The sequence below is a fragment of the Pseudorasbora parva genome, chromosome 19 (assembly GCF_024679245.1).
Source record: "Pseudorasbora parva isolate DD20220531a chromosome 19, ASM2467924v1, whole genome shotgun sequence".
NCBI classification, from domain to species: Eukaryota; Metazoa; Chordata; class Actinopteri; order Cypriniformes; family Gobionidae; genus Pseudorasbora; species Pseudorasbora parva.
In genome coordinates this window covers 13,538,558-13,682,736 of record NC_090190.1, presented here as the reverse complement: position 1 = coordinate 13,682,736, position 144,179 = coordinate 13,538,558, and the positions used below count along the sequence as shown (strand labels likewise).

General features: G+C 37.1%; 9 protein-coding genes across 17 annotated transcripts in view; 3 read left to right on the top strand and 6 right to left on the bottom strand.

The window, feature by feature from the left end:
• khdrbs1b (KH domain containing, RNA binding, signal transduction associated 1b) overlaps positions 1–2,177 on the bottom strand; it is a 10,743-nt gene extending 8,566 nt beyond the window's left edge. The window contains exons 1-2 of one of the 2 annotated variants that reach the window (XR_010899200.1): positions 1,893–2,138; positions 314–435 (exon numbers count right to left, since the gene is read on the bottom strand). Coding sequence is in view for 1 of the 2 variants with exons in the window: in XM_067424950.1 (XP_067281051.1) it covers positions 314–435; positions 1,893–1,986 (216 nt within the window). In the remaining variant the exon portion in view is untranslated. Of the gene's footprint in view, positions 1–313; positions 436–1,892 lie in introns of both variants that reach the window. The other variant, XM_067424950.1, reaches the window with a different exon arrangement.
• Positions 2,178–21,810: 19,633 nt separating this feature from the next.
• tspan13b (tetraspanin 13b) lies at positions 21,811–33,767 on the top strand. The gene is made up of 6 exons (XM_067425286.1): positions 21,811–22,045; positions 23,852–24,019; positions 25,316–25,396; positions 27,952–28,065; positions 28,288–28,398; positions 32,447–33,767. Exons 1-6 carry the CDS (start codon positions 21,983–21,985, stop codon positions 32,519–32,521), a joined length of 612 nt encoding a protein of 203 aa, XP_067281387.1. The 5' UTR covers positions 21,811–21,982; the 3' UTR covers positions 32,522–33,767.
• Positions 33,768–34,090: 323 nt separating this feature from the next.
• agr2 (anterior gradient 2) lies at positions 34,091–36,280 on the bottom strand. Its single transcript, XM_067425706.1, has 8 exons — positions 36,159–36,280; positions 35,921–36,047; positions 35,587–35,650; positions 35,132–35,184; positions 34,965–35,041; positions 34,613–34,676; positions 34,438–34,521; positions 34,091–34,347 (listed from the first exon to the last, which is right to left on the bottom strand). Exons 2-8 carry the CDS (start codon positions 36,036–36,038, stop codon positions 34,298–34,300), a joined length of 510 nt encoding a protein of 169 aa, XP_067281807.1. The 5' UTR covers positions 36,039–36,047; positions 36,159–36,280; the 3' UTR covers positions 34,091–34,297.
• A 5,232-nt stretch (positions 36,281–41,512) lies between these two features.
• Positions 41,513–53,414, bottom strand: ppp1r10 (protein phosphatase 1, regulatory subunit 10). 2 transcript variants are annotated; one of them, XM_067424886.1, is made up of 18 exons: positions 51,329–53,414; positions 48,428–48,543; positions 48,229–48,315; positions 48,007–48,142; positions 47,856–47,907; positions 47,681–47,767; positions 47,413–47,544; positions 46,980–47,085; positions 46,729–46,832; positions 46,494–46,597; positions 46,210–46,369; positions 45,973–46,116; positions 45,224–45,470; positions 44,513–44,588; positions 44,189–44,404; positions 43,973–44,102; positions 43,139–43,504; positions 41,513–43,055 (listed from the first exon to the last, which is right to left on the bottom strand). In XM_067424886.1, exons 2-18 carry the CDS (start codon positions 48,532–48,534, stop codon positions 42,931–42,933), a joined length of 2,379 nt encoding a protein of 792 aa, XP_067280987.1. In that variant the 5' UTR covers positions 48,535–48,543; positions 51,329–53,414; the 3' UTR covers positions 41,513–42,930. The 2 variants fall into 2 exon arrangements, with proteins under 2 accessions (XP_067280987.1, XP_067280986.1); XM_067424885.1 differs by having other exon boundaries at positions 52,948–53,413.
• A 700-nt stretch (positions 53,415–54,114) lies between these two features.
• Positions 54,115–55,862, top strand: mrps18b (mitochondrial ribosomal protein S18B). Its single transcript, XM_067425390.1, has 7 exons — positions 54,115–54,260; positions 54,403–54,547; positions 54,626–54,723; positions 54,818–54,886; positions 54,974–55,040; positions 55,132–55,191; positions 55,270–55,862. Exons 1-7 carry the CDS (start codon positions 54,180–54,182, stop codon positions 55,473–55,475), a joined length of 726 nt encoding a protein of 241 aa, XP_067281491.1. The 5' UTR covers positions 54,115–54,179; the 3' UTR covers positions 55,476–55,862.
• On the bottom strand, positions 55,863–70,565 carry abcf1 (ATP-binding cassette, sub-family F (GCN20), member 1). 2 transcript variants are annotated; one of them, XM_067425387.1, is made up of 27 exons: positions 70,347–70,564; positions 69,686–69,732; positions 69,266–69,340; positions 69,024–69,156; positions 68,903–68,937; positions 66,920–67,027; positions 66,143–66,202; positions 65,805–65,906; positions 65,641–65,712; positions 64,615–64,704; positions 64,413–64,511; positions 63,931–64,053; positions 63,747–63,847; positions 63,564–63,649; positions 61,507–61,646; positions 61,261–61,409; positions 61,089–61,172; positions 59,274–59,398; positions 59,071–59,183; positions 58,827–58,998; positions 58,640–58,714; positions 58,461–58,531; positions 57,488–57,520; positions 57,208–57,376; positions 57,053–57,117; positions 56,881–56,953; positions 55,863–56,660 (listed from the first exon to the last, which is right to left on the bottom strand). In XM_067425387.1, the coding sequence occupies exons 1-27, from the start codon at positions 70,405–70,407 to the stop codon at positions 56,491–56,493; spliced, it is 2,631 nt and encodes an 876-aa protein (XP_067281488.1). In that variant the 5' UTR covers positions 70,408–70,564; the 3' UTR covers positions 55,863–56,490. The 2 variants fall into 2 exon arrangements, with proteins under 2 accessions (XP_067281488.1, XP_067281490.1); XM_067425389.1 differs by lacking the exon at positions 66,143–66,202 and having other exon boundaries at positions 70,347–70,565.
• Positions 70,566–74,514: 3,949 nt separating this feature from the next.
• c19h6orf136 (chromosome 19 C6orf136 homolog) lies at positions 74,515–82,357 on the top strand. Of its 2 annotated transcripts, none has more exons than XM_067426104.1 (7): positions 74,515–74,698; positions 75,737–75,982; positions 77,500–78,153; positions 78,340–78,428; positions 79,209–79,409; positions 79,482–79,551; positions 80,768–82,357. In XM_067426104.1, exons 2-7 carry the CDS (start codon positions 75,884–75,886, stop codon positions 80,939–80,941), a joined length of 1,287 nt encoding a protein of 428 aa, XP_067282205.1. In that variant the 5' UTR covers positions 74,515–74,698; positions 75,737–75,883; the 3' UTR covers positions 80,942–82,357. The 2 variants fall into 2 exon arrangements, with proteins under 2 accessions (XP_067282205.1, XP_067282204.1); XM_067426103.1 differs by having other exon boundaries at positions 75,733–75,982.
• A 3,352-nt stretch (positions 82,358–85,709) lies between these two features.
• bag6l (BCL2 associated athanogene 6, like) lies at positions 85,710–106,671 on the bottom strand. 5 transcript variants are annotated; one of them, XM_067425232.1, is made up of 25 exons: positions 106,529–106,671; positions 105,925–106,019; positions 105,675–105,792; positions 102,617–102,837; positions 102,413–102,484; positions 102,120–102,242; positions 101,882–102,030; positions 101,004–101,133; positions 100,544–100,747; positions 100,232–100,460; positions 99,953–100,015; positions 97,386–97,693; positions 97,004–97,082; positions 96,580–96,926; positions 96,117–96,399; positions 95,854–96,023; positions 95,674–95,727; positions 95,487–95,589; positions 93,855–93,979; positions 93,629–93,763; positions 92,788–92,850; positions 91,367–91,561; positions 90,993–91,100; positions 90,759–90,905; positions 85,710–86,565 (listed from the first exon to the last, which is right to left on the bottom strand). In XM_067425232.1, the coding sequence occupies exons 2-25, from the start codon at positions 106,000–106,002 to the stop codon at positions 86,470–86,472; spliced, it is 3,600 nt and encodes a 1,199-aa protein (XP_067281333.1). In that variant the 5' UTR covers positions 106,003–106,019; positions 106,529–106,671; the 3' UTR covers positions 85,710–86,469. The 5 variants fall into 5 exon arrangements, with proteins under 5 accessions (XP_067281333.1, XP_067281335.1, XP_067281336.1 ...); XM_067425234.1 differs by having other exon boundaries at positions 96,117–96,366; XM_067425235.1 differs by having other exon boundaries at positions 96,117–96,363.
• Positions 106,672–112,655: 5,984 nt separating this feature from the next.
• On the bottom strand, positions 112,656–143,829 carry hpcal4 (hippocalcin like 4). Its single transcript, XM_067425463.1, has 4 exons — positions 143,692–143,829; positions 115,634–115,809; positions 112,969–113,184; positions 112,656–112,879 (listed from the first exon to the last, which is right to left on the bottom strand). Exons 2-4 carry the CDS (start codon positions 115,793–115,795, stop codon positions 112,682–112,684), a joined length of 576 nt encoding a protein of 191 aa, XP_067281564.1. The 5' UTR covers positions 115,796–115,809; positions 143,692–143,829; the 3' UTR covers positions 112,656–112,681.
• Positions 143,830–144,179: the final 350 nt, after the last annotated feature.

Below are 144,179 nucleotides of genomic sequence, written 5' to 3'. Positions count from 1 at the left end.
AAATTACAGGCCTTTCACAGGGTCTGGCAAAGATTTGCAAATGTCAAAATGCATCCCTAGGGATTGCAGACCTACCATTTGACGTTAATAGTTATTTTCAAAACAAATTACATTCTTGTCCTGAATAAACAGGTTACTTCATTTTCTAAAATTTTGTACAAAATGAATACCTCCCAAGCATCCTCAGGCGACCTTTGCTTGTAATTTACACATGTATTACACAACCCTTCAAATGCCAAATCTGAAGAAGTTCACATGTAATCAAGTAAACCAGTGCAGAAGACATGTTCCTAAATACCACAATGACACTCACCTTAGGATACTGCTTGACTGGTATGAGAACCCTTTCCTTCAGTTTGACGTTTTTTGTTGTAAAGAGGTCCAGGTAGCTATCTGGATTTTTCTCAGTATCCCCCTTTTCAACCCTTTCGATTTCTAAAAAACAAGAAACATTAAACTTGAGATCTGAACATTTAAATGTAAAAAACCATTAGATATTTGAAGCTAATAGTAATAATCTCTTTTACAAATTAACTAAAATATTATCAAACTGAGTACATTGAAACATTTGCACATTTATTGAATCCCACTAGATAACAGGGTCAGGAACTTATTTTAGCGTCAAAATGAACAGTTCTCTCTTTTTAAGATTAAACCCCCAAATGAATACATCATACTCAACAGGGACCATTTATTCACTACCATACATGTATTATATTTCTCCTTATAGGTTACTATGACAAGCCGAAAAATAATAAAAGAAAAGGCATGAAACATTTTCTCCAGCCATTTCCAGGTCATTATACTTAAATCTCAGAAATGCATTTGCCATTTAAGTGTTTGCTTCAGGTTGCAAAGAAAAGTGCTTGCCTCGAAGACACTGGGAGGAAACAACATCAATCAATAGACGCAGCTTATTTTCAGTGCAAGTCTGATGCTAAACACTGAACATTTACACGCCTCTGCAAATGTAACTTATGGGACCGATCTGCTGATTTAAACCACAAGATACAGTTTAACTCCCACTAGGCTGATGATATAAGACGTGGTGAAACGAGGCCAGGAAAATACATTTCCTACACCAAAAAAAATCAATTTTATCTCCAGATGCAACACTTCCCACACTAAAGGCACATATGGTGCGGAACATGGTTTTCATTACTACGACAAATCTCAAACTTAAGATTTTCAGCCGTCTTCAATTTAATGTGATCGGGCTTGGACGATTTAATCTTAAGCTTTCCAGATCTTTCAGCCTAGACGAACACGGAAGGAACATGTAGGTTACAAATAAACGCTACGTTGACCACTTATGAGCCTTCCTTACGAACAATAACAAGCGGTAAAACTTTATTTTTTAAAATTTTTAATTTTGTATTGTACTACGACTAATTTAAATCATGAGTGTGTGATTTTAGGACAATTTTGTACTTTAAAAATCACTGCAGCCTAATTAATGTAAATGTTGTATTAAAACCGTAATTTGTTCGGTTAAACCCAATCCAGCACGCGGCTCAAACTGTACTCGATCGGAATTGGATTGCTGCCCAGTGATGACTGGGGGGGTTGAAACTATACAGCATTACGGCTTTCGACCGTACACAATGGAGACGGGTACAACGAACATATATCATCCAGGAAAAGTTGAGTTTGTCCCTCCAGAAATTAATTACCTACACACCGAAAATGGCTTCGGCAGCACGTGCTGCCTCGAGCCAAGTACACGAACCCCCTCGCGCGCTGAAACGAGACTTTGTAACGGTCGCCCTCCGTCCCACGAAAGACTACAGTCGATTCCCACTGTTTCTCTCCAAATAAAACTACTATTTAACAACATCCCGAAAAGTTACATGTTCGCATCTCCCTCCTTCGTTTTCATAGACGGCTTTTACCTGCTGATATAAGTTTCATGGCATGCGTGAACGACGCGTCCAGGCTGTCTCGTTCCGCCAAAAGCTGCGGGAGGTATTTGTTCTCGTTCTCCATGTTGAGTTTGTAAGTTAACGAAGATTTTTTTAAACACCAAACGTCCGACGGTGAAACTCTTTCAGTATCCACTTCCTGCAAGAGGCAACACGAACACGCGTGACTGCAGCTGAAGACCGTGGCGAGTCGCAAAGGCTCCTGTTCTCCGGCGTGCGGTTGGAAACAGATGAACAAAAGCTTGAGACGAGCGCAAATGACTTGAGCGAGCGGAAATTACGTCACGAGACCTAGACATATGGAACCGCCCACTTTGATGGGAAAGTTTTTAGATGGTCCATTTAAAATCGAATATGTTTGGAAAGAGGCTGAATGTCCATTTCATTAATTCACACTCACTCTCTCACACACAATAATAATTATAACAATAATAATATAATTATAAAACATCCGGATTTACACAATATATTAAATGAAATTACACACACAAACACACATTAGTGCTGTGCTGGACTGGTCATACAAAAATGATCTATGTTTTTTCATTAAATCTAAGACTCTATTCATGAATCAATAATATGCTGTTATGCTGTCTGATTTTTGGAGACATCCACAAAGGTTTGCATAAGCTTCTGTGCTCATCTAAGTGGTAAAATATGGAGGAATAGCGCACACTGCATAATGTAATGTTTGCTGCCCCCCTCTGGATAAAAATGTGAAATGAATTTCATTCAGGGGTTGGTGGTGAAAAATTTGGACACTATTGATATGACAAAATTGTCAAACTTACCAGTTTGCCTATATTGTAATTATAGCAATGACTTAAAATGTAATGATCAAAGTATAGTAATGATTTGCATACTCATGTATTCATATATCTCAAACAATCCTGCCATATATACGATTTTGAATCCTATATTATTCTTATATGCATCCTTAATTTAAACTCAGATGTGCTTGTTTTCCTTCATCGCTTGTCCTTCTCTCTTCTACTGTAAACACAGCTTCTCTGTGCCAGTGCTGACGAGCAGTGAGGTCAGCCGTGGCTCGGCATTGCTAGGAGGCCAGTGAAACCTTTTTGTCCAGAGAAAGCTTTCAGAACTGTCACACCTGCTTAGGACTTTAGCACCACTACCACAACCCTCTGCACCCCTTTTTCCCCCAGCCTCGCTCAAGGTTAACACACTCTGTTTGTGCATGTCAGACTATTCGAACTCATAAAGAAGTGGTTGCTGACTGCTGTGGCCTTTGAGCTCGGCTTGGCTTAGCATATATTTCTCTATTTTTTGTGCTGCTTTATCACTCCCCTTCTCAGTTCGCTGTCTTTTCCAGGGCCATTGTTTAAATTCACAGGGTCCATGCAGAATAAAATATGTATAGGTGAACCCTATAAAGTTATTGATTGATTGGTTGAATGGTCGGTCAATTTATTGATTGACTGACTGACTGACTGACTGACTAACTGAATGACTGACTGAATGATCGATTGATTGATTGATTGATTGATTGATTGATTGATTGATTGATTGATTAATTGCCACTGTTTGTTTATCTCCCTAATGTTTCTGTCACATCCTTTTATTTAAAAAGCTTTTGAAGATAATTGCGGGAGTTGTTTTATAATCATATTTCAGTATATTGTTCCCTTAAAAAATTCTCATCTTCTCAGCCCCTCTAAGCAGGAAACTTGTGAGAAAACATCCTGTGACCTGAGGCAAACACTTTTACCAACACATTTAACAAATCTCTTCTGCTCTGCTGATAACTGACAAATGACTCTATTTTTGGAACTGCATTCTAAGAGAAGTTTTAATTTGACTGAAATTTATAGGAGAACACACCTTTTAATAGCAAATAAAGTGGCTCATTCTTTTCTCATTACTAAACAGAAAAAAGAAAATTAAGTAAAAAAATATTTACACAATAGTAACTTAGTAATATCTACTCTGATTAAGAAATTAGTAAGTAATAATATGGTAGTTCACTAGCTAATCAATAACCATTATTTTTTATACCTTACATTAACTACTTAGAAATCATAATTATTGTGCATCATGCATAATGCATATTTTATTCTAATGTAAAGATCATGGTAAACCACTAGTAATGACTCAAGTAGTGCACATCCTTCAGAAGGAATTAATAATTTGGAACAGTATTCTAAAGTTAAAAGCATGATAACTCCTTAGTAATGTCAGCTGTAAATAAGGGAATGTAGTTCTCAGGGAGGTTTAAATGATTAGTTAATATATTCAGCTGAGTGCTATTAATGATTTAATCAGAGTTTCATAGTTGAAAGCAGTGTTGGGGAAAGCAGTTGTGAAATGTGTGTATATATATATATATATATATATATATATATATATATATATATATATATATATATATATATATATATATATCACTGTATATATAATTGTATAGGGTTATGGTGTTTAAGTATATTTTTTCTGCACAACGATAATTGAATCTTTGATGAAATAAGTTCAATTCACCTTTATTCAATTTCTAAAATGTAATGATGACTTGTTGTTTCACTCATAGTTACTGCAATCAGAAAACAAAACAATAGGAAAGTTTCATTAGTAAAACTTACTGAACGCATGCAGTCGAATATTAGTGTCACTCTCACGTGATGTTGATCTGGTGAAGAAGCTGTCAGCAATCAATATATTGATTTTGAAGATGAAGATGTTGAAAATGATCGTTTTGAGATATGTTCAAGATTGCAACTATAAGCCAGATGCTGAATACCGGGAAATGAGCTCTGATAAGGACAGTGATGACTCCAACTCCAAAAGTAAAAAAAAAAAAAAAAAAAAAACTTTCTTTTATACTTCTGTAATTATTACTGTTAGGGGTTAACAGCTTATGACCCAACACCAGTAGTGAAAAATGAAGACCAAGAGTCAGGAGTGCAATTAATTAAAGAAAAATGTACTTTAGTTTAAAGTAACTTAGAATTTACTTAAGAATAGTTTGCAGTTTTATCATCAGAAGCCAGCTTCAAGTCTCACAAGGAGTTCGCATAGGCCACGCTCCCTCTCTTGCTGTCTCATTGCCCCGCCCTCTCGTACATTTAATTCTCCCAACAGTCAAGGTCTATCCACATCATTACTTTCCACAAATAGACTGATAGGAACACATATCGCCAAACTAGGTAGACCTGTTGTGGCCTCCATAACTAGAATTACATCACGATGACCTCAAAGGCCAAAGAAAAGCGTCTTCAGGTCTGCCGTCATCTGCAGAAATGTCCATCTCCAACATTAGGCCTGCACAGATCTGGTACACACACACACACACACACACACACACACACACACACACACACACACACACACACACACACACACACACACACACACACACACACACACACACACACACACACAAACTCCAGAGAATACTGGTTTCCTCCAAGGTTTAGAACATATTAACTAATTATAAACAAAAATGTATCCAAAACATGCTGATAACATGCGCTTTCTCTCAGTGAGAGATACAGACAATAGTACAGGCAATATTCATCTGGACTCTTAAGTGTTTCAGTAAAGGAAATATAAAATTAATAAAATAATAAATTAATTTAAAAAGACAAAACCATATTCCGTATCTGGAAGCCGGGCTAAGTGAGCAAACTGCACTCCTGGCATGTTAGGGGTGTATGATACCTCCATAATCCAAAACCTTGTTGCTATCAAGTGTTTAGTGGCGCATCACCCAGACCTTCAGTCACTGTTCAGAGACCAAATATATACTTTAGAATGCAAGAAACATAACTAAGCAAAATCATAACTGGAAAGAATCATTATAATAATATAGGAAGATAAATATTGATTAAGGTTTTGATTGTGAATTTAATTTAATAGGATATGTATATACACACTCTAAAAACTCAAATTAATAAAATGTTGGAAGAGCAAAAAAATATATTTGAACTAATTTTCTTACTTGTGCTTAGTTAAGAAGACATATTATATTAAGTCTGCTGAAATATATTTAAAAAACATTAAATCAATTGATATTTTCAAATTCAGTTAACATTTAGAATTGCAAATGTTGACTGAACTAAAAAACACGAATCCAGTCAATAGGCTAACACAATATTGTACACACAATATTTTACTATGGTAAATATATTTTTGTTTGTGCTGTTGAAATGGGCTGTTAGAAACATTTGATAATAGCCTATATCAGAACAATATTTGTGAAATTAGATGTATTTTCGATGTTTTGTTTATGATCAATATAGCCTATCTGCATTAGGCTATAATGAGATGGATCCTACAACACTTACATATTTAATATACTTACATAATTCATGGACATATGTAGTTAATTGTGGCATTTAATCTGCCTAATTTAATATACCTAATCCGGTATAATTTTCTTTGTTCTGCTGAGCACAAAATAATATTTGTAAGAATGTTTGTAACCAAGCAGATAGACCAACCATTCACTACCATGGGGGGGGGGGGGGGGGGGGGGAGATACTATGGTAGTGAATGGTTGGTCTATCTGCTTGGTTACAAACATTTTTACAAATATCTTATTTTGTGCTCAGCAGAACAAAGAAAATTATACCGGATTTGAACAACATGAGGGCGAGTAAATGATGACAGAATTTTCATTTTTGGTGAACTATCCCTTTACCTGCTGAAACACTGACAAGAAGCAAGAATGCTCCACTGTATCTACTTTGACTGTGTGTGTATTTTCAAAACTAAAGGTGCATTAAAGACATTAAAGAAAAGTGACAAGGGCTTTGGTCATTTTTTTATTATTTAAAGAAATTTCAAATTAATTCTTATGAAAATGTATTGTTTGTATGACAAATTATAAATGCAGATGATACAATGTGTTTTCATTTGTTTTTATCCTCGTGTTGAAAAACATGTAACTAGTTCACCTGCAATTTCTAGTAACAATTAAAACCATTTAAAAATGAAACCCCTAATTAAAACGTTTTCGTTGAATTAATTATAAAAACAGGTTGAGTAAACGTACATTTTAAAGTTGAAGTCAAGTTTGAGCCAACTAAAAATTATTAATTAAATTAACGTTAAAAATAATTGAGCAAACATACATTTTATTGTTGAAGTCAAGTTTGAGCCAATTAAAAAATATTAATTCAGGTAACAATATATATATTTTTCAGCTGGCTAAAAACGCTTTGGTGGACACACGGCCTTAGAGTTAAACAGTTGAGTTTTACCATTTTTGAATCCATTTAGCTGATCTTTCTATCTGACGGTAGCACTTTTAGCATAGCTTAGCACACATAATTGAATCAGATTAGACCATTAGCATCGCACTCAAAAATGACCACCAAAGAGTATAATATTTTTATATTTAATATTTTAAATATTTTTAAATATTTTCCAATTTAAAACTTGAATCTTCTATATAGTTACACCGTGTAAGAACAATGGAAAATGAAAAGTTTATTATCTTCATTTTAACTCTTATTCAAATAGATCCAGTTCAAGATCTGCACAGAAGTAAATATCTTCTGAATCGTCTCTCACAAACGTCTCCATGGTTACAAGGCCCTCTCTGTGCAAGCAGGTTGTCACGTTGGTTATGTTGGCGGAAGTTTGCTTATTTTTAGGCGCTGTGTAATATCATTGAGCCGCTGGACCCATGGGACGGCCGCAAAGTTCCATGATTATTACGCAGGCATGAGAAATATCGGTCTAAAAAAAAATCTCAATTTTTTCATTTTAGCAACTTTTGGTCACAAAATAATTATAGAAGAGTTAAGTTTTAAATAGGAAAAATATTAAAAGTCTTTGGTCATTTAAGAGCAGTGCTAACTATCTAATCCGATTCAATGATGTATGCTAAGCTATGTTAAAAGTGCTACCACTAGATACAGAATTTGGCTGAATGGATTCAAAAACGGTAAAACTCCACACTTTAAAAAAAATTCCTGTAGATATTACAGTAACTTACTGGCAGCTGGCATTACTGGCATTACTATTTACAGTACAGTTTATCTTACTGTAATTTGTTTTACAGTACGATATATTTTTACTGTGAAACTTACAGTAATTTTATTAATTTACTGTAAATCATTTTTGGTTCAGGAACAACTCCACACGCAAACCTGAAGTTCGCCATGTTTTTGTGCCCTTTGGCATAATTTATAAAGGCAAATAAAACGCCACAGTGCTTGCATACGAACATTGCGTGTTTTATTCTAACAATAAATGCATGCTGAACATTTATATGGGGTACATAATAGGTTATCAGCAGACGATTGTGTAACTTAGCGGGGGTAACTTAAATGACTGGCTTTAAACTAACGTTAAACCCACAAAAGCTCGTTTTTTCACGTGAACACTCACCTGCTCATATAATGTGGTCGTCAAACCTAAGACAGAGACCAGCTTATGTCCATATTTTGATGGTGAAACGTCCATAAAAAGGAAATAAAAAAAAGAAATATTAATATTTGGAAGGAGTGGCGCCACAAATCTCTCTGAGCTCTCACAGTCTCTCCACACAGTAACGTTATGAATGTGAGGTGGCGTTGTTTTTTTTCTTCTTTTTTTGTTAAACCAAAAATATAAAATAGCTATACAAAGAATAAGTAAGAATATTTGCACAAACCTTTGCAGCTGACATGTCCTTGCATATGTGCCTGTCTTCTTTTTTCTTCCTTCTCCAAGCGGAAATAAAAGCCTTTCTGTGATTGGTCAGGTTTCGCGCTCATTTTTCTCTCGCCAAGCAAGCCGTTCTGTGATTGGTCAGGTTTCGCGCTCATTTTTTTATACTGTATTTTGATTTACAGTAAATTAAAAATACTGTATTTTAGTGGTGCCAGTGGGAAATTTCCCACAATGCAACTTTAAAATACAGTAACATACTGTATAACTGTCTTACAGTAAAATACAGTTCATATTACTGTGAAATTTACAGAAATTGCTAACAGTGAACTGTTTAACTCTAAGGGACTTGGAAAATGAGCCTATTTTCAAAAAAGTGGAGTGTTCCTTTAATATATGAAAGACAGCTGTGTGCATGGATAAATCTGAGAAAGTTTCTCAAGGGCTTAATGAAGTACAAATGAAGATTTAAAAATAACTTCAAACCATGCAATCAGTTTGACCCAAAGGGAAGCTGAACAGTGGATTTTTTTAAAGAAAATAAGTTAAAATTAGCACTCTGATGTGTTTGATGTGAAATAACTACACACCGCTACACAGAGAAGGGCCTAACACACTTCTCCACATGTCACTGCTTCACAGGAGCTCAGATAATTAATCAGCACAGGGTTTGATTCCCTTTAACCTGCTTTAGGGCCCCAGGCTAGATCTGTTTCTTGAGAAACCAAAAAAAGCACAAGATACATTAATGATGCTGGAATAATCACTTCAAGCGAACAACATTTTCAAAGCTTTTCCATGCAAGCACAAACACGTACACACGGGCTGAGAGTGAAATGCCACGTGTAATGTGCTTTTCCCGCTCTCTCTTTGATCAGTTTCGATATAGACAGCATGCCAGTGTGTGTCTGGAGTCTTTATCTGCTGCACATTTGAGCTCTGGTTTCATCAGCAGACCTGTAATGATAAAGAGAGATTGGGGAAAAACCACAAATGTACTCTGCAGGTCCAGAACCTGAATTTTCAGTTTCCTTATAATGATTCAGACTGCAGGAATGCCTTGCTGATTCTTTGCGATTTCTCTGTTTGGTTGTTGCGATATGGTTAATGTGCAACGAACACTGGGACCATCGAGCGAAATCTGCATCAGATCATCTAAAGTTCAGGAAAATAAGTGCTTTCTTTGTAAAGAAAGCTGCGAGAGGTGATAAGTACTAAATTATAAAAGATGGTATCATGAAATTATAATGAGCAAATGGAGAGTAGTGATAAATGGCATCTGTGTGCAAGTTCACCCCTTGTTCATCTTAGAGGGATTTTCAAGGATATCCAAGCAATGCAAAGCAAAGGCAAAAATAATAAAAATAGATGGACAAACTAGCCCCAGATGAAAGAAAACATCTCAAAAGAAGACATTGCTACAGCCTAGCTGCAATGCAATTACATGGAGAGAATGCCGTTCAAAATGATTTATTTAATCATAAGTGCAGTATATATAAATATTATTACAATTTAAAATTGTTTTCTATTATAATATTTTAAAATGTAATTTATTCCTGTGATGTCAAAACTGAACATGATCCTTCAGAAATCATTCTAATATGCTGTTTGCTGCTCAAGAAACAGTTCTTATTATTATCAATGTTGAAAACAGTTGTGCTGCTAAATCTTTTTGTGAAAACCATGAAGCAGTTGTTCGGGACTATGATTAAAGTTCAAAAGAACTATATTTATTTGAAATAGATTTCTTATTCTTTTGTTCAATGTCACATGCAATAGGGAATACCCTTTTCATGAAAGGGTGTACACGGTCTGTAACACTGCTAAGGTACAGTCTTAAAAAATGGTGCTATTTGGCACTTAAAGTGGTTATTGCTTGTAATCATAGGGGAACCACTTTTGGTGCCAAACAGCACCATATCTTTAAATGTGCTCTACAGTCTTGTCAAATGGTGCTATGTAGAACCCATAAGAGGTGCTATTTCACATTTTATTTCTTCTTCAATAATGGGGTTAAACGGTACCAACAGTAGTTCTTTGGCATGGAAAGAACCTTTAAAGGGGCTTGAAAGGTTATTTGCACGACAGGTGTGCTATATAGTACCTTTACCATCCCAAAGAACCACTAAAGAACCATACGTCAGGGGCTTAACAGGTTCTGTATATGGTAACGGTGCTATATAACACCTCAGTCATCCCAAAGAACTGGCAAAGAACCGCTGAAGAACCACTGAATCACCAAGAGAATCACTGCTGCTATGCAGCCCCATATCCAACAAACTGCGATGCACTGTGTATTCTTACAGCTTTCTATCAGAACCAGCATTAGTGAAGTTTTTATTTACAAAATTTCGGGAGGAGCACGTGCAGATAATTAAACCTAATTAAACACAAGTGGAGCACGCTCAGATAATTAAACCTAATTAAAAATGAGTGGACTACATCAAGCTAATCAACGATAAGAAGTGTGTATATGTACAGCAGATTTACCTTCTTTCGTTGACCATTTTCATTTTAGCATCCCTCCACCACCCCATCTCCTCACTTGATTCTAACAAACTCTTATTAGATGTCAACACACTCTATAATACACTCCAGTCCAGTTCTAGAGTATCTCTATCGGGGGGGGGGGGGGGGGGGGTACTCTGGTTTCGGGCCAAAGTCCGAGCCCGGAGCCCTCCCCCGGACAACACACCAAATACGCATAATCTTTACTCTATTTAATTTGATGTAAGTAAGTGTGAACTAGTGAAACTACTTGTCTGTTTACTCAGATCACACGGGCCAGCCTTCATTCCCCATGTGCATCTATGAGTCTGGGTCACCCCTGACCCAGTTACCACTTCACACACACACACACACACACAGTGTATATATATATACACTCACGCATATCATTTCATATACTCCTACTGTGTGTCTCATTTGTATCTTATTTCAGAGAATCTTCTGAGACAATGTTGAAATTTAAATTAAACATAACTGAAACATTAACATACCATGATCTTGTCTTCTCCGGTGTGTATGAACATACATTTAATGATTAACTGTGAAAGTTTATCTTTGACACAGTGTCAATCAGGCTCATCAATGTTCTTACTTCAAGTTGTTTGATTGGCTTGATTAAAACATTATCTCAAGTTTACACTTAAGAGAATTTGCCTAACTGGTTCAGACAGGCTTGGCCTTTGGTTTGGGTGAACGCTTGTGGCTGAACACCTGTCTTTCTTTTTTACTCTGCTGGTCCACCTGACACAAACAAAACACACAATTTTGACAAGCACTTTGAGGGAGCCGCAGGCGCAGTTTGCAGTAAATGGCGCACTGCCAACTTTGCTCTCTACACATAAACTCAGCCATATACCTCCAGCCTCGATTCAACCACTAAAAAGGAAGGGTTCAAAAACAACCCAAGTTGGGTTGAAAATGGACAAACCCAGCAATTGGGTTGTTTTAACCAATTGCTGGGTTTGTCCATTTTCAACCCAATTTGGCTTGTTTTTAACCCAGGATTTCTTAGAGTGTTATCTGGGAGCTATGTAGCCACATAGCCTCATATGAACTACTGAGCAGCCAACCGAATTAGGGTTAATAGCCAGTAATTTCCTTTCTTCTTACTGGGAATTTGTTCCGTCCTTTAGGTGGCCTCCATGTAGTCTTTGTCATTCATATCACTCACTGTAGCCTTCATTGGGAAGTGTGCCAGAGCATTAAAAGACTTTATAATTACTCGCACATCAAGATTAGCCCATCCAAACAGATTTCTCTTCTCCCACATGGCTGTAGGCGATCTATATGTATTGAAACCAAGTAGACATTTAAGTATCTGCAAGGTCAGTGACATTAGTTGCGCAGTTCCCATGGGGGAACCTCGTACGCTAAAGGTACTAATTACCTCTCTCACGCTGTGCATTTTCAAAGAGCAGACGCTGAAAAGCTGCGAACAGGCAACGAACCGTGGTGTGTGTGTGTGTATTTGCATAATTCAAAAGCTAGCACGAATATGAGCCTAATGTAAATCAACAACGGCCTACAGTGGAAATTAACCAGAACAGAAAGGAAGGAAAGTACCATGAGTAAACTCTGCCACACGTACGAGGCCAGACTGTGTCTGATCCTAATCGGCTGTCAACGAATCAACAAGAGCCCTCAGCACTTGACAGAAAGACCTTGAGTGCGGTTATCACCCTCGAGTCCCATCTCAATGTCAGGCCGGCCGTGTTCACGAGCACATATGCACACCCCCACGCTCAGTGCCTGCCAAAGACACAAACACTCCGAGGATAGAGGGTGTAAATGACCTTTTAGAGCACAGGGTTGAAAGACAGCAAAGAGCAAAGCCGAATATCAAATCACAAATCATGTAGTCATTTCGCATCTATTGTCCATATTACCCATTTGGAAATATAGGTGCATATACATGTATTTTTATTTTAAAATATACAAAAACTAGCCTCAAAATATATTTACATATATTTTTGATAATATAATTTTAATATAAATAGGCTAGTAATTTGCATAATGCTGCCATTAAAAAGTTCAGGTTCTTTTTTTTAAGGGTTTAATAGTTTTCTTCAAAAGGATGCATTTATTAAAAAAATATTTATATTTAAAAGAAATGCCACAAAAATATTAAGCAGCACAACAGCATAACATTTCTTGAGCACCAAAATCATATGATTTCACAAGGATCATGCGACACAGAAACAGTTTTATGCTTGCAAAATCATATAATAAGTTGATTGCTGAGGAGTAGGCCTAATGATCCTAAAAATTCAGCTTTGTCCTATTCCTTTTTTAAATGTATTACTATAGAAAATGGTATAAATCATAGTAATACTTCACAATATTACTGCTTTTACAGCATTTTTTATCAAATACAGTTGCAAGAAAAAGTATGTGAACTGCTTGCACAATCTGTGAAAATGTTAATAATTTAAACAAAATGAAAGAGACAATACTAAATATGCTGTTTGTTTTATTTAGTGCTGTCCTGAATAAGATCTTTCATATAATTTATTTTTTTAATATAGTCCACAAGACATGCAAATACGGTAGCTGAATTTATTCAAAATTACCCTATTCAAATGTTTATGAACCACTGATTCTGCGTGTGGTTTAATCGATAGCTGGTTTATTTTAATTTTATTTATTTTTTGTGATGGTTGTTCATGAGTCTCTTGTTTGTCCTGAGCAGTTAAACTTCCCAGTGTTCTTCAGAAAAATCCTCCAGGCCTTGCAAACTTTTCAGTTTTCCATCATCTTTTGCATATTTGAACCCCCAGGCTCTTAATGCATCATGTTTCCTTCTGGAGCATCAGTGTCTGGAGCATCAATTGGTCTCAGTGTAAAAAAAGATGGATCTTAAAATTTACAGTCATTGGGGTTCAAAATTATGAAAAAGATGCTGGAAAACTGAAGAATGTGCAGGACCTGGAGGAATTTTCTGAAGAACATTGGGCAGTTTATCTGCTCAGGACAAACAAGGGACTCATGAACAACCATCACAAAAAACAACAAAAACGAAAAAACAGCCGTGGATCATCCAGGGAACAATACACATATTGAGAATCATTGGTTCATAAACTTTTGAACGGGGTTCAGGTCTGGAGATTGCTCTGGCCATGACAGGGTCTTGGTCTGGTGGTCTTCCATTCACACCTTGATTGACCTGGCAGTGTGGCATGGAGCATTGTCCTGCTGGAAAATCCAGTCCTCAGAGTTGGGGAACATTGTCAGAGCAGAAGGAAGCAAATTTTCTTCCAGGACATTCTTGTACGTGGTTTGATTCAGCGTCCTTCACAAAGACAAATCTGCCCGATTCCAGCCTTGCTGAGGCACCCCCAAACCCTCACCTATCCCCTCACCAAATTTCACAGATGACCAGGTGTTGGGCAAAGCTGAAAATTGGACTCATCGGTGAAGATGACCTTACTCCAGTCCTCTTACAGTCCAATGCTTATGGTCTCTTGCAAACCTCAGCCTGACACTTCTTGCTTCTCATTGATGAAGGGCTTTTTTCTAGCTTTGCACGACTTCAGCCCTGTCCCTAGTAGCCTGTTTCAAACCATCCATGCCATGCACTTCACCCCAGCTGTCTTTTGCCATTCTTTTTGTAGGTCACTTGGGCCCCATTTACACTGCATGGTTCAAGTGACCCAATTCCGATTTTTTTCCTTTCATGTGGCACAGATCGGATATGACATGTGAACGTGTAAGCAGTAAAAAAACTCATGAATTGCGATATCCTCAGATCGGATTCAGGCCTCACTCATATGTGGTAATAAATCCGATATGATTCGGATGCGTGCATTAGCGTCTGCCATGTAAGCGGTCAAATCGGATATTCCCCAGTAAATGCGAGTCGTACGTCATTGAAAAAAGGACGGAGGCAAATGACGTCAACTCAGGTGGACACAAACTGCGATCAAGTGTTGCAAAGTCTGCGGTTTTCATGCGGAATTGGGCTACTTTAACACAGTTTTGAGTTGCAATTGGACGGGTTTTGTTGTGAAAACCTGGCAACCCCGTCAAGTGCTCTCCTCTTTTTCTCCGCTTTACGAGAGATATGTTTTGCCGACTTTAAAGATGTGTGGAACAGTGCAGACAGCAAAGCATTGTGCAATCATTTTGTCTGCGTCCATTGCATATTGCGCTGTTTTACTTCCTTTCACCGGTTAAGAACGTCTTGGGCTGTTTTCCCAGTGTGCAGTGTAAATGCAAATATCAGATACGGGTCGCTTTTGAAAAGTTGATGTAAGCGGGTTGTCAAAAAAATCGGATATAGTCACCAAATCGGAATTGTGCATCAAGACCTGCAGTATAAATGCAGCCTTGATGTCATCCTACAGTTGTTGAGTGACATTTGAATAAGTTAGCGGTCATTCCCGTCAGTGGAGAGTTGTTTTCACCCCCTGCTAGTCTGTAGCATTATTGTCCCCAATGTCTGCTGCTTGACCTTGTTCTTATGAACCGCCGTCTTTGAAATTTTAAGGATGGAAGCAACCCAACACTCACTGTATCTCTCTGCCAGTAAAGCCAGAATTGAACCCTTCTTATCCTCACTCAAAACTTTCCTTTTCAACTTTTTTGGCATGGTCAATATATATATATATATATATATATATATATATATATATATATATATATATATATATATATATATATATATATATATATATATATATATATATATACCGGTATATATATGATACATTTTATCCTGTGAAAGCTGAAAATCCAAGTAAAATATTTGAAAGAAGCACACATCTCCTCTTCTTAACAAACTATATGATTTAAAATTCCATTCAGATATGAAGCACAAACAATGTAGGACTAGTTATGCATCAAAGCTGAGGTCAGAGCTTTGTTCAAATCCCTGACCCTAAGCTTCAGCAAGCACCGTCATAATATTGTTTACTGATACATTTTTCAGCTAACTGACTGTAATATTGATGTGAATCTATTCTAACTCTTCATGCACTCTAATGGGCCCAAGTCAAAAGCTGCATAGAGGAGGGAAAGCGATGTCAAGGGTGAGCTTTTAAACCTCCAGACTGTGCTGCTCATTGTAAATGGATGGTGTCTTGCCTTCTGAAAGCTTTTGATGTCCTCTCTTGATATAACAGGTCTGTAAAAATCTGTGTGGCCATGACATAAGTGAAAGAATGTGCCGCCAGGGGACTTCTGAGAGCGTTAATGTACCATCACCAGATTTTTTAAAAAAAGCCTACAGGACCTCGGAGAGATGGAGAGGGGCACATCCCATAGATTTCAGATCTCATTCAGTAGTAATAGGAGTTTTATTTCAAATGCGCTGGCAGTGTATGACATCAAAAAAGCATGAATAAAGTGCACAGAAAGGCACTGAGATAATCCTTTATCTTCTCGTAAACATCAGGGGGCTCAGATCTGTCAATGGAGTCTTATTTCACGAAACAGATTATGAATCATGATATTTGTAATCTTAACTGCTGGAAATTGCTTCATTGGCAGAGTCTGTTCTGTTCATTTGTTCACTTTAATTTAGGTAGACTAGATTGAATGTGATCGTGGATGACAGCACTACTGAATAACGAAATAAAAGTTCACAAGAACCGCATTTCATTTGAAATAAAAAATATTTTAGAACATTTGCAATTTTTTTATATGTGCATCGCTTGAAAGACATCATTTTATATGTTGTAAGACAGGCAAAATAACTCTTAGGCTTTAATCTCGCCTAGTTGCTGAACAAGCTCTCTCCCTTCTTTGCCTTGAAGGCAATAAAATAGTGGCCATTTCCAAGGATTATGCTATGATTTTCTGTTAGAGCCAGCAGTGTGGACAAGATTTTGACAGATTCAGGGCGGTTAGTGTGATTTCTTTTTACCGCACCGCTTTATAGGGGCTAAAATAGGACACACTGAATAAGTACGGGTGCCAAATCAAGAACTTATCACCCTCTCAAGGGCAAACCAGTGACTAATGTTCTCCGCGATCATCACACTTTAATATTGAGCTCAGAAAACAGAGGCATTTTATCACCTTTTTTTCTCTCTGTGAACAAATGTGAGACATATATCAGCAGAACTGAAGAAATAAAAAGGTGATAATGAGTTCACAACAGCAGCATCACAATCAGGCAGCTGTGATATTGTGACATCTGGTGAATCTTAAAGAGAGGGTACTTTATCGACTGCTTTTAAAATCACAAACAACATGTTAATTATCTTTTTAGATGTGTGCCATTTAAAAACTAAATTTTAATTTAAAAAAAAATGGCAGTACTTTTCCTGATTGGATGACCTCTCATAAAAGTCCCATTCAGAACAGTTTAAGGTCAAGACAACATCTGTGCAATATAAACTGCAATACAATCATTGAATGTGTCATTTGTATTTGTTTAACTATAACTGGTTGTTTTATATAAGAAAATTAAAGTGGTACTCTTCAATAACAGATGACTTTGCTGCCACCTAGTGGTCAATAGATTATAACACTGTTGGAAAATTGTACCGTTTGTTTGTTTTCTGACATTATTTTTCTATTCACACCACCATGACTGCACATTTGGAACACGTGCATTGCTCCCTGAATCTTATAGTTAAAAGGCCATAAGGCCTTTCACATTATCAATTTCATTCCCACGATTTCGTTCTTTCATTTCAGCAAAAACTCTTCAGAAACCTTTCTCATCCCATAGCCTCTGACTGTGAAAGTGCCCCAGGGGCCCTTGAGATTTTAACACAGCCTGCTTCTGTTCTCTCACTAGCAGGTCAGCTTTTACTCTGATCTTATTATCTCTGTGCCTCTGGAAAGGTTGTAGATCTTGACTGAATCAGGCATCTGCCCTCTAGTGACTAAAAAGGTATGTTTTGTTATAGTACATCGATTCAAGAGTAATTTACACTCACATGTAGTGGTACATTTAGTCACAAAAATACATCGAGTTATTTGTATATGTCGAGTTATACATTTCATCACAGCGAATTACTTCAGTGGCCTATTATAAAGTCACGATGAAATCAACGTATTACTCATTAATCATGGAATATGTATTGTAAAATGTATTGTAAATGATAGCAGTGTTATGTTTAAAATAACACCCTCCCTCTTGACGTGTTTACTGGCAGAAGACGGGGCAAGCTGTCACATGAGCAAGGGTGACCAAACGTCCTGTTTTCCCAGGACATACACTGTAAAAAAATTTGGTTGTTTTTTGTTGGTTTAACTTAAAAAAGTAAGTAACCTGGTTGCCTTAAAATTTTGAGTTTATTGAAATTAAAAATTTGAGTTGAGACAATGAAGGAAATTTGTTTAATAAATAGAAACTCAAAATATTTTTGTATCTGAACCACATAAAAAATTTGATAAATCATGAAAATAGCACTATTTGGCATGTTTCACTGCGTCATCAGAAATAAAACACACACAATTACCCAATATGCTTACAAAATCTTTTAATAATATTTTAATAAATGTTGTCGAATCTCAAAAAATGTTCATTGTATTAACTCAAAAATTCAATTTCAATGAACTCAAAATTTTAAGGCAACCAGGTAACTTTTTTTCTAAATAATTTTTTACAGTGTAGACATTTTGGTTATAGATAGTATTTTGTAATATAACAATTTTCTATCCATATAGGGAGCATACTTTAATTGCATTGAAATTAATAAGGCATCTTTGAGTAAACTTTGAGTATAATTTGAGTATCTCATTCATTGCCAGACCAAGTGTCCTGGTTTTTGGTAATCAAAATATGGTCACCCTACAATAGCAGAGTTATTCTATAATTGGAGATAGGCCTACATGTTGTACTTCGAAAAGTTAATGGCACAATATGTCGATTTTTGCCGCTAGAGGTCGCCTATTCAAAACTGACACCGAGATTGAGCACGGATTCGTGGGAAATGATATGTGCGTCTCAATCTGCTCCTTATAGTTCAGTAGTCAGTCAGGGATTTGATCCGGGAGTCGGCCATTTTAAGGGCTGTCTAAATCGCAGAATCCTTCTTGTACACTGAAATGTTTGCTTACTAAAAAGTCCCACAATGCACCGTAAAACCCAAGATGCATCGATGCTCACTATGTTCCCTTAACGGAAGACAAAATTATGCTTTTTAATATGTTTAGAAATAACATTAGTAACATAGTTTGATGGTAAGGGTTAACAATTTTAAACTTTTTAGCCAGAAACTCCACTTGCTGAATAAATGCTAAGAGCACATGGCACTAATGGAATCATGATTACATAAAAGACTTTTAAACAACCCACTGTGTGATCAGTAATAAATCCTGTTTTCCTTTTGATATTGTGGAAACAATTTTGACAATTGTGTTTTACAAAATAACTCTTGGTGCAAGAACTGTTAAGATTAAAATATTTTCATAGACACCCATATTCACACATCCCTTTCAATGCTTCAGATCTTATCAGTCAAAGGAAAGTGACATCATTTTCTGTATCATATTTTTTGGAAAATAATTCCACCAATTTAGAGGCAAAGTATGGTAGAATTAGAATTGATGCAAGATTAATGGATAACTTTTTATAAGATAAGAGTTAAACAATTTAATGTTGTATAATTAGGAAAATAACTTAGGGGCTTTTATAAATAAAATATTACAAAAAGAAAAGTCAAATTAAATTTGAATTACAAACATATCATGGAAAATGATGGACTAATCTCGGACAACAGGAAATCAATATTTTCAGCTAATACACTTTTTACAGAAATCATTATATTGTTATGGCCTGTAACATCTTGTGATCTGTGACAATGTAATAAATTATTAAAATTAAATAAAAAAATTATAACCATATAAATAAAAAACTAAAAAAATGTGGACACCAAATGATAATAAAATAATTATAAAATCACCCAGCAAACAACAACGATCATCATTAATACAAATTCCTAATGCATGGACAAAATCTAATTTTTCCTAGTTTGAGAAACAAATGGGAAGAAAAGACTATCGCAATTTGCAAACTTCCGTTTCATGCCAACTTTAATTACAGTAAAATATCTATATAGATGTTACATTTCAAAATTAAATCTTAATCTCAATTTAGAGTTAAATATTTAATGTACACATTCATGATGCCCTGGGATGTGATTATACATTTATATCATACATTAGCATATATTATTACTTAATTAGAGGTTAATGCATGCTACATTATTTAGGCTCCACAATGATGGCAGATGATGATGGTATCTCAGTAATATGTTTTGGAGTCAAAAATACAGTTAGGCAAAAATATATATCTAGGCCTATATAGGTTTTGTATGAATGTCTAGTTCAAAACCTTTTAAACATCTAGACCGAATACGTATATATAATGTATACTACTTTACAGTAATTATATACAGAAATATATGAATGGAAGACTGTGAAACCTATAGTGTGTGTGTGTGTGTGTGTGTGTGTGTGTGTGTGTGTGTGTGTGTGTGTGTGTGTGTGTGTGCGTGCGTGCGTGCGTGCGTGCGTGCGTGCGTGCGTGCGTGTGTGTGTGTGTGTGTGTGTGTGGTTATGGGGCCAAAATGTCCCTACAAAGATGGCAATATCCGAAATCCTTGTCCTTGTGGGGACATTTTGTGGTCCCCATGAGGAAAACATCTTATAAAACATACAGAAGAAGGTTTTTTTGAGAAAGTAAAAATGTAGAATGTTTCCTGTGATGGGTTTAGGGGTAGGGGCAGTGAATAGAAAATACGGTTTGTACAGGATAAAATCCATTACGCCTATATGGAAAGTCCCCATAAAACATGGAAACACTACATATGTGTGCGTGTGTGTGTTATTTTACTTTAACCATTAAACTAACATTAGACTTGTTAGACCTACATCATAAAAATACAATACACAACTTTTTCCATCTTACACTTTTTAGCCATTATTGTTGTCTTGATAAATAAATGCTTCTCCTCGCAACTGTTACTAAGGGGAGGCGGGAATACATGCAAACCACCTTCTGTTAATGTGCAATCATTAGTCAGAAAAAAACTGACCAATCAATCTTACCGCGGATGGCCAGTTCCGCCTCCATAACTAGTTGCCATGTCGGAGTAAAACCCTCATTGAAATGTTGTGAGTTTATTTATTTATTTTTAGAATAAATAGTCATGCTGAATATTGTTGTATCTGACACATTAAGTTATTTTAGTGTGTCAATTTACAATAAAAAGGCAAACAAACATAGGCCTATATTCTCATATGTCACCCAAAAAATGAAAATGCTGTCATCATTTACTCACCCTCGAGTTGTTCCAAACCTGCATGAGTTTCTTTCTTCTGCTGAACACAAAAAAATGATATTTGGAAGAATGTTCAAAGCAGATAGAACAACTATTCACTACCAAAAGGAGTAATATGGTAGTCAATGGTTGCTCTCTCTGCTCTGTTACATTCTTCAAAATATATATTTTTTTAATGTTAAGCAGAACAACGAAACTCATACAGGTTTGGAACAACATCAGTAAATGATGACAGCATTTTCATTTTTGGGTGAACTCTCCCTTTAAGTCATTTTTAAATATTTTATTCTTTTGCTGTAGTTTGGCTAAAATATCCTGGCAGATAACTATTATTATTTATTATTATTATTATTATTATTATTATTATTATTATTATTATTATTATTATTATTATTATTATTATTATTATTATTATTATTATTATTATTATTCAATATGCAGCCCAAAATGCACTAGGCTTAAAAGCAGGACTGAGCAGCCAGCCCACGTTCATCCCACAAAAGGATGGATTTTCTTTTGGTGGTATCTGGCAACCTCTCACGCATCAGCGTTACCGTGAATTGGTCTGAACCACACGCGTATATTCTCCTTGCTTAACTACAATTTCTTCTCGATTCGATTTGCTTGTCATGTAACTGAAATTTCCAGAGACGGAAATTTACAAAGGTAATAGCTTTTGTCCAGGGAAAAACGTTCAAGATGGGTTGCGCTGGATTCACCTGCTCCAAGAATTCCCTGTGCGCGCTCAACATCCTCTATGTTGTGAGTAACCAATGCAAGAATGGAAGCAACCATATGGAACATCTTTATCAGCCTTTATCGTAACATTTGCACATGTGTTTTATAAATACATACAATAGGTGTTCCTGTGCGGCTGTATTACAGCCCTCGGTGTGTCAGGACTCATGTGAATTATTTAGAGAGATTCTTTGTGTGGAATGAGGCCGATGAGCGGTTCTGGTTTCACGCACAGCCTGTAGAATAACATCCCGGTTTCCTCGCAACTCCTCTGTTTTTAGGGCAAAGTCACATCCTGCTTTTGTTCTACTTATGCAGATTTCCTGCTTCATTAGTCTAGAGCTGATATTGTGGTGCTGATTAAGCTTGTCTCCTTGTTAGAAAGAAAACATTACAATCAACTTGTTCCTAAAGCAGATGCTCAGGGGTCATTTCTGATTGTCGGTCAATGCTGGCAATATGGACTATGCTCAAGATCATTTGTGCTTTTGAGGAATGAATGAGCTTTTGTATAAACATTGTGTTATGGTGTGACTGCTTGCTTACTTTTTATTGCTCAAGTGGCATCACAGCTGTTGCTGGGTCATTCTCAGCAAATGGTGCCATTTGTATTCCCATGAATCATCACTGACAGAATTAACATGAAACTTAACCCAGTTATAATTATTTGGAGAAAAAAAATAACTTTGTTTATAGTATAATAGCCTACAATACGCAATGAATTACTTTTAGGATTGGGTTAACAGTTTAAGAATCTTCCATTTTATATTTATATACTGATTATTTAAACTGAAGGTGCGTTCGCGCCACGTGACCACTGTACCACGCGACCACTGCAGATGTATTATGATTATTTTGAAGTTAAAAGTGCAAATGTAGGACTCCGATGACGTGAGCAGCAGTTCCAAGTACAGCGTCACGTGTTGTCATCTCTTATTTTGGTAATTATGACAAGGCTGGAACGCAGCATCAACAATAATCTCATTTTTAGCAGTGCCTTCATTGAAGTGGGAATATGTTGTATAAAATATTGAAAGTCAAAACATAAAAATTTGCAATTATAAAATAATTGAATTATAGTTCAATAAATGTTATTGTCTTTATCCCTGTTTCCTTATTTATTGTGTCGCCCTTCAGTTAGTTTAGTATTATTTTATAGGCTAGTTTTATAGTTAACTATATATTATAGTTTTTTTGTTTTCAATTTTCATTTTAGCTTTTATTAATTTTATGTGCTTTTGAATTTTAGTTTTTATATTTTAATCAGTGCTTTCAAAAGATTAATCGCATCCAAAATAAAAGTTTGTGTTTACATAATATATGTGTGTGTACTGTGTATAATTATGTATATTTGAAATATTTGCATATATATAATTTGTATCATATATAAACATAAATATTTTTATATAAATACACAAATATTTTTAAATATATACATGCATGTGGGTGTTTATATATAATTATGCATAGTGCACACATATATATTATGTAAACACTTTTTTTTTTTTGTTTGTTTTTTGGATGTGATTAATCGTTTGACAGTACTCATTTTAATATTTATGTTTAGCTTTATATTTAATTTGGTTGTTTCAACTCAGGTTTGGGCAAATATGATTAAACCCAACCGTTGGCTTAAATGTTTAAACCCAGCATTATTTTTTGTAGTTACATCTAATAAAAACTTTTGTTTAAAAAAAATAAAAATACCCTACTTAAGACAACAATCTAAATGATTTTATTTCAGCTTGATTTCATTTAATGGAAACAATTTTTAGTTTGATTTTACATTTACAAGTTTACAATATCACCACTATTCGTCCCTGTCTTCAGATGGTGAGCTTGCTTATGATTGGCATTGCTGCCTGGGGGAAGTGTTTCGGGCTGGTGTCAAGCTTCCAGGTGGTGGGTGGCATCATCGGAGTGGGGGTCTTCCTCTTCTTTGTTGCCCTTGCTGGACTTATTGGTGCCATGAAGCATCACCAGGTCCTGCTTTTCTTTGTATCCTTTACTGTGATCATCCACAATGCACTACAATTATTTAGACATTGGTGAGTATTTATGTCAAGCAGAATGAATAAATGATTTAACTGTACTGTGCAATAATTCATGTTAGGGGCTGAAAGTTAGTTGCTGCTTAATAGAGTAGGTACCTATTTTGAATTAGTAATCACTTCACGGCCACTAAAAATGTATAGATGAGTCCAGATGCACTACATTTGCCATGTCACCATCATTATCATGTGACCTGCATCTGTTGCATTGTTTCAACACCTCTCCTGTGGCCTCATGGGGTGGTAAAGTGTCTATCGTATGCACACTTCAGAATCTCATCAAAAGTAGTAGGTCATTTGGGTACTTTTTTCTGCTCTTTTATGAGTACTGTGAATTCGGACATGCTTCTTTTGTCACATATTGTTTTTTGCCTACTATAGTATGCGATTTCAGCCAATGTTTCTATGAATATTCATTTTCTTGGTGTACAAGAGCCATAGTTGAAGTAAGTACTCTGTAAACTTAACACCACTGGAATCACCCAATGTAATCAGTCAAAGAAGAATGAACTGAAACAAAAAGAGTTAGTTAATTATAAATAGTTTGAAATGCTTTTGTATAATTTAATCAGACCAATATACATTTCCAATAGCCTCATGCAAACAGACTATAATGTGTGTCAGGTCTTTGCCTTTCATAACATGATGTGCTCTGTGTTTCTGTCATTGCTTTTGGAAATGAGACCGGATTATGATCTATTTATGTAATGCATTTCACTCTGTGTCCATGGAGTGGTGCCGTTAACATGACAAATGAGAGTGCACATCAGTGTACTTGTAATGTAGAAAATTCTCTTAAACAAAATGAAATGAACTAACGGTAATCCTGAGATGAATTTGGGTCATTACTAAAAATGTCTAGGAAGCTTGTATTACATGTTGATACTCCAGGAGGAATGATTATTCCAGTAGCCTGTTAATGGATGGGAAACAGTATATTATTTCAGTACATTACATTTCTTTCTTACTCAATAAAACATTAAATAAGTCTTTTTTTAAGCATATAGCTTACAGTGGGTTACATTTCCCTTTATTATGGGATTCCAGACAATAATGTCTCGTTGAATATTTAGTTTTCATTTAAAGCTTAAATATTTAATAGAGAACTCTTGAATTGTACTGCAGATAGTGGTGGACTGGGTGTTAAAAGTTTAGAATAGGATTTATTTTCATCTTTAGTGAATTTACTCTGAATATTTCTGTATTGTATTTTGAGTTTGAATCCTTAATTTGTTGACAATAGTACATGATCATCCTGTTCCTGGTCTTTGTAGTTCAGTTTTCGGTGTCCTGTGCATGTCTGGCTATCAATGAAGACCAGCAGGTAAGATTCATCACTGTACTTATATGTACACTGATCAGGCATAACATTATAGCCGTAATGGGCATTCGTAAGGCTTTGAGCAAGTTTGACAAGGGCCACATTGTGATTGCTAGACGACTGGGTCAGAGCATCTCCAAAACTACAGCTCTTGTAGACTGTTCCCAGTCTGCAGTGGTTAGTATCTATCAAAAGTGGTCCAAGGAAGGAACAGTGGTGAACCGGCGACTGCGTCATGGGTGGCCAAGGCTCATTGATGCACGTGGGGAGCGAAGGCTGGCCCGTGTGGTCCGATCAAACAGATGAGCTACTGCTCAAGAAGTTAATGCTAGTTCTGATAGAAATGTGTCAGAAAACAGTACATTGCAGTTTGTTGTGTATCGAGCTGCAAAGCCGCAGACCAGTCAGGGAGACCATGCTGCCATCAGAACTGGACCACGGAGCAATGAAAGAAGGCGGTCTGGTCTAATGAGTCACATTTTATTTTACATTGGTGCATGGCCGGGTGTGTGTGCGTCACTTACTTGGGGAGCACATGGCACCAGGATACACCATGGGAAGATTGCAAGCCGGCGGAGGCAGTGTGATGTCCTGCCATCCATGTGGATGTTACTTTGAGATGTACCACCATCATGTACCACCAGATGTACCATTGTTGCAGACCATGGAAATGGTATTCCTGGTATATTTGAGCAGGATAATGCGCCCTGACACAAAGTAAAAATGGTTCAGCAATGGTTCGAGGAGGAAAACGAGTTTGAGGTGTTGACTTGGCCTCCAAATTCCCGATCTCAATCCATTCGAGCATTTGTGGGATGTGCTGGAATAAAAAGTCAGATCCATTTAGGCGCCCCACCTCGCAACCTAGACACCAAAGCGCACCTTCGGCTGGAGTCCATGCCCCGACGGGTCAGGGCTATTTTGGCAGCAAAAGGGGGACCAACACAATAAGGTGTTTATATTGTAACCTGATCAGTGTATATACTCACATAAATCCATTGGTGTTCTGTACTCTTTGGAAACATGCTACAAAAAAATAATTTTTAAAATGTAAAATTATTCAGCAAGGATGCATTAAATTGATCAAAAAGGACTGGAACAAATGCTTTTGTAATGTTGCAAAAGAATTTGAATAAATGCTGTTCTTTTGAACATTCTATTAATCAAAGAATCCTGAAAATTTCCACAAAAAATATGCAAAACTGTTTTCAACATAAATGATAATAATAAAAATAAAACATTTTTCTTGTGCAGCAAATCAGCATATTAGAATGATTTCTGAAGGATCATGTGACTGAAGACTGGAGTAAAATTGAGCTTAGCTATAACTGGGATAAATTATCTAATCAAATACAGGTCAATCTCAAAATATTAGCATATTGTTATAAAGTTCATTATTTTCCATAATGTAATGATAAAAATTAAACTTTCATATATTTTAGATTCATTGCACACTAACTGAAAAATTTCTGGTCTTTTATTGTTTTAATACTCATGATTTTGGCATACAGCTCATGAAAACCCCAAATTCCTTTCTCAAAAAATTAGCATATCATGAAAAGGTTCTCTAAACGAAATATTAACCTAATTATCTGAATCAACGAATTAACTCTAAACACCTGCAAAAGATTCCTGAGGCTTTTAAAAACTCCCAGCCTGGTTCATTACTCAACCGCAATCATGGGTAAGACTGCCGACCCGACCCTGTCCAGAAGGCCATCATTGACACCCTCAAGCGAGAGGGTAAGACACAGAAAGACATTTCTGAACGAATAGGCTGTTCCCAGAGTGCTGTATCAAGACACCTCAGTGGGAAGTCTGTGGGAAGGAAAAAGTGTGGCAATAAACGCTGCACAACGAGAAGAGGTGACCGGACCCTGAGGAAGATTGTGGAGAAGGACCGATTCCAGACCTTGGGGGACCTGCAGAAGCAGTGGACTGAGTCTGGAGTAGAAACATCCAGAGCATGGGCTACATGTGCCGCATTCCCCAGGTCAAGCCACTTTTGGGCTACAGAGATGCAGCACTGGACTGTTGCTCAGTGGTCCAAAGTACTTTTTTTTCGGATGAAAGCAAATTTTGCATGTCATTCGGAAATCAAGGTGCCAGAGTCTGGAGGAAGACTGGGGACTTTTTGAGACAGGAATTTTGGGTTTTCATGAGCTGTATGCCAAAATCATCAGTATTAAAACAATAAAAGACCAGAAATATTTCAGTTAGTGTGCAATGAATCTAAAATATATGAAAGTTAAATTTTTATCATTACGTTATGGAAAATAATGAACTTTATCACAATATGCTAATTTTTTGAGAAGGACCTGTATACTCAAATAGAAAACAGTTCTTTTAAATGGTAATATTTCAAAATATTAGTATTTTTACTGTGTTAGTAAAAATATAGCAAATAAATGCAGCATTAGTGAGCATTAAGAGAGTTCTTTAAAAAAACATGAACAATCCAAATGGGATGCATGTAAATGGGAATCTTTTTAAATGGTTTGTTCCATTTTGTGTTTTCTTCTCTCATAAGTTGTCATGTGTTTCTTGCCATTGTTTAGAATCATCTTTTGGAGGTGGGCTGGAATAACTCTCTGACCACTCAGAGGGACGTGGAGAAGAGTCTGAACTGCTGCGGTTTCTCTCACATGGACATCAATGGAAGCTGTGCCGCTGTAATTTCCTCTTCATTGTTGTTTTGTTATTTTCCTGTAGCATTGCATGTGCGGAACGATATAAATCACACCTGTGTGGGTGATAATGACTGTGTTAATCATTTGCATGCTTGTTATGATAGCATAATACATTACAAATGTGTGATAAGTTAGGCAATTACATTATTTGTTCCATTATAATAACTCGCTGCTCTTGTCAACGTCTGTTCTTCTTCTGTGCAGCCCTGCTTTCATTACAGCACTTGCACCACATGTGCAGCAAAGATCCAGGAGCACGCCGGCGAGGTGCTGCGCTTTGTCGGAGGGATCGGCCTCTTCTTCAGCTTCACTGAGGTCAGCCCGCTAAACTAACCTTCTGCTTTGATCTCTACTTTGAAATTCTTTGTTGAATTTTACAACCAGAATGTTTTCTGGTGTTCTTGAGCTGTGAGCTTTCTTTTGTGTAATGTTGCTGTTTGAGCATGAAAAAGGTCTACTAAAGCCCCGTTTCCACCAAAATTACCCGGAACAATTTGTACTAGGAACTTTTTTACAGGAACTTTTCTCCCCCCCAGATCTGCAACTGTCTGCGTTTCCAATGCGATCTAAAGTTCCTTGAAGATTAGGCCAATTAGTCCGGTGATGTAGGACTGCGCGCGACTGCTCCTCCCAGTCAGTGACGGACAGTAATAATTTTTGCGTGTAGCCTACTGATTGAAAGATTTAGTGGACTGTTTACATGAGACGTTATCTAAACCGATCTGGTGTTTACATGTGATGACTTTCAATCGCAATCATTTTGTGACATGTAGTTTGTCTGAAAAAATGTCAACGCTGTCCTCTCCAGCAGCTGGAATGTGTTTACTGTAGCCATAGCAACTCTTAACGGCCATCAGGACTAATACAGTATTATATAAGCTATTTATTTGTTGTAAAGTGTAATAATCATCTCAGAAAAAAGAAAAAAAATCTTCTGTCAGGCGCAGTTAAAGTAAAAACTTCCTGGGGCAATATACGCTGTGTCATTATTCCAACATTATCTTCATAACTTACGAAATAAAAAGTTTACCCCTCAGAAAAATGAGCTTTCCTCTCGTCAACATGAGCGCGGCGCGCGCCGTCACGTCATGTAAGGACACACACTTAAAAGTAATCGGTCAGGTCGTATGCATGGTGAAAAATATAGACTGTAAAAACATTAATAACGAGTATGGAAGAGATTCAAGCTGTGCTGCTTTTGCTAGTTATGTATAGGTTTCCTAAAGAGGTAATTAACAACGACAGAAAAGAGCACTAACATATTCAGAAAGCTTGTACAGCTAGATTTAAAATGACAATGTATATTATTATCAGCTATTACGAACATTGTACATGAGATGGCTGAGATGAGCCTGTGTGGGTGATACACAGCGCCATCAGACAGAGAGCAAGACTGATATTTACTGAACGTAGACCAAACCTCACAAAAGACTTTTAAAAATGCCGGTTGAAATAAAATGCTAAACCAATCAGCATGTTCAGCGCCCAAGTCCCGCCCTCGAAAGTTCCTGAACTTTGAAAAATACTACCTCACGTCAGGGCCGTTTGGGGGGGAAATATTTACCCAGAACTTCATTTAGACCCTGGTTCCTGCGAGCAAAACACACCGAGTACCACCCAAAGTTCCTGGTTCCTGGGTAAAGTTCCTGCGGTGGAAACGAGGCTAAAGTGTACAAAGTCCACTCCAAAGAGTTATTCTCTATATCAGTAAGCACTCTTTCTGAACTCCTGGAAACACCTTTGTTGTAGTCTTGAATTTTCTTAAGTTGCGGTGAAGGTGTATTGAAAGTAAGGTGTTTAAGTAAGGGCCATGACCAGGGTATGTAATTCACTTTTTTTACTCACTAGCTAATTTGGCTACTAATAACCAAAAATATCATAAATAAACAAGTTTATCAAAGCAACATATCATTCATTTGAACATAGTTAATTTTGTTATAAAATCTAAATATACCTCACTTTAAAATGATTTTTTATTAGACATGTTAAAGATTAGCAAACAGGCTTTTATTTCATAGAGTATCAGCTGTTTCTTCACAGAAGTCAATGTAGAATGTTCTAGCCTCTCCTCTTTTGACATCCAGAGGAATTTTGGAAAATGTGCCTGTGAATTTGCCTTGTGATTTGTTTTGTTTTTTAGCCATTTCTTTTTTATGTTGCTATGCTTTTATTTTAGCATAAAGCTATTTTATGTGGTGGTGGTCCACATTTTTCCACCTTGGTGGACAATAAAGATATGCATAACATTATGACCACTGACAGGTGAAGTGAATAACACTGATGATCTCTTCATCATTGCACCTGTTAGTGGGTGAGATATTTTAGGCAGCATGTGAACATTTTGTCCTCAAAGTTGATGTGTTAGAAGCAGGAAAAATTGGCAAGCATAAGGATTTGAGCAAGTTTGACAAGGGGCAAATTGTGATGGCTAAATGACTGGCGACACTAAAATGAAGATCCAAGTTATTCAACCAAATATACGAATAAAATTAATATTTAATTCTATAAACTTTCCAAATCAAACTAGCCAAATCAAATTTTGTTGCAATATTGTCCTGTTTAACACTGTGAAGCTGCTTTGAAACAATCGTCATTGTAAAAGCGCTATATAAATAAAGTTTATTGATTGATTGATTGATCAGAGCATCTCCAAAACTGCAGTTCTTGTGAGGTGTTCCCAGTCTGCAGTGGTCAGTATCTATCAAAAGTGGTCCAAAAAAGGAACGGTGGTGAACCGGTGACAGGGTCATGGGCGGCTAAAGCTCATTGATGCACATGGGAAGTGAAGGCTGGCCCGTGTCGTGGTCGCACATAACAGACCAGATTCTGTAACTCAGATTGCTCAAGAAGTTAATGGTGGTTCTGATAGAGAGGTGTCAGAATACACAGTGCTTCGCTTTTTGTTGCATCACAGTTTTGTCCAGTTGGTGTCGGTGCCCATGCTGATCCCTGTCCACCGCCAAAAGCACTAACAGTGGGTACATCAGAACTGTACCACAGAGCAATGGAAGAAGGTGGCCTGGTGGATGGCCGGCTGCTTGTGAGTTGCTTACCTGGGGAACACGTGACACCAGGATGCACTATGGGAAGAAGGCAAGCTGGCGGGTGCAGTGTGATGCTTTGAGCAATGTTCTGCTGGGAAACCTTGGGTCCTGCCATCCATGTGGATCTTACTTTGGCACGTACTACCTACCTATTGTTGCAGACCATTTAAACCCTTTCATGGAAATGGTATTCCCAGGTGGCTATAGCCATCATTGACACCCTCAAGCGAGAGGGTAAGACACAGAAAGACATTTCTGAACGAATAGGCTGTGCCCAGAGTGCTGTATCAAGACACCTCAGTGGGAAGTCTGTGGGAAGGAAAAAGTGTGGCAATAAACGCTGCACAACGAGAAGAGGTGACCGGACCCTGAGGAAGATTGTGGAGAAGGACCGATTCCAGACCTTGGGGGACCTGCGGAAGCAGTGGACTGAGTCTGGAGTAGAAACATCCAGAGCATGGGCTACATGTGCCGCATTCCCCAGTTCAAGCCACTTTTGGGCTACAGAGATGCAGCACTGGACTGTTGCTCAGTGGTCCAAAGTACTTTTTTTGGATGAAAGCAAATTTTGCATGTCATTCGGAAATCAAGGTGCCAGAGTCTGGAGGAAGACTGGGGAGAAGGAAATGCCAAAATGCCTGAAGTCCAGTGTCAAGTAAATGGTAAATGGTAAATGGACTGCATTTATATAGCGCTTTTATCCAAAGCGCTTTACATTTTTGCCTCACATTCACCCATTCATACACCGACGGCGATGTCAGCCATGTAAGGCGCCATCTAGCTCGTCGGGAGCAGCTGGGGTTAGGTGTCTTGCTCATGGACACTTCGACACTTGGTCAGGTGGAACCGGGGATTGAACCACCAACCTTCTGGTTTGTAGACAACCTACATGAACCACTGAGCCACTGCCGCCCCATACCCGCAGTCAGTGATGGTCTGGGGTGCCATGTCAGCTGCTGGTGTTGGTCCACTGTGTTTTATCAAGGGCAGGGTCAATGCAGCTATCAGGAGATTTTGAGGCACGTCAAAATATTTTATCCTTAAAATCCTTAATCTGTATAATAAAAGTAAATTCTTAAAATTATATATTATTGTATTGTTATGGTGCTTTCAATACATTTTAGTGTACGAAATAGTTCTATTTTTTTTTTACTTAATATACAAGTAAAAAATACAGTTACTAATATGTCCTCCCATAACACCTAACACTGACAGTGTGGTTTTTACAAAACATTTCTAGCCACCACAGCTGCCAGTTTTTTTTATTTTTTATATATAGTTTATTCATGTTTTTTCTCTCGTCATTCTGATTATTTCAGATCCTGGGTGTTTGGCTGACATATAGGTACAGAAACCAAAAGGACCCCCGGGCGAATCCAAGCGCCTTCCTGTAGGTGCGAAATCTTATGACGTCTGACCACTGGAATTCTCATTGGAGCTGTTAAAGACTGTGTGTGTGTGTGTGTGTGTGTTTGCTTTTATTGAAGAGGAGACCAGCCTGCGTGTTCTTGCTGCTATATATTACGTGCTTGATTTTTTTCAAGAGTACAGTGTGAATGTACTGTACATTATGAGGCTGTACTTATGAGAATTCCTCTCTATGAAATAACAGAACACCAAATACTAGTATGCAGTACTTACACTAATGGGCTAAACAACAAAGACCGTTTGTTTTTATGTTATGTTTTATGTGGTAAAACACATTGAAAATGAGCTGCTGTGATCAAGACGTGCAGTGTGAGCATGACACTTTATGTTGACAACATCAGACTGTATCCATTTCAACTCCACATTGATTTCTTGGAATAAATGCACACATTAACAATTAGCATGGATGACAGTAAAAGTTGCTCTAAATCACTAATGCAGTAAAGCTTCAAATAAAAAAGACAAGGGTTTTCTGTTAGTATGCTAGATACATTATTGGGACTTCATAGTTATTATGAAAAATTTAACTCTATTACACACAGAGGCGGACCGTAGTGGAGTATTTTTACTTTCTACTCAAGTACATTTTTCAAGTATATAATTTATTGGTGTTTTCCTTTGGAAAACTTTTACTTCACGACATTCCAAAGCATAATATATAATGTCATACTTTTACTGGACTACATTTCATAAATAAATGTTGTTGTTTTTTACCTTTAACTCTTAATTACTTGTACTCAAGTAAAAATGTAACTACTTTTACTTGAGTAAAAGTATACAGCACTACCTTTTTAATGTAATTAAGTATTAAATTATATTCAATTTGAAACAGTGCAGTAAAAATTATATTATTATGGTTTGGAATGTTGTGAAGTAAAAGTGTCTCAAAGAAGAACACTGATAAAGTACATATACTTGAAAAATAAAATTACCTGAAAAGTAGAAATACTACACTCTGTCTCCCTCTGCTTACACATTAATAGACAAATGAGCACTCAGTTTTCATATTACATATTTATCTGCCTATTTTATTTCCATTATTGGTGTGTTCGTTTCACTGACTTGCTTTTGTGTATTGTTTTTGCTTCTTGCATGAATTCCTCATTGAAATGTACATCTATAGCCAATGGTTCTGTGAACTGCTCTCTCAAGCATTTGAAATCAGAAGAAAAAAATAATAAAGACTGCGTGTACACAATTGTACTTTGGCCAGTTTTGTCTTTGGTCTTTTTGTTCATCTTAATTGTTGGGTGTCTGAAATCCCACGCCATTTCAATGGAGTATTTCAGCAGAGAAACTTCCTCTAAACTCAACCAATCAGAAACTGACACGCTCAAGCCAAGAGCGGGTAACAAAGGCAGCTTGTAACCAGGCAACAATATGACTCAGGAGAACATGCTGCCAGTTACTCGGACTCCTCCCACCAGGATACTAACCGGAGACTCCGTTAACTGGAAAAGCCACATGGCCTCTGCTTTGAATAAACTGTGCAAATGTTCCTCCATAAACAAATAACTACGAGAGGCACATTTTTGTACAACTTCATTTATTGAAAAAAGAAAGCCAACATGAAAATGAAAGCCTGACAGTTAACCATAACAGAATCTATTCAAAGAAAGTATTTCAAATCTGTACAGGGCTTTACAGTGCGTTTCATGCAGTCAGTAAACAAGTGACAGAATAATAGTGACCCTCAGGGAAGTAATATCCTCTCGGCGGACAAGAACACTAGACTTTTGTGTTCACAACTCCGTCTTCAAAAACTTCAGGGCTCTTTGCATGTTGCTTAACACTGTGGAATCAAGGCCAAACAAGCGATGCTGTCAGTATGATGATGATGTTTAATAATTAATCTTGGCATTAAAATTGCTCTCAGACTTACAGAGTTTCATGTCAGCCGGCTCATAGGCGTACATGCGGTTTGCATAGCGGCCTGTGATGTCTGCCCGAACGGTCATGGAGGGATCTGAAAATCAGGAAAGATTTGAAACATTTATGCAGACATTTTCATAATGTGTTGCATAATTTATCTGGCTGTCATAATTAAAGCAACTCACCAACAAAGAGGATTCTGGGAACATACTGCCCATCAGGAGACAAGTGCTTGTCTGTGGTCTCATACTGTAAAAGACATGAATTTAGACATGAAAGTTCAATTTATAGACTTTCATAACAGACAAACCAGGACCTTAAACACACTTTAAAGCTGTTAGAATGATCAATACATTTCTTACAGTATTTATTCATCTTTGTCAATCTAGTTTATTAAAACACAAGTTCATGTCAGGTTAATTAAATAGCAATAGTTAGATTAACAAATGCTTTAGAAGTATGCTTTAGAAGTATTTTTCAATGTTAGTTCATGTTAGCTAAAGCTAACAAATGTAAAGTGTTAGCAATTTTACTCACCACCAGATTCAAGATCACAAACTCCTCATCGACCAGCTTCTGGATGTCTTTATCCTCAGCAAACGCCTTCTTTAGAGCTAATTCAGTAATGCAAACACGAGTAAATTAACTAAGCTTTTTAAACTAACAGTTAATAAAAATGTAAAAAAATACAAGTCAAGCTTTACCCTGGCTGTGTGGACAGTCCTCCAGGTGAAAGATGACCATGAGGGGCTTGTTCCTAATTAAACACATGATACAAGTTGTACAAAATACTGACAAAACATCAAATAAAATCATTGTTACATGTACTTACCATAGTAAATTATGCATAATTAGCCTACATGCAACTAACCCTCAACCACATCCTAATGCTACCCTAACCATATAGTAAGTACATGTACTTGCTTAAATGTATAATTAGTAAAAAATAAAGTGTAACAATTATGCATAATTACATGCAACTAGACCTAATTCGGCATGTTGTAAATTAATATTACTCAGTACTTAAATGTATAATTACACTGTAACGAGGACACCCACAAATAAAAATCATCAGCAGATCTTCTATAGCCTACACACAAAATGACGGATTATTGAACACATACACTCTATAATTCTATAAAATACAAGCTTTTCTCACTTGGATCGTGACCAAAACAGAGCTTCCTCGTACGTCTGTGCCCAAATCAACTGATCACCCCATCCTGAAAAGAAAAAAATGCACAATATAAAAACCAAATTCGACAAACCAAAATATATATTTAGCCAATGCAAATGACTACACTATAAGCCATTCAAATTCAATATTCCACAACCTGAGGTCTGATAATATATCTGAGAACTGGAATATTTTCTGAAACTGATCCTTATGCTTCTTTCTGGGTTATGTAGCTTCAGTTTTGCTATTATATAACAGATCACTACAGCACAAAATAGCTGAAAATAATGTATTGAGCTGTTTTTATGAAGCTGACCTCTGGAGAGAGTCTGAGGAATCCTCTTCTCTTTCTTTGGCGTGGTCTTCTCAGGCTTCGCCATGGCAGAGGACAAGGCCGCCACGACCAAGAGCACTGATAATAATCCTTTAAGCATCTTCAAATGCTGAAAGAACAAAGCATTGCAATATATAACTGTTAGGAAATGACAAAGCATGATTTTAGAAAGCCTGAGAAATATACAAGCACAATGTCCTTTTTGATGCCGGTTCCTCACCTGTTCTCAGGTTCCCTGCTGTGTGTGTTCTAGCTCAGACTCCTGGTCCTCCTGTTGCCACCCTCTCTCACCTGTACAACACTTATACACCTGCTCAGCCGAGGCTCCGCCCACCCCTTTCCTGCTCTGGAATGCGATTCAGCGCTTTACTGCTGTTCAGCCTCATTTTGCATGCAAACTTTCCATTAACTTTTTTTTATTTGGCTCGGCGCCAAGGACAGGTCAGCAGATGTCAGTCATGATAAGCTGTTGCAGACTAATACGATTGGGCTTCTTAGGATTGGCTGAGCTCTGATCTGTGATGTCAGAGGGGTACATTAACGGGCTTTTACAATTTGAGGCATGACGTGGTGTTAGAATCAGAAAAACATTTGTTGTGTATTAACATCTTGATGCATTGTTTTTTTTCACATTTTGTCAAATACATTGAATCAACAAATTTGATTGGGCTAGGCCTAATTATTATTGAATAGTTTGTGGTAGGTCATCTGTATTTAGGACCATTTGGACATTATAAGTAAGTGGTAGTGATATCCTTGATATAATAGGGTGTGTATTGTACAGGATTTTATAGTGTTTATACAAAGTCTAGTTTACTTGGGAAATCCTGCCCCTCAAACATTTGCTCAATGAACCGTTCAAAAGGAAGTTTCTTGAATACAGTCCTTCTAAAGGACTGACGTGTCCTTAAGACGGCTGTCCTTATGAAGACTTCTGAGGACTTTTTTCTGTGTAATCTTTTATTATTATTTAAAAATATTCTGTTCATTTTCATTTATTTTATTTCATACTTTTATTATTTTCTTTTTATTACATTTTATTTAAGTAGTTTAGTTTAGTTTAGTTTAGTTTAGTTTAGTTTAGTTTAGTTTAGTTTAGTTTAGTTTAGTTTAGTTTAGTTTAGTTTAGTTTAGTTTAGTTTAGTTTAGTTTAGTTTAGTTTAGTTTAGTTTAGTTTAGTTTAGTTAAACTCATGGTTCTATGTGAGGAAAACTTTTGGAGTAACTTTTTTTAAAATCTGGGTATCCTTTAATAATAATTAATAATAATAATAATAATAATAATAATAATAATAATAATAATAATAATAATAATAATAATAATAATAATAATAATAATAATGATGATGATAATAATAATAATCTCTATCTATCTATCTATCTATCTATCTATCTATCTATCTATCTATCTATCTATCTATCTATCTATCTATCTATCTATCTATCTATCTATCTATCTATCTATCTATCTATCTATCTATCTATCTATCTATCTATCTATCTATCTATCTATCTATCTATCTATCTATCTATCTATCTATCTATCTATCTATCTATCTATCTATCTATCTATCTATCTATCTATCTATCTGTCTGTCTGTCTGTCTGTCTGTCTGTCTGTCTGTCTGTCTGTCTGTCTGTCTGTCTGTCTGTCTGTCTGTCTGTCTGTCTGTCTGTCTGTCTGTCTATCTATCTATCTATCTATCTATCTATCTATCTATCTAAAACTTATCTAAGTAAAAAAACATCTAAAAAAACATCTATCTATCTGTGTGTGTGTGTGTGTGTGTGTGTGTGTGTGTGTGCGTGCGTGCGTGCGTGCGTGCGTGCGTGCGTGCGTGCGTGTGTGTGTGTGTGTGAAAGAGAGTGTGTGTTAAACTTTAAACTTATTAAACTACTTCAAACTTTAAACTCTATTTCAAACCTTTTCAAACTTTCGGATCAACCCTCTTCCAAGCCAACTTAAAATTTGTCTTCAAACTTTTTAATCTAATTATTATTATTATTATTATTATTATTATTATTATTATTATTATTATTATTATTATTATTATTATTATTATTATTATTATTATTATTATTATTATTATTATTAATTCAGTTAATTTATTTATTTGTTTGTTTGTTTGTTTTCTTGTTTGTGTGTTTATTTATTTACATATTTGTGTGTTTATTTATTTTATTTTTATGCAATCAAATAGCGATTAAAAAGTTTCTTAAATTTGTGCCCTTAAGACTACATGATGATGACTTTTGGTGCTACTTTTTTCTGTGCGTTCTTTGATCAATAATAATAATAATTATTATTATTTTTCATTCAGTTTATTTTCATTTATTATCAATAATATTTATTAATATTTATTATTAAATATTTATTTAATACGATTTTTTATTTTTTATTTGTTTGTTTGTTTGTTTGTTTGTTTGTTTGTTATTAAAACATTTTCATTCCGCTTATTTTTATTAATTTTCAATCATATTTATTTAGTATTTGTATATTTATAATTAAATATTTATTCAATTATATTTTTATTTTATTGCTTTACAGGGAAGCCATCACCAGCAACATTTTAATTTGATCATTTGGAAATGATACTGATAACTGTATTACATGACAGTTGTAGGCGTTATTGTGTAACATCCTCTGTCAAGTTGCTCAAATGTTGAATGTTCAAATTTCCGGAGCAAGTCATGGCATCAGTGCTGGTGAGGTGGAGAGGTGAATGCTTAGCTAATTTCATCTTCTCTGAAAAATGACTCTCTGAAAATAATGTTGTAATTCAGGCCTGACAAAGCCCCTTTCCACTAGCGGCTCAGGGATAATGTGACCAGCGGAGGATCAATGGCGTCTTTGTGCAGAGAGAAATCAAGTCAGGGCCTCTACGACAACCAACACCACTCAGACTGAATGAGTCCAGTCTTTTTGAGACTTCACTCTCTGTGTCCTTCAGGTGGATGTTTCTCTGTCCCTATATTTCTGCCATTGTGCTGAAAATGACAGGTATGACTTACTCAGACAAACTAAAGGTTTAACACAAACAAAAGACATGCAGGAGGATGTGCTCTACATTTAAGTCACATCATATAACTTATCAAAGTGAAAACTTTAAGAAAATATTATTTAATAACAGAATATAATATAACATAAAATAATAATAATCATGACTAAAATACAACTTTTAAATATAATAAAACCTTATTTTATTCTGTTCTGTTAACAGTTTTAGGGGTTAACAATATATATATATATATATATATATATATATATATATATATATATATATATATATATATATATATATATATATATATATATATATATATATATATATATATATATATATATATATATATATATATATATATATATATATATATATATAATGTTCTCTGATGAAAGTAAATTTTGCATTTCCTTTGGAAATCAGGGTCCCAGAGTCTGGAGGAAGAGAGGAGAGACACACAATCCACGTTGCTTGAGGTCCAGTGTAAAGTTTTCATAGTCAGTGATGGTTTGAGGTGCCATGTCATCTGCTGGTGTTGGTCCACTGTGTTTTCTGAGGTCCAAGGTCAACACAGCCGTATACCAGGAAGTTTAGAGCACTTCATGTTTCCTGCTGCTGACCAACATTATGGAGATGCAGATTTCATTTTCCAACAGGACTTGGCGCCTGCACACAGTGCCAAAGCAACCAGTACCTGGTTTAAGGACCAAGGTATCCCTGTTCTTAATTGGGCCGCAAACTCTTCTGACCTTAACCCCATAGAAAATCTTTGGGCTAATATGAAGAGGAAGATGTGATATGCCAGACCCAACAATGCAGAAGAGCTGAAGGCCACTATCAGAGTAACCTGGGCTCTCATAAAACCTGAGCAGTGCCACAGACTGACCGACTCCATGCCACGCCGCATTGCTGCAGTAATTTAGACAAAAGGAGCCCCAACTAATTATTGAATGCTGTACATGCTCATACTTTTCATGTCCATACATTTCAGATGGCGAAGATTTCTAAAAATCCTTTCTTTGTATTGAGTAATATTCTTGTATTATATATTATGTGTCTTGTATTATCTAGTAATATTCTCTTAATATTTTTGTCTTAAGTAATATTCTAACTTAGTTGTCCGTTATAATCACCATATATATATATATATATATATATATATATATATATATATATATATATATATATATATATATATATATATATATATATATATATATATATATATATATATATACATACATCAAATATTATATATTATACATATAATATTTGAAACATTAAATAAATATTAAAATTAGATTTTATTTGAGACAGCATTTATATAATGAAACAGTAATATAGTGAAATATTATTACAACTTCAAATAACAGTTTTTTATTTAAACCTTTTAAAATGTTATTTATTTCTGCAATCAAAATAACATTTTCAGCACCATTACTCAGTCTTCAGTGTCACATGATCCTTAAGAAATCATTCTAATATGCTGGTTTGCTGCTAGTAAAAATTGTTAATTATTATCAATATTGAAAACTTGCATAATATTTTTGTGGAAACCATAATAAAAATGTTTAAGGATTCTTTGATGAATAGAAAGCATTTACTTGAAATATAAATCCTAGTCACACATTATTTTTAAGGTGACGCAGTTACATTTTACATATTCAAAAAATAAAATGAATAAATTACATGTAATTACTATAGAGTTACGGTCATGGCATGTTTTAGGGTTACTTATAATAAAGCATATTACTATAGTAAGTGCATGTAACGTGTAACTACTTCCCTTTTAAAATTAAGTGTGAAATATTTTCTAGCAATATAACCATCTTCACAATTCAATGAATTCTTGCTGTATAAAAGAGGGGAAAATAACGCATGTTCACAGATAGTGCAGTTATTTTAACAGCATTTGTGAGTCGTCTGAATACAACTTAAAATATTCATTTGATTTAGTTATATTTTCTGGCAATACACATTGAACAAACACATTAATTCAAGAAATAAAAGAATATAAAATGAAATTATATATATAATATTCATCAAAAGCATATCATGATCACAAAACAAATGGATATATTTATCTTTTAAATGGTGCAGTTCATGAGGTAACACTGCTTGTGAAAATGACATAAGCTGAATGAATTGCTGAGGTGTCCTTAACTTATTAATTTATACTTCTTCCATTTTTCCTGCAGGCAGAAATTCTATGAAGCTCAAGTCAATATTTGCCCTTGAGGGCTGGGTGCACAGGCCACTCCTTGCCATACACACTACAGCAGCCATCTGCACCCGAGTCCGCCCTGAGAACACGGATCTGTCAGGCAGGAAGGCAAACGCACCGGCTACGGACTGTTAGTGATTGGACTGGATTGGCGTAAGTGGGGGAGGAGAAATTCAGTGCAATTGTCTAGAATTCTAACGTAACCCTGTTTGAGATACACAAACAAAGCATTTAGAGGTTTAAAAAAGCAAACCGGAACAGTGAGTGGTGATTATACATGCATACGGTCTAATGTGAGCCGAGACACTGAAAATAAAAAGTTCATCTCAAAAAAGAACTGCACATCCTGGTTTGTTTTTTACGTTTATTAATTTACATGTAGAAAAAAACCTTACATTTCTCAATGTGCCTTTTCCTGTTTATGCGGCGCTCTGACACATAGACATCTTTCAAATAATAATAGAAAAAAAATCATCAGACTTGTATCAAAATAAAATCATGGGAAAATAGTGAATCAAAAAAAAAGAAACATCAAGTCCCACAAGAGACAATGGCCACTGTTTTCACAGAAAACACCTGAATAAGTTTGGCCTTGATAGTGGTTTGTAGCCCAGGTTAGGCTCAGTTGAACACTGATAGAGCAGGACAGACCCACACGAGGGTCTGACCGCATGAGAACATCAACGCACAGCAAATCAAATGAGAGCATCAACATCAAGTAGGAAATAAATCACAACTACTTCTCCTGATTGTCACACTACAAATGGTTGATATTTCTTTAGCAGGCTAGGATCACTTTCCATCACACGGTATCAATTCAAGTATGCAAAGGGTCTTCGAAATCGTTTCAATCGTATATTTTGTGCCCAGACGCGAAAGGTAATGTTTCTGAATATTATATACTCCTCACGTGTACAATATTGAACATAATGCCAATTCAGTGCTTTAATATATATAGAGGAGAATCAGCCGGGTGTTTTTTTTGGAAATGAAAATCATTGAAAAAATAAGGACAGAGTGTGAAAATGACTCTATTCATGCCAGCTGACTGAAAATCAGCAAATATTAACGCATGTACACATTTCATAGAAGGACGGTTTCTCCCTCTTCTGTAGAAACCTGAAAATAAAACAATACGTCGACAATACGTCATCTTCAGGCAATTTCAGATGGACTGAGTTCAACCTGAAGAATCTTAAAATAAAATTTCTGTGCTCTAATAATGTGTCAATTTCATTAGGCAGATCCAAGTTGCACTAATAACCGAAGTGCTAATTATCATTTGGAGAATTGCACATTCAGTATCTTGGGGTTTTAGGCACCAGGAGAAGCTGAAGTAACTGTACACCACGATTATTTACACCTAGTGGTTAAAGCAATGTAGTACAATCTTTAGCAGTCAGGTCAGTGATACACAGAATCACAATAAAAAATATACATATGAATCACTATCTCCAGGAATGAGTATTTACATGTAGACCCCAAAGTCAAATAACGGGTTTAGTCACTGTCTCAACTCTTCATGGAGGATCTCAGATCTTCTCCCAGCTTTCCAGATCAGGGAAAGTGGTGTAGAATCGAGAAGAAACTGTTTCTGTTCAGATCCTGATGAAGCAACTGTACAGGCGGAGGAAGCAGATGGGATTGTGCTGTCACAGACGCAAGTATCCCCCTCCGCATCTGTTACTGTGAGTCAGCTCAGGCTCATTTTGAGTTCTGTTGCCCACTAGTGGCGAGTTTAAGGAATTGCAGCTTTTCAGTGTGTTAGTGTCCATGCTGGGGAGGAAGTGGTGGTCCATTCACGCCAGGGTGGTAAAACGCACAATTATTTTCATACCGACAGTTTCCTTTCATCATGAAATGACGACACACTGGCCTCTTTGACATGTCTGAAATGAAAGAAAAAGCTTGATGTAACTTGCAAGCTCATTTTCAATTTGGGAAAATTCATGCTTTCGGTGTTCAAACTTACCGCCCATGCTGTTATGTCCTCCACGTGGTCCTCCGCGCCCCCCTCGTCCTCTGAATCCCGGGTCTCCTCCTCTCCCTCGCCCCCGGTGGAAGTGACCTCCTCGGTGTGGGCCTCCTCTCATGGAATCGTCACCCCAGTAATTTCCATTGTCCGCCCCACGGCCCTGTGGACCAGGCGGGGGACCCATCATGCGTGGGCCGCCAGGGTTGAAGGGTGGTGGGCCATGCCCATGGGGAGGTGGAGGTGGAGGATGGTTGAAATGTGGTCCAGGAGGCTTGTTGGGAGGGAAACCACCATTCATGGGCATCTGCATGTTCATGTTGTTCATGTTCACGCCGGGGCCATGACCAAGCAGACCAGTGTTCACTACGAATTGAGAGACACACAAACCATCAATCAGTTTTTCCTCAACGTAGCAATTTTGTTATGGTTAACTAAAACATTTGGTAAAAGGTTTTCTTTAATTAAAATAAAGCAGAAATAAAAGTATAAAATGAAAAATATATAAATATTAAATATTATTTTCATATTTTTGAAAAAAAAAAATATCATAAAGACTTGAAAATTAACTAAAATTAGAAACGTTGTCTTGGCAACTAGTTGATATTAAATACAAAAAAGATGCATAGACTAAATTTGAAACAAAAATTATTTAAAGCTATGTAAAATTATCATAAAGTATATATTAAACAGACCAAACTAATTTAAACAAATGCACAAAGACACATCATAAAATTACTTAAGTCACATTTAAATTAAAACCAAAAATATAAAATAAATGCCGATTCAAAATATGATTAAACCAAAACAACAACAGAGAGAGCAAACACATACTTGGCGGAGCATTGGGAGGTGGGTTCTGGTTTTGGTTCTGTTGTAGAGAGCCTAAAAGCTGCTTGATCTTATCAGAGAAATCAGGCTGTTTGATCAAGTCCTCTGGAGACTGATTAGATCCCTGAGCACCCTGAAAACAAGTGGAGATGCTTAAAATACAAAACCTTTGCGAATTTCCGTCGTAAAGAGCATGCAGATGAGTATTTTGTGTCTTACCATAATAGATGAGAGCAGTTCCTGGACATTAACAGCGGGGTTATTATTCGCTGGTGGGGCGCTGCCTTGCGCCTGAGGGCTGCAGCCGCTGTTGCCCAGGCTGCCCATGAGGTTGGCTAGAACCGGAGGGAGCTTGGAGCTTTCATTAGAGCCAGAAGAACCACCAGAGGCAGTGTCCGAAGGCTCCATATAATTCTCCTCCATCATACTGCAGTCCTACAAAACCACAGAATGAGGTCAGATCACATCCCACATCTGATATGTCTAAAATAAAGAAACAAATGGAAAGGGGAAAGCATGTAAAAGTATCATTGACTGTCTTACCTCATCCAGTGGAATGAGACGAGGTGGCATGGGCTCATACGGCTCAGGGTCTGGCTCATGAGGACTGTCTGGAACACTGCAGAGAGAGGAACAAACCACATATGTCCATTTTAAGTTCAAACTATTATCATGTTTTTTAAAGACAACATAAAATTATAAATTTTATTGCCAGAATTACTTTATAAACATGGACAATTATTTTTTGCCAGGGCTATTATTGTTAACAAAAACAATATTTTTTTTGTTAAATTACAATAAAGCTAAACTTAAATCTGAAATGAATATTTAGAAAATAAATAGAAATATTGTCTTAGAAAGTAACTGTTAAAAGTTGAAGCACTAAAAATGCTAACCTGAAATAAATTAAAAAACTAAAACGGAAATAAATTAAAAATATTTAATAAATGAAACCTGAAAAAAGAACACAAACTAATAAAAATGACAAAAGCAGGCAATTGCTGAGCATTTAATTGAAACGAAAACTGAAAATATCGAAATAAAAGCTAATTAATAAAAACTATAATAGTATAGGAATAATACTAAACCACCATAGATTTTGTTACTAATGTTATTGCACAAGTCGTAAATAATATTTTTTCCCACTTCAACAATCCAATAAAATCCAGGTCTCTAAACGCCATGTTAACATTTGCAACACATTCACTAAACATGACACGCTACAAGAGAAAAAGCATCGAAGTGTCTTCTTACCTCTCCTTGCTGAGGAAGATCTCCTGCAGAATGCCCATCTCTCGGTCTCTCTGGATCATCTTCTCTCTGCTGGTGGAACCCGGAATGACCAGGCTGCCTATAAGGGTCAATGGTCGCGGTGGAGTCCAGGGCACCCTCTCCTCCATGGTGTCGTGAGATATACGACGAGCCATTTCAAACGTGTGCCTGTCCATCATCAGCTCCCGTTTAGCCGCCTCACCGAAGTCTTTAATTTTATTGACGTTCACTAAGGTAGAGGGATTGAAAGTGATTACTACTGAAAAGAAATTCCACATAAATATTTTATATGTGATAAAACACAACATACACAACCGTTCTGATGTTTGGACTTTGGACAAATAAAACTTTGGTCAAATAAAAAAAAAAAAAAAAAAAAAATGCTATTCTTTTGAACTATCTATTCTATTCATCAAAGATTCCTACAAAATGCATTGTTTCCAGAACTGATTTCAACTGATAATAGTAGGAAAGGTTTCTAGAGCACCAGATCAGCTAGGATCCTGTGACATACTGAAGTAATGCTGAAAAATCAGCTTTGCCATCACAGGAATAAATTACATTTGAACAATATTTAAACAGAAAACAATGTCAAAATGTTACTGATTTTACTGTACTTTCGGGATAAAATAAATGCAGCATTGGTGAGCATAAGAGACTTCAAGAAAAATAAAATCTTACAAAACCTAAACTTCTAAACAATAGTGTAAGTGAAGAAAGTGTTGTTTTACCTCTCTCAGTCTCATCCAGGTCAAAGAAGAAGTATTCTTTAAGATTATCCTCTTCTGCCCACCGAACACTTTTCTTTTTCTTTCCTTTCTTAGTCAGACTCTCCTCCTCGCCACGAGGTTCAGCCAGAGCATTGGGTTTATCACCTGAAACAACCGAATAAAGCATTTTAATTTAAGCACATGCATTCATACAGCTCTCAGTGAAGTTGTGGCCTATTTTAAAGCAATAGGACTCACCCGTGTCCATGGCTTCAGGGTCCTCTGTGGGCACGGGTGTGCCGGGCTGCTCCAGTTCTTGGTGTTCATGAGGAGGGGTCTGAGATGAAGGAGTCTCAGGGGAAGACGGTTTGGCTTGCGAGCCCGGGTATGACTGTGGCCTGCCGTCAAATGGACAGGGCTGTGGAGAAATGAGAGGAAAAACACAGTTAGTGGATCTGTGCTTTTGGAGGTCGGGAGGAAATAAATAATTTTAAAAATCCATGAAGCACAAATATAAATGATGGTGGTCTGACGTTGCACACCTTATTAGTGGTTGGGGAAACAGCTTTTGGCTTCTTTTTCTTGATCTTGATGCCAGGCACTGGAGCGGAGTTGAGGGCATCCAAAAATCCAGTGGCCTCCATCGCTAAAAGGAAAAGAGATGGATATTCAGCACTACTCAGAGGGAAAACTCACTCTCTCCACCTAATTTAAAGCTTTTTTGCAGATTATCATAATCATATTGCTTTAGTTAAGGTGCTGAAGGGGCATACTCACGCTGTGGGGGTATAAGTTTGACTTTGATCTCTTTGGTAGAGTTAGGGGTGGTGTTAAGCGGCTTGTACTTCTTCTCCACTGGTGGTGCGTCATTTGGCGAAGTGCTGAAGGAAGAAAGTCAGAGTTTAATGGTTCATTTTGAATCATCAAAAGTAAAACTGCATTCATAATCATTCAAAGCGTGAATCAAATAAGAATGGATTACATGTGTCTGCTCATTATAGGTAAAAATAAAGGATGTGTTTGTTTACCTTGGTCTTTTAAGCATAGCTGGCTTGATGTTGTATTTGTCTCCGAGTTGGGGTGCAGGGGGGGTTTTCTTTACAGGAACTGGAGCTGGGCTCTCAACCTCCAAACCTGCAGATACATGCATTCAGTAAACTCAGGCAGATCACTTTTCAAATGTGCTACTGAGTAACAAGGACCTTTAAAACCAGTTGTAAATGTTAGAGACAAAAAAAGATTTATAATCCATAAATGAATTAAAATTACATGTTAAGCTGCTAAAACACTTTAAATCGATTTAAATAAATAATAACCCTACATCTAACCCTAACAGACCTAAACTTATACTTAAACGAAATACTGAAATGCTACTATAAAACTCAAAATATGTATCAAAATTAATCATGAATAGCATGAATAGCACATAAATATAATAATATATAAATAAACGTGACAAACCTGTAGAGCGGATCTTTGCGTGACTTGGAGCATAAGCCTTTGGTTTTTCTTTCTTCTTTTCCTCATCTGCTACCTTTTCTCTGGGCTTCACCTCTGGACGCACTTTTCCATCCTCCTTTTTCCGTTTCTTGTCTGATGGGAAACAAAGATGGGTTATGCGCCAATAATGGAAACTCCGCTTTGCTATAATTCATGTTAAAAGTTCAGAAAGTCTACCTTAGCAGAAAACTAAGTGACATAGAAGACAAATGCAAACGAGAAGCCCTACCATTTGGTGACGCTCCACTGGCGACGCTCTGAGAGCGTATAATAGCCATCCAGCCCTCCACCAGCACTGACGCCAGCTTCCTCAGCTCTGGGAGAAAGAGAAGACACAGAGTTTAAACCTGAGGAACACTGTAAGCAAACTGTCTGCCATTGATTTATGCAACATGTGCTCTTACCTTCTGTCTCACCGCTCTTGCTCAGATGTTTCACCAGCTTGGCTGTGTTATTCTAGCAGTGGAGAGAGACAGAAAAACATGCAGAGAACAGGTGTTAGAAGACTGCGGGGACATATGTGTGAGTTTTATGGGCTGTGGTGTGGTGAAGTACCTGTTTGAGGTGGTCCACAGTCAGAGGGAGTTTCTGCAAGGTGAGCAGTATGAGCTGTAGCAGGGGGGTGTTGGTTGTGGTCTTTGAGTAGGTGAGCCAAGAGTTCAACAACTTGTAGCCACCAACTCGAATGAATCTGAGTGGAAGAGAAAGCGTTAAGCACAACCTTGAAAACAAAAGTGTTTCAGCAAAGTTTTTGTTTTTTAAATGAATATGACTCACCGATTAAGAACATCATGTGATTTTGTCTGTAGTAAGATGTTCAGATACATGCATCTGCTGACCATTTTATGCGAGGCCTTCATGAGACTGTTTAAAACAGGTTGGAAAGAGGGAAATAAGTTAAAGAAATACTATTGGTTAATTGAATGGATGGAATTTAAAAGGTGTCCAGACAATAATACTGGTAAAAGCATCTTACCTGAAGACTTTGGCAACTCCCTCAAGACTACGTAGCTCTCCATCTTTCCCCAGCAGAGCTTCCACTCCTTTCAGCACCTCTCTGGGGTCCACCGGGCCCACGGCCATAACTGCTTACTGACAGAAGGAGAGAAAACAGGGGTTATTCATGTGCTTATGCCACTGGGGAGAATCTAGGATATGGCATACAATTGGCCAATCAATACAAAAAAAATTAGATGGGCTTAAGGAGAGCTCACTGGAACTGCAAAAGGACAATGCGGAATCTTTTACAAGGTACTCCCATTAATGTTTACCCGGGCAATTATGGATCTGAAGTAACTTGGAAACAAAAAGCTCTAAAGACATTAGGTAAGATGCCAACAAAAACGGAGTAGAGGAACATCCAGATTTTTTAATATATCTATATATTCCACTGAATCAGATATGGACATCTTATCAGCAGTTTCTGGATTGACATCAGATATGATTTGAAATCACAAGCGCACTCATAACCACAGAGCAAGCCTTGTCCTTTCTGTTCACAACAGCAATAGAAACAAACTCATGTATTCATTAATAAGCAGACATTAAACAGTTGGTGCTCAACTGTATGTTTCCCTATGAAAACGGGGGACTTTAAATACTACATCCTATGTCAAGAAATTAAATATTACAGTGTATCCAACTAGAGTTCCCTTCCTAACGAATAAAATGTTTAATATATGATGGCTGATGATATTTACTGGACTTTCGGCCACTACAAAGGGGCAGCAGGTATAACTGTTATAGTGTAACAAATGACTGCAGACTGAATTATACAACGTTCAATTTACCAGTCTTCCAGTATAATCGAATAAGTCTGTCACTAATTTAATTGTACTAGAAAATGGAAGACTGGTTACTGGAGTGTTGTATAGCTCAGTTCATATCTGAAATAATGCAACATGAATGTAAAAGTAAAATGTAACATTTTATGTGTTATGTCACTGTCATAAACCCACCTGCTTTTTATATACACTGTACATTACGCAAAATAAACGTCACATGTACAAAAGACTTAGTTATGGAAGGGAATATAATGGCTGTGTTTAGTAATGTGCATTCAATTATTTAATTTAAATAATAATAATAATTATTATACACAAGTAGAGATAAGACCATTACAAATATAAATATTTATATATATATTTGAGAATGCACTTACAGTTGAACATGTTTTTACAACTTTTTTTATTTATTAGTAATTAAGTTATTTCTATAAGAATAAAAACCTTGTAATCCTCCAAAATTTCAATAATAATATTGTTTCTAATTTATCACATTTATAGCATTAATCACAAATATTTCAAGACACACTAAGGAAGCAACAGTAAAAGTGTGCGAATGATTGACTGGATTTTCTTGTTTAACAGAAAGGCAAGTGTCACACTGACAGCTGTGAACCTCACAGGGACTCGGGCATTTATAAATTTTCTGTCTTCCTTGTTTGACACTGCTGTGATCCATCTGTCTAGACCAACCTAACATCTAGACATTAAAGACACATGGGTAAAACAAGATCATGATTATAAATAGGAACATTAAAAATATATATACACATTTTATAAAATTACAAAATATGAACAATTTTTATAAAGTCACTGCTATGAGGTTGATGGATATAAAATCTGTCGGACCCACTTTACATGAAATTGTTTAAGTGTACGAACATTTAAATTTATCACTTGATACAATGCACTTACTGTGTACATGCATGTTTTTAACACTGTACGCATATTTACAAAATACCTGCACAAAATTACATCTGGAATTACTTCTATAACAACTTTCACTTAAACCTATACCCTTACCACAAAACAATGTTAAAATGACCCTTCTTAATATCAGGAGAAGAGTGATGCAACAACACAAACACAATAAGGACATTGTACCATTTGTTTTTCTCCTTAAATAAAGTGGGACCAATACGTAACTGTGTAACTCATTTTAAAGAGTAAGCTTTAAATATTTTCCAATGACATTCTGCAAGTTTTGGAATCTTAGTATATTAACTGGAACTTTTTTATTTATGATTCAAGTATAGAACTACAGAATTCCAGAACATATTTTATATAATGCCAAAAACTAAAAAATATGCAAAAGAAAACACCCCAAAACATCAGGAAATAAGTTGATACTGGAAGCATTTTTCCATCTTGTGATTCAGTGTCCAATTTCAAGAAACTCCTTGAGTATAATTACGTTTAGAAATTATAACAGAGTATAGTCAATCAATGTTAACTTGAAACTGAGCACAAGACTTTCAAAGTGTTATGTCGCCACCATGTGGTTATTTCTAAATATACACAAATACAGAAACTGTGTATTTGCCACGCAGCCATGTAAGAAATGCAGTATCAAACGTGATCAAAATATATTAAAATAAAAAAAAATGTACAATTAATGCAATAAAAAATTACATTTTTAGAGAGAAAAAACTGAGATGGAAAATTTTCAGTAATACTAATATGTGGTAGTTAAGTCAATTACAAAGACCGGTTGAAGGCGAGGGCGGAGTGTTTCTGGTGGAGAGAGAGAGAGAGAGAGAGAAATCATCACGTCATTTGCCCTGCCCACGCGGAGCAACAGCAAATATTTCTCCCTTCAGTTCCTCTCTCTACAGCACACTTGACTGGACACCGGCGAGACTACCAACTAACTACAGCAGAAATTGAACAACGCGGCGAGTTAAACATGAATATATACACTGAATGTATAGGTTTTTTTTTTTTTTTTTACGACTGTAAAGCATGCAAATGTATTGAAACGTTTTATGTTCTACATAATTGCAAAGACAGTGAAAAATGTCTACTAATGGCTGGATCGAAAAAGTTAGAATTTACTCACTTTTGATCGTGTGAGAAATCAGGTTTTGTCTTACCCGTAACACTGTTGTTGAAGAACTTTTTATAGTCAACCGAACTCCTTTAACACGGAACAATACACACAATTCCTGAAAACGTCAGTAGTCATAACAAACAAGGAAAAGTCAACAAGAGTGTACATTCACTGTAAAGAAAATATTAACATTGTATCTGTCAAGGTTTTTTTTTTTTTTTTTTTTTTATGAAATGCAGATGTGAAAAAAAAAGTTTTAACTTTTAAAATAAATCTAAAACTGGTTATATTCCACCCTTTCCTGTATTATAATCTTCCTACAGCACTACAGGTAAACCAATCAAGTTCAACACCATGTAAACTACTTTCAACATTTAATCGAGTGTAACACACAACTGACATCTTAAGCAAATTGCCCAAAGGTGTTGTGTTAGAACTCGTTAAAACAAAGCATCCAGTGTTGGTCTGACTAAAGCCAGTTATATGAATTTATGTATCTACTCAATAGAGGCCACAAGGGGATTTGATTTGCCATCTGTCGAAGTCTCTCTCTCTCTCTCTCTCATATAGCAGCTCGACCTGAGCCGACAATGGTTCCTCTGATTGGCTTAAGTCAGAGCTAAGCCACGCCCTCTATCTTTAACCACTTGTCTTCATGGTCGCGGTGCGCTAGATGGAACGGGTGCCCGGTCGCCATCTTTGAATTCCAACAACTTTTTAAAAAATACAACGGCTATATTCCCCCCGCCTGCCATTTGTCTTCCTCGTTTACAAAGTGCTACTATATTTACCCCGCTAGCGACTCACTGATGTTAAGACGATACCTCGAGCTGTATATGAGGATGATGGCGACGCGAGACAGCCGTTCCGGACTACAGTGTTTCCCGTAGATCCAGTCAGAAAAACAAAGCCACCATTGCCTCGAGTGATCCGAGCAAAGGACAACCCGTCCGCCATTTTAAAGCAAAATCTACAAGACAAATAAAACCCTATCTACGCACTCGTAAAAAACAACAAAATGCAATCTTTATAGTCAGACTGCTATGCATTTTATAAATTATCATTGCCTAGGGTGGTTTATTTCATCAAACTGTATCCAGTTCCGCCAACTAATAACACCTAACAGTTAACGACATTATGAACAAAATGTTGCATTTCAGTCTGGGGTTTTTTTTCTCTCCGTTCGGCTAAATCCACAGGCGCCACTTGGCAATCTTTATGTGTAGATTGCGTTGATTGTTCCAGTGAGCTCTCCTTTGAAAAGAATGCAGTTTATAAAAAAAAAGCCCCAATTGAATGCAGTCACTTCCTGGCTCTGCCTATTGCAATCTTTATGTACAGATTGCTTATGATCAGCGATGGCTAGCTTATTATTCGATGATTTAACGTTACTTTAATAATTATTAGGATTACTCCGTCTCACACACAAAGAGAAACAGGGCGTTGAAGCCGCTGCTTTGGCTTTGCGGTGTGAGCTCATACGCTAGCTAGCTGTCTCGCTTTATCTCAGCATGCTCTCTAACTCTAGAAAATGTGGCGCATTTAGGTCGCCACATTCGATCTTTCTAAAGTTTTACCTATTTATATCTGGAATCATTTTCAACACAGACAATTGGTTAATTTACGTAATTTCGATTCAAATTGGTTTGAAAGAACACTTACTATTAATACCTCTCCTCTGCGTCTCGGGTTGTAATTAATATATTGTGCTTAACAGCAACAATTTTCAGCTTTTTAACAGTTTAAGAGAACGTAAACTGTCATGACTTAAGCATTATTGGCTGAAAAATGGCATAATGGGCGGGATTGTGGTGGCTGAAATTGAGCTTTTCCTTCTTGAACAATCTGGAGCAAAAAAGCAGTAAGCGAATGTCCGTTACTCGAGTAGAAAAATTTAGTTTTTTGGGGTATGATCTTCGTACACAGTTGAAAAATCCTCGACGCCAGATCTTCACTGAGACCAACTCACACCTGAAACGAAACAACATCACAAAGAGACATTAGAGAAAAGCGAATGTTTGGCGGCGGAAATCCAGATATCGGTCAAAAAGTAGTTGTTGCTGATAAACTGAGGTAGTCGGACTTTGGGATTAAAAAAAACCGCTTTTAAATCGCAAAAAGGTGGAGAGACGTCCTCCGATATAACACTTACCTCAGACAAATCCAGGAATGCTCGAGAAGGGTGGGACTCAGTATATATAGTTCTGACGTTTTTCGCGTCATAACGGTCTCGTGAGCGCGCTTTCGGGCGTTTCTTTCTACACAAAATGGAGTTGATGATCACGCGGTCCTCTCGCGCGCACACTCTCGAAACGACCTTCGTTCAAGGACGAGCCCATCCCCCACTCCATTTTCCGGTTGTTTTACGAGCTTTCTGTGCTAGGATAATAATTAATTGGTTTTAATGCATTGTACATGCATATACGTTTATATATTCAAAAACTAACTTTAGCTGATTTGGATTCAACGTTTATGCAAATTACTGTAACACTGTTATGTTTAAGTCCAGGTTAAAATGAAAACTATATACAATGGATGGAAAAGGGGGAGGAAAGAGAGCATGCAAATAGGTTTAGAGCATATTACAAAAGTTTTGATCGGTTTTATGTTTGTTCATTAAAGCTACGATGGAATTACAAATGGTATTTTCAATAATAAAACATGACATACAGCATAACGTACACAATATTATAAAACATTCATTAATCAAAACAGATTCTGCAAAGGGGTTCAGGTTTCACGAGCACATTTTTCATTTCTGTAAGAAGTATTTGACAAAATAACATGTATTAATCTATTTTACATTGAGAAAAAGTGAGAACAATGAAGCTGTGCACTTCCGTCACAGTACACTTTAACCTCTCAACAACTTCCTTGTTTGTTGCAAAGACAAAATGGCAGCTTCCATACAACGCATTGGAATAGTTGTCTGCCGGGCATTCCCTGTTATTTTACAACGAAATCTTCAAAGACAGGTCGATTCAATAATATCCTTTTGATAAATGTCGTTTATGTAAGAGTTGTAAGCCTGTTGTGGTTATAGCTCATTGATTGCATGCGAACAGCTCAAAATGATGATACCGACATAAAGGACAATTTATGCGTTTTGTATTGCAGAGAATTCTTGATTGGAAAAGAACTTCAAGTGCTGCTCCAGTGCTCCGTGTGAATTTTTGTACATCATCGTCTGCTGATAGCACCGATTCAGTTGAGACACTGTCTAGATATGCAGACAAACCATGGGAATACTTAGAAAGCGAAGGTAAATATAATCATTAAATGATAAAAGTACAGTCATTGTGGTCAAACCGTGGCTAGACAGGTGTCTCTCTCTCTTTAGAGTACATTGAGCGCTATGGATCAAAGCCTGTGTGGTCCAACTACAGGAGAAACCATAAGGGGGGCGTCCCACCTCAAAAGACACGAAAGACCTGTATTGTAAGTAGACATTTGTTTTGGCTTTACATTCTTATTAAGATGCTTCACTCAGTCCATAAACTTTGAATTAATGAGACTGATTTTGAATTGCCAGAGAGGAGATAAGATATGTGCGAACGCTTGTCCCATCTGTCGTGATCCAAATGTTATTATTCATTACAAGGTTAGTTTTTTGATTCTTTATTAACTGTGTGAATACTAACTTTAAAGTTATTTGCTTTATTATAGTTTTTTTTTTCTCACCCTACAGAATGTAAACCTGTTGCAGCAGTTCATTAGTCCTCAAACTGGAATGGTGTATGATCCCACTCGAACCGGTAACACATTTCTCTATACATTTAAGTGTTACTTCTAATATGATCCTTATGTGGTCATCCCTTTTCTCTTTATCTGCAATTGTTTCCTCAGGTGTGTGCATGAAACAACAGAAACTACTTAACAAGGCCATTGATACAGCTAGAGATCATGGTAAATTGTGCACACAACAAGTTGAAGAACTCCTTCAAAAAAGCTAGGAGATTTATGTGATGATTTTCCCCCTTTTAGGTTTACTACTAGTCCAGTTACCTCATGTGGACTACTCTAAAGAAGATTACTCAAACACCCATGGTGCTGTTACAACAACCCCTGCTCCATTTTCTCTCAGCTCTGGAGAACTGTGGTACTCATGGTATGGTAGTGTTAAAGTAGACGAGCGAGAACTGGCAAGAGTGAAGCGGATCTACAAAGACTACCTGAAACCGAATGTTTGAGTCTTGTTTTAATAAGACCTTAGTCAGGGTAGATGCCATATTGAACTTTACATGGATGAAAACAAGGCAGTGAGGGATAGTCTTTACAATGGCATGCACTGGGTCCAAGATCACACATTTTCAAAACTGCTTTATAAAGTCTCTGCTAAACAATTGGCATGGAGAATTCATTAAACACAGTTCTACCCCTCTAGACTTATTTTAATTCTTGTTAAAAACTAAATATGGTGCTACATTGACTAAGGTCTATAGAAAGAGTATCTGCATAACAACACTTAAAAGGAGTAACAAGAAAATTTACATTTCCAATTTGTTACATTTTGTCCAACGAAGACAAGCATAAAATGCATTTAACATGTTAAAATAAAAACTCTACAACAAACTTGATTTTGTTGCAAAACTCATTTATTTGCTTTTCCATGAAGTTTGGATGTACACTATATATTCAAATCAAGTTAGTCAATAGTCAGTTCATCATTCAAGACAGATGAGCTAGAGGTAGCATCATTGCTTGAACATTTATATAGGGTAAACTCTTTGGGGTTGGTTTAGTATGATAGCATGATGATTTAATGATCTAAACCAAAGTGCTCATTCTACAAAGGCAGTTTAACACTAAGTATATGCATTGGCAGTCAGACACTTATCAAACTGCACACTTCTAGCCCCCTCTGTTCACATTTGATGGGGATATAGCATGTTTTATAGCAACTGCATCACACAGAGGAACAGCTGGTAATATGGCCAGTGTGCAAGATTAATACAAGAATGTCAGACATCATTACTAAAGAACAAGCAATGTATGTATAAATTGTCTTCAAGAAAAATACTGATCTGGGTTCAATCTTTACCTGAAAAGTATGGGGGGAAACATCCTACACCAAAACTGTGACTAGGGTTTGTATACACCACCCTACAGCGTTTGCATGCAGGTTCTAATGAGAATTAGCAACTTTGATGCAGCAAAAAGCCCTTCAGTGATGTAGTTTGACAATCTTGTTATTAATACCAGCCGTTATTCATTTTTAGGCTTGTTGACCAGGGTTTCTCCAAGGGCCTCCAGCACTTCTCTCTTGTAGTCTTCAAAGTCTCCATCAATCTGGTTGATTGACTGGTCCTCCACCACCCACAGGTGGCACTGGGTCTCTGTGATCAGCCTGGCATCATGGCTCACAATTATCACAGCTTATAAAAAATATAAAAAATAATCATATTATTAGATGTTAAGATTTTACCCCATGCTTCAAAATTGTTGTAATAAGTAAAATCTTGCAGAACAAGGTATGTGAAAATCAATTAATGCGTATACATGAACATAATTATTGTTCACAAAAAAGGCTTGTGAGATCACTAATATTAAGACAGAATTCTCCTGTTTTGGAAGCCAAAACAGCAGAAAACATACCCCCTTTGTATTCATTGATGGCTTCTGACAATGCATCAATCGACTCAATGTCCAAGTTATTTGTGGGCTCATCCTGTAAATTTGCATTGAAAGAGAGAGAGAGAGAGAGTTAAACCACTCATTTTAGTTGAAAACTTGAATAAGGCACATAAAACATGACATTACTCCTTACCAAGATAAGGACGTCAGGTTGCCGACAAGAAAGTTCAGCAAATACCACTCTTGCTTTCTGACCACCTAAATAAAACCCAGCGTAAATCAGAAAAATGTCTAAGAAGGACAAATGAGTTTGAAAATTGTACATGAATGCATTTCTATAGTCCTTACCAGACAATTTGGAGATCTGGATGGTGTGTGCATGGCTCTCCAACCCAAAGCGACCCAGGCACTTCCTGGCATCCTGGTATTGGAGGTTAAAATTCCTTTGGAGGTATTCTGTGGGAGACTCCTCCATGTTCAATTGATCAGCATACTGCTGGTTGAAGAACCCTACTTTCTACAAGCACAGAACAAAGAATGAACCAATTACCCAAAAGTGAAGGGGAAAAAAAGTAAAGGAAAATAAAAATAATGATTAAAAAATATATATATTAAACATTTGGCCTACCAATCTATGGTTCTTCCTCATCTCTCCTTTTGACTGTATAAAAAAAGCGTAATTAGTGCCATAAAAAAGACAAATCATAATAATAAAAAAAAGACATAACCTTTTGCTCTTCTTTTTTTTAAAGGGGGGGTGAAATGCTGTTTCATGCATACTGATCTTTTTACACTATTAAAGACTTGGAATCCCATACTAAACATAGACAAAGTTTCAAAAGTTAAGGTGGACGTTTGATGGGAGTATTTCTTTGTCAAAAATACTACTTCCGGTTAGTCATAAGTTTCGGCAAGTTTTTTGAGATCATGCGTCCCCTTTGACGTTAACGGGGGCGGAATTTCCTTGTATGGGCCTTACGGACAATTCTACCGGAAGCGCGTGAGAGAGAGCGAGGGAGAGAGCGAAAGCAACAGGCTACGCCCATCAAAGCGCTGGCTTGTAGGATGCTAAACAGGTGATATAACCAGTAGCTACTGACTTACCCACTGATAGGCCGGCGGTCGATCTGTATTAGCACTTTCCTCACGCGACGGGCGAATCACTTTCCTCACAGAGCGACTCACTTTCCTCACGCGGCAGGCGAATCACTTTCCTCACAGAGCGAATCACTTTCCTCACAGAGCGAATCACTTTCCTCACAGAGCGAATCACTTTCCTCACGCGGCGGGCGAATCACTTTCCTCACTGAGCGAATCACTTTCCTCAGAGCGACTCACTTTCCTCACTGCAGCGCGCTGCTGCACACGTCATTATTTAGCTCCGCTCACACGACACGCCCCCACCCGCTCGGCTTTTTTCGGAAAGACTCGGAACAGCGCATCTTTCTTATATAATTATAAAAAAAATAAAGACTTTTCGGAGATATGCAGGATGCAATGCTACTCTATAGGTACTCAAGATTGACATGACACTGACTGAAACTGAGTGTTTCACCCCCCCTTTAACAAATAAGAATTATTTCAATATAACTGGTACTTACAGGATTTAACTTCCCAGTCAAAAGTAGGAGGAGTGTACTCTTGCCAACTCCATTTGGCCCAACAATACATACTGAAACAGAAAAATGATCTCATTTTCTAACAATAATCGTGTTATACTTTCCACCATCATTAACCTGCCAGTCAAAATGTCTGTACTTTGTAGACAAATACGACTTACTTCTGGACTCCATGTCAATTCCAAAGTCCACATTCTTGAACAGAGGTTTCTGGCTTTCATAACCAAAGTCAACACCTGTGAGTGAATGAGAGGAAACAACAAACTTTTCATCAATATCCAACGTGTTTAATAAAAACATGATTCTACAGAGTGAAAGAGAAAAGAGATAGGGAAAACATGTACTCACTGTAAAGGCCTAGAATTGGTGGTGAGAGTGGAGGAGGGTTTGGGAAAGTGAATTTGACGGTGTATTCTTTTGGCCTCTTGAGGAGCTCTGGGATCTCATGGCTCTCCTCCTCCTGGCTTTTCTTCTTCCCCTTTTGCTGTTTTCTCGTCAAAGCGTCTTTCGTTTGTTTCTCCTGAAAATGAATGATGGAGAATGAGCAGCAGTACTTCAGAAGAATTGAATAATGTCAAGGTCAAGGACTCACAGCTTGTTTTGTGGACTTTCCTCCAGCCTTTAGGTCTTTGAGCTTTTTCTCTTGTTTCTCGTACTGCTTCAGGAGTTCTTTCTGTTTTTGTACGTACATCTTCTTAAACGTTACTAAGACACATCAAGCAAACAAAAAATACAGTTACATAATTAAACTTTGAGCAGTTTTAATCTGTGTCGGCATTTAAAAACGAAACTCACGGTAGTTGCCCCTATAGTAGTAGAGCTTCTGGTTGTCCAGGTGCATGATATCTGTACAGACGTCATCTAAGAAACTCTGGTCGTGGGACACAATTAGAAGCGTTTTCTTCCAGCTCTGCAAGTAGCTAGAAGAGAAAATGAGATCAGGTGATTTTTGAGAACCATATAGCAATTATTGTGACAGTGTTCAGTTTTTTTTTCTTCCTAAGAGAGTTGCTGAGCAGTGTCAACATGAGTGACAGTAACCATTTATAATGCATTGTATGTCCAGCCATGCAACAATATTAAGAAAAGCTAAACATTATGAAAATAAGTAGCAACTACCAATGGGTAAAAAGGCTGTAGTCAAGTGTTTTAGAGAAGTTTAGTTTTATATGGTTTATTATTGCCCAAGTGAAAGAATGTACTAATAAGTATCTTATATAGGGCTGTTGATATAATAAAAATTGCAGAGGTTTCGTAAATTGTGATTAATCATACTTAATATTACAATTTGTAATTACAAACATTTTCCACAATTTACTAATTAATATGGGAAAAAAACATTTTAATTATTATTTGAAATGTCTGTTTAATGTAATCATTTTATGAAGTATAATGAATAACAGCTGGTTTCTCATATTTCAACACTGATGCTTCTATTCAATTATCTATTACATTTCTAAATAAAATAAAGTAATAATATAGCCATGTAACATTACAGTATGATTGAAAGTCAGATTTCTAGGGTTAGTTGCATTTAACTATGCATAATGTACTGTTATTAATATGGTAAGTACATATAATAAGGACACTGTAAGGGTTAGGCGTTACCAAAATTAGTCATTATTTCCTCACTCTCGTGTTCATTCATCTTCAGAACAGATCTTTTGATAAAATCTGAGAGCTTTCTTGCCCCTTTATTTACAGCTACACAACTGAAACTTTGATGCTTTAAAAAGTTAATAAAGAGATCATAAACTAATCTATATAAATTGAGAGGTATTGTTCCCCTATACAAATTTTCTATAGAGACACATTCGCTTTATATGATGAACAGACTGAATTTAGGTTTTTATTCACATATCAACATTGATCAGCGAACACAGAGAAGCTCAACCGAACCTGCTTGACACGCAAGAACAAATCTCATTGGTTCTTTTGGAAGCTCAAACATGCTGCATAACACTAATGAATAAGCTTCTGCTTATCATAACTGATGTGTAAGTAGATGAATGTCGACATGTGAATAAAAGCCTAAATTCAATCTGTTCATCATAAAAAAGCTATCAAGTCTCTTCAGAAAATTTGGACTAAACCACTCAATTTATATGGATTAGTTTTACGAACTCTTTATGAACATTTTCAAGCGTCAAAGTGGTAGTTGCATAGCTGTCAATGGAGGGACAGAAAGTTCTCAGATTTATTCAAAAAGATCTGTATTTATGTTTCAAAGAAGAACAAAAGTCTTATGGGTTTGGAACGACATGAGGGAGAGTTACATTTTTGGGTGATTCATTTGATTGTTTTTAATGTGTTAAACAGCAAATATGTCTCAGTTTATAATGAGTTATGTTTGTTTTATACTTTTTAATTCCGGTTCTGTTCTAAATACCATTACAATTTTAACATATTTATTAATAATAAAAGAAATACGGTAAAAAGGTCAAAAACACTGAAAACTGACAACCTCCAGTGATTAAATCAGTGTGAACCCCTTAATACAATCAAAAGACCGGGAACAATGAAAAGTAGGCCATTTATAATTTGCATGAAATGTAAACACATCAACTAGATGGATTTGTTTTGTTGATACTTAAAAGTAGAAATAATTACTTGTTAAGCCAGATGACAGCGTTAAGGTCCAGGTGGTTTGTGGGCTCGTCCAGCATTAGAAGAGTGGGCTCCATGAACAGCGCTCTGCAGAGAAAATAACACAATATTTAAGAATAAACAATATATTATTTCTCATTACACTTTAACATTTGTAAAGTGAATATATTCACACCTAGCCAACGACACTCTCATCCTCCATCCACCAGAGAACTTCCTGGTGGGTCTGTTCTGCATCTCTGGAGTGAAAGACAGACCAGCCAAGATCCTACGAGCTTTAGCCTCTGCTGCCGCTGCTCCGATCACCCTTAACTCCTCATACACCTGCGAGAAACACACACACACACACACACACCGTTATCCTCCACTGCTCCATGGATCAGCATATTCACAGGATCTCAGCGAGCTGCTCTCATCTGACCTTCTCGAGCCTCTCAGCCACGCTGTCGTCTCCTTTCTCTAGACGACTCTGTAGCTGCCGTTCATCCTCTAGGAGCTTCAGTCTGCGTGTGTCTGCCTTCAGCACCGCCTGAACTGCAGGAGTGTCATCCGCAACCACCTCTGAGGAACAACAAAGAAAAAGTAGTAAGGTATTTCACAATCGGTATGAATCAGGATTCACCGTACTATATCATATACAAAATAGACAGCTCAAATAGGAAAGTGGGGATTAAAAAAAAAAACGTGAATAGGCAGAATCAAGTGTCTTAAATAACTAGGGATACACCGATACCAGTTATCAGTATCGGGATCATGTACTCATTAAAATGCCACGATACCAAAAATTGAATGCCACGCAGCGTGTGTACAATGTTTTATATCCACAGACAACAGAACAAACAGAGATACAAAGAAATCAGATTTAAGATGCGCATGTAGTAAATGTATCTACTTAAAAGAATATTAAAAATAAATTCAATATTTTCACCTGTATTGCTGCTGTGCATGAACTAAGTGAAGCAACCTAAGTAAATTGAGCGCACATCGGCATGAATGCGCGAGCATGTCCAGCGTACATCCCTTTCTCACGGACAAGTTTGTAGTTCGGTCATATATGTCAACAGCATAGACGTAAGGGGATGGTAAAAGGTTTGCTCACTCAGGACATGCGTCAATTGGATTAAAACTAAATTCCATAGCCTGAATAAAAACTAGAAATGTTAGGTGATTTATGTGCAACATGCGGCTCCTACATTACAGGAAAAACGTCATGTGATTACTGTGCCACTGCACTGGAAAAGCTCTAAATGTACGCTGTAATTGAAATACAACAGAATGAACAGAGAACAGAAGCTTGTACAAAACATTTGCATAATTAAGCGCGTAGAAAAACTTTAATGATATGCACATGGGTCGGAAAGTATTCAGACCCCCTTAAATGTTTCACTCTATTGCAGCCATTTGCTAAAATCATTAAAGTTCTTTTTTGCTCATGAATGCACACAGAGCACCCTAAATTGACAGAAAAACACAGAATTGTTGACATTTTTGAAGATTTAATGAAAAAGAAAAACCGAAATATCACATGGTCCTAAAGGCTGCAACATACACCTCGAGAAAACGAACACATTTCTTTGTTTTTGCAGACTATGTTCCAAGCTTAAGTATTCCGACCCTTTACTATGACACTCATATATTTAACTTAGGTGCTGTCCATTTTTTCCTATCATCCTTGAGATGGTTCTGCACCTTCATTTGAGTCCAGCTGTGTTTGATTATACTGATTGGACTTGGATTAGGAAAGCCACATACCTGAATAAGACCTTACAGCTCACAGTGTATGTCAGAGTGGGGTGCTGTGTGTACATTACTGAGAGAAATTTTTTTAAAATTGACTGCAATATAACAAAGACTAAAACAGGGGGTCTGAATACTTTCCGTACCCACTGTATATAGATGACAAATCCAAGGAAAATACAGGTACTCGGTATCGGTGAGTACCAAAAAATAAAACTATTTGTATCGGGCTTGTTTTGGTATAGGTAATATCGGTGACATCCCTAACTAAAGCAAAAAAAAATAAAAAAAATAATATTTGTTTTATTATACTGAGCATTTGCATACTAAAAAAACTAAATGTGAAATTAAAATTAATAAAAAAAACCTATAACATGTAAATCTACAAAAAAATGACAAAAACAAATAACAAAATTACTAAAATATTAAGCAAAATTAAAAATTATTAAAATTAACTATTATTTCTATTTAGAATCACTTGATATACTAAAATTACTAAATATGAAATTAATATGAATAAAAACTATCAATGAAAAAAAAAAATGGCAAAAACAAAAAACTTCTAAAATTGGCAAAAACCAAAAAATTATATATATATATATATATATATATATATATATATATATATATATATATATATATATATATATATATATATATATATATATATATATATATATATATATATATATATAAATTAACAGTGTTAATTGTGTCTAAAATAACACTGCTGTACTTTACCTTGCTCACAAAGCAGGACATCAATATTGGGAGGAATGCTGAGAGCTCTGTTAGCGATGTGCTTCAGTAGAGTGGTCTTCCCTTTCCTGATTCAAACAGGAAACAGGTTTTACAAGTGTGAAACTTCCAAACAAAATCTTAAGTACAATGTAGTAAAGTGCGAAATTAAAACCATTAACCCACCCATTTGGTCCAACCAGACCGTATCGTCTCCCAGCAACAATCAGAAGGTCTGCGTTAACAAACAGCTCCTTACCGTGGGCTGAAATGCTGAATCTTTCTAACTAAAACACAAAAAGGAAATTATTTAGTACACAGTACTAAGTGTTTTCAAATGGTATGGAGGAAAGCTTCCCAGTCGTCTGACCTTGATGTCCGAGGCGTTTTCCAGCATGGCTTGTCGAGAGGACAGCTCAGCCTGAGATACGGAGAAGTCTCCCTCGATGGCGTTCTGAGCGCGTACACTAGCCACCTGACGCTCATACTCCATCTGCACGACACAGGAGGAAGGGTCTACAGTCAGGGTTGCTATTGTTAACTAAAACTATTATATATATATAATATATATATATATATATAATTTTGTATCGTATTATATGAAAAACATTAACTTTAAAAACTAAAGCAACATTTCTAATTCATAAGGAATAAAAATAATAAAAAACTAAAGTATTTACTAAAGTATTAAGGTTAAGAAAAAATAAATAAATAAAGCACATTTACTATAACCTAAGCTAAAATGAAAATGTTACTAAATACTATACATAATACTAAAATAATACTTTTAACAAAATCATTGTGATGACAGAATGATAGAGAATTTGAGTATTCAAAATTTGCATATGCTACCATTTTCTTTTTCTTCTTCTTCTCTTTTTTAGTCAAGTTCGCAAAAGGGTCGTCCTGTTTTTCTTTGGCATGCTGAGCCGCGAGCGTATCCTCTGCACTCTATGGGACAGGAAATAGATATAAGGACAATGATAGAAAGTGGATAAATTAACACCTGAGATTCTGAATATTAAGAACACAAAATAAGAGAATATTTTTGTACCATCATGGTGTCATTGTCATCACTCTTTTCTTCCTCATCTTCCTCATCATCATCACTAGGAGGAGGAGGGGGGCGAGCAGGCTTCCCTTTCTGAAAACACACAAAAACGGCATTACTCTAGTCTTCATTGTCACATGATCCTTCAGAAATCATTCTAATATTGATATCTATGTTGAAAACAGTTGTGCTGCTTAATATTTTTTCAGGATTCTTTTATGAACAGAAAGCACAAACAAACTTCATTTATTTGAAATAGAGGTCTTTGAAACATTAACAGCTGTGTTCACTTCGGCAGTGACTGGATTTAACCGATTTGCTGCTTGCAGTCATGGGAGGAAGTCTGCGCAGTGTTTTCACAGATGAAGTGGATTACCGTAATTCCTCAAATAAAGACCGGGGCCTGTTTTTTTATTTACCTGAACTGTAGAAGGGAACCGGCTTTTATTTGAAGCAGGCTTGTTTACAAACGCTTCCGCTGTGATATGAAGCAAACACACGTACATTGTCTTCCCCCACGTGAGCTGGAACTTCATTAAAAATAAAGTTCAAACACACTTTCCTAATATTAGGATCCGAATTATTAGGAAGCTTATGCAGCGCCTGTGTTCTTCCACAACCAGGAATAGCTCAATATCTTGCCATCTTCGGCATGTTTATTGCTGCTGGCTAGCGTGATCCGAACAGCTCCATGAGTCGGTGGGCGGGGCTACTGAACTAGGCATGCTTATTATTCTGTAGATGCGGTGCTTCGTGCCACACGATGACGTCAAGGTATGGCACATTCTGAGATTGATCATTTCCTGTGGGCCTGGTGTAAATAAAAGCTTTTCTTTGACTAACAAGGAAGTTTTCAGCTCTGAAACTTACAGGGTATTCTTGTATTGCCATGACCTTTTATATATAAATCAAAAGCTCAAGGGAAAGTTGATTTCTAAATTCATCACCCCTTTAATTTTTTACAATAAAAAAAATCTTACTGACCTAAAACATTTGAATGGTACTATACAGATCTTAGCTTAATCTGACCTTGGGCTGTTCAATCTTGCCTTTCTTCTGAGACTTCTCTTCTTCTTTTTCTTCAACAACTTCATCTTCCTCCTGTCAACATTAGGATTTCCTTTAGGTTAGACACATTTGCACCTTCACTGGCTTGTCAAAACAACACATTCATCAAAACAAGAGACATCTACCTTAGATGGTTTAGCAGCAGCTTTCTTGGCCTTTTTTCCTCCTTTCTTTTCATTCTCATCCTTTTTCTCCATCCCTTCATCTTGTTCATCATCTGAAGCCTCCTGTGTTTAAAAGAAATGAGTAAACCGACGCCGAACCGACTATGCACCGTGAAATATATTGTTAGTAAAGCAGATTGGGGTGTACAGAAAGAGGTTAGTATCCGTGACGAGTCAAGCACTGCTGTCATGTAGCAATAAAAAAAACTGCAAAGTAGAAGAAAGGTAGATGTGTGAAGAAGGAAAACAGGGACAAAAAGAATATTAAAGAAGCTTAAGAAACAATCCCATGTACCCACCTTCATTATCTTAGGTTTAGCCTTATCTTTTTTCTTGCCCTTGGTTACCTTCTCAACTTCCTAAATCACATACATACATGTACAGAAACAGGCACACGTCCTTATAAACGTAGAAACATTCAATATGCAGCCTAATATGTTCTTCCCTTCCGTATCAAACACATAAAATGTGAATAAACATATGTAAATCAGCCTTGCACAAAAGATAAAAACCCTGAGCCAAGACAGATGAGTGCCATTGTCACATGAAAACAACGAAACAATGAGGGCACTGGAACACTAGCGCTGGGCTGGAAAAGGAATGCAAAATGGAATGAATTCCACAAAGAATGTCATGAGGCGAAAGAAAGGACAAGAGGGATGGCTGGAGTGGGACTGAAAGATGAATCAACAGAATATTAGAGAGGATGAGTTGCGTGGTGGGTATTGGGTAATGCATTATGGTTGGGTACATTAAATTTGACGACGCTGTAAAGATAATATTATGAATAGTGATGGTATAGAAAGCCATTGATGACTATTAAAACAATATGTAAATATGAAACTAACAAACACTGATTTACATGCAATTTCTCTCTACAACAAAAAAAAGTATAAAAATTATTGCATGAATATAAAACTAAATTATGTGACACTTATACTGCTTTTTCTTATATATATATATATATACACACACAAACGTATTGCCACACACACATACAGACTACAATGTATTAATCTAGTATCAATCTATTAAGCTACTAACAATTTACAATGACTGAGTCTGAAATAACGCACCTTAGAGCTTTTCTTGTTTTGGGGTTTATCATCATCATCATCTCCACCTGCGTCTTCTTCATCATCGTCACTTTGCCCCTGACTCAGTGCAGCAAATATGTTGCCACCCTGATAGTATGGGATGAACAAATAAACAATCTGAGGGATGTGTTGCACGATCTAGATTAGTCCTGCTACTAGTACAAGGGTTCCCAAACTTTTCCATTCCCACCAAAATATTTGAGATTAAAAAACAATTGACATTACTTTAAGCTTACTCTTAAAGGTAGGGTAGGTAAAATGATCTAAAACACCTTTGTCCAAATTTGTTTAAACTTTCCTTATATGTCAATACATAAATAAAATGTAAGTAACTCTGAAAAAGAGAGAATAAAAATCAAGTGACTCTAGAATTTTTAATCTGCAATAAACACCGCTCATTATTTTCGTTCGGGACGAAACAAATGAATGGCTTGGGCGACTGTCACTCTCTCTCGCTACCATGGCAACCACCGCTTTCGCTACAGGTTCTGCCCACACATGTGCGCACCCCTAGGAGGAGGAAAAACATTCAAAATGCACGGTGCCAGGTTTTGCAGTCGAAGGCAAACAATGCAAAAAAAAAGGAAGACAGTAGGCCTAAAAGTAAAGGCAATGCACAAGAAGTCTTTGGATAAACAAAGAAATGAAACGCGAGTAAATATCAGCGTGGCTTTCCAACGATGTCGAGAACTGAGGGACCTCAAGGGGCTGAAAAGCGACTCCTTGATGGCTGTATTTCTGCTGGACAGGTAATCTCTCATTTTGATATACATTTTGTCAGTTTATGTTTTGATGAAGCATGTATCACTAGCACTATGCAGCTGCCTAATATAGCATAATATTACTTAGCATAAAGTTACAATATTATACACTTAGCCATTAGTAAAGATGATAAATACTCAATATGCTTAGCTCAAGTTGATCGCTGTCGTGTTGAATTTCGCGAAATGTAACTTTAGATAACAAAATGCATGTGTAAAAGCTAGTACACCGCATCCAGGAATTTTTTTTTTAGAACGAAGTTAGCTTTAGCTACTCCTAATCAACAATGATTTCATCATGGAAACTCTTACATGCAAAACACAATTTATGTTATGAATCTTACACGAAATTCATCTTCCTCATAGTATAACTGATGTTATTGGGGAAAAAAATGTATCAATGCTACCCGTTTTTAGCTTTGCCTTATAAATATAACTAGCTCGTTACCGAATTAAACAAAATATATTTTAAACTTTACCAGTATCGGTATTCTAGCTTGATAGTGAGTACTAAAAGACATCTTATTTGTTTATATTCATACTGATAAAGTTAGATTTTTTATTACGTGATTCTGACATGATGCCACTACATGCACACTGCTCGTCTCAGGTAAATAATGCGTCTTCCAGCTGAGCTGTCTGTGTAGCGCGTTCATGTATTTTGGGGGCGTGGCTTTGGAAAGAGCCTGAAGGTAGAAGGTGAAGTGAATGGAAATAATGAGCTGTCTTTAAAACAGTCGTGAGAGGTCTACAGACACTCAAATTTTATACTTTCTTTTTTAGAGTACTTACATTTTAATTATGTATTGATATATAAAGAACGTTTAAACAAATTTGGGAAAAAAATTTTTTTAACCAATTCTTACCTACCCTACCTTCAATTAAAAGTTGGATATGACAGAAATCGAGTATTTAATTTTAAAATATATATTTAATTTTATAGTACAACTCTCAATACTAATATTTACTTTTTAATGTATTCATTTACAGACGTTAACGAGTACGAAATGTCAATAAAAACTTGAACATGCTCACTCCAGCCCAAATATCTGCACTGTGAGTTTGTTAAACTCATTGTGTTGTTCAGCGCAGAAAACGGTCTCATGCTTGCTCAGTGTGTTAACATGTGAAATGTTTTTTATGGTGTGTTCACACTTGTAGTTCAATTCGCTTGGTTTATTTATATATCAGAGTAACTCACTTTGTTTCGCTTTCCTCCTTTGACCGGAGCAACAACTGCAAAATAAAAATAAGCCACGGTGTTAAATATGTGGTGTGATGAGTGACATACTGGCAAAAACTGGTAAAGTTCATGACATTACCCTCTTCCTCATCTTCATCACTGGGCTGGACTGACAGTTTCTTGAGACGCTCCATGACTTCTGAATCTTCATCATCATCATCGTCGTCGCCTCCTGCTTTCCCTTTTCTTCTTTCTTTCTTTTTCTTCGGAGGCTAACAGCAAATGACAAGGAAACATAACATATTTAAGTGTAATTATATTCAATATTTTTATACTTCTTAGAATATATTCTAAAACGGTGAATTAATTAAAATAATGCACCTGTTTCCCTTGTGCCTCTTTCACTGGTGGCTGTTCTTTGTCTGGTTTATCATCTGATGCCAGCTCCTCAAAAAACTATATGGATAAAACACAGAAATATGCATATACTATTCAGATGTCAGGTGTAGGTTTATTATATAATACATTGCATTTGGTGCTGCTAGTTGCTCAGATAATATTAAATAACTAATAATTAAATATTACTACGTGTAAATGACTAAAATATTCCATTATATATCATGTAGAAATAGCTATGTTTAGCTTTGTTGTTACATATTTAAAGTACCTGAATGAACTCAAACGCATTATATTTAGCATTATATAACAATAATTTACAATAATTATATAATAATTTATAAATAATGAATTATACTAAATTACAATTATATGAAAATGCATAACAGTGATCTTGAGACTTACACTCTTCTTCCCCTTCTTATCCTTCTTTCCTTTTTTGACAGGTTTGTCTAAACAAAGAAAAATCGTTATGGTAAGCACTTCTGTCAACATAAAAACACTCACAAACACACCTGACAGACAAAGCAGACTGGAGTAAACATGCACACCAACAGCAGTATGACAATGGCACAGAAAGAATGCCATGTGTACTGGAATAAAAACAACGGCTGTTTCAAAAATAGTGAGCTGCCAACCTAGACAACATTTGTAGGCATCATATGTAGTTAGGTACATTTGAACGTTACCCAAAACGCTGTCAGGGACCGCAGCTTACTAGGTTTTGAAATACAGCCACAACCATATCAGCAGTTAACGCTTGCGCACAGTAGATACATGGAATAAAAAGCAAATATGGTCTTAAATTTGATCAGGCTGACAAAATGATCTAATGAAAGTAAAACATCAAACTCCGCACGAAAGCTAACGTTAATTGGCTAAGCAAAATATATAGCATAAAACACCACATCTTTATCTACATTACACAAAATGAAAGAAAATTGTGATTAAAAGCAGAGCTGTCATCGTAGAGACTATTTCAATATAGTTGCATCATCTTCATGTCGCTAACATTATCAGGCTGTTTGTGGTGTAACGTTAACTTAATAGAAACCCATAATCTTACCTGCTGTTTTTTGTTCATCGTCACCCTCCCACTCAGCCACTTCTTTGGATTTCTTTGGCATCTTTTTGATAAACCTTTTCTCTAACGAGGAATGTAAATACTGTATGTTAAATGTGACTCGGGGATGTATCACAGCTGACAATGAACACGAGCACACTGTAGCTCACATCACATGCGGCCTATCCGCGCACTGCCACAGCACAGACATGCAAACGCCGGGAGCTCGGTTTGCCACAGCGCCACACCCTAGCGCAGGCCGTCCAAGGTATTGCACACCATTTAGAAAATTATTGATTTCAAAGAAAAAGTTCTGATGGTGTGTATATAGGTTTTTATCATAGAAAACCTTATTTAAATAGCTTAATTTTTTAATTGAAAAATGTTTTATAAAATGTATTTAATATAATATAACATTTTATTTTAGCATATTTGTTACACATTAAATGTACTGGCAGTAACAGTAAATTATGCATAATTATAAGCAACTAATTGTAAAGATCGTAAACCAAACCATAACCCTTTAGTAAGTAGTAGTGCATGTTGTTAGTTAATATTACTCTGTACTTTTTGATGCAATTACTTCTTAAAATGAGTTGTAAACTAAACTAATAATATAATATATAATATAAAATATAATATAATATGATATAATATAATATAATATAATATAATATAATATAATATAATATAATATAATATAATATAATATAATATAATATAATATAATATAATATAATATAATATAATATAATATAATATAATATAATATAAATCTTCTTCTTTTCCTTTCAGCTGTTCCCTTCAGGGGTCGCCACAGCGAATCATCTGCCTCAATTTATTCTCTGTATCCTCTTCTCTCAGACCGACTACCTTTATGTCCTCCTTCACATAAACCTCCTTGGGTCTTCCTCTTGACCTCCTGCCTGGCAGCTCTCAGGATCCTTTTACCGATATATTCACTCTCCAGTCTGAACATTTTAAAAACTATCTCAACCTGGCCTCTCTAACTTTGTCTCCAAAACATCTCACATGTGCTGTCCCTCTGATGTACTCATTCCTGATCCTATCCATCCTCGTCACTCCCAAAGAGAACCTCAACATCTTTAGCTCTGCTACCTCTAGCTCTTCCTCCTGTCTTTTCCTCAGTGCAACTGTCTCCAAACCATTCAACATCGCTGGTCTCACTACTGTCCTGTACATCTTTCCTTTGATTCTTGCTGGTACACTTTTATCACACAACAGGCCTGACACTTTTCTCCACCCATTCCAACCTGCCTGCACATGCTTCTTCACCTCTTTTCCACACTCCCCGTTGCTCTGGACTGTTGACCCTAAGTACTTAAAATCCTGCACCTTCTTTACCTCTTCTCCCTGTAACCTCACTGACTGTTCCACTTGGTTCCCTCTCATTCACACACGTGTATTCTGTCTGGCTGTGACTAACCTTCATTCCTCTTCTTTCCAGAGCAAACCTCCACCTCTCTAGACTTTCCTCCACCTGCTCTCTGCTCTCACTACAGATCACAATGTCACCCGCAAACATCATAGTCCATGGAAATTCCTGTCTGACCTCATCTGTCAGTCTGTCCATCACCACCGCAAACAAGAAGGGGCTCAGAGCCGATCCTTGATGCAATCACCTTCACCGTGAAGTCCTCTGTCTCACCTACGGCACACCTTACCACTGTCCTACTGCTCTCATACATATCATGTACCACTCTAACATACTTCTCTGCCACTCCAGACCTCCTCATACAATACCACATCTCCTCTATTGGCCCTCTGTCATATGCTTTCTCTAAATCTACAAAGACACAATGCAGCTCTTTCTGACCCTCTCTGTACTTCTCCATTAACATTCTCAAAATATATATATACTGCTGCTCACAAATGTCCACTTCTCCCCTTAGTCTTGCTTCCACTACTCTTTCCCACAACTTCATTGTATGGCTCATCAGCTTAATACCTCTGTAGTTTCCACAACTCTGCACATCTCCCTTGTTCTTAAAAATCGGTACCAAACCACTACTTCTCGATCCCTTAGGCATCCTCTCACTCTCCAAAACCTTGTTGAATATAGTTAAAAACTCTACTGCCATTTCTCCTAGACACTTCCATACCTCCACTAGTATGTCATCTGGACCAACTGCCTTTCCTCTCTTCATCCTCTTCAAAGCTCTCCTAACCTTACCCTTGCTAATAATTACTGGTCAACAGTATTTGCCTCTACAACTCTTCTCTCCCTGTCTTTTTCCTCATTCATCAGTTCCTCAAAGTACTCTTTCCATCTTTTCCCTAATTTTAAACTAATTGGTTAACCGGTTTCAACCGGCTAATGAGGCTCGGTGGTCAGTCAAAAAAATGTTTAGTTTTCGCCATCCCTAGTCTACATAAGAGATTGTCCACTTGTGTGCTCCTGCCACCACTCTTATATGTCATCCTGTGTTCCTGCCTCTTCTGAAAGTACGTGTTCACCACAGCCATCTCCATACTTTTAGCAAAGTCTACCAACCTCTGTTGTTCTGGGTTCCTTTTCTTGAAGACCAAACCTGCCCATCACTTCCTCGTCCCCACTATTCCCTTCCCCAACATGTCTATTCAAATCTGCCCCAATCACTACCCTTTTCTCATCTTGCTGTGGTGCATAGACACTAACAACATTCAACATCACACCTTCAATATCCAGCTTCAGACTCATCAACCTATCTGACACCCTCTTTACCTCCAGAACATTCTTCACTAACTCCTCCTTCAGGATCACTCCAGCTCCATTTTTCTTCCTGTCGACACCATTTTAAAACAATTTAAACCTTGCTACAATGCTTCCAGCCTTGCTCCCTTTCCACCTGGTCTCTTGGACACACAGAATGTCAACTTTCCTCCTCTGTATCATATCAACCAGTTCTCTGCCTTTACCTGTCATTGTACCAACATTCAGAGTCCCTACTTTCAGTCCTTAACTCCCGCCTTTCCTCTTTTCTATCTGCCTACGGACACGCCTTCCTCCTCTAACACACTTTCCTCCTCTCATTCTTTGACTAACAGTATCCCAATTTCCACCAGTGCCCTGTAGGTCAACGGCAGTGATGGCGGTTGTTGTTAACTCGGGACCCAACCGTTCCGGTATGGAAATCATATTTGTGATTCACATAATGAATTTGGCAAAATAATTACGTTGGATGCCCTTCCTGACTAGCCTGACAAGCCAGACCCATGCACATCAAAATGTTTGTTCTGGAAACTCACCATCGACAGGGCTCAATCCGAGGGGCGGGATAAACGGTTGTCTTTCAAACTCCTTCTGCACGCAATAGGATAGCGCTACAACCAACCAGAGCAACGAAGGTGAAACGGAGCTTGTTGATAGATAAAACATTTGCCATATCCGGTCGGCAAAACTCCGAACACATCTTCCCTTTTTAAGAATGACTTCAGTGCCGTTCTTTGTTCTTTTCTCAGAGAAAAGCTTAACTCCAAGTCTTCCAGAGTCGCGGTCAAAGCTGATTCGAAAGACCGCCGCCATTCGGCAGTTTCTGTGTTTACTAGAAGCATGCAAGCGCAACTCGGCCGTTGCATTATGTTAAGCCCCGCCCACCAACTCAATACACGATGTGATTGGCCTGACCAGAGTTTGGCGTTTACAGCTCAGAAGTGTATTGAGAGTTGCTAGATGACACTCGCGGGCAGATTAGATTTGCTGCCGCTAGGGTGCGTCTAGATTTCTAGGCTACTTCCTGACATAACCCTCTCTATTTATCTGGGCTTTGGACTGGCACAAAAGGTACACTGGCGTGTGACCTCCTGTGGCTAGATGAATATAATATAATATAATATAATATAATATAATATAATATAATATAATATAATATAATATAATATAATATAATATAATATAATATAATATAATATAATATAATATATTATATTATATTATATTATATTATATTATATTATATTATATTATATTATATTATATTATATTATATTATATTATATTATATTAATATAGAATTTTTGAATGAGCTCCAATATACAGTTGGATATGTCATGATGGACTATTTGCGTTTAAGACTTTTATTTTGAAAAGAAAGCTCACAGTGGGCGTGGGTGTCTGGCAGTACGTCGTGTCCACCGCTGGATGCCGTTGTATCAGGCAGATTCCGCTTCTAGAAGGTGGTGGACGCATGCGCAGTACTTCAGATTGCCTCTGGGCAAGGACACAAGGAGAGTGACATTTTCATATCCTTTCTAAATAACACAGAAATCGGCTTCAATCAGATTTGGAGACACCCTCGCATCTCTGCACAGTGAGCTGATGCTCTACAACATTTCATCTGATTATTTAAGGACAGGTATGCATTAATATTTACAAGCAAGTCAGCTAACAGACTGGTATGTAAGTTATAGATATGAAGACTAACAGAATAACTATTATATGTTCAACTCAGACAGTAAAACCGTGAGCCTTGATCACTTTCCTTTCAGCAGAATCGCTATCCCCTTTACTAACGGTCAGTTTATTTATCTCGTTTTTGGAAAGATTCTACTTGTCAGCTCTGGGTTGAAAGTGTTGATTTGTAAAGTGTGACCCAAGCGTGATGTGCATGTGTCAGGCTGCATCTGATCACAGTAAATACCTGCTCAACTGTAATATAGTATTTAGCTAATGCATAACGTGGATAGAGGCTTGATTTAATTCAAAACAGATTATTGAGTAATACACTAAGCTCCTTCAACCGTTTTCATCGTTATTTTTGAATTAAGGTCCTATAAGTTCTGAATAAAGGCATTTCTTTGGCTTCCAGAAATGCAGCATGGCCATCATAGGTGCCTGTTGCATATTAAGACACTCTAAAATGCTGTTTAGGTTGGCAGTTGAATAGGTTTTCAAACTGAAGTCGTTGTGTTAGGCTTTTGCATCTTTTCTGCCCCACACTTGCTGCTGTCACTTACTCTAACGTGCTGCTTTCCCAGACACCATTCATCAAAGAATACTGGGGGGAAAAAAACTGTTCAACAGTGATAATAACAAGAAATGCTGCAAATCAGCATTTTAGAATGATTTTTGAAAGATCATGTGGCTATAGACTGGAGTAGACTGGACTTGCCATCTCAAGGAATAAATTACATTTTAAAATAGAAAATGGTTATTCTAAATTGTAGGAACATATCACAATATTACTATTTTTTGCTATTTGTGATCAAACACATGCAGCCTTGGTGAGCATAAAATCAAATGTTTTAAGAACATTAATACATTTTACAAACCCCAGGCTTTTTCAAGAAATAAGGCAATGCGAGTAATGCCATGCGTAGATTTACTTGACACTGTAATTGCTTTGGTTCAATATATGCCAGATACATGATGTCTTTTTTTCTGCCCTAGCCAGGTTTTGACGGACTGAAGTTGCACGGTCAATGAGCGAGTAACCAGAGGCAGCGGTGGATGGGAGAGTTCACGTTTCCTCCTCTTTGAGTAGTTTGACGATGTCATCTTTCTGAGACTCCATCGAGGTTGCCTCAGCACCCTGACTTGAATGGCTGTGTGCAGAGGGGGTGTCTCTCTTTGGGTGGGGTGTGTAAGGAACCATGGCAGCAGGCAACCGATGAAGAAACAGTGCTGGAATTTATGTCAGGTACACAAATTAATATTTGAAAAACTTCTGTCCACCAAACTTCTGTCAAAGTAATGTGGTGTAACTCACCAAAAATGTAATGATATTTCTGATTTAATAATTCATGCCATTGTAAAAAGTTTTGTAATCACAAAAAAAAGAAAATTGAAAAACATTGATAATGATAAGAAATATTTCTTAAACAAATTAGAATGATTTCTAAAGACTGGAGTTATTCTGAAAATTCAGCTTTGCCATCACAGGAAATCATTTTAAAATATATTAAATGGGTCGTGTGATGCTATTTTAAAAGTTGACTATTTTTATTATTGGGTGTAATAGAATAGGTTAAAGGCAAACTTTGTAGTTTCTTACCGCTGGAGGTCACCTATTCAAAACAAAGGCGTAGTGGTGACACTGAGATTGTGTGCGGAATCTTGGGAGTTGTAGTCTTCACCTCACAGCCGGTGGATAAGAATCGGGACTAGACACGGGCAGAAAATAATTTTCATGGATGAGATTGTTAACGTTACTGTAGTATAAAGCTGAATGAGGTTGCTGAAGCGATTGCTAATGAGAGACGAGTGCGACATACACACACACAACAGCTGAACTTTTATTATGCCACTGTCGCCCCTTCAAGCATAATCAAGCGTATGTGGCAGCGCTGTTTTATCATATTAGATACATTTGAGTGTGTTAAATGGTGTTATAATGTTATTCTGTGCATTATTTTTCACATTCTGTACATTATTGCAGCTTCTGAAAGTATGTCTGACTCAGTGATTGGCCAGGCACCTCAAGCCTGTGTCGGATATGTAACACCCCCTTACCGTAATCACAAACTTGAGCTTCCAAGGCATCGAAAGCAGTTGAAAAAAGTTACACACAATAATAATAAGCCAGAGTCCGATTCTTGAAATGCTGCTAAGGAACAGCTTTATAAATACATCTATGATTAACCTCCTTTTGCATCCAAACGCACAGCTGCTTCTTTCATTGTGTATTATTTGGGTGGACATTATGCTATTATTTCACATTGTGACGTGGACATTTGAGGAAGTAATATCTGGACTTTGATTGAGGCATTTTAGGCAGGTCTGTGTTTTCTCTTTTCAATAGAATAAATCGTTTTGTTGGAGACTATGAGCGTTGTAACTTTGCAGATCGTATACATGAACAGATACATTACACACTGGGACAAAAAAGGAAAACATTGAAAAGCATCATATGACCCCTTTAAACAGTTATTTACATTTATTTTAACAGTTTTTTAATCGTTAATAATTGTTTTAGGTAAATTTAATTGCAATAATATTTCACGATTATTGCTATTTTTTATGTATTTTTGGTCAAATAAAATGCAGCCTTGGCAGCGTTACTTTTTATTTGGTTTCACCAAATGAGTCATTACATTGAAACAAAAAGTACATTTCTACTTGGAACAAAACTATATATTTTTTAAACATTTTTCCTTTAGACACCCATATTGTCATTGTGTGAATATCTTTGTTTTTCTTGATTTTTCTGATTTGCAGACAACCGAGTTTCACTTGAATGACAACTGTAGGAACCTGAGCAGTGCATCATGGGCCTTGGCTCCTCCAAACAGTCTACGTTACCTGTCTATTAAACAACCATCCTTGTCCCATCCCTTCCACCACGCATGCCAGCCGAACAGAGCGGCCAACCTAGAGGATGAGGAGTGGGAGGAGGCTGTCAGCTTACATGTCCTGCTCAAGCCCTGTGAGACCGATGAGCAGCACACTGTGGTGGAAGTGCCCTTTTTTGGGCCGGCCAAAATAAGTGAGGTTCTTGCCTTGGGACCCAACAGACCCTTTGACTTGCTTTTTCCTTTAACCACTGTTGATGGAAGCAGAGAGGATGATATTAGCATTACCAGAAAGGTAGGGACAGACACGGAGAGGGGTTCCTTCAGGAGTCTGTTTGAGACGGAGGGATGCCCTGCGCCATTTATGTTGGGATCTCGCTTCTATTGCTTTCACTGCCCCGGGATGAAGTCTGTCTCGGAGATTGGGGACAAATCAGGAAATGAGCAGAGCTTCTATCCAGCTCTCCATGTCACACATTGCAGCCATGCTGAGACTGAGAGAGTGGTTAACAGCTCTAGCCAGAGAGACATGGAGAATGAAGAGAAGCTGGCCCTGATGTATGAAAAGCTAAGGGTGGAGGTAAGACGACTTTAAGGTGAATGAGTGGACCACTTGTAGAAAAATGAATGGGAGAAATGATAATGCTCAATATGCCCACACAATATTTTGACTAGCCTGAAAAGATTGTAGATTGTATTGTTGATTTTAAATATGTTATTGCAATATAATCTTGACTCATAGTTTAAGCTTCACGTTGTGTTTCAGCTGCCCAGTTTCTTTGTGAAAAATCATGACTACAGCATATACTCTGAAGATGTTGAGTTCATCAATGGTATTCTGAAAACAAAGACAAGGTAAAGAGTTTCTAGATGCATGTTATTCTAGATTTTAGACCTCATAGTTATAACCGCTGTGACTTGTTATTCAAACTCTGTTGGTTGCATATTGCTAATAAATGGGTGTGGTAAACTCGAATGATAACAACTCGAGTTTATAGCTCAACAAGACTTAAGGGCCAATATAAAAACAACACAAAAAAACCCCTTGAAATTATGATAATAAAGTTTTTTATTATTCATCCAACTATCTTTTTTTGCCTTGATTGTTTTAAATATATATTTTCTTTTTTTTGTTTGAAAATGTTTTGTTTGCAAAATGCTTTTGCGAGCACATGAGAGAAGTTTCCAAGCAAACAAACATTTCGAGATGTTTTGATTTGTTCTCAGAACATTTTTCTTTTATGCCTGAAAATGTCTTGTCTGAAAAATGCTTTCGCAAGAACATCAGTAAAAAGATTTGAAAGCAAAACTCAAATTGTGTTCCCTGAAGAAGTTTTGATTGTCTCAAGTTTTGTTCTCAACTTTTTATGCGTGTTAATTAAAAAAAAAAAATTGCAAAACATTTACAAGCACATCAAAAAAAAGTTTTGCAAGCAAAAATTATACATTTTGTTCCATCAATGTTTTGAAATGCAAAATAAAAAATACAAAAATAAAATACTAAGTTTAAATACTAAACAAATTGGAGGTTTTGGTTGCTAACTGTAAACAAATCGACTGGCTTTGGCTTGTTAACAGGGTAGCGATACTTTTGAAACAGCACTGATTGATATGCCTCTTTTTCTATGTCTGAAGAGGTCGTGTAGTGTACCAGCTGACTCTGGCTGTTTGGCGATTAATGTGTCTGTGTTACTATGCGGAGGCTCAGCTGGAAGTGCTGAAGCTGACCAAGCACCCTGAAGATGGCTCCATCAAAGCTCGATGGAGAGTCAAAGGCCTGCCCTTCCACTCCATTTTGGTGTTCTTCTACAAGAAAGACAAGAGCCAGCTCTACAGGTGAGTCATGCTGTAATAGCCTGTCATGTCCTGTGCTCATCTTTATGTAACTTATAATTTAATTTTTTTTAGAACTTATGATGCATTCTCCACCTTCTATGTTGGCTCTGATGGACGAATACATCGCCATAAAGTTGAAAAGGTGAGGATTGCTTGCAACTCCATATTTTCAGAATATCCATTTTCCATATTCAGAATCAAATAGGTCTTGACATTTAAAATATAAATGATTTATTACTTTCCAACAAAGCGTTAGTGAAAAGATATTTCCAATTCATATTACACTGAAAAGTTTGGAGTAGGTTTTATTAAAGAAATAAAAACATCTATTCAGCAAGAGTGCATAAAATTTTACAGAGGCCCATTTTAACCAGGTAATGATTAATCAAAATGTCCTAACTGGATCTTCAGGCGAAAAAGACACTTTTTTTATGGTGACATGCTGGGATTCTTCTCCAATCTTTAAATTCTCTAAATGCCCCAATATACTTACAGCAAAGTTCTTTTTCATCTTCGTTTAGGGGAAAGTTTAAAATACCTTTGCATCCTGACAGCAGAATATGTAAATATGTGCTGCGCGCTTGCTTCAGTCACAATAGCAAAATAAACGTACAAAAAAATGTCAGTAGTGAGAAAACAGCAGTTAAGAAAACATCTGATCAAAACGATGTGGATGTTTGCACTAGCTCTGCAATTTGGCACTCCAGTCAAGTGAAGGCACGCCACATTTAATTTATTTTTACAGCACTTTATACAATAGATTACTTTAAACCAAACAGCTTTACTGAATTAATCCTGAAAAAAACTGTCAGTGTTGCCACTCACGGACATCTTACCTTGACGGACTCAAGGAAATTAACTGCAGAAGATTGTCAAAGAGGCACACCCCAGAGGCACACCCCTACCTATTGTGTTCACCACCAATGGTAGTTCCTAGGTGGACCAAGGTGCTGTGAGCGCAGATGCGTTTACCTCAGCTCTCATCACGAGAGCTCATTGAGTGATATTGTGACACTCGAGCGGCTACTCACTCTTTATATTGAACAGACATGTTCAGTTTCTAATTGTTGTGTCTGTTCTCTAACTGAACTAAATTTTGAAGATGAAAGCGGTGGGAAAGTGATCCAGTGATTCAGTAGCGGTGGCCTCGTAGGGCAGCGAAGCATTCTGGGAATTGTTGTCTTTCATCCCCCTGAGACAAAATACATTTTCTGTCTTTTCTCCATCTAGAAAGCATCAAATCCAAAAAAAATATTCACATTTCTACTACATTAATGACCCATTTTAATTCCAGATTCATCTTCCCAGCACTGAAGTACTCCTTTAACATTAGCCTTACTGTTTATCTTTGTTGGCAGGTTATGGAGGCCCGTCCCCCCTTGCTGCCCAAAGTGACCTCAGTGCTGGCCGGGGCTCTGGTGGCCCTGGGCATCCAGGAACACCGGCCCGCTCTCAACCTGCTCCCACTCCTGCTGTCTTCCCTCGACAGGCCCGAGCCTGAGCCGCAGAGCCAGCCACGTGGATGTATATGATCAGAAGAACTTGTGTATGGTCACACCATTAAAAAGACTGTATTGTATGGGTTGAGTGAATGAGATGTTGCTAACTGTTCCTTGGGGGAAATGGTTGCAGGAAAAAGAACAAACAAGTTAAAACTGTTCTCACTTAAAACAATCTTCTGTGTCCGCTCTTTCCGTTATTTGAATATCACCAAACTGATATCAGTTACCACTATCAGTTTGGATTGTAACAGGTTTCAGAGATATACTCCACTATAAGACAGGATAACCCACTAGCCTATCATTTGAGCCATCACTAGGTTAAAACGCACAACTCTTAACAAATAGGTTTTGACGACACAGTACATTACAGTAGAGGTATATTCTAGGTCATCTGTAAATACATTCAGGCAGCTCTGCCGAGACTGTAAAACTGTATGGCTTTAAGTACATGGGGATGATGAAGTTCTTCTCAGTGGCTGTAATAAATCAGCATAGGGGGTGGACTTAATAGGAATTGATCAGGGTTAGTTTTGATTGGATTACATTGTAATAATAATTAATTATATATTTTTTATTATATTTATATATTCATTGGAGTTTTCATCAGTTGCATTGATTTCAATTTTGTAGAGATTGGTACCTGTTAGCGGTTTCATTTAGTAGCAGAAGTCAATGAAAGTCTTCAGGGTTTTTTATGACCTTTGTGGAAAGTGATGCCAGGGACTGCCTTTTGAGGGTAGAGTTTAGTTGATCTGGACTGTTCTTGTTTGCCCTTACCGTAACATTATTTTTAATGTGCTAATCAAATGGTTTAAGTTATAAAGTTCCCTGAATACCGGTAATAACATTGCCAAATCTGCACTGATCTTACTTAAAAAGTCACGCCGTCCATGTAATTGAAAGCACTTTAAGTCCACAGTTGATGCTTTCAAATTCTTTTCCATTCAAATATGTTCAGGAGTATATTTGCATATGCAAAACACTATCTTTATTGAGTAATACATTGTTAAGGATAGATTTTTTTGTGAAAAATGTGTCTCTAGGTTAATTTGTCGGTTCAACTCGTCAATATCAATTTTTCTTTCATCAATTCAATATATGACTTTCAGTGCATTTGGTATGATAACACGCTGTCCACCCAGATGTGTTTTAACAAGAATGTTTTCAATTGCTTTAACATCCTGTGGTAATGACATAGACCAAACATTTTAAAAACGACTTCGTGTCTCAAGGTAGTAAGAACACATCTCTCTCGAGTGCTTGCGCTTTTAAATGGACAATAAAGCATGAAATGTTATCATTCTGCAAACTGCAATTCAGTTTCAAAGGTTGAAACAGAACCATAAAAACATGGCTGAGTCATTGTCCTGCTTTGATTAGTTCTGTGCTAATTACCCAAAAAACCTGAATATGTTGTGGGAGAAATAAAATGCATATTGACATTAATATCTTTGGTCTCTTTGATTATGCCTCATATAGTTCCATTTAGATTACCTGATAATTAGTTAAATTATTTGCATATAAAGGCAGTTTTCACAAGGTAAAACTTTTTTTTGGTAAAAAAAAAAAAAAAAATCCCAAATTTAATTTATTTTGATTTTGATTTTTTTTTTTTTTTTTTTCATTAAAGATGCATTAAATTGATACTAAAAATGGCAGTAAGGGCTTTTACATTGTTAACAAAAACTATTTCAAATAAATGCTGTTTGTTTTTTAACTTAGAATATCAAAAATATGTATCGCAGATTCCCCTAAAAATTGTGGAAGGGTATTGTGGAAGATTGGGGCCAAAACTGGTACTGCAATCCCTTTCAAATGACTAGAGCGGTGTCTCCCTCTCCCCCTCCGCCCTGACTCGAGGTTGCCAGATTGGCTGCAGGATCCAGCAGGAACGTTTGTAGCTGCAGCTGTGGTAACTACAGCAGATCTGGCAACCCGGATGCCGAAACACTACTGACTTTGTGATTGGTAGATAGGTGGAGGGCGGAGCTTCAGGCCAAAACACAACATCAACATCAGTTGAGGGCTGCAACAACAACTTTTAAATGACAATATCCTGGCCGGACTACTGTTGTCAGTGATATAATATCTAGTGTCATATCAGGACCATTTTATGATTAATTGAAATACATGTCTTACATACAGTTCCTTTAAACATTGTTGGATAATGTAAGTACACAAGTCAACAAAGTATATAACATTGTTCTAGTGTTTTTTTTTTTTTTGGATATTTCATTCAATCCAAAAATCATGTATTGTGCCTTGAATTATAAGGATCATGTAATTGCAAGGGCTGCTGAAAATTCCTCTTTGCCATTACAGGAATAATTTACATTTTAAAAAAAGATTTTATTTTATTGTAATAAAATAATATTATAATTTTTTTTTACCATATATTTTTGTTGAAATAAATGTAGTGTTGTTGAGCATAAGATATTTCAAGATCATGTACCAGAAAAAAGAAAAAGAAAAAAAAATGTACCAACCTAAACTTTTAATATTTATATGATACTAATTATTTTGTGTGTATTTTTGCAGGCATGTTACACCAAAATGCCATTTATTTGAATACAGTTTATATCTCTTTATTTTAATGATAGTATACATTTATTTAGAAAACTAATTTAATATTGGTAACAGCCAGGGTTACAAATGAAGCCTAAATTAAGTTGTTGCTTAGTAGGGGCAAGCAATTCAGGGACCAAATCTCCAGTCTTAAAAATAGAGGTTCTTTACTGGCATTAATGTTTAATGAAGAACCTTTAACATCCATGAAATATTTCAATTCCACAAAAAGTTCTTTAGATTATGTTCTTCACACTAAAAATGGTTCTTTGAGCTCACTGAAAGGTTCTTAGTGGAACCGGAAATGGTTCTTCTATGGAATAACTGTGAAAACACCCTTTTTAGAACCTTTATTTTTAAGAGTGTAGTTATTGATAAACTTACATTATATTGCCTGCCTTTACATGCACATGAACTTTAATTACATTCCATTCTTAATCTGTATGGTTTAATATGGAGTTGGCCAACCCTTTGCAGCTATAAAATAACAGCTTTAACTCTTCTGTCCAGCTTTCCACAAGGTTTAGGAGTGTGTTTATGGGAATTTTTGACCTTCTACAGGAACATTTGTGAGGTCAGGGAATGATGTTGGATGGGAAGGTCTGGCTTGCAGTCTCCACTCTAATTCATCCCAAAGGTGTTCTATCCGGTTTAGGTCAGGACTCTGCACAGGCCAGTAAAGTTTGTTGTGGCAAAAATATGTTAACTCTGTTGCATTTCTGAATAAGAGACAAACCTTAGTCAATTGTGTCTTTATAAAGATTTAATCCTTGCAAGGATGAGCCCACAGTCAATACAATCATGATATGTCTGAGTGTGAACTGAGGAAAAAAAAGAAGGCCCAAGCTTTCATACCCCTCAATGTCGGTGTTTTTCCGTACAGAAGAAAGATGAAACAAATGTCTCCCCCAACACTTTTGTCAAGGGACACAATGGTCCCTGTACCTACAGGGGGAAAGTAAGAAACACACACACGGACCGGACCCCCTTCTGTCTTATAACTAATTTAAATGAAAAGCAACAAACAATGGTCTTAGATCTAATTTAGATTAGCTGACACCTCTGATGAGGGAAAACTCTCAAACTAGGCTTCCCGCCACTACCCCCTGGGTTTGAAAAGACACTGTCTTTTGGTGTTTTATTTTGGCAAAAACAGATGTTGACTTCTTGTGTGAAATCAAACATAAATTATTAAACTTTCTTCAACAAGTTCCGCCACACTAAACACATGGACCTTGATTTGTACACTGGTGGTGCTTAGTCATGTTGGAAAAGGGGCCATCCCCAAACTGTTCCCACAATGTCTTGTATGCTGAAACATTAAGAGTTCCTTTCACTGGAACTAAGGGGTCAAGTCTAACCCCTGAAACACAACCCCACATCATAAACGACTTCTGCGCATGGTGTGCCTCAGCATGCGCTGACTCCACTCTGTGATTTTACATTGCTGTTCCCAATTGTTTCCACTTTGTTATAATACCACAAATTTGACAGAGGAATATTTAGTAGTGAGGAAATTTCACGACTGGACTTATTGCACAGGTGGCAACCTATCACAGTACCATGCTTAAAAGAAGGCTATGTAAGAAATGTATTTCAATTAATCATAAAATTGTCACATTAAACACATAGACATTAAAGAATCATGTTAATTTCAAATACTTATATCACTGACAACAGTAGTCCAGCCAGGATATTGTCATTTAAAAGTTGTTGTGGCAGCCCTCAACTGATGTTGATGTTGACATGTTGTGTTTTGGCCTGAAGCTCCGCCCTCCACCTATCTACCAATCATTTGTTTCGGCATCCGGCATGCCAGCTCTGATCTAGTTCCCACAGCTGCAGCTACAAACGTTCCTGCTGGATTCTGCAGTATATCTGGCAACCTCGAGTCAGGGGAGAGGCGATAGTGATTGCAGTACCAGTTTTGACCACAATCTAACATACACTTCCTTTAAATTCACTGAGCTCGAGAGCATCCCATTCTTTCACAAATGTTTGTAGGAGCAGTCTGCATGCCTAGGAGCAAAACACCTAAATACAATGATTTGGAGGAATGTCCCAATACTTTTGGTAATATAGTGTTTCCCATAAATTAAAGAAAAACATGTGTTTGTTAATTGTTTTTTTTTTTGTATCAGGGTTGAATGGTTGAGCCATAGAAGATCAACAAAACTTCCCCCCAACTCAAAATTTTCAATCTTTAAAAAAGAAATGCGACACCACTTGAAAGTGTTTAGCAAAGGAATGTTTCTTTACTTTTAGTGACCAAACATAATGAGGCAGACAGGATTTAATTTTTTTCAAAACTAGAAGTAATTCTAGACTTGGATAATTTTATTCATAACAGCCACATTCATGAACAACATGAATTTATGGAGCCAACAGGATGTTTTTGGCATGCAAGAAATAATTACAAGTAACAGCTCTATGGCATCACTATGACTAAAACCACTTCCAGTCCTCAGTGACGAATGTGCAGTGCTGTACATCTAATCATGTTCAACATATCTGCACCTTGTAAACACCCATTTTGGCATCATCTTTATCTACACATTGAGCAGGTCAAGCTGAAATGAATTCTTCATGTTTACTGTATGTGTCTAATACAACTGCTATTATTATCAATATTAAAACAACTTAGTACAACAATGTACAGCTAATTTACAATGGACATACATAAATCCTGTCAGTGTAAAACTGACTGTGACGACTGCTGACATCTACAAAGAATATAAGATGGATGCCATGTAGATGGAAGAAAGTCTAGTTTCTTCTGCTTCTATGGCCGGTCTAGTTCACCGGCACTATATTTAGTCACTATCCACACATTTGACTATGGCAGACATCTGAGTTATGTGTCAGTTACCGATTTCAAAACAACTGGGTTCCCTCAAGGCATGAGACACTATTAGCTGTTCCTTTCGAGACGTCATGGTCATGACTGTGTGCTTGACAGATGACAAGACAGATGTGTAAATGGAGCTGTCGGGTTAAGAGTCCTCAGAAAAAGCTCTGTGTGTGTTGGGAAAGCGCTGGTGGTTGTAGTCTGGATCATCACTCAGTCTTTTCTTTATATCACTCTTCACCTAGAAGACAATTAAGAATGAAAAAGGGTTTTAAAGGGATAGTGTTTTCCAGTAGCTCAACCAGTAGAGTGTGGCGCTAGCAACGCCAAGGTCGTGGGTTCGATTCCCAGGGAAAGCAAGAAATGACAATGTAAAAATGTGTGCCTTGAATGCAATGTAAGTCGCTTTGGTTAAAAGCGTCAGCCAAATGCATAAATGTAAATGTAATAGGTCACCCAAAAATGAAAATGTGATGTTTATCTTCTCAGCCCCAGGGCATCACCCCAGGGTAGGTGTGTTTGTTTCTTCAGTAGAACACAAAAGAAGATTTTTAACTCCAACCATTGCTCATATACATATAATGCATGTCAATGGGGTGTATTTCTATGAGAGTAAAAAACACACAGACATATGAATCCATATTAAACCTTGTGGTTTGTGGCGACACATAAATGTCTTAAGACACAAAACGATCGGTTTCTGCGAGAAATCAAACAGTATTTATTTCCTACCTCATATTAGACGAATCTTATCTAATATTCTCAACGTCATTACTACTGTTGAAGAGGGTCAAAAAACCAGCACGATCATTATATATACACATTCACCTTAAGGATTATTAGGAACTCCAAACTAATACTGTGTTTGAGCCCATATTGATAGGATAGCATCTTGCAGTTGATGGAGATTTGTGGGATGCACATCCAGGGCACGAAGCTCCCATTCCACCACATCCCAAAGATGCTCTATTGGGTTGAGATCTGATGACTGTGGGGGCAATTTTAGTACAGTGAACTCATTGTCATGTTCAAGAAACAAATTTGAAATTATTAGAGCTTTGTGACATGGTGCATTATCCTGCTGCAAGTAGCCATCAGAGGATGGGCACATGGTGGTCATAAAGGAATGGACATGGTCTGAAACAATGCTCAGGTAGGCCGTGGCATTTAAACAATGCCCAAAATTTAAACAGTGTGCCAAGAAAACATCCCCCACACCATTACACCACCACCACCAGCCTGCACAGTGGTAACAAGGCCTGATGGATCCATGTTCTCATTCTGTTTACACAATTCTGACTAAATCAGACCAAATCAGACCAGGCAACATTTTTCCAGTCTTCAACTGTCCAATTTTGGTGAGCTTGTGCAAATTGTAGCCTCTTTTTCCTATTTGTAGTGGAGATGAGTGGTACCCAGTGGGGTCTTCTGCTGTTGTAGCCAATCCACCTCAAGATTGTGTGTGTTTTGCACATGCTTTGCTGCATACCTCGGTTGTAACGAGTGGTTATTTCAGTCAAAGTTGCTCTTTTATCAGCTTGAATCAACCGGCCCATTCTCCTCTGACCTCTAGCATCAACAAGGCATTTTCACCCACAGGACTGCCGCATACTGGATGTTTTTCCCTTTTCACACCATTCTTTGTAAACCCTAGAAATGGTTGTGCGTGAAAATCCCAGTAACTGAGCAGATTGTGAAATACTCAGACCGGCCCGTCTGGCACCAACAACCATGCAGCGCTCAGAATTGCTTAAATCACCTTTCTTTCCCATTCTGACATTCAGTTTGGAGTTCAGGAGATTATCTTGACCAGGAACACACCCCTAAATGCATTGAAGCAACTGCCATGTGATTGGCTGCTTAGTTAATTGCATTAATGAGAAATTGAACAGTTGTTCCTAATAATCCTTTAGGTGAGTGTGTGTATATTATATATATATATATATATATATATATATATATATATACACACACACACACACACACACACACACACACACACACACACACACACACACACACACACACACACACACACACACACACACACACACACACACACACACACACACACACACTTCCAGTGTGTATGCAACCTATTATATATATATATATATATATATATATATATATATATATATATATATATATATATATATATATATATATATATATATATATATAATAATAGGTTGCATATATATATATATATATATATATATATATATATATATTAGGGCCGGGACTCGATTAAAAAAATTAATCTAATTAATTAGAGGCTTTGTAATTAATTAATCGAAATTAATCGCATTTTAATCGCATATAAATATTTTACCTGAGAACAATGAGAAGTAATTTTTCACATGTATTTTTAGTATACCATTGAATAATGACTGAATACATAAGCTTAATCAACAAAATATTGTTTATTTATTTCAGTCCAGCAGACCAGTGCAATGTTTGCCATTAAGTGTAGCAAAAGCATATTTGTGATATTTGAGGCTCGATGTGCTGCGGTGATACGCTAATTCCTTGTTGTATAGCAGGGGTGTCCAATCCTGCTCCTGGAGAGCCACTGTTCTGCTGAGTTTAGCTCTAACCCCAATTAAACACACCTGTACCAGCTCATTAAGGTCTTATTAGGCATACTAGAAACTTTAGCAGTGTATTGAGGCAAGCTGGAGCTAAACTCTGCAGGACGTCAGTGGCCCTCCAGGACCGACTTTGGATACCCCTGTTGTATAGCTTGCACACAACCATGCTCTTGTCGACGCTTCCATCATTTCGTTTTTTAAAACTAAATTTCCCATCCACGGGGCCAAGCAAAACGGTCTCATCAGCTTCTTCGTTCATGTTCACTATGGTTTGTTGTTTTCATGGTTGTTGTCGTGACTCATGAGCGCTAGTTGGTGTTCCAGTATAATCGGTCCGTCAAAACTCATTCATTGAAAAACGTTCCGCGGGGCAAAAATAAGTGCGATTAATTTTTTTTTTTTTTTTTTGCGTAATTAATTAACGCGTTAAAGTCCCGTAGTTAATTAATCTTAATTAACGCGTTAAAGTCCCGGCCCTAATATATATATATATAATAGGTTGCATATATATATATACATATACACAAACTATTGCAGACACTGTGAGAAAAGAGGTGCTTCAATGAATGTTATGAGAAAAATTAAAGTTTTTTAAAATCTTGGATCCATGTAGAAGACCTCCAAAACTAAATTAGGAACCTTTGAAATAGCATAAAATGGGCACTTTAATAATGTAAACTAATGTTCTATGTGGACAACTAATGTGGAATTGTTGTAATTGGTATCTAAACTGGTACCTAATCATTAACTGAAAATAAATATATTAGATGAAAAACGTAACATTTTTAATTCTAAATTTAAAAAAATTGTTTAAATAAATATATAAAAGCACAGCAAAATTATTAAAGAAATTTAAACTAAAATGAAACTGAAACTATAAAGATAAAACCAAATCCAAAATATTAAAGGATTAGTTCAATCAAAAATGAAAATGTTATCACTAATTACTCTCCCTCATGTCGTTCCAAACCCATAAGACTTTCGTTCATCTTTTGTTCAGAATAAACCTCATTGGTTCCTGCATGCCAAGCGAACATGCTTGAGCTTCCGTCTACCACTACTGATGTGTGAGTTGATGAATGCTTATGTGAATAAAAGCCAATATTCAATATTTTCATCATATAAAGTGATCGAGTCTCTACAGAAAATATTCGATTAAACCGCTAAATACATATTGATTAGTTTTACAATCTCTTTATTAAAGCTACACTGTGTGATATTTTCCCCCATCTAGCGGTGAAAAGGTATATGACCATCCAGTGAATATTAGTTTCTGTTCCTCTCAATTCTGATTTCGTTTTAACTCCTACGGTGGCCGATTTAGTCCAAGATTAATATGGCAATCCCCCTCTTCACATTCGACACGGCCATCGAGTGTTAAAACGCGAAAGGAGAAGCTTGAATTTATGGGTATGTCCCTCTTTGGCTAATGTACTTTCAAGATGGAGGGGCAACATGGCGACCGGCATCCAAACCCCTTACCCGTATGTATTTTCAATGGCATATTATAAACTTACAAGAATACTTTATTACTTGAAAGAAGTAAATACACATTAATGAGCACATATATTTTTAAAAGAACTGTTTTTAGCTAAGAATGAACTAAAAAAGTTACACAGAGCAGCTTCAACTTTTTGAAGCATCAAAATTTCAGTTACGTAGCTGTCTATGGAGGAGCATAACCTTCACTTGTGTTCCGACAATGAATGAAAATCGTACAGGTCTGGAAAGACATTAGTGCGAGTAATTAATGACAGAATTTTAATTTATGGGTGAAATAACCCTTTAATAAATACTACAATAACTTTGGAATGGATTAGGTGTGGTTTTAGCTTCTTACCTGTTGTGCGTATGCTTCCTGCAGCTCTGGTGCCTCCAGCTCCCCCTGTAGGCTGTCTGGGGCAGTAACAGGGCGCACCCCTGCTGTCCTGGCAGCTCGACTCACGGCTTCAGCTAAAGAGAGGTGAGGACCCTCCCCCTGTGCGGTCTGTGAGCCACATGCATGTAAAGGAGGGATATCTGATCATTGCAGTGCAGTTTGAATGAACTGTTAGAATGCAGTTGGTGTACAGACCTTCCTCCTCTTGGCTGGCATACCGTGCAGATAAGCATCAGACAGAGGGGGCTGTGCTTTCATCTTCCTCTGTGTCAACATGTCATGTCTTATGATGGGTACCCACTCCTGATAAACACAAATATCAAAACATTCTCGTTATTATTTATAGACTAAATATAATAAATGAATAAAGTTTAATTTTAACAATGGGCATTTATCTGTCATGAGCCACAAAATACAAAGAATTCTAGCTATTAGCCAGAATTTTTATATCAGTGCATCCCTGTTTGTGCTATCTTTGAAGTCATTTATACGCTAGTGTACAACAAAAGCCTGACATACTTTTAGCAGATACACGGAATCAATAGACAAAGTAGACAATTGAGTCTCACGGGTGGAACAGTTGCAGCCCATGGCTCCGCCTCTCCAGTTGACGCCTCCCTGTCTGTGGTTGCCATGGCTACCGCTCCTCGCAACTCTTCTAACGACGGCCTGCCGGGGGGTTCATCAACATCAGCAGTGTCTCCTGAGGATGCCATGACTTCCTCGGCAGTGGTGGCAGGAGCAGGAGACAGACCTTCTTCCATCTGGAATATATATAATTACATATTACTATCATAACATACAGTTTATAGTGCAGGACACACCCAGATGTACTATCAACAGTTGTGCTGCTTAAAAGGTTAGTTCACCCAGAAATGAAAATTCAATTATTGAGTCATTAATTATCAATAATGATTCACTGCCATTAATTACTTACTCTCATGTCGTGCTGCACCCGTAAGACCTCCGTTCATCTTCAGAACACAAATGAAGATATTTTTGTTGAAACCCAATGACTCAGAAAGGCCTTCATTGGCCACAATGACATTTCTGCTCTCAAGACCCATAAAGGCACTAAAGACGTCGTTACAAAGTCCATCTCACTATAGTGGCTCTACAATCATTTTATGAAGCGACGAGAATAGTTTTTGTGTGCAAAAAAACCCTAAAAAATGACTTATAAAGAGATGGTCGTTTTCAAAAACACAGCTTCCTGAAACTTCGGAGCTTAATGAATCAGCGAATTGATTCATGATTCGGATCGTGTGTCAAACTGCCAAACTGCTGAAATCCCGTGACTGTGGTGATACGAATCCTGAATCGATACGCTAATTCATTAGGTTCCGATGCTTCAGGACGCTGTTTCGAATTCGGCCCATCACTATATAAGTCGTTATTTAGTTGTTTTTTTGCGCACAAAAACTATTCTTGTCACTACATAAAATGATTGTAGAGCCACTGTAGTGAGATGGGCTTTGTACCGACGTCTTTAGTGCCTTTTATGGGTCTTGAGAGAGGAAAGGACATTGGTGTCAATGAAGGCCTTTCTGAGCCATCGGATTTCAACAAAAAAAATGTGTTGTGTTCTGAAGATGAACGGAGGTCTTATGGGTGTCGAACGACATGAGGGTAAGTAATTAATGACATAATTTACATTTTTGGGTGAACTAACCCCTTAATATCTTTGTGGAAACAGCTTATCATTTTTTTCAGGATTAATCGATGACCAGAAAGTTCATAAGAACAGCATTTATTTGAAATAGAAATCTTTTGTAACATTATAAATGCATTTGATGTTACTTTTTTGATATATCGTCTAATTTAGTGATGCCAAACTGTTTTATTACAAGAAAATAATACAATATTTATACAATTAATTAAGTGTGTATATAGTTAAGGTAAAGTTGCATTTACCTTCATACTTTTCAAGCAGCTCATTTACAAATAATAATTTTCTGTGGCAGTGAACCAGACATTTGTTGAAGCATACCTCAACACTCATGTTATCTGACTGCTGGCTTGCTTGTGCATCTGTTCTCTGAGAAGACTCGCTCTGTACATGAAAAAGATAATAGAAGCATATTCACTTCTGTATTCTGTGACTCAGTTCGGGAGTCAGTCCTGATGAGGGGATAAGTCTATCAGGTGTCCAAAGCTGTTCCTGGAGGGCAACAATCCTGCAGAGTTTAGCTCCAACACGAATGAAAAACACCTGAATCAGCAAATCAAGGGCTGTTTCTGAAATCGCCTTAAATAGGGCACTACTTGCAGTGACAGCCATTTGTAGTGGTGTCCGAAACTATAGTGGACGTTATCGAGTGCACTTAAGGCCATAATGCACTGCAATAACGTATACTCACTCAATGGCTAGAGAATACCCATAATGCAGGTAGTGCTGAATGAATTCCCTCGCTAGAAGATGGCGCCCGCAGCTGAAACATCCATCCATCGATTTTTCAAACCGCCAGTCCAATGTGGGTACAGCGTAATTTCCTACAGGTATAAATCCTTTTAAATTTATTATCAAATTGTTTAATTTAGGTTTATACATGCTATTTTTCTATGACAGAGTTGAAGATAAATCTTTTCATTACTACTGGAGCTGCCAGTTTGCGAAGTTCTCCAGGCGCACTCAGCGTCTGAATTTGCGCACTCGTTTGAATTAACTTCTTTAAGTGGACTATATTAGTGGTGTAATGGAGGGAATAGCGAATGAGGGCATAGGGGACGATTTCGGACAGAGCCTAGAAATTTCCAGGCAAGCGTGTTGGAGCTGGTTGAAGTTGGCCTTCCAGGAACAGAATTGGACACTCCTGATCTAAATAAAGGACCTGTGTATAGATGACGTAATGCTGGATCTGGTCCTCAGTGACTGGGTTGTGCTCTAAAATCACATGCAGCCTCATGGTCATCATACTGGTCAACCAGTTCACCAGACTGGGGTTCACTTCTGCCGACATTCTCCTCTGAGTGAGGAACAAAACATGAAAGTGTCATAAGATATGTATTCAATGCAACACCAAACCATCGTCATGAGGATGAATCAATGGATCTTACAATTCGGTGGTTGATAACAGTGGTTAAAGCTCTTTGTTCTCCTCTTAAGCAGTATAGATTGAGGGCCAAACATTCAAACAGACCCTGAGTGCACAGGTACAGCAAGCGCTGGCCAAACGTGTTATCTGGAAACACATTAGAAACAGTGTTGTTATAGTTAAGTTAAACCTATTAAAAATTGTTTTTGTTAAAGGAACTGTATGTAAGAAATGCATTTCAGTTAATCATATAATGGCCCTGAGATGCCACTACACATTAATAAATCATGTTAATTTCAAATACTTATATCACTGACAACAGTAGTCTGGACAAGATATTGTCATTTAAAAGTTGTTGTTGCAGCCCTCAACTGATGTTGATGTTGACATGTTGTGTTTTGGCCTGAAGCCCCACCCTCCACCTATCTACCAATCACAAAGTCAGTAGTGTTTTGGCATCCAGGTTGCCAGCTCTGCTCTAGTTACCACAGCTGCAGATACAAACGTTCCTGCTGGATCCTGCAGCCTATCTGGCAACCTCAACTCAGGGGGAGGGGGAGAGGGGATACACCACTCTACAGTAATTTGAAAGTGATTGCAGTACCAGTTTTGGCCACAATCTTACATACACTACCTTTAACTTAAAGATGCACTATGTAATTTTTCTGTCCGCTATAGAGCGCCTATTCAAAACAGAGGTGTAGTTTGATGACACCAGGTTTGCATATCAAACGATCTCAAGGCTAACAGACAAAGCAATAGTGACACATGATAATGGTTGCACTTGTGTGTTGCGAAATTACTGTTGGATTCAGCACTGAATCATCTTTTATTTTTAGTCTCTCTGAATATCATGGGTCAAACTGTTTCTTAGCAGTAAAATAAAGCAAATGGACAATGCCTTACTGACGTGATCTAGAACTTTGTTAAAAATTAAACTTCATCCATGCTTAGGATTAGAAGGAAGGCAATGTTTTTCTCCACAACTTGGCAATTCAAAACATCTTGTAATCCTCAGAGGCAACTATCATTTTGTTGCTGGAGTAATCCTGTGTTTGCATCTCTCTTGTATTTACTATTACATTACATGCGCAAATAGGTGTACGGGGCTAAAGAAGCACTGCTGTATAAGTTGCTGTTGATAATCTGCAGAGGCCGCCTTTTGTCACACTATGATATCATACTGAGGCAATTTTGGGAACTTGGTTTCAACAAAAGCAGTTTTTGGACTAACAAGCAAGTTTTGAGTTCTGGAATTTACAGGGTATTTTTATAGTACAATTACCTCTTAAATGTAAAAGACCAAGGAATTGTATTTTTATTTTTTATTAATGACCCCTTATAAGACATACATTTTAATGGAAAAAGCACATCAGTAGTAAAATTAAATGAAGAGTGAAAATATCAAAATAAAAGCTAATTGAATAAATACTATAACTGCATATAAATAACAATAAAATAATTTATGAGAAAGTTTTAAAAATGGTTACATATTGCCAAATGCCATTTGTACCTTGTATCATATCCTTTGAAATGATTTTATTGATCAGATTATATTGTAAAAATGTCTCCAAGGAGAGAAATTCATTGAATTTGAATGTTTGGGCCAGAGTAGTTTTTGGGTCTGTGTTTGTGTGGATAGTGTGGTGGTCACCTGTACAGCGCAGAATGTGAGTAGCCATGCGAGTGAACTGCTGTCTCAGGAAGGACATGTTGGTTTGGATGATGTCCACTCCCTCTCGAACAGTCACCGTGGACTGAAACGAATAGGGCACAGGGACTATCAGATAAAGTGTCTGGTGAGCAAAATATTACAGGATCAATCAGAAAACAAGACTTACAAAACTCTCTGCAACATACTCTTCAAGTCCATTGATCAGATCCTCAGCAGCACTCTAAATAACAGAAACAATACCATCACCCGTGTGACATTTCACGGAATACATTTGACAGTATAGGAGATCTTCATGTAGAACTGACGTAGTGAAGGTCACATGAAAGTGGTGTGAGCTCAGACTCACAGCTATGTTGGCATCATTGGGCTCTCGGCCCTGCAGATAGTGCTCAGTGAAGAAGGTTGTGAGTTGGGGCTGGATGCGGCTCAGAGGCTGAGGATTACCATGCAGCAGCAAAACCATGTCCACCATTGAGAAACTCTGACAAACCAGAGACAGCAGATCTCCAAAGAACCCTACCAAACAAACAGAGACGACACAAAGTAAGTCATAAATTGTGGCATTGTGCTGTACTCTGGGTTGTGCTACAGGAACACAGTAGGCCTTACCCACTGCATCTCCAGATCCAGGTGTGAAGAGGTTGCTGGTCTGGGAAAGTCTCTGGATAAACTGGGCGATGCTTTCGGTATTGCCTTGGCCAGCCCCCAGAGAGCCCATCATGGTGGACAGGACACCCTGCACAATGCCTGTGAAAAGCTCAGGGCTGAGGGTCTCTCCACCTCCACTGGGAGGCTGAGGGGCAGTAGTGGGGGTGGGTCCTGGAGGGGCAGGTGGTGTGACTTGTGAGGGTGGAGGCTGCTGGTTTGAGGGAGGAAACACAGGCTGACCGGACTGAAAAGAAAACAGGGCATTCGAATGGACACATTTTGTAAGATCAGACCGCAAAGACAAAGAAAAGCCCTAGTGGTCGCCCGATATTATTGACCGCTAGCTTACCAGTCAATGGCAATAAATAAAAATGCTATGTACTATTTGCCGATATATCAGTATACCACTAAAAAAAACACCAACCTGAATGAACTCAGACAAGCCTTGGATGAATGCAGGGACACCTGGAATAGTCACTGTAATAGAGGGAGCACCTCCAGACACCCCTCCACCAGCTCCCGCAACTCCTCCCAGGAGAGAACCCAGAAGCTGAGCTAGGTTATCTCCTGGGCCGCCCTCTTGGGACTGACCCACAGACGCCGTGCTGGTGGTATGGGTGGACGTCTGACCGGACGTGTTGGTAGAGGATGGAGCAGTGGAAGAGGAGAAAGAGGAGGAGGAAGAGGAGGAAGAAGAGGAGGAGGAAGAGGTAGATGAGGAAGTAGAGAAAGAGAAGGACTGGGATGATGAGGTAGAGGAAGTCTGGTCCCCTGACAATGGAAAACATGATGTCTTTATAAGCTGTGTGTTGCTTAACACAGGAACTTAATAGGTAAGGACAACTTACCTGTGTGCAATGGCATCAAAAGCTGCCCAACCAAACCACTGACCATCTGTGTGAGAGGAGAGGACATCATAGGATTGCCCTTGATTGAGGAATGAAAACAGAACTATAAGTTTTATATCTCTCCAAAATAGAATAATGCAGAGCTCGACAATAAGGACTGCCTGATGGATCTGGGCCAGCATGAAAGATGCTCAGGCCCATTCGAGCATAAAACGTTTATGCATGTGTTTTTAAGTCCTGCCAATTTAAACATTCAACCAATTTAAAACCACTCAAGCTCAAGAACTCAATTCAGATCCCACGAGCCCGCGAATACTGAATTGAGTTCTCTCTCTAGAAAAATATTTAGATTTGAGCCCTGTAATGTAACAAAGTTTCATACTTGATTAGTCTGTTGTCCTGCTGAGGGGGGCACTGCTGACCGTAGGTTGATGGTGGTGCCCCTGGTGCTCATGGGCTGGGGGACGCGTGGGGATAAGGAGGGGCGCGTGATGACCACCCTGGCCTGAGGTGGTGGAGGGGCTGGGTTTTCTCCATTCTGAGCATTTGTGCCAGCAGTGCCCTGCTGCTGCCCCTGGTGTCCGGCAGAGGCTGCAGTTGCCATGGCGACAGCCTGCTGGGAGATCTGATGCATGATGGCCTGCATGAACTCTGGCGGCAGACCTGGTACGTGGATGGGCGCTGTGGTGCCTTTAGAGCACAGATATAGAGAACTCAGTGAAGAGAGACTATTAACACTGCTGACAAATGAAACTGCTGTAAGTCTGAATTCTACAGACAACTGACTAACAATAGCTGCTTTACATTCCATTGCACAAACAGTGCTTAATCACTGCTCAAACTGACATCATTTACTCACCCTCAAGTTGTTCCAAACATCTATGACTTTCGTTCTTCCATAGAACACAAAATGATGACTTCTAAAGAATGTCCAGAGCAGTGTTGTTATTGATAACTAAAACTATTAAAGTCCCAGTGAACCGGAAGTTGAAACTGATTTTATTTCAGTGCTGTGACGTATTTCTAAATGAAACAGAATATTGAATAGAGGGCAGGGTTTTACCTCAGCGCTACTCTTCTCTATCTTGCGCTCATAGCAGGCTAACGGTTGGAGGGGAGTGGTTAAGGATTTTCCATCCCAAGCCATCATTCTACCGTCATCGGAAAGGGAACGCCATTCCAGACCGGAAGTTACTTTTTAGATTTTCATTAAAGATTACAACGGCAAACCACTTTTTTAATGTGTATTATCTTGCACGGATTAATTGTTCTTATTCACTGAAATAAAGATAAAATACATTCAAATACAAATATTAGTTCAAAAACGAAGTCCTAAAAAAGGAAAAATTTAAGCACTAAAATTGCTAAAATAAAACCATAAAATAAAATAAATCAAAGCTAAATATAAATAAAAAATAAAAAGGGACATAACACAATAGCTTTAAAATGAAAACTGAAATTATATAAAAGCTAATACTAAATATTAAAGGTCATGTTTTTCACGTGTTTTCGAAGCTTTGATTATGTTTACAGTGTGCAATATAACATGAGTTCATGTTTCGCGTGTAAAAAAACACAGTATTTTTCACACTATTTACTTATCTGTCCAGCGCTATTTCCTCTGTCCTTAAAACGGCCTGATGATTTCCTTGTTCTATGAAGTCCCTCCTTAGAAACACGTAACGAGTTCTGATTGGGCCAGCGCTTCCCGTCTTGTGATTGGACAGCAGCTTATCGCACTTTGCTCGGAAAGGTCCCGCCTCTTACCATAACGGGGAGATGCAAGCGCTGCTTTATTGCGCATTTATTTTGCGTGTTCTTGTGGGCGGAGGGTTAGTCAACAAACGGTTCTAGTTACGTTATTCATGCAAGGAAGTGCAGAGGTGTAGTCCAAACTGGCTGTTCGCTGTAGGCTTTGAAAGGGAACTTCTGTTAAATTAAATATCTCGCTTGGCATTGAACTTTGAGCTTTATAATTTTACAGGTATTATTTATGCTCTAACAGCAACATGTCAGACTAACTAAAGTTTGTAAGATGGAATCGCGAAGAACGGGATCGCGAAGAACGGGACCTTTAATAATTACTGTAACAGTTTATAAATAATACTAAAATAACACTTGATCAGAGAGCTTTTACTTCTTCAAATGGAGCTCATTTGTATGTTTTACTTCTGTTGTATGGAGAACAAGCACTCTGGAATTTCTGTAAATATTGCTGTTTTGTGTGAAATGGAAGACAGGGTGTCCTATCATACGCCTGGCGTGACAAGTGTTTTTTTCTAGTTTCAGCCCGACGCAGTTATCATTTTCACGTCCCGCGCCACGTTTTTTAAATAGCAAATGCACTCACGGCAATCTGTTCACCCATGTGTGTGCTGGTCTGAGGTGTGTTCAGGCACATTGCTATTTTGTGGCAACTTAAATCGGCTGCGCCATTGACCAACATAAATCTGGTCTAAAGCATTTAAGTTATTTATAAATATTAAAAATAAAAGGGTTCCTCACTGGACAAGCGTTCAGTCTTTCCGCTTGCAAATTCCGCCATGCAAGTAGCGAATCAGCCACAGTGTGAGTGAAAGTGGCTTTTAAAGGATATGGGAGATGAGACCCTTTCTTGGTTTAATCGCACATTAAGCCTAAAACACCCCCATGACTCATTTAGAGAGTAGGTACAGCCCTTTTAGAACATGCACCTGGCACGCAGACCGTTTTTATGCCGTTAAACTAGCAAAAGTAGATTCGGACCTAGGTGCACCTGCAGCATGCGTTTCAGACCATGCTCAGATCGTTAAAATTAACCCAGGGAGTTAAATGGGTTTAAACAATATGAGGGCCTGCAAATGATGGTAGAATGCATTTTTTTTTGAGTGAACTATTCCTTTAAGACACACATCACATGTTAATTTTGGCACAGCTGGTTAATGACTATAGAGAGAGGTGGAAACTAACCAGTCTCTCCAGCAGCGCTGGGGTTCTGTTGCCTTTGGCCCTGCACTCCACTGTCTGAATCTGCTGCACAGAAATGCACAGATCAGTGGTTGGCAGTGACACTACAGCTACCCATTCCGGGTCTGAAAAAGTAATTTTCTGAAAGCAACTATTTTAAAATTGCAAAGATCAGAATGATGAAGAAAAGTGTTTTGTAGCAGACCAGGAATGGGCAGCATGGCTGAAACACAATGCTAAAATCACTGGGGTCTGATTGAGTGAGTTGGTCTGTTGACATACCATCCAGGTTCATCTGCATCATGACCACTGGCTCCATGGTTTGGTGAGTGATTCTGATCACTCTTGGAGTCCCCTGACCGTGACCTGTCTGTTGACTGGCTCCATTCGGTGGAGGAGGTTGTGCCTGGCCATTTAGCTCGGATTGGTTGCTTGGCTGTGAGGGTTGGGCCTGACCCTCACTCGTCTGTCTGCTGTTTGAAGTCAGGGTCACAGTGGAGCCCAGGTTCACCTGGAAGATTACATATTTTGCTAAATTGACTGTTTGATGCTAACCGTATGAAAATTGTTTTGAACGTATAGTGGTTAGCTCACCGGAATGGGAATATGGGGCAGTCCACTGGGCATCACGACCGGGGAGGTGTAGTGAGACATCGGCCGCACCACATGCAAGTGGCGGGGAGGCTGAGCTGATAAATTGCATCGAAGGTCACTCAGAGACACCAATGTATTGCCAAGGAGATGGAGTGACTCTCCAATCAAATTGAGAGTGCGCTGATCTTCCTCACGTTCTTGAGTCTGTCCGAGAAAACAACAACTTTTCAGAAAACGAACACTGCCATTTTATAGCACACATGAGAATTATGTAGCATTACAACTATCTAGTGCAGGGGTTCTCAACTCCACAGAAGTCCACTTTCCTGTGATCGAACTCACATGCCTGTAGCTTTCTAGTATTCCTGAAGGCCGTGATTAGATTGTTCGGGTGTTTGATTAGGGTTAGAACTAAACTCCCAAGGAAAGTGCAGTTGAGAGCCCCTGATCTAGTCCTTACATTGTTATTGTAGTCAGCAGAACTGGCCGCTCCAAGGATGGAATGTGTCCTCTCCATGAAAGGACGGAGACGCTCCTCCACCCGTCGCACCTCTGACAGAACCTCCACCAACTCTAAAGGGCTTGGATGACTGTTGAGACAGAGAAAAACGTATTGGAGATCTTTGACACAGTGAGAAAATTGAAACACGTTAATGTTAAAGTTAATTAATACTTATATTCAGCAAGAATAACAGTACAGATATTTATAATTAAAAAAAAAAATCTTTCATTTAACATTCATTTTTCAAATAATGTTTCGATGTTTTTAATAAATTACATTTTAAAATTCTACAATAGAATAAAAATAGTATTTTAAATTATAATGATATTTCACAATATTGCTTTTTTATTTATTTAATGAAAAATGCTTGGTGAGCATAAGCGATTTCTTTCAAAAACATAACTCCTACTGACCCCATATTTTTGAGTAGGAATATATATTACATAATTTGATCTTTTTTATAACAAGGCAGGTTAAGTTCAGGTTTTAAAATGTCATGTGGTGTGACCCCTAAAAAACAATGATATTTAGAAAATAATGATCATGATATTTTTACTTTTTACCTTAAAATATATTTTAAAACATGTTTGAAAATATTGATTAAGATGTGTACACATCACACATCTATTCAAGGTGTGAGAAAAACATTTTATGATTTCCTGGTTACACCAGATGACACTGTTAGAGCCATTGAATTCAACTTTTTCTTGATAGATATTTTCAAAACCATATGAAATCACATGAATACAAGTACATTACGTGCTTTGTACATGTGTTTTTCCTTTTACTTAACATGAACACTTTATTTGCCTTTGACCCTAATATTCTTCACTTACTTGGGTCCAGAATGAGTTGTTCCTTCTGTCTGTGAAGCAGAAGACGAGGAGGAGGGTGGAGGTGAGGAGCTGTCCATTGGTTGTGCTGAAAATGATGATGGCTGAGAAGGTGGTGTCTCCTGCTGAGATGACGTTTGACTTGATTGACCCTGAAAACAAACATCATCCTGAATCATTATTTATGTACAAATAAGAAATCCCATAAGAATGCTTTATTTGTTGGACGTTTGTTCTGTACCTCAAGCCTGTGGATTAAAGCCTGAGTCTCTCGCAGCAAGCTTTCAGCCAGCTGGAGCCTCATCCTGGGCTCGCTCTGCACTGATTGGTCCACGTTGATATGGACATCCACAGAGCCACTGCTCTGTGAGAGGAAATAAATGACCGTAGATGTGTCGAGAGATAACCTTTCGTTTTAAACAATAGGCTGTGACGTCACAAAGCACAAGTGCTTCTAAGACAAACATTCAGGAACACTGCTTATAATGTTTATTATTGTGTAAATCTATAAAAGGTGAAGTTAGGATGACTCACTCCAGTGCTAGTGCTCACTCTAACATTACGTCCAATATCTCCAACACCAGCCAACATCTGCTGCACTGACATCTAAAAGGGGTGAAGAAATGTATATTTTCTTTGATAGCAGAATCATTCATGTATGTATTATATTGGATGTCTGAGGTTAAGTGATCATGTATTGCAAACATGTGTTTCTTGACATAAGGAAAGCACTGTAACCTGTATTTGCTGTGAGTCCATAATGTTCACAGGCAGGTTAAAAGTGCCCAGCATAACGTAGTTGTTTGCATTACGATCGTGCGAAGTTCCTGGAAAAGTGGTTGACTGAGAGGAGGTGGATCCCCCATCCGTGGAGCCAGAAACTCCACCTCCTCCACCCCCGGACTGACTGTTCTGAGGAGGCGCTCGCTCCACAAGATGAATGACCTTCCCATCAACATCTGAAAAACAGCAAAGTTGTTATAGAAACATGCTTGCCAGAAAATGATTTATCATTTATATCACAGACAAAAAACAAAACAAAAAAAAAACAATCTACTTGGCCTTATGGCTGTATGATAATGGTTAAACTTATAATCATTATTTTGCTCAAAAAATATAAGCTGTTCTCATCCGAGACATTTCTTTTTACATTTGAACATAATTATTTAACTATAAACACAAAATAAAACATTTTAAAAGATAATTGCTTTTTATCTCAAAATAGTGAGTTTACATCTCACAAATATGCCTTTCTCAGAATTGTGAAATATTAACTCGCAATTCTGACTTTATATGACTTTTTCAGAATTCAGAAAGTAATGGATGTCTGATGTTGGATGTCGGAATACGGATGTCACATCACTGATCCACAGCATGTGATTGGCTGTTCACTACAAATGTCACATCACTGATCCACAGCATGTGATTGGCTGTTCACTACAAATGTCACATCACTGATCCACAGCATGTGATTGGCTGTTCACTACAAATGTCACATCACTGATCCACAGCATGTGATTGGCTGTTCACTACGGATGTCACATCACTGATCCACAGCATGTGATTAGCGGTTCACTACGGATGTCACATCACTGATCCACAGCATCTGATTAGCTGTTCACTACGGATGTCACATCACTGATCCACAGCATGTGATTAGCGGTTCACTACGGATGTCACATCACTGATCCACAGCATCTGATTAGCGGTTCACTACGGATGTCACATCACTGATCCACAGCATGTGATTAGCGGTTCACTACGGATGTCACATCACTGATCCACAGCATCTGATTAGCTGTTCACTACGGATGTCACATCACTGATCCACAGCATGTGATTAGCGGTTCACTACGGATGTCACATCACTGATCCACAGCATCTGATTAGCTGTTCACTACGGATGTCACATCACTGATCCACAGCATGTGATTAGCGGTTCACTACGGATGTCACATCACTGATCCACAGCATGTGATTAGCGGTTCACTACGGATGTCACATCACTGATCCACAGCATGTGATTAGCGGTTCACTACGGATGTCACATCACTGATCCACAGCATGTGATTAGCGGTTCACTACGGATGTCACATCACTGATCCACAGCATGTGATCAGCGGTTCACTACGGATGTCACATCACTGATCCACAGCATGTGATTAGCGGTTCACTACGGATGTCACATCACTGATCCACAGCATGTGATTAGCGGTTCACTACGGATGTCATAGCTAAACTCCTGAACTCAGGATCAAAGCCTGAGTTGACAGAGAAAGCTGATGATCAGCGTCATGAGACCAACAAAGCCTGGATAGATTGGTTTGGTTTTGTCAACTCGAAACTAATCCTGTAACTCTGAGTTTGTTATACTACCATTATAGTACAGGCCCCAGGTGTTTATTTTGCAGTGCAGAGAGAGCATGTGCATATGGTTTTTCAACACTGGGCAGAAAATGTATTAATAAGAAGAAATCTCTGATTGGGGATTTAACTTTAAACCAATGTAATATGGCAATGTCAAATAAAAAAGCGTTATCAGGATAAATAACCAGCAGTTGATAATAGCAGATGGTTATACTTTAACTGAAAGAAGCAGCAATTTTGATCAAGTTTAAAAATACAAATAACAATGCAGCCATACTTTGTCTTTATTATATATAGTATGATATATAATGACTACTTTTAGCATTTGTACCATAGTAAGATATGGTACAAACCAGTGGCGGCTACTGGTCTGTCAGAGAGGGGAAGCTCATTTTCGGGCCTACATCATAAAATTGTCTATTTATTTAAAAGTAAATTCTGCCCTACGTTCCTTTTCAAGAAAATGGTCTGTGACCCTGTCGTCCCAACTAGGAGTCTTTTCAAGTGACTTGACCAGTGACCTCTCAATGGCCAGCAGAGCTATAAAAAAAATATTAAACTCTGTAAAACTGAAACAAGGAATGTGGTGTATAATTGTGTGAAATGTATGATGAAAATCAAGCAATTTCGCCAAGCAAATATCAAAGAAATAGGTTGCATTAGTTTTTATTTCGACTGAACTCGAGAAATCCGCGATGGGACTGAGCGCGAATAGCTTCAGTGATTCCTTATAGTACAGAATCGCTGTCAGTCAAAAGGAGATGCAGTCTTTTGACAGACCATCCAATCATCACGCAGAAGCTCAGAGTCCGGGCCAGCCCACTCCCCATTCACCCCCAGAGACGCTGAGCGTCCGTGGGCGGGACATAATCGCAGCGTTTATCCAATGACCGTCTAGTTTCGAAGCACTGAAAAAAACCGTTCAAAGCAGCCCCATTGAAGTCAATGGACGCTGGGCTTCAATAGGAAAATGCACTGTGAAGCTGCGGGAATGTATGAGAAGGAAATCGAGTCAGCCGACCTGCTATATGTAACTGATTCTGAACAAACTCATCTTGGAGATGAACGTTTTCTAACGCATTTTTAGTCAATAAAATGTTAATACAATAGTACATATTTGACCATTAATTTTGTGACATTATAAGGGAAGCCGAGCTTCCCTTGCAGTCTTAAAGAAATCGCCACTGGTACAAACAGTAAGAGTAGTATGGGAAAATTGTCACCTGTTTACTGCCCGAATGAATCAGTGTTTGGAACGAATCGGTAACGTGAACGATTCAATGACTCGGTAATGACAGTCGCCCATCCACCTACTGGCGCTGTGGCGTGATACACTGACTGGAACGCGCCAAAAACGGATAAGCGGAGTAAAACAGTGAGAAGTAACTTACTGCAAACGTGCAAAAGCAGACATAAAGGCGTGACTTACTGTATTCTGTGAGTGTCCTGTCATCCTGCAGCACTTTACCCTGGTAAATCAACCTCTGTTTATCCACCGGAATATCAACGGAGGAAGCAATGTGCTCTTTAAACTGCTTCACCGTCCACTGAGAGAAAGTAAGAGAGGTTACATGGTTTTATACTAAGCTATTTGGGAAACTCATACAAAATAATCACAGCGCAAATTAATTCAGCTTATATAAAGTTAGCATCAATGACTTATAAATTAGAACACACACCTCTCCCCTGACAGTGAACGTCCTGCTTTGGGAATCTAGCGTTTTCACGGTCACCTCTATGGCTCCTGGTTCCTCCATGACTTGATTCAAAGTTTCTTCAGGAAGATGAAGAATGATTACTAAGATTTATATTGCCAATTAACTGCTATGTAGCACATCATATACACTACTAACGATCAAATCAGGACCCATTTAAATCAAAGAAGCTCACTTAATAGTTTTACCATGTATCTAGAAACGCTGGTAGTGAAGCTTCGTTGATTATAACGGGAGCCTTCTCATTTTGTCTCTATAGTAACGTATGTTGCCACTAGTGCTGCTAGCAGTAAAGATGGGTGAAAAATGACGGACATCATAACACCCATATAATAAATACAATTCACAATGACGCACTTCATTTTAATACACCGCATAAGCAAAAAATAACCACATCATTAAAAAACATATCCTAGTCATACATTATTGCTGTTATTATACTAAACACCACTGCTATAATAATGTACAGGCTAACAACAGTTGTTAATTCCAGGGGGAAAACTAACCCCACATATGCATATCAGCAGTGCATATCTGGGTAAGAAGTGCAAAGGATTAAACACCTTACTTTTAACGGATAACTGTGGTAGTTCGGCGACTTAATATTATTAATACTATTTTACCCCAAACACCGGCTATTAGGACATGGCTAGCTAAGCAGCTAGCTAATCCCAAAAACGGTGCTTTGCCAGGAAGTGATGTCATGTTCTCAAACTGAAGTTGCTTTTTCAAAATAAGTGTTCATAGCTTGTTTGGTAAATTATTGTAACGTTAATTATTTGTTGTTCGTTTATTATATATTGTGTGTGTATATATAGCATGCATATATATATATATATATATATATATATATATATATATATATATATATATATATATATATATATATATATATATATATATATATATATATATATATATATAATAGGCCTATATAGAATTTATGTTATAGTCTGCTCTTAAATGTCGACAAAATCCACAAAATTAATCAGATTGACTCACAAATTCCTTCTAATACCATCTACATCCAACTGACGGATAAAAATTGTAATAAAATAGTTTGAAAGACAAAAGCTTTCCATAGACAGTAATACATGGTTAAATTACTTACTGAGTTATAATTCAAATAATAATTAAAGAGTTCATCAGGAGTTGAAAGCGCTTCTTAAAAGTGAAATGATTCATGTAAATCCAGTGATCAAATGTTTTGTGGCCTCTCAGTTTTCCATGTAATTATAGCCACCTGACTAATGGCTGGTCTGTGTGTGTGGGCAATTTCACAAGACGTTCTGAATGTATATAAGGGATATGCTTTTTTTTAGAAAGGAAAATGTTAACCACGACAAAGAAGACTTGGGGGGAATCAATCAATTATGAATGATTTATTATTGTGTAAATAATATGTAATCATGTGATCAATAATATAAAAAAGTTACTGTAGGATTTTAAAAGGCAATATATCTATTTACAAGTACTTATTTTTTGGAATCTGATTTCATAATCCAGATCACATGTGATCAGATACTAAATTATCTAGAACTGGTGACAGGCATAAAATGAGATCAGCATCCCTTATAAAAGGCCAGATGTCGCTGGTATATATTTTCGTCTACCTCTAACACTCAGCCATTATAATGGGAGACACGAGATGAATAATAATTGCATTTAAAAAAAGTTTATTTTGAGACAAACTGAGGGAAATAATAATAATTTAAAACTTAAAGTGTGTTGCTTTATTGGTGGTTGTAGCTAAAGTGTAAGTTGTAATGCCATTGTAAACCTGTTGTTTTGATTTCAGCGAATCACTGTGGGTGAATGCAGATAGCTGGATTATTATTCATGAGCCCAACAGCCTATAACAGGCATTAGCCTGCCGCCACAGGCAATGAATATGCAATATACCTGAGGGAAGACGACGTCATCAAAAAAGACTGACTGTTGTGAGTAATGTTGTTCAACAGATAAAACATTTCATATTTAAGTAACTTTTAGCCTGGTATATTCAGATATGATTATTTTTAGTCTTTCACAGAAACACTGAATGACAAATAATGTCTCACCACTAGTAGCCTATAATTCTCGAAGTTATGTGTAAAATGCAAAATGAACCTTCATTCATGCGTGGTTATGTGGTCGCATACAAACAAACCAGACTAGACTGACCTTACCAAAGATCCGTAAAACCAATTTAGGTTGGTTGAAGACATATTTCAGCAGGATTGTAATGAGTGAGATGTGGCAGGCAGAAGGAGACTGATGGCACAAAGCTTAGAGCTGCCTTAAAGTGAATCAGTTTGTTGAGAAATTGCAAGTAAAAATGTGTGTCCCTGATGGAAGGTCCACATCCACATTTATACAATTCTCCCATCACACTTCAGATTTGCTACAGCCCTGCTGCCATGACAACAGCATTTATCATGACATCACCTCCCTAGAGTGACTCATACTGCACAGGTCTGCATAAAAAGTGAACTGTTTGTGTGCATGAGAATGAGAGAGAGAGAGAGAGAGGGAGAAAATGAGAGAAATTTATGAGTTTGTCTGACAGCATTTACCTAATCAGTAAGGATGACAAACAACGCACAGCCGGAGACGATTCAGTAGACATCCACATATTTAATTCTCTATGTAACAAAAATAATTACACGTCTTTGTTCAAGGAGCTTTACGATATTGAAAAAGTGAACAGAAACCAGACATTTAGAAATGCACAGCAACACATACAGTACAGAAAGCGTATTGTATTGCACGACTGGACACAATTTATCCCTTTTCAGTATTTTTTGAGGACATAATCAGAATCTGCACTGGATGGTTATACATGTGACCAACTTACATTAAACTTTTTAAGCTGCATTATAAGCAATTAAATCAGTTAAATGGGTTATCTCCAATTTTATGTTTTAGAAAGTCTTTGGCACAATAAATCTCTTATTGGACTTTAAGGGGATGTAGAGAGTCAATTTCACAACATCCACCAGGCCCATTTTGCACTTCCCATAATCATTACCCATGACTATAACTGTGTTTATGTAATCTAATCACAGTGATCATCAGATGGTCAAGATGTCAGACCATACATTGAGCCACGCTGGTACAGATAAAATTCAGTGTTCTGAAAATTGCTCCAATTAAATATGACTGTCCCTTGTAAAAAGAAAAAAAAATGTGTACACTTTAGAGTACTTATAAGGAAATAATATACTTAAATGGAAAGTGATTTTAATGTTTTTAGCCACTTAATTGCCAGTTAATTGCAATTAAATGAAAATGTATTATTGTTCAAATTAATATTAAATGCATTCAGCTGAACTAGAGTGATTTTGACCTAAATTGGTACATCTTTATATGTAATTTCCTAATTATTTTGTTTTTGAAATTTGTTTAAAAGTGTACAACCCAAAGTATTGAAAAGCATTTATCCACCAAAATACACTTCACAAAAATGATTTGTAATTACATATTTGAAATTACATTGCAATTTAGTACATTTAGAATATTAGCTTTTACTGTACATACCACACTACCGTTAAATTATAAGCAAGTATTTTACATGTGCTTTATGTCAGTAAACATATAGTAATAAGTGTACTTCTTAAATAAGTGTACATGGTGATTTAAAATGCACTTTAAAATAAAACTTTTTCACAAGGGGTAGCACATTTAGCACAAGAAACCTACTTTGTGACATAAGAAAGAGATTTCTTCTGTTGTAAAACTGTGACAGAAGTTTTGTGAATGTGACAAAAAAATACATCCCACATGGATTTCACAAGATTGTGAGTAGTGTAAAAGCAGTTGTGACAAAATGTGAGTAAAGAAATAGCTTAAATTGCTGTTGTTGATGAAAATGTAACATCACAAGATATGCTGCAAAATGAACCACAGGATTACAGTCTTTGAGTATTGCTAAACTACGTTCACTGTTGAAAAATAAGCCACTTAGATAAAGCTAAAATTATTATCTAAAGATGAATAATCATTGCTATTGTGTAGAACAATGTTCCAGTAAGACATCCTCATTGTGATCTAGAAGTTTATTATGGTTTTGAAAGGGATTCTTGCTAAAATTCACAGATTTAAATGGGTGGCTCCCCTTGTCCCCGGACCTATATCAGATGGGGAAATGATTTCGACCCCCTCACCCCTTTCTGATTTAAATCATATGCTGAATTCGGAACCACATACTAGCATACCACTCTTACCATATCTTTCTATGGCAGAAACGATAAGAGAAGTATGTGGATCGCATTCAGCAATAATCTTTTGAGGGTTTGATTATCTTTCACCACAGGGAGGCAGTCTAAAGCTAAAGCTGTATTGCCTCTACACACTATGTAGTGCCACAGTATTCTCATGTTATTAAGTATAGCACAATAGTAACATTGATGGGTACCACACATTCTGCGTCTGGTTTACATTTGTGTCCACTTATATTACAAGAGTAACGAAAGGTAATTCAACATTGACAATATTCATACAATTAAAATCTTTTTGGCTGACACTTGCTAAGCTTGTGAAATAGGAGATGAACGAGTAAAGACTGTACTAAACTGAAGCTCTCATGACAAAAAACGATCACCAGCCATACCAGGTGACGACAAACACGACGGCGTAATACTCCTAGCACTGGCGTGAAGATCATAAGAAAGAATTAATACAAAGGTTGAGGCATTTGTGTTCTCTTGCGTGAACTCACACTCACACTGCGGCTTTCACACCAGATTGCAAAGAAGAAACTGCACACATTAGTTTCTCTCATCCACTGACAGACCCACATACATAAGTACAGTAAAGTTTTTGTGTTAGCACACAAATCATTGCAGCTGTGTCAGAATATGAAAGCAGTTCTAAAGTAGAGAAACATTTACATGTACATATTAAGCATGTGTATAGGCATTATGTACAAAATGTCTTCATGTACATATATTGTCAGTTCTCTATCTAATAAATGCTACTCTTCATTTTCCATCACTAAATATCACCCTTTTACTCAGCCATGGCTTTTTAGCTTTATCTCGGGCCAATAACACGATTAGAAGATGGCTATGCTTTGTGATGGTATCGTCAGATTATGGCAATATGTTACTCGAGCGGGGTGGATCGCTGTATATGAAGGCACCCGCAAATGTCAAAGGATTCAGTTCTGCCCAGAACTCTGCGCTTTCTACATTTCCCCTCTCTAATGCTCTTTCTCAGGCAAAGCCTGTTATCAGGCATGCTGCTGCTCTGACATTATCAATGTAGAAAAAATAAATAAATTCCAAAGATTATATAATATTTAATAGGGATGCACATTATAAATATCTGGTTCATACCAATAAGCAAATCATTTATTTTTATATCCAATAACTGATCAAAAAGGAAGAAGCCATGCATTATTTTTATTTCTGTCTTTCTTGTGATCTCAACACTATAGATGAATGAACAACATGTACATTCAATTCTAGTTTGTCTAAATAAAAATAAATAAAAAAACATTAAAATTAATGTTTAAAATGTTAAACATTTTTGGGCATCACATTATAATGTATAATTCATTTTGAGATTTGCTAATGATTTCATGGTTACACTATTTTAAGGTTTAATTGTTACAGTGTAATTATATTTTTAAGTACTGAGTAATATTAATAAAAAGCATACATAAAATAGGGTTAGGGTAGGATTAGAGTTTGGTTTGAGGATTAGTTGCATGTAATTATGCATAATTTGCATACATCTAACATGTAACAAGTAAAATAAAGTGTTACAGATTGAATTTATTATTAGTGTTTTTGGTAACACTTTATAATAAGGTCCATTAGTTAACATTAACTAATAATTAACTAAATAAAGGATTTATTTATCTTTGTTAATGTTGATTTCAACATTTAATAATACATTATTAAAATCTTGTTAACATTAGTTAATGCACTGTGAACTAATATGAACAAACCATGAACTAACAAACTAACAAACCATGTTAACAAAGATGAACAAATACAGTAACAAATGAACTGCTCATGTTAACTAATGATACCTTATTGTAAAGTGTTACCGTTTTTAACTTTTGAGTGAGTGTTGGATGACAGCAAAGATAATCTAAAGGTAAAAACTAGGTAAATGAGCATGCAAAATTAAATATCCAAATACTGGGCGATAATACATACAGTAACAATAAATAAATAAAAAACTATTGTTAGCAGATAGCTAGCTACCGACAAATCGTGCATCCCTAATGTATATTTTCATCCTTTGCTTTTGTTTTTTTATTATCTTGGATTAAAATGCATTAGAAATTAATTATTATTAAATTACTATCATTTATTTATAATTATTAAATTAAATTCAACTTCTTAAAGCGATGGACGCCTGTCTTTTGGCTCAAAAGTGTCTTTTTCTGAGGAAAGAAATGTCTTGTATTAATGATTCAATCTTTCAAACTTTCCAACTCTCTCTACGGGCTGGAAAGATGACAGAATGTGTAACAAGTGATACAGGATTAAAAATACTCTCTCTTGCATTACTTTCACTAATCATTCTATATGGCCATAATCATTGCCTTTGTTTGCACTCTTAAGATTACCATGCAGTCTAACTTCTGTTCAACTGTATATACATTTTCTCTCATCATCTATTACCTACATCTCTCTAGAAGTCTGTACATGGTTCTCTCCCCCCCCCCCCCCCCCCCCTCCCTACACCCCCCAGCCCCCTTCTCTCATCTTCATCCTCTCCTTCCTTACTTCTGCATGTCACATTGCAGTAAAAGAACAATGGAGGGGTCGCTCTTGGCCGCCTCTTTGAACTCTTCCAGCGTGATCTCATCGTTGTGGTCCTTGTCCATCTTGCTGAAGATTTTGTCCACACGCTGCTGTGGGGTCAGCCCGTCCTCGTTCATGCGCATCATGATCACCGTTCCAACCATCTTGTAGATTGCCTAGACATTAGAGACATCCCGGATCGATGGGGTGAACACACTTCTAAAGCAAACAGTATGTGAAGCAATGCCTTCTCTAAATCCCTCACCTCAATGATCTCCAACATCTCCATCCGTGTGATCTTGCCATCTCCATCCAGGTCGTACATGTTGAAGGCCCAGTTGAGTTTCTGCTCAAAACTGCCCCTGGAAGTGATGGACAGTGCGCAGATGAACTCCCTGAAGTCAATGGTACCATCGCCATTTTTGTCAAATGTCCGAAAGGCATGCTGAGCGAATTTTGAAGCATCGCCATAAGGGAAGAACTGAAAGACAGAAAACCGATATGAACTTTTTTAGTACACTTTTAAAGGGATACTTCACCGCCTTTTCATATTAAACTGTTATTCCCTTAAATAAAATGAGTTGATACATACCTCTCTCGTCTGAGTGCGTGCTCTTAATTGCTCTGACGTGCGGTGACGATCTGATAGCATTTAGTTTAGCCCTAAGCTAAATGCTATCAGATCGTCACCAGGCATCAGAGAGATTAAGTGCATGCACTCAGATGAGAGAGGGATGGATCAACTCGTCTTAGTTAAGGGAATAACATAGTTTAATATGAAAAAGCGGTGAAGTATCCCTTTAACTACATAGACTTAATTAAAGGAGTAGTTGATGATCATTTTTTCATCATACACCCAAAGCCTACTATTGAATTTGATACATAATTTTCCAAGACTTCTTAATTATCAACATGATCAAAACTTTGTTGAAAAACCTGATGTACACAATCTACCACATGCCTACTGTCATCTGATAGATTATACTTATACTTATAACTATTATACTTTTTAGCAAGTAAAGGGGCCTTTCCGTTTAATTTTAAAAACACCCAACTTCAGGCTATGGTTCACATCTCTTTTTGCTGTGAAATCTTTAATGATTGTTCTAAAGTAAACATATTAAATATTGTTAGTAATATTTCAAGATGAACACTTAATGGACTGAAGAAGCATACGTTAACTTGATTATACATGCATCATTTTTTATAATCGTAAAAAAAATATTTTGAGCAAATTATACAAAAAAATTATTGCATTGTTTTGCCCCCCACAATGAAAACGACAGAGCTTTGATCATAAAGCTAAACATTTAAATATAATCTTACTAAGATTATAATATAGTATACTATATTAACTACAATATATAACTATATTATTGTGAGATATAGAGTGACTGATATTTAGATGCCATTTATGTAATTAGTCTGCTACACTCTTATGAAGCTCTAATACATATGGTTTACATTAAAGACAATCAGAATTTAATTGTACTTTTTGGCCATATTGTTATCAGCAACTGCACCAAATTGCATATTTTTTGCTCAGTTTGGGCCCTGACTAAAAAGTGAGTGTTTTTTCCCCCTATTTGAGATAGAGCTCCATGTTCTCCCATATCATATTATATTTCACTGATCAGGCATAACATAATGACCACTTACAGGTGAAGTGAATAACACTGATTATCTCTTCATAACTGCACCTGTTAATGGGTGGGATATATTAGGCAGCAAGAGAGCATCTTCAAAACTGCAGTGGTCAGTATCTATCAAAAGTGGTCCAAGGAAGGAATGGTGGTGAACCGACACCAGGGTCAAGGGCAGCCAAGGCTCATAGATGCATGTGGGGAGCAAAGGCTGGCCTGTGTGGTCAAACAGACTTGCTACTGTAGCTCAGATTGCTCAAGAAGTTAATGCTGGTTCTGATAGAAAGGTGTCAGAAAACACAGTGCATCGCAGTTTGTTGTGTATGGGTCTGCAATAGCCGCAGACAAATCAAGGTGCCTATCCACCACCAAAAGCACCAGCAGTGGGCACGTGAGCATCACAACTGGACCACGGAGGAATAGAAGAAGTTGGCCTGGTCTGATGAATCACGTTTCTTTTACATCACGTGGATGGCTGAGTGCATGTGTGTTGCTTTCCTGGGGAACACATGGTACCAGAATGCACTTTGGGAAGAAGGCTGGAGGCAGTGTGATGATTTGGGTAATATTCTGCAAGGACCTTTGGTCCTGCCATCCATGTGGATGTTACTTTGACATGTACCACCTACCTAAGCATTGTTGCAGACCATGTACCCCAGGGTTGGGCAATTCCAGTTTTTCTAGAATTGCCCAACCCTGATATACACCCTTTAATGGAAACGGTATTGCCTGGTGGCTGTGGCCTCTTTCAGCAGGACAATGTGCCCTGCCACAAAGCAAAAATGTTTTAGGAACGAGATTGAGGTGTTGACTTGGCCTCCAAATTCCCCAGATCTCAATCCAGTTGAGCATCTGTGGGATGTGCTGGGCAAACAAGTCCGATCCATGGAGGCCTCACCTTGCAACTTACAGGACTTAAAGAATTTTCTGCTAACACCTTTATGCCAGATACCACAGCACACTTTCAGGGGTCTAATGGGGACCAAAACAATATTAGGAAGGTAGTCATAATGTTATGCCTGATTGGTGTATACGCCATATGTGATAAACAAAAACAAAACAAAAAACATGAAAATTCTTACTGGCTTGGAACAGCATGTATGCGAGTAAATTATGACAGAAATGTCATATTTGGGTAATCTATCTCTTGAGATTAAGATTATTCTAGAAGTCTTGAGATTATTTTTCATTATGCTTGTAATTTAATTTAGGCAGCTTAGGGTCATCTAAATATACAAGTATGTATTCTGTGTAAAGCGTCCCTTTGGGTGTATAGATAACCTTCACCTTGACATAGAGTTGCTGGAACTCTTCCAGATTAAGGATGCCAGTTGGACAGTCCTTCAGAAATCCCTTATACCACTGCTTCAGCTCAGCTTCATTGAACTCGGTACTCTTGGTCAAGTCATCTAGCACCTCAGGAGCAAGCTTGCTGTTGTGTTTCCCCATCTTTGAACACCTCTCTGTGGACAAGGTAAGAAAAGAACCATAAAATGCATTAATGCATTATAGATTGGCAGCAGCAATTAAAAACAGAAATGTATTGTGGACAAGTCTTGACAAGGTGAAGGAGTGTGAAGCAACTGCAGCATCATTCAAATGACAACCACAGTCTCCATCCTTTATATTTCGTCTGCCTCAAGGATCATACAGAGTACAGAGCAAATTTTATCATCAAGGCAAGCAATTAACAAACATAACTGCAAAAATAAGTCACACCATTATGGCTGGGATTGTCAGACCAACTGTAACAGCGAGCAATTAAAGCCATTTTAATATGACTACATTTCACATCTAAATTTGAAATGGCTGACGCCCAAAATGGATGCTATCTGGAAAAATGGTATTGTTTGACTCCGCATTCTGAACAGAATCTAAAGAGATTGTGGGAGTTTTTTTTTTTTTTTTGGGCCAAACCAAAAGAGCAATGTTGCATGTCTCCTGACCACTAGGTGACACTGCGCAGAAACTGTCCAGGTACAGGTCATGGCTGTCAAAATACAAACCAAGATGAGTCAGAATATGCTAAAGCGTTGCAGTTTTCAGAGATATAGCCTCACGTTAATTTAGGCGTGTTTCTTGCCCTTACAGTTCAAAGGTTATTAGCTCAAATGCAAGTGAAACTTTGGACAGTTGGTGGCACTATAGCGACTGAGTTAGAGACTCCAAAATAGCTGTGGTTAATGTTCAGACGGTCCTCTATCTGTGCGCCAAATGTTGTAACTTTCCCACAAGCGTTTCTATGGGTTGCCATAGACTCAAGAAGAAATTAAAGAATAGTAATAACACCACCAATGGATACAATAGGTGCCTATGCATCTTTAGTGCTAGGCCCCTAATAATGAAGACTATTGTGTTCACTAAAATGGTGTTTCATGATTTAATTTGAATAATTGAGTTCCCATTAATTTTCTCCATAGAGAAATACATTTTTAACAATGTAGTACAAAACGACCAAGACAGACCTATAAGCTCTGAGGTTATTAATTAATCAATGGTGCTTAATTTGAAGAAAAAGAGGGCGGTCATTGTTGCTCTATATTATCTGAATCGAACATCTGAACAACCAATCACAATCAGCTTGTTGCTTAAGGCAGCAGTTCCCAAACTATAGGGGGCATAGAGTACATACAGTCAGTACATTGTTATGCAAAAGAAACATTATGCAATTATCTTGCTTATTATTTGGCTACTTGATACATAAGTAAATTAAAAAAAAACTCAAAAACCTCAAAAAAAGGGGTTTTTACCTCAAAAAAAGATTACCTCAAAATTAACCGCAGTACTCGCTTGATCAGTCTGTTATAATTTGTAGCGGTTGTTGTCATGCAGTTCCAGACCAATAGATGCCACAATTACAATGGAGTAAAAATATAGATGACAAATATAGCCGTGCAAAAATATAGATGAAAGATATATGGCTCTGCATTTAGCATGGACACGTTTGTGAAAGGACTACCAGTGCCAGGTAAACATAAAGCTGATAATGAATCTACGTAAAATTCACAAATACCAAAATAGCATGTCTACACCAGGCGCTAGTGGTGCGACAAATGCAAATAGAACCCATTATAACCATCTAATTACCATGTTATAACCATGTTATAACATTATAATACTATATACTGGATGCAGTGCAGCACAACAAATAGTAAACTGGTTCCCTATTTCAATGACAAATGGGGTTTGCAACTATCGCTTTATCTGCCGCCAGTAGACAAGCCTCTGTTGTGGCTTAGCCGTCGCATCCAGTATGGTTAAAAGTCAAGAAAATATGACAAGGCATATCTCTCTCTCAGATTTACCAGTACAACAGTGATGAAGAGTGACCACAGTTTTGCTTGCCTGCCTCAAAATATTAAAGCGATAGTTCATCCAAAAATGAAAATGTTATCAGTCTGGCACAATGATCCCTTATAGGAAGAAAACGAATAGGAAAAATACGAATGGTAAAAAACCGAGGTATGTATTGAACCGTGGACTAACTGTCTTGTTGCATCCCTAATACACACACACACACACACACACACTAGCGCCGGGTTTTGACTTTATTCGGCAGAAGTAATGGTGTTGGGAATATTAGATGAGATTCGTCTGATATGAGGTAAAAAATAACATAAATAGCCTACTGTTTGGTTTCTCACAGAAACCGATCTTTTTGTGTCTTAAGACATCATTGTGTCGCCACAAGCCGCAGGGTTTAATATGGATTTGTGGGGGAAATATAATGCATAATATAATACATGTCAATGGGAAAAAACCCCATTGAAATGTACACTGAAAAAAAGGTGTGTTGGATTTACATGATTAATCATGTACATCAGTTCCACATGATTCAATTAAGTTAAACAAACATAATGTGTTCACATAACTTCAACATCATGGAATGAAGTAATCTTTAAGTAACCCAATTGAGTAGTCTAAAAATTATTTTAAAATGGCTTCCTAACAACATGATGTGCACGGGGGGCCTGAGACCCTGACTCTTTAATCAAATCACAAGCTTATTTTGTTTTTAGTATATTTTAGAGGTCACTTGGCTGATTTATAAGACTGCACAAGCTAACTTTCATTCTGTTAACCAGCAATAGTACATAATAAAGTCCACACCCTAAGCAATCGCTCCGCTCTTCTCCACTATGGTAACCCAGTATAATTTGAATGATTCTAATTATTCAAACATAATTAAACATTAAACACTTAAACAATATAAAGTCCCCCCTTATCTAATTTTGCCCAAAAAACACACACAAAAAACCCCCACTTAAGTTCAAAATTTGTACTCTTTTCATCGTCCCACGCAAAGCATGCTGGGATCTACAGCTTCAGCAAAAATCATGTTCGAGTACTTGATTGGTTCACATTAACCCCAAATAATGTAATCTAGTAGATAGCACATTTAAGAGAATTACATTAATTGAAAGCAAAGAAATCATGTTTAGAAGAGAAACTATTTTGTTGCGTAGATTGCAAATAATAAGATAACGTAAATTGGACAATGTGTGTTTTCCTTTTTTTCCAGTGCATTATACAAGCAACAGTTGTAGTTGCTCGTATAATACATATATCCAATTTTCATTTTTGGGTGAACTATCCATTTAACTTATGAGACAAAACGTTAAGAGACCAAGGCAAGTAGTTAAGTACTGTATTAATTACAGTATTTCAAATAAATCCTATAGAAATGTGCAAATCATGTCTGTGAGTGGCTGGATATGCATTCCTTAAAGAATGCTCAAAAAAAGAAACAGTTGCATTTATGATAATAATCAGAAATGTTTCTTGAGCTGCAAATCATCATATTAGCTTAAATGACTTCTGAAGGATCATGTGACACCGAAGGCTGGCACAATGATGCTGAAAATGCAGCTTTATCATCACACAATACATTATACATTAGAAAAAACATTCAAATAGAAATTCTCTTTTTTTAGATGCATGTTATTTTTTTCTCTACAAAAGAGGTGGGACTGGCAGAACAAGTTTGGGAATCACTAGCATGCAACCCGATCACACATAAATGCGTATAAATAGTACGAGTGTGCAATGTCGTGGAATGTATACGCCAAAACTCATTTTGGCGTGCGCGCTGTTTTTCGCGTGCATATGATACGCTCTTGGGTAGGTTTAGGGTGGTGGGGCGTATATATGACGTGCTTGGGTAGGTTTAGGGTGGTGGGGCGTATATATGACACGCGCTTGGGTAGGTTTAGGGTAGTGGGGCGTATATATGACGCGCTTGGGTAGGTTTAGGGTGGTGGGGCGTATATATGACGCGCTTGGGTAGGTTTAGGGTGGTGGGGCGTATATATGACACGCGCTTGGGTAGGTTTAGGGTGGTGGGGCGTATATATGACGCGCTTGGGTAGGTTTAGGGTGGTGGGGCGTATATATGACACGCGCTTGGGTAGGTTTAGGGTGGTGGGGCGTATATATGACGCGCTTGGGTAGGTTTAGGGTGGTGGGGCGTATATATGACACGCGCTTGGGTAGGTTTAGGGTAGTGGGGCGTATATATAACACGCGCTTGGGTAGGTTTAGGGTGGTGGGGTGGGGGGTTCGTATGTAGAATACGCCATAAAATGCGTATCATATACACGCGAAAAACAGCGTGCCATAGACACGCCAAAATGAGTTTTGGCGTATACATTCCACGACATTGCACACTCGTACTATTTATACGCAGAATGCAAAACAAAAAAAAACGAATAATTTTCTAAAGATAAGATAAAAATTTATAAACAAGTAAAAACTAACAAAAACTAATCTAAAAAAAAAAAAAAGATATTTTCTTCTATATAGTAATGCTGTGTTGAGTGGACTGATTTGAACTAGTGACAATAGATGTTTCCATTTTTCTGTCTTTTAGTAGCTGTTGCCCGCTGTTCTTTTGGGGTTTTACACTTTTGTCCAGACATATAACATGTCTGTCTGTGGCAGAATCCGAGATATATTAAACCAAATCCAAATTGCCCTGGGCCTTGAAAATGGATATATTTGGGTGTGCAAATGACAAATGAGGCTGTGTTAATGACTCATTATCTCCGCTCTCGGATTATTAAAGTTCATGAAATATTGAACAGGTCTAAATAGTTGACGAGGGGCACATGATGACGGAATACAGCAGCAGCTTTGCACAGGAACTCATCTGAGACATTCTGAGAACCGGTCACCCACCGAGCTATTTTCTCCCCTGATGGTAGGTCATTTTAGTGGGATCATGATGACTAATCAGAGGTGAGCATTCATCTTCTCTCTCTCTCCCTCTCATTTTCTCTTGCTCTATTTCACTCCCTCTCTGTCACTGACCTTTTTTGAAATTCTGTGGTCTGGCGGCTTTGCTAATCTTGGCATCTTTCTGATTAGTTAACTTTAGCCAGGGGGGTTTAATTAAAGATCTAAGTGGTTAACGAACTGTATGGCTGACAACATTCGCCTCAAGGCTCTAGAAAGCTGATTCTTTTGCTTGTGAGACAGTTCCCTATTGTTTTCAATCAGAAAGGCTTCCATCAAACTATGCAAGCACTCCTGCCCACAGGCCAACCTTTGTTAACTTGTTTATAATGAGTGACTGCTCAAAGAGTCGGCGTGCGAGAGGAAACAAAATCTGTCAATCATTACTCCGGACCCCTCCATGAAACTTCAAAGGAAATGAAGTGCAACTCAAATTGTAAAGCAACGCTTGTTTTTGAAAGTTAATCTACACCCATATTGCTTAGGAACCTGTGAGAGAGTCCTGTGGTTACCTGGAAGTTGTAACATTTAATAAGCTGAACACACTGTGTTTTTTTGCCACAGATATCATAATATCCTACAAGTAAGGATTCATATCTCATTTTATTAGAAAGTGCAGATACACACTAAAAAAATGATTTCATGCGCTATATATAAAGACACAGCTAAAACAAGTTTATCTCACTGGTTTTTAGCTTGTTGTTTAAGCCAAACATATACTACAGGAATAAAGCTTGTTGTACTTTTTATTTTTTATGTATTTTATACTATTGTCTTGGCCCAGATTATATCCAACTAGCAGCACATACCCATCTGAGTCTTTTAGTGTTCGCACTTTTTCGATGTACTGTGCCTAATTTTATTTTATTTCTTAATTTACTGTTTTGTGCAAAGCGGTAGGGCTGGTTAAGAATATAAAATTTTGCAATTGCAATTATCATTTGAACTATCCTGATATTGATTCTTGAAATCAATAAATTGATCTTTACACTATTTTCAGTGACTGCGTGAAATTGTATTACTTGATTCACTTCCTTTTCTGCAGCTGCTGTCAATGTCTGAATCTGAAATTGCCCCCTATAGCCTTAAATATTGTAATATTTGAGGGGATAGCCATTTGTAGTGGTGTCCGAAACCGGATGTTATTGAATTCACTCATTAGCCCACATTGCACCGCAATAACGAGTGTACAGCCGACACACAATGCTCTCCGAATTCGCTCTCTTGTTTTCATTCACTCCTTTAAAGGACAACTCCGGTGAAAAATGAACCTAGGGGTAATTAACACATGGTTAGATCGTTCTCTAGGATGCGTTTTCATGAAAACTGAATGTAAAAAGTTTTATCTCTAAAAACAGATCAGCTTATAACGCTTGTCTATGAGGCATGGAGGAAGTCAAATTAAATCACTAGTTAAGCTAACAAGGCTCAAAATAGCCTCACACTAACACAGTAGCATAATGAGGGTCCCTCCCTACATGCAAACCGAAGCATTGTGAACTTTGTAAGTGTTAATAAGAAGATATTTTATAAATACAGTCCATTATGCGTTTACAGACAGAAGCCATCTTGGAAAAAAGTCTTGACGAGTCGAGCCACGAAGGCTGTACTAAGTGAGCTAGTCGATAGGAATTATGTTTGTGTAATCCAATTACATGGACTTTTTTTTTCTCTGTTAGAGTGGACCATATGAGAATCAAAGTTATGAGATTCAAAGTCAGTTCCTTACTTAGCACAGCGTTAACAAACTCACTAAACTGTTGCCTGGACCATGCTAAATGTTTTTAATTAATATGGACCCATTTCCGGGGTTTTCAGAAGCGAAAGTCTTCATAGTTGGGTAAACTTCTACAGTGGTGAATATGGGAGATGACAGCAAATACAATTTTCTTATTCCTATTTGCTTTGATTACAGTAGTCAGAGAGAAGGATGTGAAATTTGCAATCACACCCTCAGCCGTTCTATTAGAAACACTTAAACAGCAGTGTTAATTCAGGGTTGTTGCTGTTTTGTTACTGCCAAGGTAATATAACACAAAGTATGTCTTATATAAAATATAATATACATTTACAATAAATAAAAAAAATATTAACAATATTTCACAATTAGATTAATTAGAAAAGATTCACAATATTGATAACTATGGAAACGCATCATTAATCTGCGAAAAGGGTCCGTTGTCATAATGTGAATTTAGTAGTTCCCTATCCATGTTTCCTGCATTGCTTTTCAGCAACAAAAATAGTGACAAATTACTTTTTAGAGGCGGCTATTTCAAAAAGAAGAGTTGCTTGTTACACGGCCCAAGAAGAGAGGATATTTTGCATATGCAAGCAAATTAAATCTGGTCTCAACAGACAGCACTACAAATAAAAAAATTAGTTTGATGACATTTTGTTCAAATTGCTAAGTATTCAGTTTGTTTTGCAATGCATTCTGGGATTGGACCAAAGAGGAAAATTATCTTGTAAAGCTCTTGTAACCAACATCACAGAAAAATAATTATCTGTTAGGCTTTAAATATGTGCAATCTTTTGTTCTGTAGTGCGCCCTTGACCTATTCCTTTTCTCCTGACATGTCTACAATTCAATTAGGACCAACAGACCAGGTCTACCAGCATGTATCTTTCATTCAGCTTCTGTCTTCACATCATACATTGAGGCCATCAGAAACACATGGTGACATGGAGAAAAGGGTGGTACGGAGTTTCAAAGTGACTAAGTCGATTTATAAGTAGACTTTGAGGTCTGGAAGGCGAGTGAAGTGTTATAGAGGGAGAAAGGGAGTGGAGGGGGTTTTAAGAGGGGGAGAGACCAGCTGTGTTTGGTGTCTAAGATGAAGTTGGACAAAGCAGCCCCATCCTGAGCCTCTGATAAGGCCCGCTTTAATGACTGTCAGGAGAGCGAATGCATGTTTCAGAAAGCTGGGCTTCCAAAAGTGCCTCAGCCGATAAGAAATATTTTTAAAATTAATTAAAAAATACAATGCACACCAAAACAACTTTTAATCTTTTGCATGAGTTCAGAAATAATAATAGTCTTATTGCGTCTCCTTTTCCCAGTTGTTTGCTGTGGAATATACTGTAATCTCTCCTGAGTTTCTGTCCGATGAGTCCGTTTCGGCTTCATTTGCCACCCAAGAGGACGTCTCTGCTTATCAACGAATGCTTGCTTTTTTGTGGCTCGTATAGGATTATGACGGGATTAGTCTAGCAGTGCTGAGGGAAGAAATGTGGGAGACATTGTAAAGGTGCTGCTGTCACTATGCCGAATCTCTTTTCTTGAGCAGAAGTGATGCTTATCTGTGAGGATTTGCAGATTAATACTTCATGTTTTTAGTTGCTTGAACCACATGTAACCGCCCTAGAGGTCGCTGGCTTATCAGGGAAAAAATAACTACTGAAGGGCAGTCAGACAGGTCTAGATGGTTAGCTTTAGGTTTCTAAACAGATAAATGATTGTTCTGTTAGCACTGGTATCTTCTCTTTCAGAGCAAACATTAAACTCCTTTCAAGAAAATCACAACAGTTCATTGGAAGTACACTCATATGCATATAGACTATATTGCCAAAAATTCCCATTCTAAATCCCTAGGGCTTAATATGGAGTTGGCCAACCATTTGCAGCTATTGAACTTGAACTCTTCAAGTTAAGTGTGTTTATTGAAGTTTTTGACCATTCCAGAAGCACATTTGTGAGGTCAGGCAATGATGTTGGACGAGAAAGCCTGGCTTGCAGTCTCTGCTCTAATTCATCCCAAAGGTGTTATATCCGGTTGAGGTCAGGACTCTGTGCAGGCCAGTCAAGTTCCTCCACACCAAACTCACTCATCCATGTCTTTATGGTCCTTGCTTTGTGCACTGGTGTGCAGTCATGTTGGAACAGTAAGGGGCCATCCCCAAACTGTTCCCACAAAATTGGGAGCATGAAATTGTCCAAAATAGTGTGCTGAATCATTAAGAGTTTCTTTCACTGAAACTAAGGAGCCAAGACCACCCCCTAAAAAAAAACACCGCACACCATAACCCCCCCTCTACCAAACTTTAAACATGACACAATACAGTCTGGCAAGTACCGTTCTCCTGGCAACCACCAAACCCAGACTCATCCATCAGATTGCCAGGCAGAGAGGTGTGATTTGTCAAGCCAGTGAAATCTTCACTGCTCTAGAGTCCAGTGGCGATGTGCTTTACACCACTGCATACGACGCTTTGCATTGCACTAATGGACTGCACTAATGTAAGGCTTGGATGCAGCTGCTCGGCCATCTGAAAGCCACATGAAGTATATGTGGTGTGAAAAAAATATTTTTAATCATAAAATATTAGTGTCAATTAAAATGGAATGTACAATTAAGGCTGTATGATTAATAAAAAAATAAAACCAAAATCACGTTATGGCTTAGTGCAATTATCAAATCGCAAAGGCTGCAACTGAATTAAATAGATGAAGTAAAGCAGCTTATTATCCACTTGTTTCACTTGATCTCAGAGTTTTGCAATTGAAAGCTAAATTTCTCAGAGGAAAGCAAAACATTTGCAAGAGAACGCAAATGCATTAACATAATTTTTCATCCCATATCATTTTTTTCACCCTGCCCCTTAGAAGCATTGTTACATTTACATGCTGCTCCACACAAACAAACTCACAGCAAACCTGGAATTTTTTATATAGCGTTTTAAATCACAATTACAATAGTTATCAGAAAAATTACAATTTGATTATTTTCCTCAAATCTTCTAGCCCTATGAACAATAATACAATTAAAAACAATATTGCACAAAATAGTTTTATGAATTAAGTATAACCGAAAAGCGTCACAATGCATTTCGGATTTAAACTTAAATGGCATACACATTTTATTTCAGTAATGTCATGAATTGTTGATTGAAACTTTTGCTGAGAACCAAGATGTGTCTGACATGTGGAGGCTGAAGGTCAAAATGTCCCAAAATTATTTGCTATTATTATTATCACTACATTAATCATACCTGGGGGGTATTCCAGAAAGCAGGTTATATGACATACCCGGGTATGTTTAAGAGTAAGTTAGTGGATAACCTTAACTTTCAGTTCCAAAAACGGAGGTAACTTTCAGGGTATGTAAGTAACCATGGCAACTCACTCTCTGAACATAACCAGCTCCGGAGCAGGTTATGTTCCAGGGTTAGTTTGCTTAAGAGGAATTCAGATGTGTTTTAAATAATTCATATAGTTATTAATAAAACCAAATTTGTTTCAGTTATATAATATACAATATTATATATTAATTCTAAATAATTTGAATAAAAAAATAAGATTAAATGTTAATTCATAAATATATTTATTATTTATTTTATTGTCATCACACATGGATGAATTAGCATCAAACAAACAATATAATCCTTATTTTCAATGAATAAAGATTACTTATTAAACTAAAACACTGAAAAAATTATTGCATAATCAACAAATAGGTGGCGATATGGACTAAGTAGGTAATGTAACTCACCATTAAACAAAAAAGAAGAAGGAAGTAGACCGGCCGCTTTTTCTTAGCGTCTGTTTCCATGGTGAATCATTGATTTGTAGCTCTGTTGAGAATGTCTTGTAAATTAACCGGAAACATACTCTGAGTTGTCTGAACTTATTCCAGGACTTGTTTTTGGAACCAGCATACCTTGAGTAAGCAAGGTTTGGGTTAATCAACCAAGAGTTCACGGTATATGTGACGGTAAGTTAACCTTGCTTTCTGGAATACACTCCTGGTATTAAATCACTGTGTTAACTATTGACCCCATTTTAGAAATACTGCATTACATACAGCTGTTTGGCTAACATTGGTTTAACCTAACCTAACATTAACCTAACATGGTCATTATTTTTCACACCCTTTTTGGCGAGGTGACATCAGCCAAAAAGTTTTGTTTATTTTTTTTAAGAATAACTTTCACAATAAGTCATGATGCCTGAAGTGAACAGAATCCAGTTTGACTTTATGTCAACTTTAAAGACTATAAAAAAACAAAAAAATGTTACAAAATTCTTGTGATGAGACCAAAAGGTCACACACATTAATTCTTCTTTATTATCTTTAGGTAATTTTTTTACAGAGTCACATCTATCGCTTTTACCTTCCTGTCAGTAAGAAAACAGAGTGAATGTCTTTTGTGGCCTTGTTTCATGGCCTCTGCTATCACTTTCTCTTTTTCCTCAGTTCTCCATTGTCACTCAGATTGATCGATGGACAGTGATTGCCTGTGTGGTCACTGCTGATGTCTTTGATATTCCAGCCACACCAGTCGGTGTGTGTTCCTTTTAAGAGCCACCAAATGAGATGAGAACCCTGGGAGCCCGAGATGTGCTGGACACTGAGGTATTGGCAGTGGATTAATTCCACCACAGCGCACATGCATAGACACGTGCACATACGCGTACAAAGACATACAGGTCTGCCACTTAAATGGATCCCAGGTGGGGGATTTTTTTTTTTCAAAGCCTGGCCATTGTACTGACAACTCTTGGAGATTGAACGAGAAAAGAGATGACTCAATTTGAGTATCTTACAGACTTTATTCACCTCTGTGACCCTCTGCAAACTCTTTCAAGATTGACATGGCAGAAGTAACTGAGAGATGAAATAGTAGTAGGCTATAGAGATTTTTAGATTTAGAAACACATAGATCCTGTCATACTCCATCAAAAGTTTGGAATATATATATTTTTTAAATGTCTTTGACAAGTTTTTTTTTATGCTCACCAAAAAATCTATATGCCAACCTGAATTTGTTAAATTTATTTTCAATTTATTCCTATGACTAAATATTAATCAGCAAAAACATTGTTTTCAACATTAAAGGGTTAGTTCACCCAAAAATGAAAATTCTGTCATTAATTACTCACCCTCATGTTGTTCGATACCCGTAAGACCTCCGTTCATCTTCAGAACACAAATGAAGATATTTTTGTTGAAATCCGATGGCTCAGAAAGGCCTTCATTTACACCAATGTCATTTCCTCTCTCAAGACCCATAAAGGCACTGAAGACGTCGTTACAAAGCCCATCTCACTACAGTGGCTCTACAATCATTTTATGAAGCGATGAGAATTGTTTTTGTGTGTAAAAAACCCCGAAATAACTTGTATAGTGATGGGCCGATTTCAAAACACTGCTTCATAAAGCTTCGAACCGTTATAAATCAGCGTATCGAATCAGCGGTTCGGATCCAACACTGATTCATAAAGCTCTGAAGCTTCAAGAAGAAGTGTTTTAAAAACCGCTATTTATTAAAATGTAAAAAATGTACAAAAACTATTCTCTTCTCTTCATAAAATGATTGTGGAGCCACTGTAGTGAGATGGGCTTTGTAACGACGTCTTTAGTGCCTTTATGGGTCTTGAGAGAGGAAATTAAATGGTGTTCTGAGCCATCGGATTTCAACAAAAATATCTTAATTTGTGTTCTGAAGATAAACAAAGATGTTACGGGTGTCGAACAACATGAGGGTGAGTAATTAATGACATAATTTTCATTTTTGGGTAAACTAACCCTTTAATAATAATAATAATAATGGATAATTGAGCAGCATATTAGAATGATTTCTGAAGGATCATGTGACACTTAAGACTGGAGTAATGATGCTAAAACAATCTTAATTATTCCATAGTTTTGACTGGTAGTGTATCTCACTGGAGGTAACAACAGGTGACCAGTCTCACCAGCAAGATATCCTCAGTTTGGCAGCGCTGGTTCACCTGCTAGACTAGCATTATCCAGCATTAATCTTGTAAATTGTGGTCTATTTTGGTCTTTGACTTTGCAGAGAATTTCCACCCATTCTAGACGCCATTGTATTCCATCATCGCCTTTAACTCTCTCTATCTTTACTCCCTGTGACAGCTCAATGTAACAGAGGCCATGAACCTCACAGAGACAGAAACTGGGTTTTATCTGCATAGTCAGACATAATAGATCAAACGCAGTAAAGTCACTGTCATTTAAACAAATGGTGCTCTAAAAGAATGTTCAGGAGGAGTATGGTCATCTAGTCCTGTCAATCACATCACAAGGATAAATGGCCACTTTCCTCATCTCTGTAATAATTATTTTAGCATTGTTCCACCTTTTTTGCCTTAATCCCTTATTCTTTGCATTATTGAGTTTATACTTTATAAAATTAAAATGACATATCACATTTAAGACATCAAAAAACTATGAAATGCAAATTATTGTTATGTTGATTACAGATTGTTAAAGATAAAAAAAATTAAAAAATGGTTACAAAACAGAAACCAAAATTTCTATAATCTGAAGAGAGACTACTGTTAATATTAAAATGTGAAACAGAACACAGACATGCATATGCACTAGCACACAAACACACATCCGATTGAGCGTTACTGACTTGAATAGGGAGGGTGTTTTAAGTACCCTGTAAGGATGCTAGCCTTTTCAGAACAACGTTCCGGCCCTTTTATGGTGGACAAAAAGTGGCATGTTACAAGTGTGCTTTATCAAAACCCTGGGATGATACCACTGGTGAATAATTGGTTGTCCTGGTAACAGACCAGGAAGCTTTCACAACCCTTGTCTCACAAAATTCTGCAAATAACAACTGGTTAGAAGCTGTGCGATGGATGGGTCCCCTCATCTCTTTGGCTTATTTTTGCTTTTTCTTAATATAAAACGGCTTTAAATTTGGATAGTGCTGATTTGATTTACTGTTTTCTATTCAGGTTTGGGTTGCAATTTTAAGTTAGCCATTTCAGTTGTCAAGATTCATTTACTTTCTGTTAACTCGACAAAAAACGAAATAATATTTTCCACCATCGAGCCAAACCGCTCTTGTTGCTTAACCATTCAGTTCTGCGCCGATCCGTCCCAGCCGGTATGGGTGTATTTTCATTTTCAACGATGGGGCTGATCAGAGCTCTTTGAAATGTAATACAAATGTGTCAGCCACATTAAAATGAAAAATACATTTTCAGATTCTTCACTACTTAATCAAATGTAAGAATTAGGGACGTGTGACAAATAACAGCCCCATATCAGTTATCAACTAGTATCTAAAGGTCCCTCCTCTATAATTATCTTTTATTTGTAATGCTAATTCAAACATTACACGGCTTTCCATAACTGATTTCAAAAGAAATATTTATCTTTCATCCTTTTTCATATCTTTCATTTTCATACATATAATATTGTCATGATGACTAAGTTCACTTATTCTAGCTACATTTGATTTATTTTTCAGTACTAACATAGAACGTATTTAGAAATGTGCTAATTTATCAGCCATTTGTTTGTCATTATACCATTATCTAACTTTTCACTCAAAGTAACATTCATATTTGACATAGGCTAATATTAATATAGTGGAAAAAATAGGCAAAACCCTGATAAGCAATCACAAATATTCTGATACTTCTCTCAGTCTACAAAAGTTTTATGGATGTGTACGTCACTCCTGAAGCTCTTTATGCCACTTTCTCTTGACTGCAGTTCAATTACAGGTGAGTCATAAAATTCTCCACTGACTCATGTGGCATAACAACCAATAGCGGGCATAAATAATGCAGCTCTTTGGAGATATGCAGCCTAAAGGTCAACCATGCTTATCTGGAGTTAAAGGGCCACATCCAAAACTGTCAGTCATCATCATCTGCCCAAGGTGCTTTTGTGAGCAAAAGAGCCAACATAAAGGAGATTCTTCAATTATACATGAACAGATCACTGGGAGAAAATATATAGTCCTTTTATATTCCCCTGTCTTTCTCAGAGTGACAACAAACCTCTCTGTCCCTAACTGTACTTTTTCCTCACAACAACTAATGCAGAACACTCACAGACACACAGGCCAAGGTGGCAGATGGTTCAGGGCAGTAATTTAAGATAGCTGCTGTAGGCAAGAAGCTGCTGTGTCCCATGTGGGGTATAGGGCAAAGACAAACAAATCACTTAGCAACTGCAGGACTGCAGCTATAGCTATGCTCTCGAGCTTCGATGCTAAACTTAGGATCTTCTGAAAGGATGCAAGTGGAGTCCTAAACAGAAAGTTTTTTAAATAATTAATTGTATAAATGCATCTTGATTTTTGTCTATATACTGTATATGGAAGTCAGTGTGGTCCAGCATTAGTTTGGACCTCATTGACTTTCACTGTATGGACAGATTCAGTAAAAAAAAAGAAAAAAAGAAAACATGCAGGTTTAGAACAACATAAGGGTGTGTGAATAAATGTAATTTTTTGGTGAACTATCCTTTGGGTGAAAGTTAGAGGTGTGTAAATATATTGTGTCACAAAATTTGGCAATAGAAAAATGAAACAATATGTATCGTGGATGGTGATGTTCTGTATTGTGTTCACCCAAAATTAAAATTACTGTGTGAGAAAAAAAAAAATCTCATGTTTTAGTGACTACTACATTAAACTACTATATATAATGTTGAAGAATATAATGTATAATAGTGCAATGGGGGAATATTTGTGGGTCCTGATAATGCCAAATGTCTTTTGTTACCAGTAAAAAGCGGCCTACATTATTTTGAATATGGTATAGTCAGTGGCAGAGTGCAAGCACATATGTCTAAAATATTTGTATTTTGGTGTCAACATTCTCCTGTGTATTGGGTTACCAGCCCCAAGTCCAAGCCTTTTAAATCAAATATTTTTTGTTAACCTTTTACCATATGTCTTGGATTATCGCAATAATATTGTATCCTCACTTCAGTATTGTGATATATATTGAATCGTGACATGAGGGTATCGTATAACATCCCTATAGTGAAAGTAACCTGCTTTTTCTCCTATAGAGTTTCAGAACTCACTACTTAATGTGCTCAGATTTGCCAAGATATAAAATTCTGCAATGAGGTTCAGAGATTTCAATATTAACATTTCTAATCAAAATAAAAAAGTCCACATTAATTTTATTTTGGATCTTAACAATGTCAAAAAAACAATTGTAGGTTTACTTTTATTTTACTTTTTGCTTCTTTAATATAAAAGACCTTCAGCAGAAATATCTCAGACAAAGTTGATACTTAAATAAAACATAGCTGAGAATCCCGTCTCCTGAGCAATGGAGCAACCCCGAGCAATAACATTTTTCTCTGGGATAAACAGCTATGTTTACTGGCTCTAAACGAGTCCCACTGCATCAGGTTAAATTAGACCATTTGGTGTTTCTATAGTGATGTTTCCCCACGCCAGTGCTGAAGAAACATATTCTCCTCTCTCAGGAGGAGAGGGCAACCCAATGAAGGTCACTGCACCTGCTCTCTACCACTCAAAATATTGTGTGTAACACAAAAGTACTATCATTTGTATTGCTAATGCAACATTGTTGCAGGTGGTGGCTGGAGATACAAAGTAGCATAATGGTGTATTTTGAGGAACCTAACAGCACTAATGTTCCATTCAAAGAATACAATGAAATTTCCTAATGCTTCCTCAAAACTGTATTATGTTCTGTATTTGAGGTAATTCTGTGCAATTCAAGTTAAAAAGGGTTACAATACTAAAAACAATAAGTAATTATTATTGCTAAGGTAAGCAACAGTATTACTATTACTCATATTGAGGGTTGGCGATTTGAACAAACAGTCTTAGCAAATTTTTATGTGCAAAGTGCAAACTGATCTCAATCTCACACCTTTTGTGCTACAGACATAGACAATATATCTCATTCATGTGGCTTGTTAAGGGAAGGTGCTATTAGTATTCTAAGCATTTTGACTTCTTAGCCAATTCACATGTCAGATGTCATGAGAAAATACCATGTAGTTAAACTGAAGTTGGAATGTAAGCAAAATCTATATATGAAGTCAGAGAATTGAGGGAAGGCTCATTTCACTAGCCAGCTACCACTCAGGTCACCATATAAACCACCTAGCAATACCCTAGCAACCACACAACAACAACAAAAAAAACAATAAAATTTCCTGTGGTGTCCATGTCTCATCCACAAACTCTCTCTCTCTCTCTCTCTCTCTCTCTCTCTCTCTCTCTCTCTCTCTCTCTCTCTCTCTCTCTCTCTCTCTCTATATATATATATATATATATATATATATATATATATATATATATATATATATATATCGGCAACCATATCGGTATCGACCCGATAAGAACATTTGGCCGATATACTGTATTAAAGCTGATGAATAATGGATTATTTCCTTCAGATGTACACTGTTTGCTATGCATGATGGTTTTAAATAGCTTGAAATATGATTGAAATCACTTCAAAAAGGAAAATATGGTTAAGTGCAACATGCATCGCAAGTCTTTCATAAAGGCTATAAAAATGTTTATTTCGATTTATCGGTCAATATATCGGATCAGCGACAGTTTTCATATCGGCGCTTCCCTGCCACAATCACAACATCAAAATTGTTATGGCAAGTTTTGTTGGGCATTCACAACTCGCATACAGTACTTCAGAAAAATATGTTATCAAATCTAATATAAATTAAAAAAAATATTAACATAAATATAAATGTAATCAATAAAATTTAACTTGGAATATTATTGAGAAAAACAAGAGAATAGGTTGTCAGACGATAATCTAACCATCTGAATAAAATATTATAAAATCGTGGTTTGTGGTTTAGGGCACAAACTTTTAAAGCTTCATCTAGAGTGCAACATTGTAAACAGTTATTTCAGTATGTGCATGTCATCCTTCTCTGTCAGACAGAACAAAATATTGTACCATTAAATTGCTGTTCCAGATGCTGGAATATTACAACTTGAGCACAATCAGTATTTAGTATTCAGAACGGCATGTCACACAGGTGCACAGTCTTTCTGTGCTCATTTTATTGTGCTGCATTTGATTTAAGTGGCTTGGCAGGCAGTATTTGAACTGTGCCCTCTCAAGGATGGGACTTGGGGGAAAATAAATAGGATTATGAAATGTGGTGACCACATGCACTGAAAAAAAATATTTTTACTGCTTGTTAAAATTGCTTAATTAAAATGAGCTAAAGCAACACAATTGTTATACATTTTGTCCAAACTTAATTGGATTGTGTTCAATCCACTTAAATATAAGTCAAATTGAAGTCAAACTTAATCTGTTTGTGTTGTTACATGAGTGATCTGTGTTGCATTAACTGAAACTGGACGGGGCTTATTAGTTCCCTGCATGATTTGCATATGGTTAAATCAAGAGCGAGTAAATGTTATTTTATAGGTCAAAGTGTTTTTTATGTATTTTTTAACAAATGAGAAAGTGGGAGACTTGATCGTGTTTATTATTCAATTATGTTGGAATTATTAGAATAATTTAAATTATTGTGGGTTACTATTGTGGAGGAGAGTGGAGCATTTGCTTTGGCTGTGGACCAATACAACTACTGTCATTACGGCTTTGCTGAAGGAGCTTTTAATGCTTAGCATTTAAGATGCTAATGTGTGCTATTGCTAGCTAAAAGTTTGTTAACTAGCTAGTGCAGTATTATAATTTAGTTGTGTAACATTAAAGTATATGAAATTGAAGTGGATAAATGAATATTTGAAATTGGATGTCTGAATCATGATAGTGAGTCATATAAAATTCACTTTGAAACTACTTAATTAAGTCACTTAAAATGTATTACTTTCATGATGATGAAGTTACATGAACAAATTTTGTTTGTTTAAGGCACTTGATTGATGTGGGACTTATGTACACAATTAAATCATGTAAATCCAATGACTTGCAGTCTGGGCAGTTGATGTAGTGCACTGAAATGCCTCTGAAAGAAGTGGACTACAGTGGGGAATAACATTTTCTTGAATCACATAGGTTTACTCTAAAAATGTGCAAATCAATTTTTAAACATCAAAAGTTTTGAAAATCCAGCGTAGTGTCAGTTCTGGCAGGTCACGTTAGTCAAGCTAGCATCAGCTGATCACGTATACCTATAGGAATATGACATTTATCACAATATATAATATATATATATATATATATATATATATATATATATATATATATATATATATATATATATATATATATATATATTTACCCTCCTCCACCCCCAGCTCCTCCTCTTGTCCAGTGAGGATTTGGTATTCTTATTCCCCTTGAATCAGACTAAATTATTGTTGCTCTCTTCTTGCACAGAACAGAACCATACCGGCAATCCAAACTATAGGCTAATAGTCAATCAATTATCTTTGACGATAGTGATCCTGACAGAATTTTATCTCTCGGGAGGTGCAAAGCTTATTGTACTTAGCTTATTGTGCAAAGCCTATTGTTAGTTCAATGTAAAATCAATTTTTGTTCAAATCAATTAGCTGGAAACACAAGCAGTCAGATGGTAAAGGATGTGCTGCACTATACTATCTATAGATTGGATACACAGTGGGCGTCATTCTATGCTAACACTGTTTGCCATGGAACAGTCAGTCCTACTTCTCAAAATCAGCCTTATCATGGTTTGTATTTTATGCCTTATCTATATGCTGTGCCATGTTGGGTAAGCGCATTGAACAATTTGTTTCTAACACCCCAGGGCGTCATCCGATAACTCCAGCTGCTAAATGTATCTGACAGCATCCCCCCGTTATGACACTGTACTTGCCTCTCATTCAAATTCAGAACAGGAAGCAGTGCAAAGAACAACAACAACAACGCAAAAAGATTAAAAGAAAGGAAACAAGCCAGAGCGTTTCTGTTTGACATGATGAACATGCAAAATATTAAAAGGATCCTATCCGAGAGGAGAACAATATGCAATTGCGTCATTCGTTCTTCCATAGGCCATTAGATCGGTCCCGCCAAAAATCTGACAACTGTGTGTGGCTTTCAGAGCTCAGCCATTTTAAATCTGCCATCCATCTCCATGAAAACCAGAGCATGTGACACGGGTAATCAGTCAGTCGGCCATGCGTGTGAGCGTAGTGCGATACTGGCCAATGCTCTTGTTGGGGACAAAATCAAGGGGACGGCCGGATGTGTATGTGCTGACCCTATGGCCCGTCCACAGTCTAGTATACTAATAACTCTACAATGGAAAACTCTAAAAAAAAAAAGCCTACTGTACCATATTTGATATGCAAATATCTAAGACTTCTTATCTTCTACATGCCTTCTGTCAGCGTTATGGATGTGACATTTGAACTCATAATGACAGCTGAAATGTCTCAGTAAAAATCTATTTCTTACAATATTTATATTGGCAATGCATATTCTCAGAGCACCCTATCTGGGGTATTGACAGCAAAAATATTATTTTCTAAATTATATTTAAGACCCCTCAAAAAAGGAATATAGCTGTGCGTTATGGATGTGACAGGAAATGACAGTGTTTTCAGTGTACTGTTCGATTTTCTTTAAAGTCTGTGAACTTTTAAGTCTAATGTATAAATATTGCTATCCACATGATGAAGGGGTCTTATTTGAAAATAAAAATATCAATGTATAAAATGTAAATAAAATTTATGAAGTGTATCATGAGAAAAAACAACGTTATGGATGTGACAAAACCCTGTTATGGATGTGACGAGTCTGAAATACACATAGAATCTGTTTGGAAAATCAACGAACAAACCATCATGGCACATTTGTTGACACATAAAATTACTCTAAATGTTAATTTAATAGTAATCTAGTTATATCAATGACTCATATGAAGTAGCCTGACCTGATTTAGTTGAAATAGCCTATTCTTTCATTGTCTCAGGTAAGATGGGTCTTAATCAACATGTAAATATCATGACAATAAAATGACTAATATATATTATATATATTAGGGCTGGGTAAAAATATCGATTCATCAATGCATTGCAATTATTTGTTTCTCAATTCAATATCGATTCATCAAATCCTATGAATCGATTTAGCCCACCGGCCAGTGGCGGCGCTGTGGGCAACACTCTAGTGAGAGCGTTCAGCGCTGTACACAAGACGTGCTTTACCAAAACAGCAGCTGCACTCCGTTCAAGCCTGCACCACTAAAGGCTGCAACATACTCCGCAAAAACAGAGAAAGAAGTTCTCGCTCCCAGGGCTGCGAGAACAAAATGACGTCATGTTGTTCTCAGCCCTTGTTTGGGAGTTCTCGCAGCTTGTTCTCGACACATTGCCTGAGCAGAACTTTTTTCTTGCGGTTGTCCGAGAACTATTGCGTGATTGGTCAGACATTTAAAGTGGGTGTGGTTAATGCGGAGAAACGCAGATGATCGGCACCTTCTTTTCTCGTGAAGTATGAATGTACTTCTGCCAGAACGAACTTTGTTCTTGTTCTTGCCACCTCGAGAAAACAAACACATTTCTTTGTTCTTGCAAAGTATGTTCCAAGATTAACGTTAAAAGCCGACGTTTGGGCTCATTTTGGATCAGCTGCTCAGTTGTTCAGTGTTATTGCGCCAATCAACACTGGCCGTGTTGGCGACATGCTTTCATATCGTGGCAACGCGCGCAGTCATGTAGATCACTGCACTCTCAATAGTTGTAAAACAAACCACCGCTCTCAATACATTTGAATGGCTTAAGTGGACAGACAACAGCTTCACTTCACTATACAGTTAATTGCTTTAGGATCTGTGTAATGTTGTAATGTTATAATATCAATCCACTTTGTTTTATGAATATGCACATTTTGTGCTTCTGTTTACATTTCTTTCATAACTTGAATGTATAGGAAGAAAGAAAAATACTTTCTACTTACAGTTACATGCACTTTAGAGGTGTTAATAAAGCACCTGTTTGTAACAGGTGTGGTTTGTATTCAACACATGTAAAATATTGTACAATTTATTCTGCTTGGAAAAATGCTGGGGTCAATTTGTTCTTACACATTGATAATACTGCACACATTATTAAAAAATATACTCAGGTACTTAATTACTTGTGTATTTACAAATTAATCAATCAATATTGAAGTTAATAAATCAATATCGAATCGAAGCCTCAAGAATCGAAATCGAATCGAAGTGTGAAATTCCTAACAATACCCAGTCCTAATAAATATATATATATATATATATATATATATATATATATATATATATATATATATATATATATATATAATGTAATATATACACATACATCGAATTTAATCAAATTTATTTATCACATCATAAAGAGAGTGACCATTTGTTTTGTTAACATTTACTTATGATTGTACTTATAGCCTAATAACCTAAGGCTTTGTTACAATTCACTGAAACACAGAGGATAAGTATGTTTATCACTGCCATGCCGCCAGCGACAGGAAAACACATTTATATCACATGTGGGTTTGATTTTAGAATTTTCTTTATATGTAACGTCACATCCATAACGCAAAATTAAAATGTTTACAAGTAATAAAAGAGCATGAAATGTTCATCACATGATACATTTATATAAGTTAACATTGCACAGAAATGCTGGACACTTTTTTTAACAACACTGTATATGTAGCATAAACTTATCCTCTAAAACGTTATGGATGTTACATGGCCCTGGAACTCACGACACATTAATTTAAGAGGCTTATAAATTCATAGAACTTTACTGTTAAAGCATGCTAATTGAACACAGTGCTTAATCATCCCCTTGTTAATCAGGAAATTGCCAAATAATAAACTTTTGCTGAAACATTGAGTCTATATATTTCCTTTTCTTGATAACACTAAAAAACTGATATTTTAAAAACTCTTCTTGCATTGGTACACACCTTATTTATGGTGTAATAAACCAACAAATACCTAAACAATTCAATGAGAATGGTTGCATACAATAAAGTATAGATCCAAGTAAACATTTTAAGAACAAATCTGTTTGTGTGTCACCAACTTTTTTTTTTCATCGTAAAGATGACCTTTGCATGGAATTGCCCACTTTTTTTTTTTTTTCCAGCAATGAAAGCCCTTTTAAAATAATTATAAAAAGGTCCCCCTTCAGGTTGTGGTACACTTGTCTTTTTGCTGTGAAATCTTTACTGATTTTTAGAATAACTTTTATATTTTAGTAATATTATAAGATAAACAATTACTAGATTAAAGTGAGGTTTACTTGATATTTACTCTTTTTTTATAATGTAAAAATTTGTATTAAATATGATATATCAGGGTTTTGAGGAATGTCTATCTCTCAATCATCATTGTATTGTATGTTTTGACCGCCCACAATTAAAAAATACAGAGCTTTGGTAATAAAATAAGCATTCAAATATCATCTAGAGACATTATCTGGAGATATAGAGTTACTACTGGTATTAATTTGCATTTTATAGTCTGCAATACTTGTTTCATTGATTTACTTTTAAAGCTGTCAGAATTTCATTTTACATTTTGGCATATATAAATATTGGCAACTGCAACAAATTGTATATTTCTGATGTTTTATTAACACATTTTGGGAGTACGAGAGGCCTATATATACAGTGAGGATATTAAGTATTTGAACACCCTGCTATTTTGCAAGTTCTCCCACTTAGAAATCATGGAGGGGTCTGAAATTGTCATCGTAGGGGCATGGCCACTGTGAGAAACATAATCTTAAAAAAATAATAATCCAGAAATCACAATGTTTGATTTTTTTTTCTTATTTATTTGTATGATACAGCTGCAAATAAGTATTTGAACACCTAACACCACATATTTGGTACAGTAGCCTTTGTTTGCAATTACAGAGGTCAAACATTTCCTGTAGTTTTTCACCAGGTTTGCACACACTGCAGGAGGGATTTTGGCCCACTCCTCCACACAGATCTTCTCTAGATCAGTCAGGTTTCTGGCCTGTTGCTGAGAAACACGGAGTTTGAGCTCCCTCCAAAGATTCTTTCTTGGGTTTAGGTCTGGAGACTGGCTAGGCCATGCCAGAACCTTGATATGCTTCTTACAGAGCCACTCCTTGGTTATCCTTGCTGTGTGCTTCAGGTCATTGTCATGTTGGAAGACCCAGCCTCGACCCATCTTCAAAGCTCTAACTTAGGTTGTTCCCCAAAATCTTGCAATACATGGCCTCGGTCATCCTCTCCTTAATACAGTGCAGTCGCCCTGTCCCATGTGCAGAAAAACACCCCTAAAGCATGATGCTACCACACCCATGCTTCACAGTAGGGATGGTGTTCTTGGAATGGTACTCATCATTCTTCTTCTTCCAAATACGTTTAGTGGAATTATGACCAAAAAGTTCTATTTTGGTCTCATCTGACCACATGACTTTCTCCCATGACTCCTCTGGATCATCCAAATGGTCATAGACGGGCCTGGACATGTGCTGGTGTAAGCAGGGGAACCTTCCGTGCCATGCATGATTTCAAACCATGATGTTTTAGTGTTTTACCAACAGTAACCTTGGAAACAGTGGTCCCAGCTCTTTTCAGGTCATTGACCAGCACCTCCTGTGTAGTTTTGGTCTGATTTCTCACCTTTCTTAGGAACATTGAGACCTCATGAGGTGAGATCTTGCATGGAGCCCCAGTCAGAGGGAGATTGACAGTCATGTTTAGCTTCTTCCATTTTCTAATGATTGCTCCAACAGTGGACCTTTTTCACCAAGCTGCTTGGCAATTTCTCCGTAGCATTTTTCAGCCTTGTGGAGGTGTACAATTTTGTCTCTAGTGTCTTTGGACAGCTCTTTGGTCTTGGCCATTTTAGTAGTTGGGTTCTTACTGGTTGTATGTGGTAGACAGGTGTCTTTATGCAGCTAATGACCTCAAACAGGTGCATCTAATTTAGGATAATAAATGGAGTGAAGGTGGACATTTTAAAGGCTGACTAACAGGTCTTTGAGGGTCAGAATTCTAGCTGATAGACAGGTGTTCAAATACTTATTTGCAGCTGTATCATACAAATAAATAGTTTAAAAAATCATACATTGTGATTTTCTGTATTTTTTTTAGATTATGTCTCTCACAGTGGACATGCACCTACGATGACAATTTCAGACCATTCCATGATTTCTAAGTTGGAGAACTTGCAAAATAGCAGGGTGTTCAAATGCTTATTTTCATTACTCTCTCTCTCTCTCTCTCTCTCTCTCTCTCTCTCTCTCTCTCTCTCTCTCTCTATATATATATATATATATATATATATATATATATATATATATATATATATATATATATATATATATATATATATATATATATATATATATATATATATACACACACACACACACTCACCTAAAGGATTATTATAGGAACACCATGCTAATACTGTGTTTGACCCCCTTTCGACTTCAGAACTGCCTTAATTCTACGTGGCATTGATTCAACAAGGTGCTGAAAGCATTCTTTAGAAATGTTGGCCCATATTGATGGGATAGCATCTTGCAGTTGATGGAGATTTGTGGGATGCACATCCAGGGCACAAAGCTCCCATTCCACCACATCCCAAAGATGTTCTATACTCTATTTTTAGTACAGTGAACTGTCATGTTCAAGAAACCATTTTGAAATGATTCAAGCTTTGTTACATGGTGCATTATCCTGCTGGAAGTAGCCATCAATCCTTCAATCAATCATGTACCCAGGATGGGTACATGGTGGTCATAAAGGGAAAGACATGGTCAGAAACAATGCTCAGGTATGCCGTGGCATTTAAACAATGCCCAAGTGGCACTAAGGGGCCTAAAGTGTGCCAAGAAAACATCCCCACACCATTACACCACCACCAGCCTGCACAGTGGTAACAAGGCATGATGGATCCATTGTCTCATTCAGTTTATGCCAAATTTTGTTTCTGTCTCAACAGAAATCGAGACTCATCAGACCAGGCACAATTTTTCCAGTCTTCAAATGTCCAATTTTGGTGAGCTCATGCAAATTGTAGCCTCTTTTTCCTATTTAAAGTGAAGATGAGTGGTACCCGGTGGGATCTTCTGCTGTTACACGCAGAAAACACGCACGCCCGCCCTCAGATCAGTTGGATGTAGTGGTGTACAAGAGGTAAAAACTATATAAATACTGTTCGTTTTCTCACACAAACCGCTCGTTTCGTGTCTTAGGCCATCAGTGTGTACTTACGGGGATTGTTTAATTTGGACTTCTCTGTGTATGCTCTTTGAGGTGGTGACCATAGACCTGCATTATGTGAGGCACAGACAAGAAGGCTTTGACCTAAAATGATCAAAATTGAAACTACTGGGGAAACAAATACTCCTACACCTCGGATGCCCATGAGGTAAGCTAAAACATATCAAAATTTAATTTCAAAGTGAACTATCCCTTTAAGGACAAAGATCCTTTCACAACCGAACAACTTTTCAGAGCTGTCAAACTAAACAGATTTTACAATTGCCCTGCACTTCAACAACTGAAGTGTGTCATGGTCAGACAAAGTAATGAGACCGTGGACCTCCACTCTTCTCATCATTAAACAATCCCACATCTCTCCAGCCCTCTACCGTGTTTCATCTGAGCATACATAATCACATCTGCATCCATTCATTATTTGAGCTTAATGAGCAGTGGCCGTGAGACATACTGAGCTCATTGAGGCTTCACGGCCACTCGCAGCAGGCCCGTCCAAATGGCAGCATGGACGCAAACAGACGTGGTGCTAACAAGCCGATGCTCTCACAACTCGCTGCTGATCATTTTAGTGAAAGTTCAATGGTGAGCAGTGAACAGAGCACTCAAAGAACAGCCACTTATTTATTAACCTTTAGTTTATATGCAGATTGTTTACAAATGTAGGATTGCACAAAAGGAAAATATAGTAGCTGCTAAGGCATCATATCTCATTTTCTTTTAGTTGAACTTGAAGTGCTACAATAACTAAAAATGAAATAAAAATTAATAAGAACTATATAGAACAAAAAAACAAACAACAAAATCACTAAAACTTTGAACAAAATTAAAATGTCAAAATATTAATGAAAACTACAATAGTATCATGATAAAAAAAAAAAAACATGGTGCCTAATCCCACAAAATTATCTACAAGCCTACAATATGATAACTAAAAAAATGCTACATGAGCTACAAACTCTGCAAGGGCCTGTTGCCTAAACAATGCTGCAGACATCAACGATGCTCTAAAAATGATCAATGAAATATACCTGAAAGTTTGTTCCAATCAAGTGTATATAATGTCAAGAATGCTGCCCAGCCAAAGCCAAAAAAAACTGCAAGCACATATGATTTCCCCCCCAAAAGTCTATGATTCCCAAAAATGCTCTACTCACTCATGAATGATGACTTATGAAATTCTGCACACCTCTGTGATCCCCAAAAATGAGCTATAAAATATGCTAAAACATACTGTATGCACATATGATGTCCGGAAATGCTGCATGCATCTATGATGCGCAAAAATGACCTATGAAATATGTCTAAATATGCTTTGTGCACTTATGATGCTCTCAGAAAGCTGCACATGCCCATAATGCCAAACATGCTGCCTAACCAAACCGTTCAATAAATCTGCAGGCATGATTCCCCAAACTTGCAAGCAACAGTATAATGCCAAAAATGCTGCATGAGTCTATGTTGCCCAAAAATGCTTTATGCACCTGATGCCCCAAAATACTGTAGGTCTCTATGATGCCCAAAAATGCTGCCTACAAAGGCAGCTGCCTAGGTTTGGAGACACATCCATGTATTCCCACTCATACATGCGTGGCGCAGCGCAGACACAACATTGACTCACATCCACGCATCCATGAACTTTTCTGGCACCGCGCTATTGATAAGCAGACCATGACGCCTCGTCATTATGTCAATAGCACGAGCAAATAAAGGCAGCAGACAAATAATACAAACCATAAGCAAACTTAACACAGTTATTTGAATATGAGGGCAAACTAACAATCACGCAACAGACTTATTGGCTTTAAAAATGCATGCATAATTGTTTATTCCGCTCTTAATCTTACTTTAATGACATCTGCACAAGATATCAATGCATGAGTAAGAATCAACAACATGGCATTTATTAAAAGTTGTATTGGCACATTCTTGAAAAACATATGTTTAAAAAATAATAATAATAATAATAATAGCAAAGGGGAAAATAGTAATAGCCTGATAATGTGTTTTAGTTTGTGGGTTCGTTTATCAGTAAAAGTGTTGCAAAATGAAATATAAAATGTTGTATTCAGCGAACCTTGAAGGAGCCATGCGCACATAATGAAATTATATGAAATGACAAAGTAGATAACTGTTTCAATACAAATACAAAATTACTCACCCAAATATCGTGGGAGAACTATCCGGTCTGTTATTTATCGTTCAAAGTGACTTGTACTCTCGCGGTTGGAGGAGTAAACTGTACTTCAACAGAAAAACGCCACCTATTTGTTTCTTCCCTATGAGGAGGATGAATGGAGCGGTTTCGTTTCCCTTGCCAACACATTTGCATAAGGACCGCCTAATCCGTCCTCTGATTGGCCAATATCACAGATTAGCACGACCGTCAAAATATATTCGTTTTTAATTGGATAGTATCAACTGTCAGTCAAAACACAGCTAGTTGCCGCATACCTTACAAACTAGCGCTTGTTGCACCTTCCTGCGTGTATCACTGCATGCCAACAGACGAAATGTGCATGTTTATCTGTCTGCCTCTCTCTATATCTATCTATCTACCTATATATTATGTCTGCATCTGTCTAGCAATGGCATATTATTACTTTCAATAGTGTGAAACCATCCAAAAGCAACATTGGTGACAAATTA

Excerpts from the sequence above, each read along its gene's own strand:
- tspan13b (XM_067425286.1), top strand. The coding sequence starts at position 21,983 with ATGGGTTGCGCTGGATTCACCTGCTCCAAGAATTCCCTGTGCGCGCTC. Across the intron at positions 25,397-27,951 it reads CTATCAATGAAGACCAGCAG|AATCATCTTTTGGAGGTGGG; the intron begins GTAAGATTCATC and ends GCCATTGTTTAG. Across the intron at positions 28,399-32,446 it reads TCTTCTTCAGCTTCACTGAG|ATCCTGGGTGTTTGGCTGAC; the intron begins GTCAGCCCGCTA and ends TGATTATTTCAG.
- agr2 (XM_067425706.1), bottom strand. The coding sequence starts at position 36,038 with ATGCTTAAAGGATTATTATCAGTGCTCTTGGTCGTGGCGGCCTTGTCC. Across the intron at positions 35,185-35,586 it reads CTGTTTTGGTCACGATCCAA|GAACAAGCCCCTCATGGTCA; the intron begins GTGAGAAAAGCT and ends GTGTTTAATTAG. Across the intron at positions 35,042-35,131 it reads GGACTGTCCACACAGCCAGG|CTCTAAAGAAGGCGTTTGCT; the intron begins GTAAAGCTTGAC and ends TTACTGAATTAG.
- ppp1r10 (XM_067424886.1), bottom strand. The coding sequence starts at position 48,534 with ATGGCCGTGGGCCCGGTGGACCCCAGAGAGGTGCTGAAAGGAGTGGAA. Across the intron at positions 47,768-47,855 it reads CAAGAGCGGTGAGACAGAAG|AGCTGAGGAAGCTGGCGTCA; the intron begins GTAAGAGCACAT and ends TCTTTCTCCCAG. Across the intron at positions 45,471-45,972 it reads CCTGGATGAGACTGAGAGAG|TGAACGTCAATAAAATTAAA; the intron begins GTAAAACAACAC and ends CCTCTACCTTAG.
- mrps18b (XM_067425390.1), top strand. The coding sequence starts at position 54,180 with ATGGCAGCTTCCATACAACGCATTGGAATAGTTGTCTGCCGGGCATTC. Across the intron at positions 54,548-54,625 it reads GGAATACTTAGAAAGCGAAG|AGTACATTGAGCGCTATGGA; the intron begins GTAAATATAATC and ends CTCTCTCTTTAG. Across the intron at positions 55,041-55,131 it reads GTATGATCCCACTCGAACCG|GTGTGTGCATGAAACAACAG; the intron begins GTAACACATTTC and ends TTGTTTCCTCAG.
- abcf1 (XM_067425387.1), bottom strand. The coding sequence starts at position 70,407 with ATGCCAAAGAAATCCAAAGAAGTGGCTGAGTGGGAGGGTGACGATGAA. Across the intron at positions 63,848-63,930 it reads AAAACGCCTCGGACATCAAG|TTAGAAAGATTCAGCATTTC; the intron begins GTCAGACGACTG and ends TTTGTGTTTTAG. Across the intron at positions 61,410-61,506 it reads TGGCTGAGAGGCTCGAGAAG|GTGTATGAGGAGTTAAGGGT; the intron begins GTCAGATGAGAG and ends TGTTTCTCGCAG.
- c19h6orf136 (XM_067426104.1), top strand. The coding sequence starts at position 75,884 with ATGGCTGTGTGCAGAGGGGGTGTCTCTCTTTGGGTGGGGTGTGTAAGG. Across the intron at positions 78,154-78,339 it reads ATGAAAAGCTAAGGGTGGAG|CTGCCCAGTTTCTTTGTGAA; the intron begins GTAAGACGACTT and ends GTTGTGTTTCAG. Across the intron at positions 79,552-80,767 it reads ATCGCCATAAAGTTGAAAAG|GTTATGGAGGCCCGTCCCCC; the intron begins GTGAGGATTGCT and ends CTTTGTTGGCAG.
- bag6l (XM_067425232.1), bottom strand. The coding sequence starts at position 106,002 with ATGGAGGAACCAGGAGCCATAGAGGTGACCGTGAAAACGCTAGATTCC. Across the intron at positions 102,485-102,616 it reads TGGACTCACAGCAAATACAG|ATGTCAGTGCAGCAGATGTT; the intron begins GTTACAGTGCTT and ends CACCCCTTTTAG. Across the intron at positions 102,243-102,412 it reads GAGTGAGCACTAGCACTGGA|AGCAGTGGCTCTGTGGATGT; the intron begins GTGAGTCATCCT and ends TTCCTCTCACAG.
- hpcal4 (XM_067425463.1), bottom strand. The coding sequence starts at position 115,795 with ATGGGGAAACACAACAGCAAGCTTGCTCCTGAGGTGCTAGATGACTTG. Across the intron at positions 113,185-115,633 it reads TCCAGCAACTCTATGTCAAG|TTCTTCCCTTATGGCGATGC; the intron begins GTGAAGGTTATC and ends TCTGTCTTTCAG. Across the intron at positions 112,880-112,968 it reads AGATGTTGGAGATCATTGAG|GCAATCTACAAGATGGTTGG; the intron begins GTGAGGGATTTA and ends TCTAATGTCTAG.